At 48.4% G+C, this 144179-nt stretch overlaps 2 protein-coding genes across 3 annotated transcripts; one reads left to right on the top strand and one right to left on the bottom strand.

The window, feature by feature from the left end:
* Nucleotides 1–43688: 43688 nt before the first annotated feature.
* On the bottom strand, nucleotides 43689–115150 carry Nuak1 (NUAK family kinase 1). Of its 2 annotated transcripts, XM_006986949.4 has the most exons (7): nucleotides 114524–115148; nucleotides 84844–84964; nucleotides 66442–66593; nucleotides 64700–64765; nucleotides 53246–53365; nucleotides 50971–51103; nucleotides 43689–47988 (listed from the first exon to the last, which is right to left on the bottom strand). In XM_006986949.4, exons 1-7 carry the CDS (start codon nucleotides 114764–114766, stop codon nucleotides 46835–46837), a joined length of 1989 nt encoding a protein of 662 aa, XP_006987011.1. In that variant the 5' UTR covers nucleotides 114767–115148; the 3' UTR covers nucleotides 43689–46834. The 2 variants fall into 2 exon arrangements, with proteins under 2 accessions (XP_006987011.1, XP_015860974.1); XM_016005488.3 differs by lacking the exon at nucleotides 84844–84964 and having other exon boundaries at nucleotides 114524–115150.
* On the top strand, nucleotides 114765–120554 carry LOC143269430 (uncharacterized). Its single transcript, XM_076554668.1, has 4 exons — nucleotides 114765–114859; nucleotides 114921–115632; nucleotides 116208–119360; nucleotides 120187–120554. Exons 1-3 carry the CDS (start codon nucleotides 114765–114767, stop codon nucleotides 116412–116414), a joined length of 1014 nt encoding a protein of 337 aa, XP_076410783.1. The 3' UTR covers nucleotides 116415–119360; nucleotides 120187–120554.
* Nucleotides 120555–144179: the final 23625 nt, after the last annotated feature.

Here is a 144179-nt window from a genome sequence, read left to right as displayed (position 1 = left end):
TTGGCCAAACATTTATAATTAATACGAGCCTTTGAGTGATTATTTCATAAGTGGCTTCAGGACTCAGAAAAGCCTCCAGCTACAGGCAAGCTTGACAGACTGCCCTGTGCTAACCTCCCTATTTGGGTTATTATTACTCTGCCCTATAATCCAGCACTCAGAACATCGTATGTGGAACATTCCCATGCAGAGGTTCTACACAGCTGGATGTGGCTGCTTCCCCGTCACTCCACTGCGATTCCATCCTACTCTTGGAGAATATTGATGAGTTTAGCAATATGAATCCAACTCCAAATCCACAAATGGACTTCCTGTCCCTTTTTCCTTCCTACATTCTCTAGCCCACCATCCACCAAACACCCCAGCCAGGAATCTTTGAAACATATTACTTCACTTCCTTCTTGATTCCTTATTTACTCATAACCATTTACTGATGAGTTCTTGTTTGTGTTCTGTTTTATTTTAATATAGAGTCTAACTACAGAGCCTAGGATAGTCTGGAAATCACTATGTAGCCCAGGCTATCCTTAAACTCTTGATCTTCCTGCTTGACTTTGCCCTCCATCAGACTCTCATCTTTCTGCTGTTAAAGTATAACCCACTCCATTTTTACCAGGACAAACTTAGTACCAACACTTTCTGCTTTCATTTTCTATCCTCTTGACATTTATAAGCTACTCAGTGATAGGAGAGAGATTCAACACTCAAAAAAATGTCTATAATTATGTCCTATTTCAAGTGTGTAGTGAGTAGCTGTTCTAGCTATGACCTTGAAGCACTGCCCCTAGTGAGGTAGCAGGTAACTGTTACACCTGCCTATGACCTTAAATAAAGTACATGCCCAAGGCATGGCCACTTAGGACCCTTAAGACCTGGGATGCATGTACTCAGCTCCTCTCTTGCTTCCTCGTGGGACTTGGATGCTGGGACGATCTCAGGCGGAAGAACAGTGTGGAAACGTTCCTCACCCTTCCAGGATCCTGCAATAATTACTCTGTTCTGTATCAGAGGTTTTTCTCTAGTAAATTCCTTTGCCCTTTAAGCAGACTCAGTGGATTGCTAGTGATATTTCTCCCATTACAAGTGCTTTTCAGGAATGTTACCATGACTTCAAGCCATGGTGATATATTCCCCTTTCCTAAATATGGGTTCACATTCCTGACTATTAAGTTCACATTCAACTAGTGAAGCATGCAGAAGTAAAACCACACAATTTCTGAGAACAGTTCCTAAAAGGCAGTTCAAAACCCATCTTGCCTACTGTAATACTCACTCTGCATCTCTAAATCGCCATGGAAACAGTCAACTTCTCTAGGTCATCTTGTTGGAAAAAATCTGAAGCTAGTCACTCGCTACCCAGCGACCAACTTGAATGACCCTATGTCTACAGAGAACACAAGAGAGATGCCCACACAGCCCTCACCAACCCCAGCCTTTCAATGTTCAGGCTACAACCACATAAAGGGTACTGAACCAGAGCTCCACAGCATAGCCCTTCCCAAATTCTCCATCCAAAGACACGAGAAGAGATAATAAAATCGTTTTTAGCCAGGAAATCACTGTGTGCCTTTTTAATGCAGTAATAAGCCCTGTTGGGTTGAATACATTTTACAGGCTTTATCTGAGCCAAGACTGATTCATGAATGGGGCAGCACTCGGAACCAGGAAATAAAGGAGCTCTGCTTCGAAGCATAGGCAGTCACGTGACAGAAATTAAAAGCACAGACAACTTGACTGGTTACAGCAAAGTGTTTGCCTTTGGGGGCGTGGCCTAATGGATTGACTGCTGTCACTGGCTGAAGTTCAGTTGTTAGAACTGACTGGAATCTAGCTACTCTTAGGAGCTGCACTCTTAATTTAGTTTCCATTTATTCCCTACTAAGTGAGCTTGCAGTTTGTAAATTCAGGCTGACCTAATGGCCGCCTGCTTCTAGACAGCTCAACATGGGAGCAGAGAGTACTTATTTAGAAGTGTTTGACTGACTGACTGAATACTAGATGAATCTACTCATTTAAAAATCAAGTAGATTTGGTCTTGTCTGAATTTGGAAAGACTTAGGTTCCAAGAGAGAAGGGATTGTGCTGCTAAGCTGTGGGCAGTGACCCTTCCCATCAGCAAGTGCCTTGCACTGGCGGGATGAGAGGGGCTGTGAGGAAGGACATGACAAGCTGAGTGACAGGACCTGGTCCTTGAGAACCCCTTCGCCCGGTTCCTATGATTAAGACAGGGCTTCTTAAACATTTTCTACTTGTGACCCCTTTAATACCAAGAAGCGCTTTACATGACCCAGGCAGGGTATGTTGTTACATAAAACAGGTATACACAATCAAACATCATAACAAAATTAATCTTAAACCAATTATTTTATATACATATGTTTACCTTCTAGTAAAGATGAAGGCAAATTTACATGCTAATGAGATGAACATGCTTTTTATTTTTGCATAAATGTAAATCTTCTCTGAATATTCAATACTGTAGGACACAGACTATCTTCTGAGTTTTTCAGAGTTGATTGATATTCTGATTTTATAATCATCAGTGCTGAGAACGTCACTTCATATAAATATAGAGTACAAAATGGGAGAAGAATGTTTAAGGCCATTTCAGAAACTGAGTCCTACTCTCAAGCTAAACTTCATTGACTTTTTCCTGAAACTCATATCAGCAACTCAAACAGCAGTTTTAAAGTCAAACATTCCAGCACAGCACCATCGAAGGCTACACTGATCTGATGGCTACACACCTGGAGCAAAGGGAGCGAATACTGAAAGTCTTTGTTTTCCATAACTAAGCCATTTCTCCAAGTGCAGAAATAACGGACACCGCGAGGTATATAACACAAAGATTCTCCGACCTGAGAAGAGGCGTTGTGGGTAGCGTTTGCTGGTGCCACGTGGTCTGATGGCACACCCAGTGCCAAGTCCTCCTGTTGCATGTCCAGGCCCAAAGCTGCAGTAACGCCCGAAATGCAATACGGGCGAGCTCTGCCTGAAGCACCTGAGATTCGCTGCATGCTTTGCTTTTGAGTTAATTTGTGATCATAAATTCAGAAACCTCTACAGTCAATATTTTTTATGACCCCCCACTCCAGATACACAGCACCACATGGAGTCACAGCCCACGGCTTCCAAAGCTAGGTTTTACACAAACTGTGACTTATTTTCTCATTGTATTAAAACATCATTAGGTGACTGTAGGTTTTGCCCAGTAAGGGGTGATTAAGAGGACCCTGAAATGGTTTACGGGTGTGGTGTGGGGTGAAGTTAAGGTGCTTATTAGGACAGCTGTTAGCGCCCTGGAGAGAAAGACAAAGGAACAACAGAATGGTGGGGTGGCCAAGGAGAGTTCTGGCCCCAGTGACAGAGAGCCTGCCTGGTCTCTGCAGAGGGAACTGAGAACCAGGCAGCAGAAGTCGGAGTCTGGCCTGGGCTTAGGGTCCAGCCAGCAAGAGCAGCCGCCGGGATCTCTGGTTCCCAGGGAGTGGAGGAAGGGATTGAGGACAGAGTGTTATACCAGCACCCACTCTGATGGAAACTCATTTCCAGGTGAGAAATCCTGCCATCAGGGTGTCTGTTAGTTAGGAACTCTCAAACAATGTCTCAGTGGGGGCCTGTTGGTCTGTGTGAGAGGAAGCATGAGCAGAGGATACATGGATAAATATTACATTCTTACAGTGACAGTCTCATGTCATGTCATCTTGGACACCAGACTTCCAGCTTCCAGACTTAGAACCCTTGAATGTTTTCACCAAATACACAGAAAGAAGGCCACTGTGCCCCAGGGCAGGATAACCCTGGAGGGTTGTTGGACTGTATCCCAGAGCCCAGAGTAGCATTAAACTCTAGTTGTCCACGGACGATCCTGCTAATTCACTCTCTATTGCCTGCTTCCTTCCTTGTCTCGCGCTCCCTTCTTTTACATTTCTGTCCCCAAATAAGCAGCTTGCTTTCTGTAAGGCCCAGGGTAAGGAAGACAGAAAGCAGCAGGCCATCATACCATAGACTGGGAGGGAAGTTGAGCAGACAGAGGCAAGGCCTTGGCTGAGGGCCACTGGTGCCAGAATCACGCCCTGCTCTCAGGAGGGCAGGTTCAGCTGCCTCGGGAAGCTGCACCGTGTTCACAAAGGTGCAAAAGAGCGAAATCACTCCTGTCACTGCTGCGGTTTGATTATGTCCCCGTGACCCACGAATAACCCTAGAGTGTCAGGCAGTGGAGCTCAGTGGGAGGCCTCTGTGATGAGGGCTCTACCCTCATGCAGGGGCCAACCTCATCTCTTCATCGTGAGCGCTCAGTCTGTGTGAACTGGACCCCTACCCTCATGCGGGGCCAACCTCGTCTCTTCAGAGTGAGCTCTCAGTCTGTGTGAACTGGACCCGTTCCAGGGGAGTGAGCTGTTACACGACCAGCCCATCCCCAGTTATTTCGTCTCTTCCACACTGCGCTTCTGAACTTCCCAGCCCCAAGAGCCTCGGTGAACTCCTTTCACAGAAATATCTAGTCTCCAGTGTTCTGTGACAGCAACAGAAAACAGACCAAGATAATCACAAATCTATTTGCTTCTTTGTACATATGAACATGTGCATGTGTGTATGTGGTGTGTATATGTATATAAGTGTATGTGTGCATGTGTGTGCATGCATGTGTGTGTAGTGTGTGTGTGTGTGTGTGCATGTGTAGTGTGTGTGTGTGTGTGTGTGCATGCTCACTAGCAGTGGATATTGAGTCTCTTCCTCTATTACCACCTACCTTATTTTTGAGACAAGGTTTTTCACTAAACTCAAAGCTCATCAACTGGCTAGGCTGGCTGACCAGGAAGTTCCCGGGAGTCCACCTGTGCACTCCCTTGGGTGTAGTTGTGGACACACACCACTTGGCCCAGTTTGTGTGTGGTTCCTGGAGGTTCAAAACTCAGGTCCTTACACTATTGCAGCAAGTGCTTCACCAACGGAACCATCACCTCTCCCTCCCTAAAAACAATCTTAATGACGATTCTCTCAAAAAAAATGTTGCTTCCTGATGCCTGGTCTCCTAGAGCCTCCTCCTGTCAAGGAGAGCCACCTGGGAACTCTGGGATAAAACGGAACAGAAAGCCCCACAGGATTTAGAAGTGTTACTCTAAATACCACCCACCCCCAAGCGTCTGTCCAGCGGACACCACATTCATGGTGTCCTTTGTGACCAAGGGCCATTTCCTTCCCTCGTGTGACTCCTCTGGAAACAATCCTGGCTTCCAGGTGCCCTCAAACCCCAGTGCCTGACAGGAAGAAGCACCTAAGTCCGGCTCAGCAAAAGCTCATTTCCTCACCTCTGGTCCCACACTCTCTCACACCGCTATGAATGATCACGGAAAGATGCCTGGGCCGGATAACCAACCCCATTGGCTAACGTTTCCCAGCCCGCTAGCTTCTCATGGTTGTGTCTATGAGGCTTATACCTCATCACAATAACTCGGCGCTCTAATAGCAGCGGGATCATAAACAGAGGCCCAACTCACATAAAACCATTACAATCACGGCCCAGGTTTAATCGCTGGCTAGTGGGTTCCCCTGTGGTTTGACCCAGAGCCAGGCAATAGTCACATGATCAAACTGTAGATTGGGGAGAGCCAAATTGTCTTGTGTGTTAAACAGTGGCAGGGGCCCGGGGTACAGCAGGGAGAACAGAGATGCGGGCAGAGAGAGGCAGACTTCCACAGTATCAGAACTCCCCCTCCATGGCTTCCCTGGTTAATTGGTCCATAAAATAGCCAGGCTTGTTAATGGATACTAGACTCATTTCTCAGAGGCACTCAGGTCAGGCTGTCACTCTGAGCTGCTGGCTCTGTGTTTAGAGCCAAGAAGGATCCGTAGGGTGACATGAAGGAAGGGCCATTGTGATCTTTGCCTTGAGGATTGTTCACAGACACTCAGCCGTTTAGAAAGAGGATCTTGTGTCGCTGAATCAGTAAAGAGGGAAGTCTGAAGCTCACACAGTCTAGGGTTCCCTCTCTGAGGAGAAGCAAAGCACTGTTCCTATAAAAGTCACCGCTGTCACTGCTTTCATATGGGTATGTCCCTTAATCCACAGGTAGCCCAAGTACAGCGGTGGCAGAGCTCAGTGGGAGGTATCTGGGTTGTGGGGCCTCTACCCTCACACAAACATACATGCAGGCAACATGCCAATGCACAAAAAAATAAACAAATCTTAAAGAAATAAGGGAGGGAGAGTGCTCCAATGAAATGTGTCCTTAGAAGAGACACCGATGTCCGCGTGATCTCTGTCATGTGAAGATGCCAGGCCCAGGTCTTCTTTGCTGCCTGGTCTCCTGGCTCCCCAGTGCTCAGCGGCTTGGTAGCGTGTGTGGATCCCTTCTGCACACTCACAGTGCGCTACGCATACCCGCGTACTTATTGCTGAAGACGGAGGCAGATTTGCTGTGTGCGCAGTCAAAGCACTATTCAAATTGAAAGTAACTATCAGAGGCAACACTGGCAGACTCTGAAGATCGGTTTCGGTGAGAAAGAATAACTGAAGTCTTCCTGTCATCTGGTGGGCAACTTCTTAGGCTAGTACCACCTCTCCAGGGTTTGCTCCAGAGAGAGATCTGCTTTGCCTGCCTTGGCTCCCCTCAGTGCCAAGGGAAGGCTAAGGGAGGAGGCGCCAGCACCAGTATGCACAGGCTCCTTGGGATGATTCCTTCCTGGATCCGAAGAGTGTCTAAGCCCTGTGACTTGTGATGGAGGACCACAGCTCCTAGGGAAAAACACATTCCCACGTGTTGCTTAAAATCCCAGAGCAAATGAAATAGAACCATCACAACACTGTCTGGGTCACCTGTCCCCTTTGGAAACGAGAAGCTGGATGAGGCTGGCGTTCCCTTCGGTTTTCATCTGCAGAGCTCTCACAGACCTGGGCATGAAGCCTGAGAGCAAGAGACGGGGGCAGGGCAGGGATGACTTTTCCATGTTGTTTTATCTGGAGGGACTGAGACCAGGATTTTCACAAGAAAGCTTTCTCAAAACCACATGGTCAGATCTAGGCCTTGGCCTATCTACTTCCATCCTTCCCAGTTGTTTCCCATCTTGGCCTTCTGTCCGCACACCCCAAATTCATCATCTTAGCTGCTTTTTCTTGCTGTGATAAAACACCAGAACCAAGCCAACTTATGAAAGAGTTGAATTTAGCTTGCAGTTTCAGAGGGCTGAATCCATGATGGCAAAGTGAAGGAACAGCTCAGAGTTCACATCTTGATCTTCAGCCTCGAGGAGGAAAGAGAGCACTGGGAATCTCTTGAGTCATTTTGAAACCTCAAAGTCCACCCCCACTGACACACCTCCTCCAACAAGGCCACACCTCCTAATCCTTCCCAAACAGTTCCACCAGCTGGGGACCAAATATTCAAATATTTAAGCCTATGGGGGCCATTCTCATTCAAACCAGCACACTCAGGAAGGCTGAAGCAATCCCTACAGCGACCTGGCCAGCTCTGTAATGAGGTAGAAATGTCTTTAGTACACATGCAACATCCCTCACCCAGCACACACAGATTCATACACATGTATGTAAACTTACATGTTATATGCATGTACATACAAACTGCACTCTCAGACATGCAGATGTCCTGTATAAAGACACATACCCACATTCATGTACTGTGGGCTTTAGGTCAACGAGACACTCTCAACTGCATTCTGGAATGAACTGCTCTGTGCCTCTCATGAGCTGTGCCATCCAACTGGCTTATTTACACAACCCTCAGATTCCAGAAATTTCTTCCATGATCCAGATCTAAAGTTTTGTTTCTTTTTAGTTTATAACCTCTTGTTGGCATCCTGCTGTTAACAGCTGGAATAAAATCTGCCACAAACATCTATATAAATTCTGTAAAACAGGATGCATGATCCAATGGAAAGACATTGGAACTCGCTCAGTGTTCCCACGGGTGAACAAGGAAAGCACGCAAATAAAAGTCCCTCCTCCGCCCTCACTACACTACATTCAAAACCCCCTGAAAATAGGAATAGATCAGATTTAGCAGTATATTAAAAAAAATACCAGAATCGTGAAGTAAGACACACATTCCCATGATCTGCTTCATTCAGAAATATTTATCGTGTTATTTGAGTACTTACGCTTTGCCAGTATAGAGCTGGCTCACGTACAGAGCAATAGAACAGAGAGGTGCATGATTCAATTAAGCCTGCAAATATTCGAATGGAAGAGGGATTCAGAAACATGTCCAGAAATAGGGACAGGCTTCGTGATAAAGGTGCCTGTTCCCAATAGACGAGAGGAGGCAAGGGCTGGAGAGGTAGTTCAGCCATTAAAAGCTAAGAAGAGGGGAGGAAGGAAAGACCCACCAGTATGTACTGATAAAACTGCTCATTTGTAATGGTGAAACTAATTGCTACTTCCTGCCATTTGAAACACTAAGCCAGACCATTAGAGTTCAATATAAAAACACAAACTCCACACTCCACACAGGCATGTTCAGCAGCAGCGTGGGTGATGTGGCTCTGTCCCTTAGCAGTGGTGACAGTGGGTGATGTGGCTCTGTCCCTTAGCAGTGGTGACAGTGGGTGATGGTGGCTGATGGTGGCTCTGTCCCTTAGCAGTGGTGACAGTGGGTGATGGTGGCTGATGGTGGCTCTGTCCCTTAGCGGTGGTGACAGCCCCACAGGAGCTGACGGTGCCTGTCCTGGGCTTCACCTCCGGAAGTATGGCAGGATTTTACGGTTCAAGGTAAAAGTGCTTTGGGAAAGCAGGCTTTCCACAGCAAGCCACAAAACTCAGGAACCGGAGGAGGGAGATAGATGAAGAACTGCATCACCATCTAAAATCCCATCAAACGAAAACCCGAGGAGTGGAGTGGTGGATATCCCAAATGCTCTCTACCATTAATAATCCCGATTGCATAATTTATCATGGTCAGACAGTTGGGCTACAGTGTCCTGAACAGGACACTAGGGATGGGAGGGTGACTCGGTTGAAAAAGTTCTTGCCTTGCAACAGTAAGGACCCGAGTTCAAATCCCAGGACACACATTTTAAAAATCTATGCATGATGATACAGCCCTGTATCCCTAGCATGGAGAAGGAGACAGGCAGATCTCCAGGGCCTGCTGGCCAGTCAACCTGGTCTGTTGGTGAGTATCAAGCCAATGAGAGAGTACGTCTCAAAACAAGATGGGGACTGGGGAGATGGTTCAATTGGTAGACACTTTTCCCAACCTGAGTTTGGATCCCAAAAACCTATATTAAAAAGTCAGACATGCCCCACATCTGACAGAGGACTGATATCCAGCATATATAAGGAACTCAAGAAATTAGACATCAAAACGACCAACAGTCCAATTGAGAAATGGGCTTTAGAACTAAACAGAGAATTCTCAACAGAGGAAACTCAAATGGCTGAAAGACATTTAAGGAATTGCTCAACATCCCTAATCATCAGGGAAATGCAAATCAAAACAACTCTGAGATACCACCTTATGCCTGTCAGAATGGCTAAGATCAAAAACACTGAAGACACTTTATGCTGGAGAGGATGTGGAACTAGGGGAACTCTCCTCCACTGCTGGTGGGAATGCAAGCTTGTACAACCACTTTGGAAATCAATATGGCGCTTTCTTAGAAAATTGGGAATCAATCTTCCCCAAGATCCAGCTATACCACTTTTGGGCATATACCCAAGAAATCATACCACAAGAGCACTTGCTCAGCTATGTTCATATCAGCATTGTTTGTAATCGCCAAAACCTGGAAACAACCTAGATGCCCTTCAACTGAAGAATGGATAAATAAATTGTGGCACATATACACAATGGGATACTACTCAGCAGAGAAAAACAATGACATCATGAGGTTTGCAGGCAAATGGATGGATCTAGAAAAAATCATGCTGAGTGAGGTAACCCAGACTCAGAAAGACAAACATGGTATGTACTCACTCATAGGAGGATGCTAGATGTGGAACAAGGATGACTGGACTGCTACTCACATCACCAGTGAGGCTACCTGGAAAACAGGACCCCAAGAAAGATACAGAGAAATGGATGAGATCTACATGAACAGCCTGGACATGAGTGGGAGCAATGAAGGGCGAGGGTTGAGGGAAAGAGAGCAGGAGATCCTAGCTGGATCAAGAAAAGAGGGAGAACAAGGAATAGGAGACCATGGTAAATGAAGACCACATGAGAAAAGGAAGAAACAAAGAGCTAAAGAGGCCCACATAAATCCACAAAGATACCCCCTCAATAGACTGCTGGCAATGGTCGAGAGACAGCCGGGACTGACCTACTCTGGTGATGGGATGGCCAAACACCCAACTATTAGTTGGGCCAGAAACCCCATTCAAGGACTGAGGAATCTGGATGCAGAGATTCACGGATAGGCCCCGGGTGGAGCGCTGGGAATCTAATTAGTGAGAAAGAGGAGGGTTTATATGAGCGAGAATTGTTGAAACCAAGGTTGGATAAAGCACAGGGACAAATAACCAAACGAATGGAAACACATGAACTATGAACCAAAGGCTGAGGGGCCCCCAACTGGATCAGGCCCTCTGAATAGGTGAGACAGTCGATTGGCTTGATCTGTTTGGGAGGCATCTAGGCAGTGGTACCAGGTCCTGGGCTCACTGCTTGAGATAGCTGTTTGAAACCTGGAGCTTATGCAGGGACGCTTGGCTCAATCTGGGAGGAGGGGACTGGACCTGCCTGGACTGAGTCTATCAGGTCGATCCCAGTCCTCTGGGGAGACCTTGATCTGGAGGAGGTGGGAATGGGAGGTGAGCTGGGGGGAAGGGGAGGGGTGCAGGAAGGGAGAGAAAAAGGGAATCTGTGGCTATTATGTAGAACTGAATAGTATTGTAAAATTAAAATAAAATAAAAATAGCAATAAATAAATAAATAAATAGATAGATACATAGATAGATAAATAGATAAATAAATAAATAAAGTCAGACATGGCGACACATGTCTACAACCTCACACTTTTACAGTGAGATGAAAGACAGATTATTGAGAATCATCTGGAAGCTTGTGGGATAACTAGCCTGGAGCATAGAGCACAAGAAAAGCCCTTCCTGAAACAAGGTGAGAGGTGAGGACAGATCCACCGGTTTATTCTTACCTCCAAATGCTCTCTGTGGTCTATGGGCACCCTCAGAGTTGAACATGAACACACACACACACACACACACACACACACACACACACACACACACACACTGAGAACAATAACGCCTGCCTCCATCATAATAACAGGGCTGAGTCAAGCAGGCTGTAACTACTGATAAGCACTCACAGCATAACCAGGCCTTGAAGATACCTGATTACCTTTAAATACATCATCCCACTGGCATTAGTAACAGCCTAAGGAAGGTGACCATCTTGCATAAGGTCATGTTTTTGTGAAGACAGAGACCAGAGAGATGAAGCAACTAACGCAAAGTCACAGAGCTGTTGCAAACAGAGATGGCATGCAGCCCGGATCTCTTCTACCCTCATAATAGCACCACTGGCCATGAGCTCCTGTTTTGTAAGAGCGATGATGCTTCCCTCAGGCCTACATAACCCCCAGAATAAACCTGATTCCATCTCCAACACAGTCCCAACCTTGACCTTGCAGAATGGGGGCCAGGACTTACTGAATCTGGGCCACAGCTGAGTGCTCACATGCAATGCCTACAAGTTTCCATCTCCCAGTGCCTGTGAAATAGATAACAGAGGTTATTTTTAAGACTAATAAATCTAGAATGATTAAAAAACAAAAAAGCTGTGAGCTACCAGTAACTGTAAAGCACTATACCCCACTACATCCAGCTGGAGCCCGCATTCTGGAGACTCTAGCCAAGAAAAAGGAGAAGAAGAGAGACTACTACACACAGTAGGGCTCGCTGAAACTGGTGCCAGAAGCTGAGCAGACCATCAGGAACCGCAAACGGAGTATTTCGGCTTGTTTACAGTAGTGTGTGCAGCCTGGTGTCTCTCTGAGAACTCAAATTTTCAGCAAAAAAAAATCTCAAATAATTTTACGGTTGGGGGGTCATCACAACTTGAGGTACTGTGTTAAAGGGTCACAGCATTAGGAAGGTAGAGAGCCACTGTCTTAGATGGCTTAGTCCTATTATGTGCTGGGTGTTCATGGTGTGATTCTGCTGTGCTCCGGTCCTTTCTTGGCTTTGGGACTTAAGGGATTGATCTCACCTCTGCTTCACTAGCCCCAGGGGTAAAACACAGAGAGAACTAAAAATATAGAAGTCGGATGGGGATCAGCTGTCGGCTGTGATGCTGGTGTTGCCTAACTGGAGAAGGGGGTAAGTGTTCCCGGCCAGCCAGATTCCTCAGGCTTCACCCCCAGAGATGCCTAATAGAATGCGTTGTGAAGGTTGTTAGGTTTTTTGTTGTAACATAAACAACTTAAAAGAGAAAAGATATGTTTGGGCTTATGTCTTTAGAGGCTTCAGGTCATGGTGTGGAGAATCGTTGGGTGTCTGAGCCCTACTGAGCTCTAGGGTACAGCAATACACAACATGAGCAACTCTGTTATGGGTTCTGGGAAAGCCTGCATCCTACAGACAGCCAAGAGAGAGAAGAAAGGATGGACATACTTATTCAGGTCCTTCTTATAATTTAGTCATATTTCAAGTCAGCCTTTCCTCATCTCCTGAGGAATAACTCAAATACTTCTGCCTCCTGAAAAGCAGAACAAAACTTCCCCCATTTTCTTCATGGAAACAGGAAAATCACAGGCGAAGTTTCTTCTTAAATCCTGTTGGGCCAAAGCTTCCAACTACTCATGGCTGCGTAAAGATTCCTCCCTACATCACGACACAGCACACCGATGAGAACAGATGTCCCTTGCTGGCTGAGCTCTCCTCTCAGAACCGACCCACAAAAATGTCCTGTGGGGCTGGCCCAGTACGGAGTCAGCATTCTTTCCATACCTTTCTGTCTTAGTCCAGTTAACCATACCCACCTCCTTTGAAGAAGGTATGTAATTTTAGCCACAATTTCCCCAACTGCCCAGTACCAGTAACAAAAAGAATCTCTCTGCGTACCCCACACCACAACACATATGTGATCAGGAAGCCCAGCTGCTACCAAAACCTCTCAGTGAGATCTAGGAGCCTGAACTGGACGCCCACAGAGCCCTGCCAGCGGCCAGACTCCCCCCCACCCCTTCCCTTCTTCTCCCTCCTCCCTCTCTGTCTCTCCCTTCCCTTCTCTCCCTCCTTCCTCTCCTTCTCCCTCCTCTTCTTTTCCTGTCCTGCTCCAAGGAAGACACATGTTACCTTTCCTATTGATATGACAAAATAACCTCAGAAAAACAACTTAAGGGTGGCTTGATCTTGGCTCACAGTGTGAGGAATCATGGAGGGGAAGTGGTGTGGTGGCGGTAGCTTGAGGCAGCAGACAATGTTGCACGCACTTTCAGGAAGAAGAGGAAAATGGACGTTCTTTTGGAGAAAGATCAGAAGATGAAGTCAAAAGTTTATCCAAGGAGACAGTGGAACCTGGCTGTCAGGTCTGCACTCTGGACCATTTGCTCAGGAAGAAACTGAAGCTCCCAGATGCACTGATGAAGGAAATTCTCATTGAGTTCATTAATCCCATCCCCTCTCCAAGTCAACAGACTATGTTAGAAGTAATAAGTTAGGCACAACTTCAATCAAATGGATGTATGCTTCTGCTGAAAAAAATCTATGAATGGCTTCCCATTACACTTAAAAATTTCCCAGGCTTTGCCCTGGAGGAGGTGGGAATGGGGGGTGGGGTGGGGGGAAGAAGAGGGGGTGGGAGGGAGGAGAACAGGGGAACCCGTGGATGATATGTAGAACTGAATGGTATTGTAAAATAAAATAAAAGGAAAAAGAAAAAGAAAAAGAAAAAAAGTACACCAAATGCATGGTCAAGGCCAACAGCATCTACAAAAAGGTATTTCCCAAAGTATCTTGGAAGGCCCTTATCTCTGTTGTGTGGTTATTAATGACGATGTATTGCAAAAATAGACAGAGGCATATAGAAAAAAAAATTCCCTTATCTTGGTGAGGGGACACTTGCAGCCATATTAAGCATGTCTGTAATTCTGAAGTTTTCTTCTTGTATAGCTGAGGTCCAAACAGGTTTCTCTGGCCAAAGGGCAGCTCACCTCCAAATAATGACGCAGAGATTGGGGCTCCATCATTGCAAACACGCAAATTCCAGTGGAGCGGTGTAGAGGAAAGAACATGGTGTCCCGAGGTGGGGGCACCCCTGGCTAGAAGTCAATCACATAACTGTATGCAGATGCAAGGCATGATGAGACACATAACTTTGTGTCCAGGAAGGTGAGGACGAAAACTAACAGGTTCTGTCCTCTGTGGTTATGGTGTCCCTCACAATGTGGTTCTCGTTTATATCTCCAATCTCATCTACCCCCAACTTCACTCAGCCTCAGGCTTGGTTCTGCTTCTTGAAAACCCAGACTTGGCCTTCTGTGCTTCTACATGCCTTAAGAACTATGTGTTTGCTGTTCTTCATCCTAGGAGGCTGTTATGAGTGACTGTCCCCTGAGCCAAGCAACCACCATCTTGGGGAGTTCAGCTGAACCCCCTTTGCAAAAGGATTGTTTCCACTGGGTGTGTTGAGTCTGTGTATTCCCTCATGGAGGCTTGGGGAGGGTCTCACCTGAGCATTCAGCTGCTCCAACCACCTACTCTGTCTTCATTCCATGTGGCCTTGGGGGTGGGGCTACAGCCTATAGGCAGAGGAGGGACCAAAACCTGGGGGTGGGAGCTCCAGCCATGTGACTGAATAACCCACCCGTGTAAGTTACCTCACCTATGCTCTGTGGGGAAGCCCAATAAACTCAAGTGAACTTTGGTGGAATCACGCCTCTGTCATTGGGACCTTAGAAGCTGTTCATGTCTCTCCCTAGGAAGGAATTTTAGCAGCAGAGGCTCTTCCCCAAATCCAGCCAGGGCCGACTTCTAAAAGTGACCCACCCAGTTGTCCACTTTCTATCCTATCCTCTTGTCTGACTTTGTTCTTTAAAACAGTCGCTGTATCCATCCTGTGCACAATTACTTGTTCAGTTATTGTCAGTCCTGCCTATTCAATGCAGACATCAAAAGCGTAGAAGTTGGTATTGTTTTCCACCAGAGCACACAGCAGGAATTCCAGAGGGAGGGATGGACAAAATAAACAAACAAAAAACTAACCCCAGGACTGCCTGCCTCAGCACTCTCCCCGGCTTCCAGGACAGCCTAGAGCAGGAGTGAGGAGCAACCCACGGGCCCAGCAGCCAATCTCACTTCCACGTGACCTCTCAAAGCTCAATGGTCTTCGCTGTACATACATTGAGAGCCTCCTTGGTTGTGGTGGTTAGGACTGAGGTGGGGGGGGCGGGAGGGCGCCCCAGACTTTGTAAGTGCTCAAACAAGTGGTGGCTGCCTGAAACCGCAGATGTAGACAGAATTAAAGGACTGCTTAGGCTTCCTGGGAAAAGACTTGTTCCATACCAAGTCTCCAGCTAGTGGCAGGCCTGAGTGACTGTAGTAATTGCATTGAAGTCACAAGAGGGATCACTTTCATTCTTGTAGTACAAATACATGGAGGCTGTCCTGCTGTGGAAATAAAAATACAACATGGGATGCCTTCCTAAATTTGAATTTCAAACAAACAGAAAAAGAATTTTTTTTTCCAATTTAAGTATATACCATGCAATATTTCACACATAACTTGTGCTTTTTACAAATGAAGTACAGTGAGAAAATGTGTCTTACACTGAAGTGTGTATTGCCCCCGCCCCCGCGCCCCGTAGGAGCCAACCACATCATAATAAGCAAAAATGATAGCGTAGAATCCCAGCCTTGAAAAATACTGTCTGCCTTACTGAGAACTGAGCCGAGACTTCCTGAAAACATTCTGAGATAACTCTTAGAGACTGACTCGACATCCTGCTCCACAGACACTTGCTCAGCCATGCTCTGATGAGCTCCCTATGCACTGCTCCTCTGCCCACGGTAGCCAGGACATGGAAACAGCCTAGAGGTCCCTCTACTGAAGTGTGGACAGTGAAAATGTGGCATACATCCACTGTGGATGCTATTTAGCCCTAACAAAATCATGACATTTGCAGGTAAGTAGATGGATCTAGAAAATACTGTATGGAGTGAGAAAATCCACAAAACAAACGCGGCTGTTCCCTCTCATCTGGGGTTCCTAGCACAAAATCTTCAGATGTGAATATATAACCTGGAGCAACCATAGGAACAAGGAAAATAAAAGGAGCTATGCGGGGCTAGGGGGACGACAGGACTGTGGGAACAGGTACTAGAGAAAGGGATAGCAGGGTATAAGTGATTTAAAGGGGAAATGGGAAAAATAAGGGGGACTTAGTGAGAATAGTCAAGGGAGGTCAGTGCAGAAGGAGAGGGGAAGGACGGGAAAAAACACTAAGGAGGTTGGGAAAAGCCTTATTTTCAATAGTCCTTGAAATTAGGGAATATTGTTTTTTGTTTACTCCAGATTACATTTAATTATTATGTATACGTATAAAATTTAAATGAAGTTAAATTTTAAATGAAGTCAAGTTAAAATTTAAATAAAGTTCAGTCCCTTGGCCTGACAATGCTTCCCCAAGAGCCCTAGATGACCTAACAAAAAAGCTCAATGCCAAATGTGAGAAACCCCCTTTTGAACTGTCAGTCAGGTAAGTTCAAGAGACTCTGAAAACAACCCAGGCTATCGCCGCTGTCCTTGAATACTTCCTAAAGGTTCTGTTGTGAAGACGCCAGCACTCTGTACACAGGACTCAGAAGATCTGAGCTGAATCCGACTTGGAAGCCTCTTCCCTGAAGACCAGTGTTCATAGCCTTGGGGGGTGCTATGTGAGCTGCTAAGGGAGGGAAGTAACCAACAGTAACCCAGTTATGAACTACAACAATCTGTCCCTAGAGATGCAGTAGTGGTACACACATCTCGGACGTCACCAGCCACTCTCTCATTGGACGTCATGCACACAGGAGGGAAAACATGCCTGGTGTTGACGGGAAAGCTAGCCAACTGCCCGGGCCAGGGAGGCCATGGACCTTAGGGGAGAGCCTACTGCTGCCACTTTAGGAAACCAGCACAGCATCTAACTGTGTTCTAAGTACTTACCCTTCTACCACAGAGAAGAGCAGCACGCTCACCCCTCCCCAAAGAAACTTCTCTTGGCAACAGACAGAAATAATCACAGAAAAGCACAACTGATCAAAATACAGAGAATAATTGATCCTGGGTACCCAGCCTCGACTGACGGATCTACAGCACAAGTCCTGCCCTGAAGGCTCAGGGAACATTGAAAGGATGGGGCAGAAAGGTTTTAAAACCCAGAGCTCCAGGAAGTCTGCTGGAAGGGTTTCTCCTAGACATGACAGGGAAGCTTCACCCATGACATCTCATCAATATGATTGCCTAAACGAGACCTGAACAAGAACAACACAGAGACATGTTACCATGGAAGGAGGAAATCTCCTGGGGCTCCCCAGACAAAAACTACAGACAACTAAAGAGTTCTGAGGAGGAAAAGCAGTCTTTTTCCAGGACAGAGCCCCTTATTTGGTTACCCAATAGCAAATAGTCCTGATATCGTGGGCGTGAGAGTAGTACCGACCAGACTCAGCAGGTTGTGTGTGTGTGTGTGTGTGTGTGTGTGTGTGTGTGTGTGTGTGTGTGTGTGTAAAACACAATAACAAAGAAGAGGAGGCCAGAAATTTAAATGGGAAACATGCAGGGAGTTGGAATAGGAAAAGAGAATGGAGAGAAATGGTGAAAGTATATTTTAATTAAATAACACTTAGCTTGGCAGTGGTGGTGCACGCCTTTAGTCCCGGCACTTGGGAGGCAGAGGCAGGCAGATTTCTGAGTTCAAGGCCAGCCTCGACTACAGAGTGAGTTCCAGGATGGCCAGAACTACACAAAGAAACCCTGTCTAAAACAAAACAAAACAAAATAAAACAAAATAAAAGAGCACTTGTATTTCACTGTATTATCTTTCTGATATATTAACTAATTCTGGAAGCCTGTAATGCATATTATTTGTCTTGTTTTTCACAGTAGGCTACAATCACAAAAATAAAAATACCAGGACTTCTGTAAAGACATATAAAAAATAAATCATATGAGCAAATGTCTTCACAATGCTGATTATGAATGGTTACGAGCTGAACTGTGTCTTTTCTACTGAAAACTTGTACTGGGAGCCAAACACCTGAGAGTGAGACACTGTTTGGGGCAGTCTTCACAGAGATAATCGAGTTTACACACAGTGGCTGTGGTAGGCACTAATACGGTGTGGCCATTTACTTTGTTTATGGTTAACTACGCTTGCTTTGAACTCTGCAAACTGTCTAGGTTTAAATGCACTGTGGTGCAATGGAAACCAGGTGCCTACCACTATAGAAAAATAAAACAAGATTTTCTTGTCTGTTATTTGAAAAAAAAAGTTTGGAGTCAACCTGACTGGGTTCAAGCATTCATTCTGTTACTGCTATATCACCTAACTTAGCCTTTCTGAGACTCGGTGTCTTCAACTCCAAATTGAGGGATAACAATAGTAATAATTCCTACCTCATAACTAACCCTCGTTCATCAGCCTCCTAGGGTTATGATGGAGCTTAAGTGTGCTACAACATATAAAAGTACTAGAACAAGACATGTATGGGAAAGGCCCTGTAAATATTGCAATTAGCAGTGTTAGCATGATACCATGGTTGTCAATATATATCAATGTGTACTGTATGTAAATGTGTGTCTATGCATAGTGTGTGTGTGTGTGTGTGCATAGTATTGTGTGTGTCTGTGCATAGTGTGTGTGTGTCTGTGCATAGTATGAATATGTCTGTGCAGAGTGTGTGTGTCTGTGCAGAGTGTGCGTGCGTGCGTGCGTGCGTGCGTGTGTGTGTGTGTGTGTGTGTGTGTGTGTGTTTGTAAATTCAAAAGTCCTAGAAAAACAGCCATGATTCATTCTGGGTAGTAGAATCACAAACGGTTTTCTATCTTTTTCCTTTGTTTATATTTATGAGCTACAACATGAGGGCCCTGTGTTACTTGCTTAATAAGTTTTTCAATGCTGTTGTTATGTTAGAAATATTGCATCTTTTGACATCCTTACAACTATCTTGCAACACAGTGGTCCACAAGGAATTGATTGGCAGCCAGCTAACAAAAGAACACTCTCATCTAGGGGCTTGGGTTCAGATTTGCGGGCTGATGACACCTGCAAGCTTGCATTTTCAGGGCTTAGGCAGAGAAAGAGCCAGTGCCTGCCAGAGGCAGGGCTGAGCTGTGGTTATTGCTGCTTATGTGATCCATGTTCAACCCAGGTCCCAGTGATTCATCCTTTACTGTGTTCATTTAAAAAATGTATTAAATACAGTTCTTCATCAATATTTGTGGGGAGATGGGTTAATTATACTAGAAATCTGTCAGGGATATATCATCAAAAATGAGGGGTGGTTATGTTCAAGATACATTGTCAGAACTAGGGAACAACTCAGCAGCTGAGCACATCTGCTGCTATTCCAAAGGACCCAGATTCAGTCTTCAACATCCACACTGGGCAGCTTACAGCTTCCTGCAACTCCAGCTGCAAGGTACTGGAAGTCCTTTTGGCCTCTATGAGCATCCATACACACGTAGCGTTCAACACAGACACATACATAAACATAAATAAATATAATAAAAATAAACATTTTTAAGATACAATATATACATGTATAAAATCTTTCAAAGAGTAGATAAAATAAAGTTAAAAAAAACCAGAAGACTGTCTTCATTTTGTGAGACTGAATACTATCTGTTCTCAAATACTCATCTGCTTTGCAGGGTGTTACAAATATCAGAACAAAATGTCAGCTCATCCTTGACATCTGAAGGAGTCAAGCCCCTCACATAACGGTTCATGTTTTCCCATAACTTTTTCCCCAACATTTCCAGTCACCTCGAGATGACTTGTAACAGTATGAAAGCTGCACAAATCTTGTCAAGAAGCTTCTAGCACAATGCTGAATTACTTGCTACATCTGTGCCATGTCCAGTGATAATACCAGCTGTTTAAGCAAGAACACTCTTGGGAGAGCTGTAGCCGGCCTCTCTCTCTCCTCGAGAGAACTCCAAGCCTGCTGGGTTGATCCGGAGAACATGTCCCCCTCATCTGACCCTGTCCTCTCCCAGGCCTCAGAAAGGGCCAAGGTTGCACTGACATTTTGTTCTTTGGTGTTTACACACCCAGCAAAGCAGATGGAGCCAGACACGCAAGATTGCAAAGCATCTCAGCCCCACAAAACGCAAACGTTCCCCTTTTCTGACGCAGGTATAGTCCTGCCAGGTTACTGGTGGATGGCTAATGAACAAGAATTTGTGAATCTCTTGGCAAACTTGATTAAAAGAGATTGTAGAAGATTCTGGCTACACAGTATTCCATAACCTTGCCTAGAGTCTTGGGCCTTGGGCCAAAGTAACTCCAGTGCTGCACGTCATCATCTCCCACGGGCCCTGTCTCTCAGGAGACTGAGCAGGCGCTCTACAAGCTTGACCGATGGCTGGGTCCTTTGCAACCTGCCCAGCACGTTATTTTTCCAACTCCTGCATGACCCGGGCAAGGGGAAAACTCTGGGGCTGTGGCAAGCTAGAAAAGAAAATCATTCTGAAGCCTGCGAAGGAGACGATCAATGAGTTCTCGTCACCTCCCACAGCGCTGCCACCATCATCACTGTCCTTTGGGAAATGTGCAGCATCTGCAAGGTACCAGGCGCTGAGAACCCAGCATGAGCCACACAGAAGAGGTTTCTGCCCATTTGGAATCTCTTGCCCAGAAGAAGACTATTAGACAATTTCAAGTCAGGAGGTCGAGGGAGGAGGGCTGTGAGTTTGTGGCCTGGGCTACTTCCGATCTTGTTTTTCTTTTTTAAAATCAGATAATCGTACCTGACACAAAAGAGATAAAATGAAGCAGGACTTTGGGTAAACTTAACTAATGAGAAACAATGGGAAACATCCTCATGGGTGAGAGAGTCAAGGGACAAGGAGCCCTGAGGCCAACTATGAGGAAGGAGATTTTCAGGGCAGAGGGAGTTCACTGCAAAGGCTTTGGATGGGGAGTGCATGGGAAAGCAGAAGGGCGAAAGGGAATTCCAGGCCTTCGTGCTCGGCATAAGGAGAGCATGAGAGTCAAGACGGAAGGGTGGAACGAGCCAGCCCACACGGGACTTGTGGGCCACGTTGAGGAGGTTAGATTTGCTCATAGACGTCATGTGTTGAGCACCTGTCATGTTCTAGGCGTTTCATGAGTTCTAGGCATTTCATGAGTACCGTTTTCGTCCCTGTGGTAACCGCACAAGGTGGATATGATGACTGACATTTTATACGTGGAAAGGAGCCATGTTATGGGACTTTGTGTTTCTGCCAACTGAAGCTTTATTGGATAATAGTCATGGAGTATAGCAAAGAGGTTTCTGGGAAAAGTTGGTGTGTGGGGAAAATATTCAAAAACGGAGAAAGACTGTGTTCAAACCGAGGAGGTTCTGGCCTTCTTCTTGTCCCTGCTGTAAGAATAACATAGAATTTTGAATAACTACTTTCATGGTATTTACATTGAGTTGAGTATTATAAATAATCTAGTGATGATTTGAAGTGGTCGGAAGAACGGGTCATGGGTTAAATGTGAACACTGCGCCATTTCATTTTTTAATGATGGCCCATTATTTCTTTTTTGAGATTATAATATAAAGTCTCACTAACATGACTGTCTGAACAGGAGCTGAAAGGGGACAGCAATAAACACACTAAAGTAGACGGGGGAAGTCTGCAAGGCCTCAACCCTCCACAGAGGACTACAGGCAGCTAAGGGTGCCGAGAGGGGCAGAGAGCTTTTCCCAAGAAAGAGCGCTGGTTATTCAGTGCCAAATGGTCGGTCCTGAAGCCATACACACAAGTATCATTATACAGACCGAGCAGGTTGTCTTTAGGAAGATATGTGTACTTACATTTTTATTTATGTCTGTGTGTGTATGCTCATGTGGACGTGTGTGTGCAGATACACATGGACATGTTTGCACGTGCATGTAGAGGCACAACCTCTGGTGTGGCTCCTCAGATGTCACCTTGTTTTTAAGACAAGGTCTCTCACTGGGCTGATATTCACTAACTAGGTAGAGCTGCTGGTCAGCAAGCCCCAAAGGAGGCGTCTCCTCCTCCCACCCCCAGCGCTGAATTACAAATGCATGCCATCACACCTGATATTTCGACTTGTGTTCTGGGGGTCTGACTTAGGTCCCTATGATGTGCAGTAAGCAGTTTACCAACTAAACCACACCCCAGCCCATACCAAGCCATTTGATAGGTGTGAGACCTGAGAACCCACAGATTCGGTATCTCTAGGGGTACCGGTCCCAAAAGGAGTAGATATAGAGACTCACAGATACAGGTTCTGAGAAGGTTTTCAATGTTGGTAAGCTTCTCGAATCCTGAGTACCAACTAGTCCACCCTGTTTATACCATTTGCTGACTAGAATCTCTAATTGGCTGTCAGAGCCATCATAAAAATCCCTAAAATATGACTTTGTTATGCAATAAAAATATTTATATATCTGAATCATACTTAGCATGAAAAGAAAGTTATTACTTAACAAACACTTTGTTCTGAGGACAATGTCTGAAAGCACGGACAGAGACTAAGTAAATAGCAGAGAAGTGTGTGGCCTTGCTTACTCCCACCAACCTAGTTGCTTGCAATAAAGGCAGACAAGTGTGGGAGACAAGTCGGACAAAGCTATAAAAAGAACTCCATTCCCCTCAATACTCATCAGAAATAGCCCCGAGGACAACATCTGAGGAAGATGTGCTGATTTTTACCGACTCTCTGTGGACTGAGCTTTGTGGAGAGCAACTTTGCAGAACAGACGGTTGCCTAACATTTTCAGATTTAGAAACACTCCCACCAAGAATCATAAAAGTGAGCTTGTGACCAGGGATGGGATCTGGAGAGCGCTGGAGGGCAATGCTCGCTTTATCCTGCTCAGAGTTAGGCAGAGTGGGGAGAGCAGGCTTGACTGGAGCACGCAGCCTCCATGACACGCAGCCTCCGTGACGTGCTAATGGAAGCCACAGGAAGACCTGACCGATGCTGTATGCACTGACATCCTCTGCTTCACACTTTGATACCCTGGCCTCTTTGTCACCTCCCCAGGGTCCACCACTCATCTTGCCATGCCGTGAGCACACAACTGAATAAAGACTGACTTGATACGTTTTATACAATCAAACATTATTCAACGATGATGAGAGTGATTGAAATGGACATGAATGACCAGGATTTGAATCCCAGCCCTCACTGCCTCCTGTGTAACCCCATCAAAGTTCGCATTCCCTTATCTGTAAAATAAGTAGATTCAAAGCCAGGAATCTTATTCCGTGTTAGTGGAAAGACAATTGCAGATATTCCAAGAATTCTGCCAGTGAATCAAACATGCACATGTCTGCCTGGATGTGGATGTGCATGCCAGAGAACTCCCCCCTCCCCACCCCCACCCCGTGGCTCATGGTAATGACTTAAGATTGATGGGAAATACTAGAGAAGTAACCAAGTTAAAGCTGACAGATGCAGTCTATGGAATACATCACAGCATAAGTAAGGGGCAATTTCACATGCACAGAGCCCTGAGAACAGCATCTAAAGGCGCAGCACCCACCCGAAAAACACATAGCGTTCCTAATAGGATCACCAGTATATCTACACCAGGATGCCTCTTCTTCCTGCCAGATTGCTAAAAACATGACAAGATCTCCGTGCCTTGGTTGCAGATGTGGATAAACGTGTGTCTCATCCACACTGAGAGGACTCAAACGACACTGCCCTAGGGGGTGTTCACCTCTTTTCTGCCTCTGACAGGAGGGAGGATTTGCTTTGTCTCCCGGTTTGAGAAAGAAATCAGACAGATAAATCAATTAAATAGATTTGAGTAATTGCTAAGCTTTCACCTAAATCTTAAGCTCAAAATGAAGTTTGAGAAGCCCATAGGCTGGGCTTCTTTCATTTCCAGAACACAGTAAAATCTCTGTTTCTATAATTGGTGCTCATCAAATATTTACTAAATAGATATGTATCAGCTATAAATTCCATTTGATTATTACTAACAAGACTAAACTGACTTTTCTCAACAAGGAAAAAAAAAACAATGAACAAAAAAGTCTAGTAGGGGTGTGGTGATGCCTGCCTGCAATCTCAGTACTTGGGAGGCTGTGGCAGGCAGAGTCTCAGTTCTAAGCTACACACAGAACAAAATGTGAAGAACCAAAAGGAAGAAAGAAGAGTTTGTGCCTGTCCCTTTAAGAGCACTTTCCCCAAGCTTTAAGATACAGAAAGCAGGACCAAGTCTAGAGTCAACTGTCAGCATGCATGCAAATTCTCTGCCATATGACCTTGAACTTGCTTGGTCTCTGGCTGTGTGTCTGTTTCTCCCATGGTAACAGGAGGATAACAACAACTCCATCTCTTAGTGCCGTTGTTAGGACAAGATGAGTGGTGTAAACAAAATATCTTGTCTAGGGTTGAATGCGTCTTAAAGGATGCAATGTGCTAGTCAGTTTTCTAGTCCTTGCAAACAAGGAACTTGAGAAAGACAATGTTAAAAGGAGTTTATTTGGCTCACTGTTGAAGAAATGTCAGACTGTGGCCATCTAGTTCCATGCTTCTAGGCCCACATTGAGTCAGAACACCATGGGGGCAAAAAACACATGGCAGAGGGTGTTCATCTCATGGTGAAGAGAGGGGGGTGAGGAGACAGAGAGGCAGAGACAGACATGAAAGAGGAGACCGAGAGGCAGAGACAAAGGAAGACATGCCCACCAGCGATACATACCCTCAACAACATTTGTTGAGCTGGCCCTCATCTCCTGCTTTCCATCACCTTGCAATAGTGATGGATTCATCAAGGGATATTCATTTGTGGACTACGTCAGAATCCTTAGGGTCTACTTCCCCGAAGCCTTTCGGCCTACAACCAAGCCTTAACCTGAGCCCGTACAGACGTTGCATTCAAATCCTAACATATAGGAATTTGTTTGGATAAAGATGAGGCCCAGATGATATATTCATCCATTCTACTTCAGTCATTATTAATACTAATTATGACTCATAATGGCAGGAATTGTGACCATCCACATCAGATTATCTCTGGAATTCTGATTCAGGAATAAGTTCCAAACTGGGGCATATTTTGCTCTTTCTTTCTTGCCTGGCTCAAAGCTGGTAAGAGACATGATAGCAGAAGAGGGGTGGGTCAAGGGCGCTAAGTGAGGCAAGAACCAAGTGTACCAGGTGGGTGCCCTGACTCCCCACAGCTGTGGTGTGTCTTTTGTGTATCCAGATAAAATCCTGGGTAGGTGGAAAACATCTCATTTCCTTTGTGTTTCTTTTCTGCTTAAGTAATTAAAAGTTGCTTCGGTTGCTCGCACTTGGGGGCCGTGCTGTGTGGAGCAGGACTTCTAGTGTCTGGGCAGCAACAGTTGCCAGTGCATGAGAATGACCCTCCCTATTAGTCTTCTGTGTGTATAAAAAGCCAGAGAGCTGCCAGACCAAAGCGCTACAAACTCACAGACTTTAAAATACCACTCACCTGAGACAGTGAAGTGGTTCAGCAGGGAAGCATGTCTGCTGCGTGGGCCTGATGACTAAATTCCATCCCCACAACCTGCAGTGGGATGAGATAACTACCTCTCAAAAGCTGCTCTCTGACCTCCACATGTGTGCCCTGGTATGCACACACACACACACACACACACACACACACACACACACACACACGTGCGTGCACCTCACAGTTCTGTAGTTCACAAATCTAACCCAATATGACTAAAGCCTCTGCTCAGCATCTCTTAAAGTTAAAATGTGGTGACAGCTTTTCTAATTTGCTTTCTATTGCTGTGGTAAACACCATGACCTAAAGCAACCTGCAGTCCATGATGAAGAGAGGACTCGGGAAGTGGAGGGAACTCAGGCTGAGAACCTGGGGGGGGTGGGCAGAGGCCATGAGGGAGCGCTGCTTACTGGCTTGCTCCTCACAGCTTGCTCAGCTACCTTTATCATACACTCCAATGAACTGGACATTCCCATGTCAATCTTAAGCAAGAAAATGTCCCACAGGCCAATCTGATGGAGGCAATTCATTCCTCAACTGACATTCCCTTTTCCCAGATGACTCTAGCTGTGTCAAGCTGAAAAAAACAAAAACAAAACAATGCAAAAACAAACAACTAATGTAACACACAGCTACATTCACTTCTGGAGGCTCTAGGGTAAAACACACTCCTAAGCTCATTGAGTTATTGGCAGAATTCATTTTCCTTGAGGCTGTAGGACTTGAGGCCCCCATTTCTTTGAACTTTGGCCCCTGTGATGGTTGGTGTGAGCTATTAACTTGACTTTACTAAATGATTCCTAGGACTGGTGAACCACACATGCCTGTGATTATGGCAATGTTTCCAGAAGAGACTGATGGATGCCAGTGTCTGTGAGTAGATAAGACCAGCCCTAAGTGGGGATAAAAAGCAACTTAAGGAAGGAAGAGCTTATCCTGAGTCAAGTTTGAAGGTTCAGTGCATCATAACAAGAAAGCCATGATGTATAAGGACCAGTCACACTGTAACCATAGCCAGGAAGCAGAGAGATGAAGGCTGGTACCCAGTTCCCTTCTCCTTTTTTCCTTTTTATTCAGTCCAGAAGTTCCCACCTATGGGATGGTACCACCCACATTTAGTTGAATCTTTCTGGAATGTCTTCACTCATATACTCAGAGGTACATCTCCTAGGTGATTCCTAATGGAGTCGGATTGACAATGCAATGTCTCCTAGGCAATTCCTAATGGAGTCGGATTGACAATGTCATGTCTCCTAGGTGATTCCTAATGGAGTTGGGTTGGCAATGCAATGTCTCCTAGGTGATTCCTAATGGAGTTGGGTTGACAATGCAATGTCTCCTAGGTGATTCCTAATGGAGTCAAGTTCACAATGAACCATGACAGGCTGAGCAAGCTTGTTAATTTTTATGGGCTGTAAATCAGCCACCACTTTCCTTCCCAGAGACACTCCAAAATGATTTGATTTTTCTTTTTTTCCTGTTGCTTAGTCTAATGGTATTGCCTAGTAAATATTCTTAAAGTCCAGTCTCTCAGGATGTGCCAGAGGGAGGCAAGGAGAGACATGACACAGAGGGAATTCAACTTGGAAAGTCTTTAATCTGAAGTGGCGGGTGCTGTGGGAGGCAGAGAAGGTGCTGAGAGCTATGGGAAAGATAGCTGGAGATGGAAGGAGGGAGGAAGGGAAAGGAAGTGAGGCAAAAAGCAAGGCTGGTTCCTCCTAGTTGTCCATTCCTAGCATCTGGTATAAGTGAACATAACAAAAAATCCAAGGAGAAAAGGGGTTGTTGGGTGGAAAGAGAATGATGTTGATTTCAGTACATTGAACTAGGGACCCCTGACGATCATTGGAACATACAGTCATCCCCATGCCCAGCAAAGAGGCAAAGGAAATTTGAGAAAATGAAAGCGTAAGTTAGAAGGGAAAGCAAGGGAGAGAGGGGGAAGAAGCCAGAGTGGAAAGTACCTGCAGGGAGCAAATGTAAGGAGGAGCGTCCCTACTGACAGCCTTCAGTGGGAGTCAGAGCCTGGCCGCCTCCACGCCGAGCACGTGATTCCAAGCACGTGATCCCAGAGTCCCATCTGCTGTGCACTCATCCGCCCCAGCTTTAACTTCCAAAGCACAGGCTGTGAGCATCCTTGTGAGTCTGCAGCCCTGCACGGGCCTGCTGTCCTCATTCTGCAGTGATAAAGCATCTCAGTGACATTAGGAGACTCCAGATGGCACTCTGGGCTTCCTGCCCACGTGCCTTATGCTTCGCAGCCCAAGAAGGGCATCACCACCTGGAGTCTTCTCTGTTTCTTCCAAACACACTCCATCACAGCCTCTTCCTTTCATCCTTTCTTTCTTCCTCTTCATCCACACAAGCTTCCACTCCCCCCTCTCTGCCTTAGAATGTCTTGGAAAGATCATGGGCTGTGGAATCCCATAGACCTAGGCTAGTTACTGAGCTCCTCTGAGGTTCTGAATACTTCATTACATGCAGAATGCAATATGTAATTGTATACCAATGGCCCTGTTGTGAGTACAATGCCTAATTCCGTGCTTGGCATGAAGTAAAAGCCACATTGACATTAGTCTGGGCACACAGTCCTGCAGACATCTTTTCAGAATCTAACAAATCTGGCCAAAGTTGGGGGAGAGGGGTACAGTGCTAGTCAAGAGGAGAGAGTTGCTGCCTGGCTTTTCCACTTAGTTGTGTGATTTTAGGCTAGTTATCCATGTGACTTCTTTGAGTCCTGATTCCCTCATCTGTAAAAACGAGGACACAGCTTCAATGTCTCCTAATCAAAATGCTCAAGACTAGATGCATTTTGGATTGTAGACTTTTGCAGATTTTGTAGTATTTTCATAAGCATGGTGAGCCATTGTTGGGAAGGGACCCAAGTCTGAACATGGGTTCTTTATACCTAACCTGAAAAGAAGCTTCCATTTGATTGCCTGGTCTCCTGGGAAAACATGCCACATGAGCCTTCTTGACAAACCTTGCCCAAGTTGTGTCCACATGTGTCATGTCCCTGTTGGTGATGTTCTGGTCTTAAATTAGCCTTCCCTACCACATTCACCATCGTGGCTTTTATCCTGTGCAGATCCTGTGATGCCTTTCCCATGTCTAAAGAAGTCCCCTTCCTAGGATACTTACTACAAGGTAGAGGTTACTATGGAAACTTTATCACAGATGTACAGGCACATGCTCAAATCTACTCCAATCAGACAAAGCCTTGTCTAACCCTGACAGGAATTTAGATCCTACATGAGGTCCATTCTCTGAAGGCCAGTTTTCAGAGTCAGCCCTGACAAAGGTGCATCATTAATGTTTGGTCCTCAGCACCACTCTGTCACATGTTGGCAGTGCATGGGACAAAGTCTGTGACCACTAGCAATGGCCCTGAGATTTCCACCTAATTCTATAGCTGAGTTTTGGTTCTCTGCATTTAGTCTTAATGACTTGTCCTGCTGCTCTGTATTTATAATAAACCTTAATAATTTCTGTCTCTTTTGGAAGGATGCAGAATTGTCTCCCAATGTTTGAAGCTAAGAACTTTGACCAGTACAGCCAGTGAAGTGATGGACCTTTTGGACCACAGACAGGATGAAATCAGAAGCCAAGCTTGTCTTAATTACCACCGAGTTAGTCTTAATCTCACGTTGTGTTCAGAAACCACATCAGTTAAGAACCCGTCCACTGCAAGGCAACAGACAACAAAATCCAACACATTGAATCCAAATAAGGGACTTTCCCTCCGCACCAGGAAGCCTCGGTTCTTGCTTTAGGGATGGGGACCCAGAGGGACAGTGATGCTGGCATGCTGCCTTCTGACCTGCCTTTCCACCCACTTTCTCTTGGACTTCACATGTAACTCATCTCTTTTGGCATTCAAAGATAAAATCTGCCACCAGAAGTATCTCTAGGTTGACCTCATTCTCATGGAAATTTAGAGGGGAAAAAAGGAAAGAAGGAAGGTGTGAGGAAGAAGGGAAGAAAGGAAGAGTGGGGGAGACAGGAAAGGATGGTGAGCATTGTAAATGTCTCCCCTGGCACCTCTACTTCATTCCAATGTCACTCATGGACCCTGTTTGGATCTTGGCATTAATGAACATTAGGCCAGATGTGAATCCAGGAGAAGGAGAAACCTGAGCATTAAGATGATGAAGACCTCTCTGTCTGGCCAGGTGATGTCCCTCCCACCCCAAGCACCATGCTGTGTTGAAAACAACACAGCTGTGGACATGATACATAACTGCAAAAACTGACTAAAAAAACAAAACATCCCATTTCCGTCACAACGGAGCTAAATGAGGACGTGATATAGATCCAGTAAGTAAGCGCTGTTATAACGGGGACTGAAGTTCTGCGGGTCTGAAGCCCACTTTCTTGCCCGCTACATATCCACACTCAGATAGACCAGGAGGAGCCATCAAATAGGCCTTGGGCCCCTAACCAAGGAAATGGCACCAATCCCAGCAATACCCAAAGGAAAGAGCTAGGTTTCTCATGACACCCAGAGGAAAAGAGACACCATTAACTGAGGTGTCAACTTCCTCATTATGTTATGCAGCCCTCAGTGGGCAGACAGCAAACCCTTATCATTCTCAAATGGGAGGATGATAAGCCTAAGTCTCCTAGGACTTACCCTCTGAAGCTGTCAATAAGTTCTCTTACAGTGGCATGGATAAAGGCGAAATGAGTGGGCTGTGCTGCAGTATTAGAGGCTGCAAAAGAAAAACTATATACTGCTGCTGCTGGCCTTCCATCCTCACTCTATCCCTGTCCTGGAACTGAGTCACCCTAATGAGCCAAGAACACTATTCCAAACACTTAAAAAAAATCTACCAGACATTCCTGCCATTTCAGCTTTATTGAATTATTATCTAGTTGCAACCTTAGAAATAAAATCATGGGAAGGCAGGAAATGCAGTGATTTCATTAACCCACCTAGCACTAATTCCAGGCCTGCTCATGCCAGGAGCAATAAACCTCCCAACAGACCATCATTTGATTCTTACTTCTCCTCAAAAGCCCTTTCTTTCTTTCCAGCTTGGTTGCCCAGATGTTGTGCAGAGCTTTCAGAGAACATCTCCATGTCTTTGTTAGTCATTCCTTGGTCTTCCAGGCAGTAGCTGGCCTGATTTCTTTGTTGACTTCCACTCCAATCAGCCGGCCACAATGGGGAAGAAATCATTCCCAAAGTTGGCAGCAAACATCTGGATGACACGCAAAAAAATCCGAGTGGCCTTGGACACAAACCCTGACGCTCTGTGGAGGGGTTGCACATGCAGAATGCTTAATTGATGGCAGCAGTAATGAAGACAAAAACCATTTGGTCATCCAAGCAGCTCTGCATGCTTGGATGACAGAACAGAATTAGGACCAGAAACCCTTAAGTTCAAATTCAGACTGCGGACTTACCAGCAAAGTGGCTTGAATCCGTGCCTTTCCTTCTCTGGGCAACCCTTTCAGCACCGTTTCCTAAGAAGCCACATTGCTTCCCACTCTGACTCTCTGGGGACATTTGCAGGGGTGCAGGTGGCTCTGTCTAAAGCCATCTTGTTCGTCTCAATTGTCAACTTGGTGAGATCTAGACTTTAATAACCCATTTCTTCTGGAGGAAGCGTTGCCTGCCCATTCAGGGTACTTGTGTTCAAACTCCTCTTTTACCTCATATTTTAATTCGTTTACAAAGTGGAGGGCTTCCATAAGGCTTTTTCAGACATTCTTAGTTTGGGTTAACCAACACCCACCCCTCCTCTCTCTTGTTTTCCTGCCACCCTTTTTCAGGCTCAAACCTTTAATCTCCAGTATCATCCCCTCCATCTGCAAAGCATGTGACCACACTTTCAGATGGATAAAAAGCAATGCCAGTGCCCAAGTAGGCACCATCTACAGAATCCTGTTCTAAATACAAAGACTCAGATCAAATGTAAATAAACAAGTACAACAGTCAGTGTAACGCTAATAATAAGCACTAGAGGGGCTGCATATCATCTAATTTCATCCTAAGTAGTACTCTTAGGGAAAGAAGATACTTCATAATGAAGTTCTTATACCAACAAGACAACATGAATATCATAAATTATGCTCCTAACAAATGAGCTTCAGAATACATCAAGAAAATTATGATTAGACAGAAGTAGAAGCGGCAAGTCCTCAGGAATAGGCGCTTCCGGAAGTTTTCTCTGTGTTGATAGACGAGGCCAAGATTTGTAGTTACAGTGGTCCTGAGCGGTGCTATCAGCCAGCTTGACTTCATCAACACTGAGTAGAACAATCAATATAAAACCACATGAATGTTCCCTACCGAACATGGACTGCCAACCATGCTAGTCCAGATATTAAGCATTAAGCCAGTTTCCATGAAGCTAGAAGGATTGAAAATAAAATGTGTGTTCTCTGACTACAGTCAAACAGTATAAAATTAGAAATAGAGAGTTATCTGGGGAAAAAAACACTAAGTTTTTGTTTTTTGTTTTGTTGTTTTGTTTTGTTTTTAGTTAGGCTATACAGTTATAAATAACCCAATCAGGGAGATTATTAACAAATTTAATTAATTGAAAATAAAAAATAGCATATAAAATTTGTAAGCTGTAGTGTTAGAAGTTATTTACCAGAATACACAGCTTTCATTGTTAATATGTGAAAAAAAAATAAAGAATCTAAAGTCACAACTTAAGCTTCTAAGAATCTGAGGCAAAAAAGGGCAAATTAAACCTAAAGTGAGTGGGGAAAGTGACCAAAATCAAGTATCATCCCCCAAAAAATCACAAAACATAAAGACAAATACATCCAAAACTTTATTCTTAGAGAAAAATTTAATAAAATCGATGAACTGTTGGGAGAACAGACAGTGTGGGAAAAGAGAATAAGAAGACAGCAAAGTAAGACCAAAAGAATCATCGTTGCTAGGGATCCTATAAAATTTTAAAAAGAAAAGAAAAGAGAGGGAGAACAAGAAATAGGAGACCATGGTAAATGAAGACCACATGAGAAGGTGAGAAGGGGAGGAAGCAGAGAGCTAGGGAGGCCCACGGAGATCCACAAAGATACCCCCGCAAAAGACTGCTGGCAATGGTCGCGAGACGGCAGGAACTGACCTACTCTGGTGATGGGATGGCCAGACACCCAGATAGTGGTGCCATAAACCCCATCCAAGGACTGAGGAATCTGAAGGCAGACATCCACGGCTGGGCCCCTGGTGGAGCACTGGGAGTCTAATTAGTGAGAAAGAAGAGGGTTTATATGAGCGAGAATTGTTGAAGCCAAGGTTGGATAAAGCACCGGGACAAATAACCAAATGAATGGAAGCACAGGATCTATGAACCAAAGGCTGAGGGGCCCCCAACTGGATCAGGCCCCCTGAACGGGTGAGACAGTCATTTGGCTTGATCTGTTTGGGAGGCAGCTGTGCATTGGTGCCAGGTCCTGGGCTCGTTGCATGAGTTGGCTGTTTGAATCCTGGGACTTATGCAGGGACATTTGGCTCGGTCTGGGAGGGGGGAATGGACCTGCCTGGACTGAGTCTACCAGGTCAACCCCAGTCCTCGGGGGAGACCTTGATCTGGAGGAGGTGGGAATGGGGGGTGGGCTGGGGGAAGGGGTGGGCGAGAGGGGGAGAACAGGGGAATCTGTGGCTATTATGTTGAACTGAATGGTGTTGTAAAATAATAATAATAAAAAAAAAATCAAAAAAAAATTTTAAAAAGAAAAACGGTGAGCCATTAGGAACAAATAGCACACCAAAAAAAACGCTAAGCTGGGTGCTGTGGGCTAATTCCTTGAAAGAGATAACTTTTCCAAAGTAACCCAAGAAGCTGAAATCTAAATAACCATGTATTGGATGAAGAAATGAAACTCCTAATTTGAAATTCTTCTATATAAAGGAAGCTCCGAGTTAGGAGCCTCCACTGATATATTATTTATCTCATTGCTGTGATAAAACAAAAACAAAAAGTCTGGCAGAAGCTTCGGAAGGACCTTGGGGGCAGGTGTAGGAAGTGGCCATGCACATTGTAGCCACCATTGGGGAACAGAGGACGTGGGTGCTTGGCTTGTTTTTCTCATTATTCAGCCCAGTTACAGGCGGGCTAACCTAGAATAAACCTCTCTCGGTCACTCTCAGAGACTAGCCTAACCTATGAATCCTCACAGACAGCCTGGAGGATCGCCTCCGTGTGAGTCTCTGATCAATCAGTATTGGACATCGTAACTGCTGAACTAAGCCAAGTATTGAATGAAGAAATGATAGCTGCCCTACACAAAGCCTTCAGCTAATAGAAGAGATAGTTTATGATCAATGTTACGTGGATAATAAAACCAGGTGAAGACATACAGAGAAAGAATGAGGAGGATGGAAAGACAGAAAGGGGAACCAAGAGGAGGAAGTAGGAAAGGAGAGGGAGATGAGAACCGAAAGGAAATTCCCTTTCGAAATTTTCAGCAATTCAAAATTCAGATGTACAGAGAGAGCAGTAGATGTGGATAAGGTGCAAATTATGCTAGGAATACAAGGTGCGTTTAATATTTAAAAATCAAACAAGGCTGTCACCACATTAAGATAGTAAAGGAGAAAAGTCACAATTAGCTTAATAAATTCAAGAAAAATACTCACCAAATTTGTAAACCAATTACTACAACAACAACAACAAAATATTGCTCAGCAGTCTAGGGAGAGGAGGGAGCATGCTCAGCCTGAGAGAACACATGCAGAGCTAAGAGGCATAAAACGGAAGTCTAAATGCTAAGTCATTGGTTCAGAAGCAACCCGAAGACATTTGGCTTAATCTCGGCATCAGAGCAAAGGGTTTAGACCTGGCTTGACCATTCTATCTGCTGCTGCGTCTCCTGCACCCATAACAGTGCATGCAACAAGTGTTCACGAAATGAATCAATTAACAGAGTGGGGTAAGATGTCTTTCCTACCAAGAGTGTTTCTGATGTCACAAACAATAGAGAGCGGCGCTGCCGAAGATATCTAATACACCTAAGCAGTGAAAACCCAAACAGCCCGGTGTAGCTATTTCTCTGTGTGTGTTTGTATCACTTAGGAAACTTTGTATTTTGGAGTGCTAAGAGTTAAACTCACACGCTATACAAGTGAGAGGACGGAGCAGATGCCATAACAGGCTGCTCAGTCTTCTCTCAGAGATCAGGCCTCAATTTCAGTTTCCTGAGACTTGAGCAAGTTGTTTGCAATTTCTGGGAGGGCCATGAACAAAAGACACAGTCCTCGCAGTAGCTCCCTTTCTGCATGTACTCTGACTGCTCAAGGTTCAGCCAATTGTTTACTGTCTGGGACCCCTCACCAACTTAGAGTCACGTGCATGAGTCAAGGACAGAACCTGGGCCACTGAGTCAGCCCCCACAGTCAGGAGATGTGAGGCCAGTCAGCCTCCACGGCAGCTCAAGGACAAAGACAGGCCTGTCCAAAAATGATAACTGCAACCCCCAACCAGTAAATTCAAAGGTTACATACCCTCACCCAATCATATGATGCAAAGGCTTGTACCACTCTGCTTGTGGTTTTTCCCTTTAAAAACCCCTCACTCTGAGAGCTCAGGGCCGTCCTCCTCCACCCGCCGTGTCCACTGTTGGACACAGACCAAGCCCAGACTTGCTTGTTATCAACAAACCCCTGTGTGTTTTGCATCAGGTATCGGCTCTGTGGTGGTCTTCTCAGGGGTCTTGCGACACAGGCACACCAACGTACTCTGTCTCCATACGGCACCCCTAACCCACGTGCCTGGCATTTGTGGAGGCTCAAATGCAATGGCCCGTTTTCAGACTCCCAGAACCCTTTGCACCTGTTTGGTGTCGTCTTGAAATTGGCTGTGACACGGATACTTACACCACAGAAACTGGTGAGCGCCACACATCATTGCTACAGTGCAGCCCTCTCTTTACACATGAGGAAACAGAGCCCATAAAGGGTAAACAAAAGATTGAGGTCACAAACAGAATACTTGAGAGCCCTTGACTCGTTAAACAAACAAACAAACAAGCCTGTACAGCTACTTTGGAAATCAGTATGGTGGTTTCTCAGAAAATTGGGAATCAATCTACCTCAAGACCCTGCTATACCACTTTTGGACATATACCCAAGGAATGCTCAATCATACTGCAAGGACACATGCTCAACTATTTTCATAGCAGCATTATTTGTAATAGCCAGAACCTGGAAACAACCTAGATGCCCCTCACCTGAAGAATGGATAAAGAAAATATGGTACATATACACATTGGAATACTACTCAGCAGAGAAAAAACAGTGACATCATGAGGTTTGTAGGCAAATGGTGGAACTAGAAAATATCATCCTGAGTGAGGTAACCCCAACTCAGAAAGATAAACATGGTATGTACTCACTCATAGGAGGATACTAGATGTAAAGCAAAGGATGACTAGACTGCTACTTACAACTCCAGGGAGGCTACCTAGTAAGAAGGACCCTAGGAAAGACACGGGGATCCCCCAGCGATGGAGAAATGGATGAGATCTACAGGAGCACACTGGGAGTTGAGGGGGGTAATGGAGGGCAAGGGTTGGAGAATGAGAGCTTAGGGGAGCGGGAGGTCCTAGCTGGATCAGAAACAGAGTGGGAGAACAATGAAAGACACATCATGATAATTGAAGACACCATGGGAATAGGGAGAAGCAGAGTGCTAGGGAGGTCCCCAGGAATCCACAAAGATGACTCCACTATAGACTACTGGCAATGGTCGAGAGGGTGCCTGAGCTGACCTACTGTGGTGATTGGATGGCCAAATACCCTGTCATCATAGAACCCTCATCCAGTGACTGATAGAAGCAGATGCAGAGATCCACGGCCAGGCCCCAGGTGGAGCTCCAGGAGTTCAATCTATAAGAGAGAGGAGGGATTCTATGAGCAAGAGATATCGAGACCATGATTGGAAAAACTACATAGACAACTAGCCAAAGTAGTGGAAACACATGAACTGTGGACCAATAGCTGAGGAGCCCCCATGGTACTGGACTAGGCCCTCTGGATGAGTGAGACAGTTGTTTAGCTTGAACTGTATAGGGGGTCCCCAGACAGTGGGACTGGGACCTGTCCCTAGTGCATGAGCTGGCTTTTTGGAACCTAGTGCCTGTGCTGAGACACTTTGCTCAGCCTTGGTGCAGGGATGAGGGGATTGGACCTTCCTCAACTGAACGTACCAGGCTGAGCTGACTTCCCATGGGAGACCTTGCCTTGGAGGAGGTGGGAATGGGGATGGGTTGGGGGAGAAGGCTGGAGGGCAGGAGGAGGGAGGACAGGGGAATATAAAATGAATAGAAAATCTCTTAATTAAAAAAAAAAGAAAAATTACTCTGTGTCTTTTACATCATGTATCTTGATCCCATTCATTTCCCTGTGCCTTCCCATCTGCCCTCCACCCCTGCACCCCCTGCCCCCCCCCATTAAAACAAAATTTAAGAGAAAAAAAGGGAAAAAAATTAAAAATCTCACCATGGAAGCTGCAGTGTGACACAGTGGGTCACACAGTAAACCCCTTTGTCCCATGAATCTTTATTTTCAAATGTTCATTGCAAAGAGTCATTGGTCTGGTTCGAGGCCTCTGCTTTCTACTACACTGTCGATGCTGGGTCTTCACTAGGACTCTTCTAGGACATCCTGTTGTTGCCCTGTGGCATGGAGATCCTGTAGCTTTGGGTCTGCAGGACCGGTTCCTTTACATGCCCCAGCAAATCATAGATGGGGGTGGATGTTGGGGCGGGCCAAGTCATAACCCTGGGCCTGGGCAGCTGTAGGGTTGGTCTGCCAGATGAGAAACGGGGACAGCTCTTCCAGGTTTACCACTTCAGGGCTGACTCACCTATACCTATACTAATAGGGTTGGCTTTCCTGCTCTTATGACCACCGGGCCAGCTCTCCCACAGGCTCCGGGCAGCTGGGGGGATGGGAGGCAACTCTTCCCTGTCCATGCCACCACAAGACAGATGGGTAGTGGAGACAGCTCTTGCATGCTCACAACTTCGGGGCTGGCTCACCCACACCTCCACAAACAGGGTTGGCTCTATCGTGCTGCCCTGGCAAAGTGCAGGGCCTGTGTTTCCCAAGTGTTGCAGCTGGTGGGGGTCAGGATGGCTCTCTCACTCTTATGACCACAGGGCCAACTTTCCTACCTGCCTCAAGCGTTGATGGGCGGGGAGGGCATCATTCCCCCATCCATGCCACCCACCACAAGACAGATGGGTAAGAGGGACAGCTCTCCCATGCTCACAGCTTCGGGGCTGGCTCACCCACACCCCTGTGAACAGGCTTGTGCCCTTGACTCTTCTTTCAGCATTGGTGTCTATGTTGGGTCCCATGCCCTGACTTGAGTTTGAAAGGATAATTCTCAAGTGAGGCGTTGGATCAGAAAATGTTGTCCAGTGCCGAGTGTCTCAAGTCTATGCTAACTAAGAAAGTCACATAACGACATTCAAGGAATGGACATGAGGCTGAGAACAAAGATAAGGCCTTGTTCAGGGCCAAGAAAAGGCAGAAATGGTTTGGTGGGTCGTGTGTGGGTAGGAACAGAGCACAGAGGCTCCAGAGATTGGCTGCAAGCATTATGGTTGACAACGAATCTGAAGCAGGATCACTGGAAATCAGCCAGAATGGAAAGTCCAAGGCCAGGAAGACCTCATGGGTGACATGATCAACCATCTTGAATCTCTAGAGGGCCTGATTGCATTCTTATTGGTTGTTTCTCTAGAAAAGGAGTTTATTTCCCACCTCCTTACTTCATCATCATATGTGTCTGAGAAGCCAGTTCAGCAGGCAGGGCCCACTTCCAGAGGCCATCTGTACTTCACAGGGATTGAACCCACAACCAGGACTCTTTGGAGCAAAGCAGCTCAGCTGGCTGGCTCCGAGGTCTGCATCTGGCTTCCAGCTTTGCACACATGCTCTGTCCGGGCTCCAAAGCCTGATGGCTGCAGCTTCTGGAATGCCCTAGGCATTGCTGAATCAGATGTTTTTCAGCTTCAGTGATTCACAAATTCCAATGTGCAGAACATTCTTGGGGTAGCTAATTTTTGAAGCCCCCTTTTCTTTAGCTGCCTCTAAATTGCAGTGTCCTCTAGGCCCAGTTTCATCTGACAGTGAGATATGACTGAAGGGAATGTCTGTGCTGCCTCCAACTCCACCCCATGGCTTTGAAGACATCACTCTGCCCTGATGTCGGTATGACAGACGTTCCTTTTGCAGTACTAGACCCCCGGCAGGTCTGTGAAGCACAGCCCTGGCTTTCTAGATGATTCCAGGCAGCTTGCTGTGAGCTCTGGGGCCTCTAGAAGGCTCCAGGGACTTCCTGAGGCCCAGCTACACAGGAAACATCACATGGAACCCTGTTAGCATGTGAGTACCGACAGCTGTGAATTGCACCTGGCCACTAAAGGCCTCCTCTCTGGAATTCTGAGCAACTCAGCAAAAAGAAAGCTGAATCTCTCTATCCCATTCCACACTAGAAGAGTTAGGGTACATGAATCATCTTATGTTTCTCATCTGTTGAGACTGGATATTCTAGCACTTGCCGTCAATGGGGAACTGGGAGGGGTTGCTCTCTTCTTCCTATTGGTTTGAACAATAACTGACTGTAGCCTGTGTCTTCCTTTCTAATGATGTCTACTGGGCTCGTGCAGGGAGATACTGTGTACACGAATAAGATGGTGAGGAGTCTGAGTTTCAGAAGGATCATTGTAAGTGGTCAACAGAGCAAACACAGCCAGCTCAGAAGCTATGCAGCCGGGCCCACATTTGAATTCAGCTTCATATTTCACAGTTGGGTGACTTGGGCAAGTCACTGCATTTTTTCCTAAAACAGTTTCCTCCTCTGTGATAATGGAGGTAAAGGAGCATGAGAGGCAATAAAAGATGATAGATATGAAGGATGAGAACACAGACTACTTCATAGTCTCTTGGTTAATATTAGTTAGTTATAATTCTTTTTCTTCATGCTGGAGCTCCTCACAGGAAGCAGAAACAAGACGTAATGGAAATGTTGCCAAGAGTTCATCTGACCCCATTTTACTTTCTGCTACTAGATACTCCAACACTACCCATGATGGCAGGTTGGGGTCGGGTGACTGGGTTCTGACCAATGGGATGTGGGCCCAAAGCATGTTACAGGTTCTCATCCCTGGTCTCTCTCATTTGTACCATCAGGAATGAAGACGCCTGGGATGCCAAAGCCACAGGATGCAAGAACTTGAGCATGGAGAGGGCGAGAAGGGACCACTGCCCAACCTGTGCTGGCCAGAGAGGGACAGCCAGTAGCTTATTACAACGAGCCCCTGACATGTCAGGGAGGAACTAGTCAGTCAATATTCCTAGCTTGAGAGAGATGCTGGTATGAGTATTAAATGATCCCCTAACCTGCCCCAGGCTTGTGTTGAATGGCGACTCCCCGGCTGAGATGGCACTATTGGAGGAGGTAGAAACTTTGGGAGGTGGGCCTAGCAAGAGGAAGTAGGTCAATGGGAGGCATGCCTTTGAAGGTTATCCCCAATCCTTGGTCCTTTTCTCTCCTCTCTGCTTCCTGTCTACGAGGGGCCAACACCCTCTCCACTATGACTGATGGGAACTCTGAGTTACAATACACAATTCCCTCTTAAATTGCTCTGCTGAGGTTGGACCACCACTCTGGAAGACTAATATTCATGGGCAGTGTATTTTTTTCATCAAGAGGAAAGTAATCGTTGGAACCTTAAAATAAAAATAACTGCTGACTTCTTGCATGATTCTCTGCTGGAACCAGACAGCTGTGCTGGCATGGGGCAGGTCTAGTCACAGGAAAACCTGATTGCATAGACCCTGCTCTTCACGAATAGCATCACAGCCATTCCATGTCCATGCCCAGAGCCTTGCATGATCCTGTGGATTAAAAACATCTTTTCCATAAATTTCAGTAAGTGGCAGTCCATCTCTGCAGCAGAAACATATTCTCTTTTAAAATTGCACATCACAGCATGTGTCATGTCTGGGGACCACCTGTTGAAGGGTGCAGTCATTTGTAATTAAGGAAATACAAGGTCATAAATGATCACAGCCAGTCCTTGTTAGAATGTGGACACATGTTTAAACAAACAGTACACTCCCTTGCCCATGACTGTCCTATGCCAATGGGGCAGAAATCAATCCTTGAATGTTTTTGAAGACCCCGAGGTCTTTGCATCATCTACTGTGCCCTGTATGGAATAAATAGGAGTGTCCACACTTACAGTGGCCAGCTCTTTTTTTCTTCTTCTGCAAGGTTTTATGGAACCCAGCATTCCTTCTGCGTGAGTGCAGACTTACATATTTCCAAAAGGTCCTACTTTAAGTAAATTTCAGCCTCGTCCCTTCCTCTGCAATGTCTGCCATTTGTTAATGGAGGCAGGGATGGCAGCGAGAATCAGCAGGGCAAATACATTAAAACTCACTGAAGGGCTGGGGTGTAGTATGGCTAATACTAACCAAGAGCTTGTGAACAGTAGTGTGCCTTCCCATCCTTCATGCTCATCACGCCCTAGGTATTGCTAAACTATCTGCAGGATCACTAAAAAAAAATCTTAAACGAAGAAGAAATGAGTAAAAGCCAACGAATGTTGCTCCATAAAGAAGGGTCCATTGTTGCCTGCCCATGGAGTTTCATACTCAGTATAACTTCTTAAGAATTCTCTCACTTTTCTTTACAGCAAGAATGCTATCAATAAAGCCATTAGCAGCTGGAGAGATGGCTCAGGTGGTATGATGCTTATCTTGCAAATAGAGGACCTAAATTCAAATGCCAGAATCCACATTGAAAAAAGCCAGGTGTGATAACGTGTTTGTAATCCCAGCACGGAGGAGGTGGAGACAAGGGGATCCCTGGGGCTCACTGGCCAGCAGCTTAGTCTAAAGAGGCCTTTGTCTAAAAAACTAAGGAGGGTGGTACTTGAGGCCCCAAGACTATCCTCTGTTTTTTACACATACATGCAAACATGTGCACACACACACACACACACACACACACACACACACACACACACACACACTAGATAAATCAATGAATCAAAGAAGAAAGAGAGAGAGAGAGAGAGACAGAGAGAGAGAGAGAGAGAGAGAGAGAGAGACAGGAAGGAGAGAGGGGAGGGAGGGAGGAATGGAGGGAGGAAGGAAGAAATCAAGCAAGCCATTAAACAGTTGAAAAAACAATTAACATGTTCAGCCTAGAAGTGGAATTCTTTCTGCTGCAGCCTGACCTGTGAGGTGTGGTGTTTTGGATGAAAATGGCCTGAACAGGCTCACATGTTTGAATGTTTGGTCCCCAGTTTGTAGAACTGTTTGGGAAGGATAAGGAGGTGTGGCCTTGTTGGGGAAGGCGTGTCTCTAGGGTGGGATTTTAAGGCTTCACGTGCCCACACCTGGCCCAGTTTTGCTCTCTACATGCAACTTTCGGATCAGACATAAGCATTTGGCTAGTGCTCCAGCACTGTGCCCGCCTCAGCCAGTGCTCCAGGTGTGCCCACCTCAGCCAGTGCTCCAGGTGTGCCTGCCTCAGCCAGTGCTCCAGGTGTGCCCGCCTCAGCCAGTGCTCCAGCACTGTATCCGCCTCAGCCAGTGCTCCAGATGTGCCCGCCTCAGCCAGTGCTCCAGCACTGTATCCGCCTCAGCCAGTGCTCCAGCACTATGCCCGCCTTCCTGCCACCACGCTCTCGGCCATGGTGACTTGGTCATGGTGATTTGTCACAGTAATAAGGAAGACAAGAGGCAACAGGAAACTCTAAATCTGACAGGCAGAAGCCTATCACCCACCTTGATGATACCCAGCAACCACTGAGTTTAGCCAATCTAAGTCCCATCCAGTAAAAATACAGGATGCTCAGGTACACTGGGACTCCAGGGGACGTGTTTTTAAAGACATAAATATGGCCCAAATATCACATGGGGCACACACTAAAAATTATCCTGGTGTTTATCTGGAGATTAAATTTAACTCGGCATCCTGTACTGTTTGTCAGAGCTGAGGTCTCCCTGGTCAGGAATGAGTATCTGTTCTCATTTCTCTGTAAAGCCAGACTTTTCTTAGATGGAATGATGTTCTCTGCTGAACTTTATGTCATTTGATATGGCCAGGATCCAAGAACTCCTCAGTTTTGCCCTATAAGACATCTCTCTTTCCAAGAGCGGTAGGTAGGGGCCCAGTGGTAGTGTTTGTTCATGGAAGACATCATGCTAACAGTAATCACCAGACACCATAGGCAGGGCAGTGGCCCATCCCCTTAGAAACAGCGGCCCATTGACCTTGGCCCCAGAGAGTGGGATGGGAAGCTGAAGCATGGCGAGGGAACAGCATGGCTGTCAGCCCTTGGTGAACCTCCATCCCAGACGGAAGGGCTAAAATGTGAAATCTACCAGGAGTGGGGGGTGCTGCATGACCAGAGAGGAGAAATGTAAAGGTGACGGCCACACCTGAATTCCTCCAACGGCATCCGAAAAGCAAAAAAGCAAAGCATGCACCAGCCATTGCTCTGCAAAGTCACTTTTCTGGTGAGGAACACAGATGACCACAGCTGTGACGTGCAGAGCCTGGAGTGGAGACTCATTATCCAGTCAACGTTAGCTACCTGACAATCCCTGGGTCAGCGCGAGACCCCGCTTCAAGAGAGCAAGGGAGAGAGCGCTGGAGGAACAGCAGCCCGAGGTCATCCTCTGTCCCTCACACGAGCACACAAGCACACACACATGCACAGACACATGCACACACACTCCTGCACACACTCCTGCACACACACATGCACCCACACATGCACACGCACATGCACACACACATGCACATGCACACACACATGCACACACACATGCACCCAAACTCCTGCACACACACACACTCCTGCACACACACACACAGCCCCTAGGAGACACAGAGAAGCAGCACAGTTAGCTCAGGTCCCATGGCAGGCCTTAGTTCCAGTGCAGTGACAGCCACCCCCCGGGGGGCTCAGCCCAGCATGGGTGGGCTTCGGGCACCTGTGCCCACTGTGACATTTGAGTAACGAAAGACAACGAGCAAAGCAAGGCCCTGGTTCAGTTCATTGCAATTTATTTAATTTAAAAATAAAAACAGAAACAAAAATGACAAAAGTCAGATTCCAATAAAAAATGAACACTTTGGGTAATTAGCCAGCTTTTATTTTATTTTCCCTGTAGGCTGTTCTCAAACCAGTCAAATAAGTGAAGACCGATTTTGACTGGAGCCATAAAAGCATGCTGCACCAATTAAATTACACCAATATATTATTATAATACCTTTGAAATGCCTTTTAGACCAATAAATAAAAGACAAGTTCAAATTAAAGTCAACTTTTTATTACCAAAAAATATAGAAATTAAATAAAAGTCACAACATGGATTTTAAAAAAATGTGCAGTCAAGTTTTCTCGCTCTCCGTTCCTTTCCTTTTTTTTTCTTTTTTTTTTTTTCTTCTTCTTCCTAGGAATGATACCATGCCAGTAAACCCCACAGAACGTTTCCAGTTTGGCAGCAAGCAGTCAGTACACCGTTCACATTTGTTCTCAAGACGGCAGGCCTGGGCACACCCCGCCCGAATTTCACCCTGCAGAGCTCCTGTGATGAGGAGTGCCTGGTCAGAGACCAGACTCAGAGGGAATTTAGTCATGTTGCCTAGGGTCCTGAAGCACTTTCCTAAAAACTGATTGTGCCTTGAAGTTTACCTGTAAAACGAAGTACAATCCCACCCCTTTGGCAGGTGTGTAAACGAAGACCACGAGAGGACCCGGGAAGCAAAGGAAGGACCAGGAGGCCTGACAGCCATCTCCCGGTCTGCCCGTGGGGGCCATCAACACGTCTCTCACTAGTGACCCCAGGAAAGTGAATTCAGCATACCATCTTTGGCTGGGGATCAGCTTGTAGGTAACAGGACTTCATTGGGAAGCAGCTTGTTAGGGGGTCTACTCTGTTCTAACTCTTCCTTGCAGGGACAGTCGGCATCTGACTGAGGAGCAGACGGCAGGACCGAGCCTGGCCTTGGGAAACCATCCACCCAACTCTCCAGCCTCCACGTGTAGGAAGCAGCTCTCACACCACCGTGTGGGCCTGAGACCACCAGATCTTACAGCAGTCCTGAACTCCATTCAGAGTGTCCCGGAACGGAGGACATACGGAGCCTCTGTTCTGGGTGGGAAACCTGCTTTTCCTTTGTCTTTGAACATTCTGGTGACCGGGAAGAGAGAAGGCAGAGGAGAATGGGTTTCCTAATGGAGTCACCAGAATGATGGGAAATACTAACCAGACCATCCCACCAACCAGCAATGGCCGCCATACCTGAGACCTGAGCCCGGCTGCATGCTCAGGGCCAGCAGTGAAGAAGCAGGGATGTTCACTGAAGGAGGCGAGGGGATGGGGGTCAGAAGTTGCATGCTGCCATCTATGCAGCCCCACGCCCACAAACCCAATTCTCTACCTGTAGATTTTTCTCCCTTTTGGCCCATACCAGAGTTCAGAAAGGGGGTGGAACTGAGAGAAAGGAATCCAAGCAGCTTCCCAAAATACCCTGCTCAGCTCAAACCAAAGAAAGGCACAGGCCTAAAGCCGGAGTGGGTGGTACACAGAGATGCAGAACAGTCCTGGAAAAGCAGGGCAGCATCTTCCTGACAACGTTCTCAGTGCTGTGGCAGACTCTGGGTCGTCCTCCTCCACCTCCTCTCTGAGGGGCTATCAGAAGGCAGTCACCTTAGAATAAGGATTCTAATTTGCCCAAGCCAGTGGATTCCAAGGTCAGCGCAAAAAGACCATTTCAACCCCAGTATCACCAGGAAGCTGACTGTGGGGATGACGTCACCTGGAATCTTAGTGTCTGGAGATTAGATAACTAGCTTGAACATTCTGAAGCATCCTGGCACACCTCTTCTCTGCCTCCTCCAGAGCCATCTGGATGACAACTGAAGAAATGTCCCTACGCTTCCCCCAACACTCTCCTCTTTCGACATCTTGTTCCGTGGATGGATGGAACTTGTCTACTCCCCACAGCGCAGGAGAGCAGAGCCACAAGACAGAATGCTTAGCATAGAGGAGACAGGAACCTTCAATCAAACCGCACCTTCCACATTCACATGCCCATCTACACCCTAGCTCCCTAAAAGCAACACATGTACTGTTAAGGTTCCACACTTCTGGATGGACAGAGCCCGCAGCTGAACCAGTAATCCTCTGGAGGCCCTGACCACATCACATCCAATTAAAACATCCATGCAGGTGAGAAGCCAAGAGGCAGGTGTTCCAGTTAATACCGAGACATTTAAGGAAGTGGTGAGTTGCCCCGGCTGGCATGCCTCACCCTCCATCAAACTGTGCAAAAGCCACAGCGGCTCTTCACCCTGTCAGACACGGCGCCCTGGCCTCTCACTCTACATCCTTCTCTCTGCCCACTTTCGTGTTATGCTGAAGAACCAGGCAGGAAAGAGGAAGGAGATCCTGGGAAGTCAAAGACTTACCGCCACCTGCCTATGTCCTTAGCCAAGTTCAAAGCATTTGCTCTCAGCAAGTCCCTCTGTCTTCTACTCAAGGTCCAGGAGCAAACTAACAAATGCCATGGTCGACCATGAAGGTCAGCCGGCACCACAGGGCTCAGTCCTGGCAGGAGAGCGGTTATCACCATTCCTGATCCCATGGCAGTTACCGGTACTCAGTCACAGCACGCTGTGCTGTGCCAAGGCTACTCAAACCAGCACACAGTACAGACATTAACTGATGACCAAGTCAAGCTCAGGGTGCTGAAATCTTGCTAGCCCCTATGTAGTCAGACCAGGCTTGCTAATGTGGTCACCCAAAGCAGACGGTCTCAGTCTTCCTGCCCCTTCTCTAGAAATGCCTAGAAGACTTCTAGGGAAACACCCCCTTCCACATAATGCCCCCTCCCACTTCACGCTGGCAACATCGCCTTCCCTGGAGAGCCAAGCCTATGTGAGATGCCATATGGGAATGCCAGTTAGGATCCACATTCTGAACTGGTAAAGAACCATTTCCATCCCTTTTAGGTGCAGACTCAAGGCTGCGAACACTGGCCGGGCCAGACCTTACCAGTTATCAGTCCTTTTCCAGTCCATTGCCATGGCCAGCAAAGAGGTAACCAGCCTGAAGCTGAGTTCTGTTCCCCACCTCCCTTAGACCCGCCCGCCCACCCATCCCATCCTCTGTGCCCTGAGGGGCTAGTTGAGCTTGCTGCAGATCTCCAGGGCTTTTTTATACACCTGAGTCACATCGTCCATATCAGTGAGGAGGGAGAAGCTACTGTCTGCCAGCCGGTTCCGGTACCGCTTCAGGTGCTGGGGCCGGGGCCGGCTGTGGGGGGTCTCAAAGTCCTGAAGCTGGAGGAAATTTTCAGCAGAGACGCAGCTGCGGATGCGCTGGCGGGCGGGACGATTCTCCTGGAGATCTAACAAGTCAAAAGAGTCACTGGACAGGACACTGTCATCACTGATGACACTGGACGGGCGGCTGTAGCTCCGGGAGACGCCGTCAGGGGGGACACCAGGAGCTGACAAGGATTCCAGTGTGGGCATTTCGGGGCTGGTGAGGGCAGGGTCTGTGGCACCATCGGAATACCTGCTGCTGTGTTTCAAGATGCCCTTCCTCCGGCAGGACAGGCTGTGGGAAGTCCCCCGGGCTGCCTCCGAGGAAGGGGAAGAGAGGCCACTGCCGATGATGACGTCGTTACTGTCCAGCAGCTCTGAAGACTCGCTGCGCTCCGGGGATGAATAATAACCAGATTCCCTCTGCTGGGTCTTTTTCAAGATGCCTTTCTTGGGCATCGTGGCTGACTGCTTGAGGCTGAGCTTCCCTGGCATCTCTGCCTCGGGGGAACTGGGGAGGGGGATGCCAGTCCGGCACAAATCCTGCTCCATTTTGAAAGGAGACGGTAAGGTGGGGCCCACGATGCCTTCGATGAAGCCGGTGCTGTGGGAGCGATGCTCGCTGTTGCTCCGTTTCTTCAGAATCCCCTTGGGCCGCTTGGGACTCAGCTTGGATGGGCTTTCGGGTACGGCGTCCTGGCCAGACGGGGGAAAGTCATTTTCCTTTTTGGACTTCTTCAGCGACCGCTGCCGCTCCAGCACAACCTCAGAGGCTCCGGGTTTGGCCAGGCCCTTCATCTTGGCTTCAGCCTCAGCCTGCAGCCCGGCGGAACGATGGTGCCAGTCAATGATCCGTGCCAAGAGTGGCGACTCGGAGTCGGTGAGGGCATCACAGTCACAGACGCTGCTCTTGTAGCCCCAGTTCACCCACCAGTGGTTGGCAATGTCCTCGATGGTGGCCCTGCGGTCCGGGTTTACCATGAGCATCCACCGAATGAGTCCTCGGGCATCTAAGGAGTGAAAGACAAAAACCATCAGGCTATCCGTGGGAGCTTTCGGCAGGGGATTCTCCATGAGTGGTTACAGAGACGTGCACACTTCAAGCAAAAAAAAAAAAAAAAAAAAAGGATCCATGTGGAGTGTGCCAGCCTCATGCTGAAGCAGGACGCCAGCCCTTACACCACACAAGACAAACTTCACCAAGGCTCAGGGCCACAGCCACAGAGAGGTCCCATCCTGACTTGTTTTCCTTTTCCTTCTGTGGTACATCTTCCCATGTGTCAGGTGCACGTGTGTGCTGGTGCATACATCTGTGTGTATGTGGAGACCAGAGGACAACTTCTGGAAACCCTTCCTCAAGCCCATCAGCCCTTTTCTTTTAAGATGGGGTCTCCCACTGGCCTGGACCTCACCGAGTAGGCCTGGCTGGCTGACCAGCCAACCCCAGGGGCCCGTCTATTTATAACTTACCAGCGGCAGATCCTAATTGCGTATTATCATACCGGGTGTTTAGGGGTGAGTTCTTAGGACCACACTCATGTTTTCATGCCTACTACCTGCTTTTCCACATGTGAAGAAATGTCCTGGAACTACTGATCTCCCTGTCACCCCAGATCTGCATCAAGTCCAAAAGGCCAGGTAATTGGGAAAGAATTCAAACTCAATCTCACTACAGCTTTGGTCAGTATCATTCTTACCAAAACAAAAAGCAGGTGTTCACCAGAAGCCTTCCAGAGATGGGTACATGTAAACACACAGTCCTCAGTCACCTGGAAAAGGTGCTGGAGGCAGAGGATGGAGAGAGAGACAGATGCTCACCTGTGCCAGGTGTGGCTCTTACCTGACACACCTGGGCAGGGAGAACAGCTTCACCCATGGCTGGCCCCACTCCCAAGGTCTTAGCCAGGATCTGAGAGCCACACCCAGTGAGCTCACCTCCTGTGGCTGACATAAGCCCTATTGGTATCCACCAAACCGAGGGAGGGCTGATCTTTATCTGCTACCCAGGTGGCCACAGCCTTTCTTCAAAAAAAAAAAAAAAAAAAAAAAAAAAAAAAAAAAAAAAAAAAGTCCCTTTGTAAATTCTATTGCCAGGGATATAGGGGAAAGGCCCCCAAGGATGCTGAGGAAGCCACAGGAGCCAACCTCACAGCTGATAAACTTTCAGGATCAAGCCGTGCCCTGCGCCTCACCTGGCACTGAGTTTTACCCTGGGAGGCTGCCTCCTCCCCTCAGCCATGTCTAAAGGCTGATAAGAGGCTGGCAGAGCCTAGCAATGGGGACGGAGGGATCGACAGTCCTGAGAAGGGACAGAGTGATCAACCACTCGGTAAGGAGTTCCTGAACTCTTACAAGGTGCCAGGAAGTTTACTGGTACCAGTTAGTGAGTAAAAGATCAGCACCACAGAAGTCACGTCTGTCTGTCAGTCTGTCTATCCTCTCCCTCCCTCCCTCCCTCCCTTCCTCTCCCTCCCCCACCCTCATCTGTCTACCACTCACCTACCTACCACCCATGTTAGTCCTCATCTTTCTACACTGGCAAATTGACCTGAATCTGTTGGCGAGGCCCAAGCCAACGCCCAGAGCTCTTGTGCAGACATCCTGTGTACAGAGCAGTGACGTCCCAGGCTCTGAAGCAGGCTTGCCTGGCGCTCTGGCTGCTGCTCTCAGGCTGGAAACATGCAGCCCTTTCTCCTTTAGCTTAGTGCTGGGTTTGTCACGTTTTTGTTCTTCCTGATTGAAATCTGCCATTTAAAATGCGCCCCCCACACACACACACATACAAGGCAGAAGTTCTGTATACTGTCCTCAAATGCAAGAAGACCATGATGGAGAAAACATGTGTGGTAGATAAACTTCATTCAGACATGAGTAAAGGTGCCATTGGCCACTGAATTTGAGGTTAACAGATGCATACTAAATGACATGTTCCTAAACAAAAATATAGCAAAAAAATGTTACATACTGATAAAGACAAAAGTACTTACCAGGCTCGGGGCTTTAAAGCTAAGACTGTGTCCCCTAGCAACCAGGAAAGGTTCAACAGTCACTCATTTTGTGTTTGTAGCAATTTTATAAAACAAGTGTGAATAATTAAAACAACTGTGTGTACATTAAACTGTTAACCACATTCTGTGCTGGCCACCTGCCCACACTCTAGTGTGCACCTGGTGCCCTCCCATGAAGACATAGAACTTTCTGACCATCAAAAAAGTCCCAGTGGTAACACGAGCCCCATTGCTAAGCACAGTTAATAGGAACGCCTGACACCTTCTCCACCTTCAGAGCCCTCAGCTGGACAGTGAGGGATCCAGGCTCTGTTCCGGAATGACCAGCCACAGGGAGGCACCTCAAGAGTCAGAGCCCACACAGACAGCCCCAGAGGTAAGGGACACACAGCCCCAGCAGCAGCCCCAACTCCCAGATGGCTGAAAGTAGCTACAGAGACCCCAGGTGAAGCCAGAACCATACTACCCCACCCGAAGGACTGACAGACAGGAGTCCATGGTGTCGTTTAAACATTTAGGTTTGTTTTAGGGTGTAGCATGGTTGCTGTGTGAGAAGAAATGACGTAACAGCGCCTGTGAGCCAGAGCTCAGGCAGCGGACACGGGGTGAAAATGTGGGAGGAAGGGTCACCCTTGTGGCCCTTACCAGTAGGGGTGGGGGATTTATGTCTACATGACCTGTGAGGGACTTCAGGGAATAGAAAGCCTTTCCAAAGCTTTAATTTATGGTGGAGAACTGGCTTGCCATGTTTTATACAGAATGTAGAAGCAAGAAGGCCTCCTGGGCCAATCTAGAGAATAGCTGCTCTGAACACCTCACTTGGGGCAGCTGGGCAACCCTAAAAAGCCAGCTTTTCCAGAAACTAATATGAAAGAAGAATGGGAAATAGCAGGAGATGCCTTATAAACCAAGAACGTGTGTGTGAGCTTGGGCAGGTAAACCAAGTACTGTCCCCTCGACCCCTGACCTCCACAAGACACACACCTGAGGGCTGCGTGGGTTCCCGGTATTCTCCGCTGCTGATCTGTCGAATGAGGTTTTTGTGATCAAAACCATCGAAGGGCATCGTTCCATAAATGAGAGTGTAAAGCAAGACACCCAGGGCCCAGCTGTCCACCTGGAGCAGAGAGACAGGACACATAGGAGCTAGGATGCAGACCCCAGATGCTTTCCAAACCACTGGCCACCCACTGTACCCCCAGGAGCGGGATTTAGCACCTGGAAGGCAGGTTCCCACCACAGCCCAACAAGAGAACGCAAGCCCACCCTGTTTAAGAATAGTCTGAAGTAGGGAACTTTTCCTGGTTCTCATAACGATTCCCTGAGGTAGGCAGGGTCTAGAATACTTCTCAATTTGAAAAATGAGAATAGAAAAAAAAAAGAGATCACTAAATGGCTTCCCCAGAAAAGCACCTAACCCAAGAATCCGATCCTCCCTTCACCACCTCAGAGGGCTCAAGGATTCCAAAGTCAAACCCTGCCAGAGCCAGGCAGACAATAAACACACACACAAAAGCAAGAAAAAACTCTGGGGTGTAAATGGGGAAAGCTGGGGACAGAGACAAAGTGTAGCGTGCATTCACCAATCTCAGGCAGGCAGTTTCTTCACGGCTTATACTACCGCGCACAAATGTACGCCCAGCACTGCCAGAGTGTTTGGTTTTTATAGAGAAGTCAGAAATAGGACTTTTCTGGGGAAACTCTCAGCTATTAAATGTTTGTTCTTTTTTTTTTTTTTTTTTAAGGGAGATGAATGTGGCCAAATAAAGCATGTTTGCTGACCAGACCTGAGTGCCAGCTACGCACCTCAGACACCAACCACCAACGACCAAAGCAGCATCCAACAACAAATTTACAGGCCTGTTTTAACATTTTTCCAAACTGAACCCTATGTTCATCCCTTATATTTTAGTTTTGAAGACCGTCTCTTCACTTTAATTGCTGGTGATTCTTGGCATTCTTCCCTTTATCCCAGCCCAGCCACCAGGACACTCAGACGGATAAACATTAGGAAGAAAGCGTTTCTACACACCAAGCAGCTGCTATTTAAAGGCTAAGGGCTGGGTGAACCTCCACAAGGGGAGGCTCACCATCCGACAAGAAAAGTTACTAACTCATAGTTCCACAGACGCTGCGCTGCCTGATTTCTGTCGATTTGACACAAGCCAGGGTCACCTGGGAAGAGGGGGCCTCAACTGAGAAAAAGGCCTCCATCAGAACGGCCTATAGACCAGTCGGTGGGCACGTTCTTGGTTAATCAGACATGGGAGAGCCCGTCCCCTCGGGGCAGTGTCAACCCTGGAAGGCGGTCCTGGGTTATACAAGGCTAAGTGAGCCATGCAGAGCAACCCCGGAAACAGTTCTTCCAGTCTCTGCTTCAGTTCCTGCCTCCGGGTTCCTGCCTTGAGTTCCTGCCCTGACTTCCCTTCATGATGGACTGTGTGCTGTAAGATGAATTAAATCTGCTCTCCCCCAGCTGCTTTTGATCGTGGTGTTTATTAGAGCAATTGAAAGCAGGCTAAGCAGATGTGTCTCTGACAGTGACCATGATAGCCCTTCTAAGGCATGTCAAAATACAAAAGGTATTTCTCTTGAAAGAGAAGATGCCACTAAAATTTATTTCCTTAAACATACACACTACTAAATATGGGCAAAAGAGATAGACACCGATAACAGTTTTCTTTGTTCTCTTTATTTTGATACAATAGGGAAAAATTAAGCATCTAAAGCCAGGGAAATTATTAAATATATAATAATATATGCTAAAGCAAGATATTATGTGGTTATTATAAATAATATGTTAATAATGACATTGGAAGGTATCACAAAATAATTATAAATTGGCAAGAAGTGTGTGAGTGTGTGTGTGTGTGTGTGTGTGTGTGTGTGTGTGTGTGTGTGTGTGAGTGTGTGTGTGTGTCACAGTATGCATAACTTGCCCTTTACTAACTTGATTTCAATTATTTTCAGATGATCTCAACTATTTCTAAAAATGTTACCTTGGAAAAATCTAAAACAAATCAAGAACTCCTAAGCAGCTGCCGTCCAGTGGAACAGGCATCTTTATCTGCTCTTTTAGGATTCTCTTAAGGTTTTCCCACATCTTCTCCGGGGCCTGTATTAATGTTCCTGAAATCAAACAATGGCAAGTTTTCTTTGTTTGGTCTGTGGGGTTTTAAGAACTTTCCAAGATCTAGTTCTTGACTCCTTTCTTCCTCTCCCTGCAGCTCTCCATCCCGTACACCTGCAGGCTGCTCACCTCCGGCCCTCGGTAAGGCCTCCCATTGACAATCTCAGGAGATGCGTAGAGCGGGCTCCCACAAAACGTCTGTAAGTACTTGTCCTTCTGGTACAGGTTGGAGAGCCCAAAGTCAGCGATCTGCAAAGGGAAGCGAGACCCACGGAGCTGTTACAGAGTGAAGTGTCTGTAAACTGGTACCACCCAGGGCAGATAAGGACGCCTGGGCCACCACTGTCTCTCTAGTCCCCGGTCTGCATCAAACAACCAATGCTTCCCACTGCACCCAATACCAGTATGGCTAAACTAAAAAATGTCAAGGTTCTTAATGAACCACTTCCGCCTCGAACAAAACCACCAGCGGGGGATGAAGTGTACAAACACATGAGTTTTGGGGGGACATTTCACATGTAAACTACAGCATCCCAATAACAACAGCTATCAGAAAAAATCACCACTTCGTGTTCCAAATAAGCATTAATGTGCAGGGTAGGAGTATATTCCAATGTTTCAAAGGGACACTTAAAACATTCAAAAATATTATCCCCTGTATCTGCTACATTTTTTTCTATACATGCATGACTAGGATAATTTATAAATCAAAGCAGTAAGAGATTTGCAATAATATATAATAATAAAATGGAACAATTGTAATAATATACCAAAATAAAATTAACAGGCAGCATCATTGCTCTGGCACTTTGTGCCATGATTAGGTAAAAGAAGGTCACCTGAACACAGGTACTGCAACAGTCAATTTGACAAATGGGACAACTAGTGAATGACAGCTGGGTGGGTAGCATATACAACATGGATACCCTGGACAAACAGATGATTCATTTCCCATCAAGACAGATGGCACAAGACTACGTCACACCATTCAGAATGGCACACAATTTAAAACATATAGATTGTTCCTGGAATGTTTCATAGAATACTGTGGGTATTTAAAGGCATGGAAACTGAAGTCTCAGCAAGAGGAAGCAGGATTTTGAATTTTTTAGTTTGCTGTATTGAGGGCTGGGCCTAGGGCCTCAGGCGTGCTAGGCAAGCACTCAACAACTGAGCTACATCCCCAAGCCTCACCTTTTCCCTTTCCTGTGGCACTCAGGACGAAACACAAGACCTTAGTCCTTTCATTAGGATCTTAAGATCTTAGTAAGTTTCTCAGAATGGCCTTGAACTAACTGTATTCCAGGCTGACCTGTATGCTGTGACTCTCCTGCTTCAGCCTCGACCTGCTGGGATGAGAGGTGTGTCACCAGTCCTGACTAAGGGGACTAGTGGGTAACTGTTCATTTCACTATACCCACAGTGGATACATGTCACACTGCAGACCTTTTCTGTGTTGTATATGCATGTGACGCAGGATGAAATTCAAATTGTGAATCATTACATTTTGGCCTAAACTCTACCACTGGCCAACTGTGTGACGTGGAGATCCCCAAAACAGCTCCAAGCCAGGCACACCACCAAAGGACAGAAGCCAGGACCTCTACCTGTCCCACTTCACAGGCCGATTATGAGAATAAGAAGAAAACCATCCACTGAGATATGCTGGAGCACACAAGAGTCCTCCCTATTGTGTACGCTCAGGGTGAGTGTTTGAGCTAGCCTCGCTTCTGTAGTATTGTGCCCAGTGCTTTCTGTAACACCCTTCAGAGCAATGCTGGTGCATCTGTATGTGTAAAGTATATGTGCACACATATGCACATCTGTACATGCTGCACACACACACACACACACACACACACACACACACACACACACACACACACGTCTGCCTTCTCTACCAGACTCTGAGTCCCCGTGGCAGGCTCCACGTTTTTGTACCGCCCTCCTAGCAGGGTCCCTGGCCAAGACATGCTCATCACTGAAACAGGCGCTGTGTTTTGAAAAGCATAAGAAAATAATAGTTATATAAAATAATAACAATCCCAATTACCATTTCTTGAAAACTCCCAATTATCCAACCCCATTGAGTCCTCTGATCCAATTCTATCAAAAGCTGTATTTATAAAAATATGAATATACTTTTTGTCAAATGTCATAAGGTCACCTAATACTTTGTATGCTAATTAAAAACGGATTTAAATTTTTTAAATGCTCAAAAATGTCAATTTTATGTTATGGTAATTTTATCACAACATTTTAAGAACTCCTCTTAAACAAGGAAAGATGTCTAGGGAGCTGGAGTTCTTCATCTGAAGATATGTGAGCACTGGACAGCCATGCACATGTGCGTCTCTCATACTTGGGGCCCCTCGGTCTCAGCCAGCCTTGTGAACTGAACCCCTGTGTGCTCAACTATGCCCAGCCTGATTTCCACTTGAGTGTTAGCAATGTGCTGAGGGAGCCACATGCCGGGGAGCCGCATGCGGGGGAGCCTCTGGTGCTGAATGCCAAAGACGCTTTTTTGAATGAAGCCCCTCCAATAAGCCTACTTTTGTTTTTAAAAAAAAAAGTCATCCTTGGATGAATGGAATGTCCTTCAAAGCAGCTGCGCATAACCACCCTCAGAAAAAGCATTCTTGGGGCTCAGATTGCACTTAACTGCTCCGAATTCCACTTGCTTATCAAGGCCCCTGACTGGCTTGCAGGAAGTTGGTGGGAAGCTTTACAAAGTGTGCCCTGTCAATCAGAAGAATGGACCAGCGTCAGCTCTGGAGGTTCCATGGATCCCTGAGGCTTCAGCCTCTCTGCCTACAGCCCCAGCTCTGCTCAGCCACAGCACAAGCGAATGCACTCAGCACTGCCAATACTGTCTGGGGCACGCTGGAGCTTCCAAAGACATGAGTGTGAGCACACCCATTGCACACACACAGAGTCGCCCGCCCCAGGAGCTTTCACACATGGGCTGGGCATCTCTGCTTGCCACGCAGGCACTCTGGGGAAAGTGTGTTTACATTTCAGCCCACTCCCATCCTCGCAGACTGGTGCTTATCAGCCTCCCTGTAAAACTGTCATTGCCGCGGACACAAGATTAATAGAAATCTAGATTAGCCATGTTCTTGGCCCTTGAATGGAAAAGCAGTATTAATCAACACACAGGCAGTGTTTTCAGACCCTGAGCCACTCAGCTCTAGGATTTAAAGCCACATGGAGCTTATGCCAACTATTGCTAGTGGGGAGACACCACTGGGTGCGAATTCACTTCTTAGAAGCCTCAGTTCTCCCATCTGTAAAATGGGAGTAAGAGTCTTCCTGCCCGTGTTGTGTCATGACTACTGAATGGCATAAAGCATATATAAAGTGTGTCCAACAGCGATGGCACATTTGCCTTTAAATCCTGATAGGTAAGTGATCTCGGGACACATGAGACAGCCTTCACCATAACACTGGCGACTGTCAACAAGAAAGGAACAGAAGTTCAAGGAGCCGAGCAGTCGCACAAGTGAATTACTTTGAATTACGAAATGAAGAAGTCATTCTCTTCTCTGGCATGAGTCAGGAAGGTGGTGAGTCACGTGGGTCACATTAAAGCATCTCCACATTTCCCAGAGAGACCCAACCGGCCTTGGGCTCGCAGCTGGGAGCAGCGACCAACACCAAACAAAATAACACTGCTCTTGTTGTCTATTATTTTCACTCTTAAGCTTTTCTTTGGCTCGTGGTACTAGTTTTCCATCAAATGCCATTATTTAAGGCCTCCTTTCTAAGTAAGTACCACTCTACAAAGAGACTCAAACTAAATACAAATGCCAGCAACCTGAGAAAAAGCAAAATGCACAAGTGTGAGGGAAAAACCGAAATATGTAAACATAACTATGTAAAACCATCACACTTTAGAACCGATTGCCAGGCAGAAGAGACCTGAACGGCAGGAAACGAAGTTGCTGAAGGTTGGGGGTCCTAAGAAGATTTGCTGATGGTCACAAGATACATGGGGTCCCTCTGGCTGCCCAGCTCTGTAAAAGGACGTTTCCACCCATCACTCCATCTCTAACTAACGGAGACATGCCAGCCAGGCTGGCCCCGCTCCCATCTGGTCCTTGAACCAGCATCCCCAGCATCATTACACGGCATCTTAGAACACAGACTCCGAAGCCCCATCCTGGTGCTCTTTGCTGACACACTGTTCAGCTTTGGAGAAAGAGGCCTCTCTGTTTTGGGGGGGGGGGGTAATTTGTTTTTGTTGTTGTTGCTGATGCTAAACTGTTGCCCTGTCATACTGGATCAGAACCACCCTTTGATCTCACACTACCTCCTGCATGCAGCTCAGCTTCCACCCTGAAAGGCATCAGAGAAGGTAAAGCTCATGAGTTTCATTTGGACTGTCTTTGTGGCTATCCATCCTCTGCAGAGGTGTGCCCTGCTAAGTGAAAATTGGAGTGAAAGAGATAAATTAGGGGGGGATCATTCCCATGTCAGCAGGATTAACCCCACTTCAACACAGGTGAACCCTGAAGACAAGTGCAGTTTGAAATAAGCCAGGCATAGAAAGACACTCATTGTCTGATTCTATTTATACGTGGTCCCTAGAGTAGACAAATTCATAGAAACAGAGAGTGGAACAGTAGTGATTGCTGGGGGCTGGGGGAAGAGAAGCAAGGAGCCAGAACTTAATGGGCCTGGAGATCCAGGTGCAGAGGAGGCCTGTGGTCTGCAGCCGGGTGCTGGGGTGCTTCCTGATTCTGTGCTGGATGTTTCAGTTACATTACACATAGTGTGCCACCGTCAAAATAGAATTAACCCCAAGGCCACTAGGAATGACAAGCTCACTTGATGGAAAAGGAGGGACCAGCTGGTTGATTTGAACTGCTAATAAAGGAAGCTTGTGACAAGGCTTCTTAGGAATGTCCGCCAGACCCTTGCACTGTCTTAGAGGAAGTCCCCTGCACTCAAAGACCAGAGGCTTAGGAGTCACAAGAATCAGGACTGAACTTAGACCTTGTCGTCACTAGGTAATAATTGGTAGGCACCACCACGCCTCTCAATTGTCTATCTGCAAAATGGGCTCAGAACTCTCGTCTATAGAGTTGTTAAGAGGACTGGAGACTATAAGTTACAGCCATCTCCATTAACAGCTGGAGGCCAACTCAGAACAAGAGATACAGTTTTCACCTACATTTAAGAGAGGCAGGTCCTGTGTGAGTGGCTACATCACAGGACGGGAAAAGCTTAGGTGCTCTAGTTCTGACCCCAGCTCCATCCCTTTGCAGCTCTGAGGCAGCCAGCCGGTCTACCACTAAATCCTACCTGGTCCTTGACCCAGCATCGTCAGCATCATCTCAGAGCGTCTTAGAAAGCAGACTCCCAGGCCCTGCCCCAGGCCTGCTGGATGGAAAGCTGTAGTCCCAGCCCTCCCGAGCCTACGCTTCTTTATCTGTAAATCGTGGCTGATGGTGACACCATGGTCTACACACGGCAAATGCAAACCCCGTGTCCACCATACACAGGCTTTCAGTAACAGGGTTGTGACACATCCTTGAGTCTCAGTTGCCTCTGCTAGGAAACGGATCTGCAACAGCAATACCAGGGCTGAGAAAATCACTCGGTGTAAGGACTGCATTGACCACAGCAGCATCACTGTGAGCCAGGCCCTGTCCAGGAGCCGTCCCTAAACCCCTGTAAGGCGGTTCTCACAACAGCCCTCAGAGAATGGTCTCGTTATTATTCCCTCTTGGCAGATGGAGAAACTGAGGCAAGTGGCTTGCCTGAGGAGTCTGCACAGAGTCATCCTGGCTACTAGACTCCACGTCAAGGGGAGTTACTGTTCACAGGAAATGGACTTTCCATGACTGCAGCAGGGTAGTAATTCCATGCAGGAAGACACAGTCCATCGCTCCTTTCCGGCCTTAGAGTTAATTACTGTGGCTTTACAGGACAGCCGCTGTCCTGTGCAGCTGCAGGGAAGGCATCCAGTGGAACAGTGAACGGGAGGGGGTGAACTGGCTTTCATCTTCAGAAAGCTCACACACCACGAACGATCTGGGAAACTCTCAATAGAAAGCGTGGCAAGGGCCACCTTGCAAAGGATGCTAATGCACAGCCGATGCCACCTAGCTGCATACACATCCTTCGTGTCCCGTGTGGCTGCTCTGCGCACAGTGACTCCATCAGCCTGGTCACTGGTCACTACCAGCACTTGGAGATTCTCTCCCAGGGACAGCTGTCTGCAAATCAAGCACTCTAAGAGGAAATGAAAGGGCTCCCAGGTGACCCTCCTTCAGACAGAGGGCAAATGTTGGAGTTGGCAGTAAACAGAAGACTCTGTGGCTGAGTGGCAGAGGTTTATAGCCAGTCTCGTTCCTTAGTAGCCATAGGACTCTCCCTTTCTTCCACAATGAGGATGTTCTAAAGAACAAAGGAGACACACAGAGGGTCTGGCCCAGGCCGCTGACTTCCAGCTGGAGTTCAGTAAAGTTTCTTTTCCTCTGCATGCTCAGCATCATATCCCTTTCCATGGGACCCTTCCCCAGCCTCCAGAACTCAGATTGTCCCCGTTTCCTCCACAAGGCCTTCTGCTCCATCTGGCTAGACAGATTCACTTCCTCCTGCTTCGCATGCCCAGACGGCATGGGAGCATCTGGCCTGCCAAGGGATAAGAACTTTCTGGAGGAAGATTCCTGAAGGACAGACAGACAAAGAGGAGTGGAACGGGCATTCCAGACAGAGGGAACAATATGTTCCAAGGTCAGGAAGCCAGAGAAAGCTCTGTAGATTTGAGGAGCCCAAGTGCAATGCAAAGGCGGCTTCCTGCACCATGCTCACTGGACAGCACCACCAGGCTCCATTCCCACCTGACCTGACTTCCTTCACTGGACAACCGCATCACGCATTCCTTTGTTTATTGCTCTCAGCCCCAGCTGGAATCCCAAGTCCACTCAGGGAAAGAACCTTATCTTCTTTGCCTTCTCAACATCTGGTGGCTCATTATCACTAGTAGTTAAGATTGCTAGACTCTGAGCTCCAGGACAAAAGGGATCTGGCCATCTGACTGAGCATTAAATTCCCCAACACCCAGCACAGGATTAAAGATTTAGTATTTGAGGCTTGGTAAGTATTTTATGATCAAAGAAATATTGCCTACAGTAGATATTCAGCTCCTGAAAGAACAGGTGAATGACTGCAGGCAACATAGGTATACTGCGATATAAACACGACACACATGTACACACGTGCACACACAATTAGTAAATGAACTGGTTAATGCATGAATACAAGGTTCTCACACTCGTCTAACCAGCGCGAGAGGCCCATGATTCCTAGCCTCATCGTGCTAAGCTGCCAAGATTCCTATCTCATCTCGTCCCTGCCATTCAGAGCTTCTTTTCTCGTCCACAGTGGCCATGCTGTCATTGTCACAGGGGCAGCGGATCATCTCCCCTCCGCTCCTCTACCCTGAGCTCTGAGAGCTCAGCACATTCCCAGCCCTCTTGGAGGAGGTCAGCTGACCCGGGTGCCCGGCCCTCTTCCGGGGAGGCACTTTTACAGGAGCCTTCTATGGGAATTGTCAGCATTCCATTCTCCCAGAGAGTGGGATGTGAATCTGGCCTGTTTTTATTAATTGCAAATTAATGCTAGGCTGGGTGCTATTTTCGTCCTCGCTTCCACAGCGGACGGAATGCAATCCGAAGCACTGCATCGCAATCATTCCTTCTGCCGTTGGATTGCAGGAATATTTTTAGAAACCGCACCCTCTTGCCGTGGCCAGATAAATAATTTCCAAAACCAGATGTGCTCTTTGCAAATCGTCCTCAGGCAGAGAAGGGAGAGGAATGGGCCACACAGCTCACACCAATCACACCAAAATTATATCAACATCTAACAAGCTTAAGCCAGAAGCATCCTTAGGGGCTTCCTGGCTGCCATCCTACTTCCTTAAACAGAGGAAACGTGGACCTCCAATGTGACAACCCCCACCCCACCCCACCCCACACACAAACACACACTCTTAAAAAGACCTTGCCACTCACATCCAGCTGGTTGGTGGACCCCCATTGCGTGCTCGCGCACCACGCGCGCGCGCGCGCACGCACACGCACACGCACACGCACACGCACACACACACACATATGCTCTTAGGAAGACCTTGCTGCTCATATCCGGTTGGTTGGTAGCACATTTGTACCCATGGTCCCCTAGGCCCAGGCAGCGATGGCCTCTCATTCACACAGAGGCCAGCTTGTGGACATGTGTCTGACTGCTTCTGTCAGCAAGTGTCCTTTCTAAATACGCTTCTGCAAAATGCTGAGTCAGGAAGAGGGGGGCCCAGACAGCCGGAAGACAGCTCAACACCAGCTGAAACACATTTCTAAAGAACCTTGGAAGTGGGTGTGAGAAGATGAGAAGAGTCTGCCTGGCAGTCAAACATGTGAGTTCTAATCCTAACTCAGCACCCCTTTGCCCCAAACCAAACAGTTCTAAATGCCTATGGGTGCCAGGCACCATGGGGCAGGCACTCTGGGAAAACAAAGACACAATAAACTACTGATTCATGGCGCGATCTCAGGCACATCCCTTAGACATTCAGGGTTGGTAAACGACCCTTCACACATTTTTTCAAGTAGAAAAAGAGGTCTTTGTTGAATGCTTTGAAACAATGGAGAAAACAGTAAATAATGACTTTTTAAAAGGAAAGATTTTATTTGTGTGTGTGTGTGTGTGTGTGTGTGTGTGTGTGTGTGTGTGTGTGTGTGTGTAAAATTCAAGGAGCAGAAGCAGAGATCCCTTAGAAAAATACAAAGTGAATACAGGACCAAACTTGAATTTTGTAAAGTACCGTGTGTGCTACTTGGCTACAAAAACATAGGGTCCCAGGTTGAAACCCTGGTCCCCGGGATCAGCTCACCCCAAGGTCACTGCTCCCTTGCATTTTCAAATGAGTTCTTCTTCCAGGCCGCTGCCCGCTGCCCCTATACAGTTACTTTGTGAACTCCAGCCATTCTTCTCCTCTATTAGGGAATCATATGACTCCACAGGAAGCTATGCGTCTTATCACTTCTGGGACTACACCATGGGACCAAGAGGTCACACTGTGCCACAGAAGCCAGTCCCCAGGCGAGAGGCTCACATTCCAGACCTTGTAAAGACCACATTTAGTTCTGAGGGCTCTGGGCGACAGGTGGCAGGAAGAATCTGGACAGAAAGTCACTGAGATCAAGGGATGGTACAACCCCTCAGAAGGCAAGGCTCCATCCAATCTTGCAGCAGGGCCTGGCCGTCACCTCCCGAAGCCACTTTCCTGGCAGCTGGCTTCCCTTGCAATCCCTCCTCCAGGGCCAGCCACTTAGGACACTCTGGGACGGACACAGTTAAGTGCTGGCTCCTTCAACTATATTTTTAGCTACAATTTTCACATTTGTTACCAGTGCCTACAATTGACCCACAGAAACTCCCAGAAAAACTCACTGGAGATAATGAATAAATAAACCCTAGACACAGAGCTGGCCTCCCTACCTCACTGGGAAAACTAAGTCCAATGTGAGAAATGTATCTGAAAGCCTGCCATCAATAAGAGACAGCTGCCGCACAAACCTAGGCTTCCCAGCTCCAGAGCCACGCCCCCTGACCCGGACTCATTTGTACACAGTGATTTCAACAGTTGAAATCTGAACACAGAGAATACCTTGGAAAGGCCCCAGAGCAAGTCTGTGGCTGTTACTATTATCAATTTTGCAACTGAAGAAATTGGGTTCTGTGGTTTTCTAACGTCAAGGAGCTAGGAAACCCCACAGCCCTTAAGTTGATCCCCCGCCCCTTTTAATACCGAGGCTAAACCCAGGGCCTCATACATGATCAGCAAGTGCTCCGCCACTGAAATATATCCCCAATCCATAATTATTTAACCTGACAGTCAGTGTTCCTTCTAGAATAATGCAGCCACTTGCCGGAAAGGAAGAGAGAGATCTTCAGATTTCACTTCCTGTTCCTAGGGAGATTTGCTTCAACCAATTATTTTCACCAGACTCTATGGACCTCACGAAACATGTGAGTGCGGCCAGCTATTCTGCTGAGTGGGAGGTCGTGGGGATGGATCTTTCAAGGGCTGTCAAAGGACACTGGTGACTATTGGCTGACTGTCATGTCCTCGAGTCCAAGCCCTAAAACAGCTCCATCCTCCCAAGCAAGGACGTGTCCCATCACACGGCCATCGACAGACAGCGGCAGCAACAGCAAAAGAGGAAGGTGTGAGACTGTTTGGACGCCTTGTCTGGGGACCAGGGACGAGCCACTCACGTCACAAGTGTCCAACGGGAGGGCTCCTGCTGGGCTGAGAGTACTGAGTCCATTTCATAATGAAACCCATACAGCGAGCTCCGTTTATTTTGAAACGGTGTTTGCTTATTTTGCAGCCGTGGTCTAAAGGACATCCAGAGTGCTCCCCAGGAGGCCCTTCAGCCCTGTACAGCTTTCTCCAGCTCCAGCAGCAGCCAGAAAAAAAAAAAAAATACAACTTGAACTCCATCACTCGCCCTTTCTTTTTTAAAGATTGATTTTTATTTCTAATTCTGTGTATGTACACGTGCCTGGCATGCAGGCCTATGCACACGTGAGATCAGGTGTCCACAGAAGCAAGAAGAGGGTGTACCATCCTCTGGAGCTGGGATTACAGGTGTTTGGGAGCAGCCCAGTGTGGGAGCCGTGAACTAAACTCAGGTTCTCAGGAAGAGCCGCAAGTGTTCTTAACTGCTGGGCCATCTCTCCAGCCCCCCACTCACTCCTTCTGAATAAATGCTACCATCATTTTATCCAGCTCTCAATTCCATAGCTGGCTCAAGTGTGGGAGAATGAGGAGGAAGGAAGTCACAGAGAAGTGGCCAGGGAAAGGCTTCCAAGTCAGGTGTTCGCCTGTACCCTAACCCTCAGCACTTGGGAGGGAGAGGGAGGAAGCATCAGTTCAACGTCATCCTGAGCTACATAGGAAGTTTGAAACCAGCCCAGGATACATGAGACCCTACCTCAAAAGCCAAAAAAAGGGGGTGGGTGGATGGGGGAGAATTGTAGGTTTAAGATAACTTAGGGCCCTTTTTATCATATCTGCATAGTGATGTAAATTTTGACCAGTGGGCTCAGACTACAACCTTTATACACCAACCCCTGTTATCCTGGAGGCATTAACTGATTTGTCTGTGCCTCAGTTTCCCTATGTATATGTGAGTTATAAAATAAATACTGCCCATCCTATGTTATCCAAAAGAAGTACTTAGGAGAGCATTAAGCAAATGGGAACTGAAGTACATATGAAACATGTATGTCACTTTTGTGACAAGAATTCCAGATTGTGAGCTTCCTGCGGGCAGGGAATGTGTCTCAGTCACTGTGCTACCAGGGAGAAGAGAGTCTGGGAGGTTGTAGGGGTTTTCTTAAAGCCTGCTGGCTGAATTAAACCGTCTCAATGAGCTGATGGCTGGGAGTCTTCCCCAGAGCCTGCCTGCCAGCAGAGGGAGTGGCCGCCCCAGATGCAGGCCTCTGGGAAGCCACACCCACCGGCCACACCCACCCACAATACCCAGGCCCTGTCAGCTTTACCTTAATATTGCAGTTGTCATCAAGCAGTATATTCTCCAGCTTCAAGTCCCGGTGGACCACACCATTCTGCAAAGAGGAAACGGAAGAACTGAACAGGAGCTGGTGAGATGACAGACACCAAGAGAGCTGGGGGGGGATGGGGGGCGATAGAGGGGCCCGTCTGACAGATGAAAGAGGCGCACCAGCCCCGGTGGTCTTCACCTCCATCCTTCAGACCCACTCCTGCTGTCAGGACGCTCCCCAGACAGCATCCAGCGACAGGAGAGCATTAGTCACTTGCTGTGTGGTTAAAGGAAAAATGACTGGAATCCATTCTCCCCCAGAGCCTGTAAACCAGCAGGGGGATTCTTTGTGGGAATGTAATTCCGCTGTGTGAGAGCAATATAATCCCAGGCAATGCAGACCCTGTCTGAGATGGGTTCCAGGGAAGCAGCAGACATCTCAGCTGGGGACTCTTGGAGCACAGGGCTCCAGTGACAGCCTGCCTGCATGTCTGTCTGCCTGCCTGCCTGCCTGCATCCCTCATGCTGGAAAGAGGCCTGACCCAGTCTCCTAAGCTTTGTCTGGGATACTTCCTAAGCAGCCAGCTGGAAAGACTTGAAAGTCCCTCTCCACTCTGCAGGCTGATGAAAAGGGAGATGTGGTTGCAGGCCAATGAGACCAGAGCCACTGGGGACTGTCAACCATGTGCCCTTTTCATTCAGGCAAGCTCTGACCAGTCTGGAAGCTGAACTTCAGAGCAGCCAGCCAGCTTAAGGAGAAGAGGACACTGAAGGGCTGGGGGCGTGGCTCCGCCCAGCCGTGACGCCTGGGCCTCCACAAGTCTGTGGGGGAGGGGCAGAGCAGGGGATGGAGAGTGGGTTTCCAACACCACTGTGCAGAAGTGGCTTCCCTGGAGGAAGCTGCTGTGTTGAGCAAACTGATGGGCATGGCTATAGTCGGTTCTTGGTAATTTGGTTTTCTTCCTGTGTGGCAGCCTCTAATATCTCAAAATCCCCAACTGGAGAGAGATGGCATGTATTCCTACTACCGCTTTTGCTAATCCAAGCTCTGAGGAGTTGTCCTGAATTCACAAATGCAAAAAAAAATAAAACAAAAAAAAACACCAAGTCTCCTGGAGAAGAGGGAAGCTAGTTCACTTCAATCAAATACCAAGAGGAGCTGGTTCCCATGTCACATTCCTGGCTGACAGAAGAAGATGGAGCGCGTCTAAGAACGTTCCATTCATGACGAGCCACACATTCACACTCTTCAGATAACGGAAACACAGTCTGTGGGGCTTTCCAGGGTTACTTGCAGATAAGTCTGATCATGTGTGCCTCTCATGTCCACAGAGGTCATCCAGAGGTTGTGGGGTGCGTGTCTCTAACCCTAGCACTGACAGAGACAGGCAGATCCTCAGGGCTCACTAGCAAGCCAGTCCAGTGGAACTGGTGAGCTCCAGGCTCAGTGAGAGACCCTGTCTCTAAAACTAAGGTGGGAAGTGACTGAGGAGGACCCTTGACATCGACCTCTGACCTCTATGCACACATGCACAAATGAACACACCTGCGTGCGCGCACACACACACACACACACACACACACACACACACACGATTTGAAGATTTGAACAGGGAGGTTTTTCCCTACTCTGTAAATTCTCCACACTCATCACAATGAACTAACAAGGCCTTTGTGATATTAAAGGTGTCACAGGGTGTCAGAAGGCCATCTACAGCCGAAGTGGCAAGCCCCACATACCTTGTGGCAATAATGCACAGCAGACACGATCTGCCTGAAGAAGTGTCTGGTCTCCCTCTCGCTGAGGCGTCTCCGCTCACTGATGTAATCATACAGCTCTCCTTTGCTGGCATATTCCATGATGATCACAATCTTATCTTTGTTCTCAAACACTGTGGGGGAGGGCAGGGAAATAAACAAACACTGTTACCCAGCAGGGTTAATTATGACAGCAGAGATGGAGCAAGGACAACAACCATGGAGATGTCACTGAGCCAGACGGGGTTGGGGGAGGGGGCGGGAGTCACAAATCTGTGCATTCAACATTGGAAGGACTTGGGACAATGGTAGCTTCACTCTGTCACCGCCTTGTACAGTTGAAAGAAGCATCCCTAGGTCTTTTCTGCAGACCCCACTCCCATTAACAAGGTCATTTCTCACCAGTCCCCACCCACCCACCCCTGCTTCGTTCTCTGTGGAGACGGCTCAGGAGGGAAAGTGCTTGCTGCCCAGCTGTGAGGACCAGAGCTCAGAACCCCAGAAACCAAGTAAAAGTCAAACACAAGAGCATGACATGTCCGTGACCCCAGTGCTGCTGTGAGGGCAATGGGAGGCGGAGACACAAGAGTCCCTGGAGGACACCCAGGCTGGCTTACACAGCACCATATCAGAGACTGCTGGGAACAAGGTGGGACGTGAGGGCCGACTCCACCATGGCTCCCATGCACTCACACACTTCATAGATACCTACACACTACCACTCATCAACCATCTGATGCAGACCCCACCGGGTACCACATCTCTGACAACACCTCTCCGGACCCCACCCTGTTATCTCTTTGCTCAAAACCATTCGGACTTCCCATTTTCTCATATCAACCTTGATGCATTTTACTGCGTCCTACACATTCCTATGGGCCCTGCTTAGACCTGCCTTAGTCATTTAAACCTTACAACACACCACCAGGGAATGTTTGAAATTTTACCATTTGAAAAAGAAAGAAGCTGGTGAGGCCTATAGAGGCTGCGGGCTTTGTAGAACCTGCAGGTAGTACTTCCAAGATGAAACGTGGATCCACGCAAGGAGGAGGCTCCCTAAAGAACTGACCAGAACCGACTCTGGTTCCTGGCATGACTAGGGAGTCACAGAGCCAACCTGGAATGGAGTCAAGTACAGTTGAAGCTGACAAGGTAGGGTGGGCAGAGGGAGGGTCTTCCAGGAAGGACGCACTTCAAGATGTGCGTAGTCATATCTTCATCTGAGGACATCATACATGAAAGCCCGGAAGACTCCAGCGGCCGTGGAGAGGCTGACTGAAGGGGTGCCAGGCCCAGAGCTTCTCTCCTCCTTGACTTTTTCTCTTCTGACCCTGTGTTGGCCTTGGGTGTCTGCCTACCTCAACGTCCCACACCCCAGAACTGTCACAAGCTGCTGCCCCCCCTCCCTGCTCCCCCCCTGCCCCTCCCTATCCTGGCCTAAGGAGTCATCAACCATCCAGGCTCTGCTCATATTTATCTGCCTATCACATGCCTTCTGCCTCTTACATCCTGGTCCATACTTGCTCGTGACAACTTACTTCCTGGTTACATATTCATTTTCCTCGTCCTAGACTCTGAGCTTGGGCTGAGAGAGCTAAAACCCGGGATTTTGTGCCCCTGGCTATGGGACTCTAGGAAATTGCTCACCTTCTCTACGCTTCTGTTACATCCAATGTGAGATGAGTGAAATTAGTAAGCATTTCTTACAACTGTTAGGAAAATGTATTAATAACAAGGAGGTAGATGCTTAGAACAAAGCTTGTATGCACAGCACTCAATAACATTGGCTATTATTATTTTAATATTATTGGACCCCAGCACCTGGCACCAACACACACACACACACACACACACACACACACACACACACACACACACACACACAATGAGCAACTGTGTTGAACTGGAACCTACCTGAGGCCTGGGTCTCCTGTCCTCCCAAACCTTGTCACTGGCTGCTAGAAGGTCACCCTCCCCACCCCACCCCTAGTTCCTTTCTGGCTCCTTCAGTCCAGCCAACGCTCTCTGATAAAATGAAGGGGAAGGAGGTAGGAGGCTGGAGAGGGAAGGGTACAGTCAGATAACACTGGCTGCCCGGGTGTCTGCTGGCCTCTCAGTACCCAGCCACTTTGGCTCCTACCAGGATTTCAGCCTGGAGTGCACTTTTCATTAACTCTAAACTCTGCCAAGTGGGAAGGTGGCCTCGGGGTACACGGTTGAGCTGATGAGGATGTGCCGAACACGGAGGAAGGGCAGGCTTTCTAACTTTCTCTTTCTTTTAGGGCAGGGAAAAGGAAGAAAAATGTTAAGTGCTTTGACATGTTAACAAGGACCTCACTCTCAGACTCTGGAGCATCCCTAAAGGAGACTGAGACTGTCATCCGAAGAACAGGTGGCGGAGGACAGGACTATCCCAGAGGCTGGCTGCCTCCTCCCTTTCATCCTCATACTTCAACACAACGCAGTGACAGCTTTCCCACTAAGTAACTCCTGCTGGCATGGCCTGATGGTGTGACTTCTAAAACACATGCGCTGGGTCCCTCTAGCTGGGTCACCCCACCACAGCTCCACCCTCACTGGCTTCTAACACTTCTCTGTCACCCCACCGCCAAATAGCCAAGAAGCTGAACACCAGCATGGTTCTGCTCCTGGGAACACAGATCCCGCAAGGTATTCTGGGAAAAAGACTTTTGACAAAGCAGATGAAACATCTGGAAGATGCTCAGACCTGGGCTTGGCTTCCCTTGGACTGCAGGTTCTTATCTCAGGTTCTGCAGGTGAACCAGAGCACCTCCATGTTCCTACTTACATCCAGAGGAAGGGCTCTGGACCCAGTACAGGAAACACTGGATGCGTGTGATAGTATCTGAATAAGACCACCCACCCCCTGGTTGTTATGAGAAGTCGGCAAGGCCAAAGAATTCCCCATGTGGCTAGGCCTGGCTATGGGACACCATCCACACACCCTCTATAGAAGGCAGGCCAAGTTTACAGTCAAGGCTCGAATATCACATTAGATGAGCTAAATGCCAAAGAGAATTCTACATTTGGGGAACATAATGACTCCAACAAGGAGGCTACTAAAGCCTCCTGAGCACCAAGTACTGTAGGCCTACTATGTGCCAGTCCTGTGCTAAGAAGCATTTTGTGTGAATGATGTCACGTGGGTGTAGTCCTTTAACCTTGTTTTATACAGGGGAACACCGGCAGAGCGAGGCTCAGAGCAGTCACCACGATTACAGAGAGCTCAAGCCGGGCTGGGACAGGACTGTGCAATCAGCCTGCAGGCTCCAAGCTCAGCCTCTGTTCCCATCCACACACACCCATCCACCTGGCCTGACTCTCCTCAAACAATGACACTGAGAGAATTCGGGGACAGAATCAGTGAGCTGAGTCAGCACTGTGCCTCCATCCCACTTGAAGAATTTTTTTCCACCTGTCTCTTGAGCAGCTCTTCCAAGACAGATTTTGCTTTTCCAGTACTCACAATGGCTAAGGTAAGGTCTTGGGGATCAGCACTGAGGAACGACCAGCTTCTGCCCTAGACCTGAGACGCCTTACCCACGATTAAGGTCACTATTGGAGAGTGGCAGGAATACTCGTGACCATTCTTCTCACAAAATGGGCTGTTCCCCTTGGGCACTATTACAACTGGTTATTTATAAGCCCAGAAATCTTGTCTGTGTTTATGTTATTAGTCACTAAGCAAAAGCTTATTTTCCATCAGTTGGGAAGGGTTTCCTTTCTGAAAAATGAAAGCCTGTGTCTCTTGGCCAGACAGTTTTACCCAGAAGTGTGGTGGCTCCAGGACGGTAAGGAAAACTGAGGCCCTTGACATGCCAGGCCTACCAGGAAACTGCAGGCCCTGAATAGAAACTTAGCTCAGCCTGAGTCAGCCCACAGCACTGTGCCAGGACCCTGTGGTGCCCAGCCTGGTGCCTGCCCAGCAAATCGACAAAGCAGCACAAAGCGCCTACTATGTGGATGGCATTAAAGGAGTCATTACCAGCTCAGGAGAGGGAGAGGACAGGCTCGCTGGCAGAAACCGCGCGAGAGCGGCAAACAGGAGCGTGACCAGCTTCTGGCAGGTCCCAGAGAACGAGAAGCAGGAAGAGAGCTATGAATGAATACTGAGGCAGCCGGGTGCCCATGAGACGCTCCCAGGCAGCCAAGCAGGTGAGTGAACATTGCCAAGACAACAGAGAGGTGTGAAATGAAGGCCAGAGAAGAACAAGGAATCCTGGACTTGTCAGACCATTCAGAACTCGCTCCCTCCCACAGTGACCTCCCCCTCCCTCACGACCCGTCTGTGTCTCTCCATCATGCCACACACTCGGCCCCGACTGGTCTCGATTGTCCTGTGAAACCAGTACAGGGACCAGGAGCTTGGGACCAAAGATGGCTTCCCTAGATCTTAGAATACCTGCATATACAAAATGATACCTTGAGGGACCCCAGTCTAAGCATGAAATGTACTTGTATTTCATAAACATCTCACACAAATAGGCTGGAGGTAATTGTGCTGGTTAATTGACACAAACTCAAGAGACACCAGACAGGGACCCTCAGCTGAGCCCTCACCATTTCGGTCTGTGGGGCAACTTCTTGTTAACTGAAGAAAGGCACGGCCCACTGTGGGCGGCGCCACCCTCAGGAAATACACCCCCAGGCTGTATAAGGAAGGCAGTTAAATGACAGCCCGAAAGCAAGCCAGCCAGCAGTGTTCCTCCACGGCCTCTGCTTCGCTCTGCCTCGGGTTCCTGCCTTGAGTTCCTGGCCTGTGTTCCCTCCGTAACAGACTGTAACAAGTAAGCGGAAATAAACTCCTTCGCCTCAGCATTTTTTTGTCATGGTGTTTATCACCCCAAGTTGAAACAATAATCCTGCCCAATATTTTTAGTAACTGTGGGCATGAAACCAAGTTTCATGGTATGGGGTTTCCCATGTGTGGTCTATCACCTTGGTGCTCAAAACATTTATCACTTCGAAGCATTTATCACTTCTCTGACTTCAGATTTTTGGATTAGGGACACTCAACCTGTGTCTGCATTACTCCATTTCATAACTGGAGAACCATTACTCCCACCGAGGAACAACTCTGCCAGCACCCTTCAGTCACCCCACTCGGTTCCCTCTGCCACTAACCATCTCCCTGAGCTTATGAATAAGTCAATAGCATGGGGACATGGCTCAGCAGTTAGGAGCACTGGCTGCTCTTCCAGAGGTCCTGAGTTCAATTCCCAGCAACCACATGGTGGCTCACAACCATCTACAATAGGATCTGATGCCCTCTCCTGGTATTCAGGTAGACATGCAGAACACTCACACATAATATAAATAAATAAAATTTAAAAAGTAAGCCAATATCACAATAAGTTGATTATAATCCAATCAGGTGGATGAGTTTTGCTTCTTAAACAATGGATCATGTAGGATGTATTCTTGTGTGTGACTTCAATAACCCCAAATACTGTATGTGAAAAAAATTTAAATTGTTCTGTGTCACTGAAGAGTCCTCATTCTTGCTTGAACTCTCCATCTTCCTGGGGTATTGTGGTGGTTTTAGCCATTCTGCGTCAGGTAATCATTAAGCCAATTCCAGTTGAGGATCCTTATGAGCAGAGTTGCTGGGAACATTTATTACTTTTATTTTGTTATTGTATTTACTGATTTTGGTTTTATGTGTATGAGTATTTTGCCTGCATGTGTGTATATGTTCACCAGGTTTGAGCCTGGTGCCCTCAGAGGTAAGAGGAGGGAATCAGTGCCCCTGGAACTGGAGTTACCGGCGGTTATGAGCCACCATGTCTATGAAGGGAACTAAACCTAGGTCCCCTACAAGACATTTTTAACTAGTGAGCTGTCCCCCGCCCGACTGGGAACATGCTTGAACGCCACATGTCTTCTGATGCGTATCTGTCTGTATGCATTGTTGTTGGGCAGACACCCCAATGAGGCTTTGAATCCAAATGTGGGTGACTGAAAAAAATGCATGGTTCTACTCCGACTCTCCCTCCATTCACTCCCTCTTCCGGCACTGTGCTCAGCAAAGTTTCTGCTTGATGGAGTCCAACTCACAGCTTTTCCTGAACGCCCTTTATCAGCCTATGAAGTCGCTGTCTGAGCATTCTGCTGTGTGTTAAAGCTGGTAAAAGGATACAAGGCACAGTCTTTGCCTTCGAGGAGCTGTGTCCTACTTGGAAAGAAATGGAGCCTACCAAATGATCCACGAGCCACACTATGTATGGCTCAGACTTTCGGTATCTAGAGGACCAGAGAGAAGGACGGTGATGTAAATATGAACGAGTCTGAAAAGATTCCTAGAGAAAAGAGGCATGGAACCCAGCAGGCCAAATGACCAGGGGTTCGCTTTCGTCGGATATCTTTGCTATTGTTCCAGAATAGCACAGAAAATCCAGGCGCTCCCCCTTTCTTCTACCGGTGTCTTACTTCTTCCCAGAAACCAACTTGGATTACTTTTCTTGTTTTCTGTTTATTTCTATTTCAAGGGAGAGAGTGGGGGCTGGTTGCTAGGGTAACGCCTGCTCCTCCACATTAAACCTGAATTTTATCAGATGTCCATTCTGACAGTTCACGTCTGACTTCTGATGGTCTGGCCTTCTTTCACAACTGCACTAATTAATCACAAGGTTCCTAACGATTCTCTTCTGCTGCCCCCAAGGTTAATAACACAACTAGTGTAGCTTGAGAAAGGGCACACCATAACAACAACATTCTGGCCTGGGAGAAACCCTGATGAGTCAGGTGACCGTGGGGTTTTTAACCATCCACTGGCCATTTTCTGAACCAAATACACTAGGCCTTTTATTAGCAGGAGAGTGAGTGGGGATCAGTTTACAGGATGTTCTAGGTGGGGGCAGATGGTTCTAGAAAAATGAAAATTTTCTTCCTGTGGAGATAGAGGAGAACTTTGTGATTCACATGGCCTCTGAGGAAGGAAGATTGGCTTGCTGGTTTTAGGGACAGTGCTTAGGAGGTGACTGGTCAGAGTTCTCCCAGGGTCGGTTCAGATTCTATCTGTCCAGGGTACCTCTGCTCACACCAGACAGTAATAGTGCTTTATCAACGTCCTCAAACTGACAGAAGAACCTTCCCCTCCCAGGGGACTCACTTTTACTAAAGACAGGGAGATTCTCAGGGAAATTCCTAGCCTGCTTTTTATTTCAGAAACACAAGAATCTCTTCTTAAAGAGTCGGCTGCCACCTAATTAGTCACTGAATTATTACAGGATTAATTCTTCAAAAGTATTATTCCCAAGAACTAAATTGCAAATACCTCAGGGGCGAATGCTTCACAAAACAGTCCTGTGATGTCTGGAAGCCCCCTGCAGTGAGGGTGAGAAAATTCAGCTGGACTAATAGCTCCCATTGTCAATGGGGTGGTCAGAGCTGAATCACAGACAGGCACTTCCCAGTTTGGACAATGGAAGGCTTTCTGGTTCACACATGTCTTACAATACACCAGCACTCTTCTGGCTGTTGGCGGGAATGCCTGAGGAGAACCATACCCAGGCTGGCCACCCACTGCCAGGGGTAGGCTTCGGGAACTTAGAAGAAGAGGGGTGACAGTGAACCAGGTGTGGTGGTGTGTGCCTATAATCCTGACTCTCCGGACACTGGGGAGGGAGGCGAGTCGGGGTTAGAGACCTGGCCTCAAAAACGTCAGATAACCAAAAAAAGGCAAGGCATGGGCACTGTCCGGGGAGAGGAGACGCCGAAGGCTCACTAAGTACTCTGCCGTATGCCAGGGCTATAAAGGCTGTGGGGACCAACGCCAAACTTTAGCAGATCCAAGGACGAGGCTAGGATAAAGAAGAGGGTCTCGAGGGTACCAGCCTGGACTAGTTACAGGGCTCCATCCTCCCAGTAGTGGTGCGGTGGGGCATCTCCATGGCAACTCAGCAGGGCTCTGAGGTGGACTGGGCTCCATTGGTACCACCACAAACTCATCAGACTGGCTATGTCTTCTTCTACTGCTGTGTCACAGCCTTACACACACACACACACACACACACCAGAGGGGGCATGCGCAGACCAGTCACTATGCAAGGATGAGTGTCAGTCAGTCAGCATCCCTGGACTCTCACAACCACCCCAGAGAGAAGCAAGGGATCTAGACTGCCACAGTCAATCTCTTTAAACAAGCATGCGACCCTGACTCTCTTCCACAGACCTCAGCAGGAGGCTTTGCTGTGGGGGCTTGGCTCACTCTCAGCCACCTAGAAGAAAAGCCTGGACAGTACTCATCACCCCCTCCACTGTGGACAACTGAGTCACTCTGCAGAGCACCTGTCACTCCACTGGGGCTCCCTTGTAAGTGCCGGAACACGAAGATGTGCCAGCCAGCCGCTGCAGCAGGCAGCAAGTGTCACGGCGTAAGACAAGCCTGGATGAGAGCCAGGGTCACAGATCTGCAGCGGCAGAATCCACCCACAAGAGCACATTTCTGTGGAGGTGGTGGCGGTGGCGGCGGCGGTGATGGTGGTAGTGGTGGTGGTGATGGAGATGGTGGTGGTGGTGGTGGTGGTGGAGGTAGAGGTGGAGGTGGTAGAGGTGTGAGAGAGAGAGAGAGATGGGAGGAGGTGAGAGGACAATGATGAAGTCAGTGAATTCACTTATGTAGACATCAGACTCCTATGGCCCCCGAAAAATTAAGTCCAGTCTCTCCCAATCAATCTCTCTCTCTCTCTCTCTCTCTCTCTCTCTCTCTCTCTCTCTCTCTCTCTCTCTCTCTCTCTCTCTCTTTCTCTTCTCTTCTCTCTCTCTCCCTCTCCCTCTCCCTCTCCCTCTCCCTCTCCCTCTCCCTCTCCCTCTCCCTCTCCCTCTCCTCCCTTGAAGATTTTTATTATAAAGTATATGTATGCATGTTTGTCTATGTGTGGATATGAGCTTGTGAGTGTGAGTACTTGCCGGCCAGAGAAGAAGGTATCCCTAGTGCTACTCAAAGTATGGCCATCAATGTCAGAGTCCAGTGAAGTTGATGCCACAAATAACAAGTTACCGAATGAGGTATGTCAGAATTGGTGAATTGGGGGAGAGAAGCATGAATCCCCAATCAAAAGAGCCCAGACAGAAGTCATAGGTCACCAGTCTTCCTTCAGTAGCCACATAAAAGACCACTCTCAGGGTTCTATGAGCCTTCCTTCCTAACGGCTGTTAACGGTCTAAACAAATGATGAAGCGGCCCCAGTTCATCTCAAAAGGCTCTATATTAAACATAATATAGTTTTATTTATTCTTTAAAAAATTAGCTTCAAGTACAAGTGGCATTATTTAAAGCATTAGAAAATATGAATTCCAGGAAACTCGGGAGGGCGAGGCAAGCCAAGCAGGGAGAAACATTAGTTTTTTGTTTGTTTTATTTCTAATCTCCGGCCTCTAGAAAAATGACTTGGGTGTAATCAAATGAAAATAATACACTTGAAGGTCAAAGAGCTAATTTAACAGGAAGCTCATTTAAAATGTGGTTGCGCCGACACACAGCTGAGGCGCTCACCCCCACAGTTAAATGTGAGGAGAGCCCTCGGGGACTTAGGAACAGAGAGCTGTGCACTTGGGTCCAGTCTGCAAGGCCTTCACTGGGAACTTGTGAGGCTGGTAGCAGAGGGTGTGTTCAATCATACCCAGGAATGTGCCATGTATTCAAAAGAGTAAACATAAGCATAACACACCGTTTTGCCAAGTTCAACAAATGGTTTCATGAGGCTCTGAGCTCCCTGAGGGCAGCATCCAAATGGCTTATGAAGTCAACCCAGGACTAACGGTGTCACCCACTGTCACAGAGAGTATGTTCTCTGACTCCCTGACGGCAGACGGTTAGGACCAATACAGGTTTCAAGAGCAATGCTTATCATCCTCGTGGTTGCAGGAATCACTCCACATTTCTCAGCCTGAGCAATTTAGTCAGAAGCCTTGGGGCTGAGGTGCAGACATTAGTGTCACAAACGCCACAGGAGTGTCCACGTGCACCTAATATGCCAATCAGAGGCCAGGGCAATCCGGTCTCAACCGACTGCGCTGATACCCAAACATCCACCCCAGTAAGTTTCTACTCCAACCAGAAAGGACATCTCACTTATCATCAGGGATCATCAGGTATCATAGACATAATAATCAGGACAAAGAGACAGCTCTCTGGGTGACGTGCCTGCCACTAGAGTTTGAATCCCCAGAACCACATGAAAGCCAAATGGGCATCGGTCCCTCCTATATCCTCAGCTGGAAAGAGAGAAATAGGGTCTCCCAGAGTAAGATGGCTAAAGAGACTAGCCATATCGGGGGTGCTGAGTTCAAGTGAGGCACCCCACCTCAATAAATAAGGTGGAAAACAATCAAGGGAGACCAACACCAATCTTGGGCCTACACACACACACACACACACACACACACACACACACACACACACACACTAAACTAAAAAGTAATCCTCTTTAGCGTTCATTAAGCAGATGCCAGCACATGCCTAGCACCTCTGTCCATTTGCTCATGTAGCCCTGCAGCTGTGCGGAATTCAGGACAATGCCCCACTGGAAAGCTAAGGAGCCCGCACTCCCTAGGCTTGGTCAGACCTATCCCTGATCACTTCCACACTTGTCCAACCAGGACAGTACTGAGACCGCAGGAGCATAACACATTTTTGATGATCAAAGAATAACTCCGCAAATACAGGATTAACTCAACCCTCTCTGCCTTTGTGAGAGCCCAAACCAGGACCCCTCCTAAATCAGGACCTGCTTGCACATCTTGTCTCTCAAGAGCCCTGGAGAAGCAGCACACTGGAGTCCTCAAAATACAAGGCACTTCACCATCAGTGTTCCCAAACAAATAACGTAAGATGCTCAGTCCCATTTCGGGTCTGAGCTGCTATGGAGGGAGGGGTTTTCTTCTCACGAGTGGTTCTCACACCTGAGCACACATCACACTCCCGGCAGCCTGCTTGTAAACAGATGGCAGAGCAAGCCAGGGGTTCTGACTCTGGGGACTGGGCGGGCCCATCTGACACTGATTTTGCTGGTTCTGGACTGCCCTTTGAGGTCCCCACTCAGATGTACCATCAGGCAGTTCACCAAGGTCTTGGCATACTCCAAGGAACTACCTTCACTTGTCAGGGGATGGGCAGCAACATGCTCTGACCCCTAGACCTCTGTTGGATTCTGTGAAACATTTTACACAATCCCCCTGGCCCTGGCCACAGGTGAGGGTCTGTGGTGCACAATGTAGGCTATGGCCTTCTCCACAGACCTGTCTTTTCATTTCTCCTCTGCTGATTTGGATTTCTGGAACAGAGATTTTCCCCCCCACAGGGAACAAAAGAGATATCCCATTCTGGAAAGGGTCTATCAAAATCCCACATGGCACAGACAGCTTTTAAGAGGCATATTTGGGGCTGGAAGATAGCCCACCTGGCAGAATGTTTACCACACTCTGGTCCTCAGGACTCAATACAAGATCAGACTGTGGCATTGCTGGTCTGTACTCCCTAAAATCCTAGCACGCCAAGTGCGGTGGTGGAGAAGAGAATCCCTGGAGCTTATGGCCAATCTAACCAAATCAGTGAGCTCGGTCAGGTTCAGTGAAAGACTGTCTCAAACCAAGTGATTGAGAAAGACACTAGACAGACAGACAGACACACACACACACACACACACATCAATAACCAGCATCCACCTGCACATACCCACGGACACGCATGCACATATGCACACACAGGTGGGTGGGGTGGAGAAACAGTTTTGCCATCAACTTGGTAAAATCACCTGGGATGAGAACCTCAATGAGGACTTTCGAGATCTGGCTGACTACGGGTTTGTCTTGGGAGATTGGCTTCATTACATCAATCGGCGGGCAGAATCACCCACCCCGGGCAGCGCCATTCCTCGAGCTCTGGGTCCGGGACTGTGTAAGTGATGCACGAGAGCTGAGCACAAGCAAGTGTTGGTGCATTCATTCTTCCCTCTTGACTGTGGATGTGACCAGCTGCTTTAGGATTCTACCTTAATTTCCCAGCAACAGTGGAGACAGGGCAGGTAATAAATAATATAAAAGCCTATGTTGATTTGCCTTCTAGAGAGGTGGGAAGAACTTTTCACAGACAGTAACTTCATCCAAAGTGCTCTGTGGTGGGAATCTAGCGCTCACTTGAGAATACATCTCCCACATCCTCTCAAGGCGCAGGGCTCGTATGGCTGAGCACGACTGACGTGCTTATCAACAGAGGAGTTCGTCGGCTTTGTTTCTTCTTTCTTTAAGTTTAAGGATAATATTTTAAACATTCTTACTCAAGAGAACGATCATAAGTAATGGATGCCAAAGTAAGTCTTTCTGTGTGTTGCAGGAAGCCAGGATCCCCCTCATCTAAGATCAAAGGAACGAAGGGGTCACCCACCCCCCAGCACACCACAATACAAAGAGCTAATAAAGAGATGCCATCAGCTATGGGCAGGAGGAGAGATTTCCAGAACCCCAAACAGAGGGCACGCAAGGGAAGGCCCAGGCTGCACCTCCCCTTTTTGCTTTCCGATGCTGCAGCACTGCCAGATGGGATGCTGGAATTCCTGAGCCTTGTGCTATGCAGTAAAGATGTGAGTCTCAGGGGGCTTGTGGATGGGGCTTCCTGGGCTTTCAAAGGGGACGTGGAGGGGGAGACAACCTGCCTTTGATGTCTGAACTCAGTCCTGAAATCAGAACCACAGACAAAATCTGTTTTTATCTCTTCCATTCTAGGCGACCAGGTTGAAAGCTCCTGTAGTTCCTTTTTCTGCTGCTTTTCCATATTGTCAATTGGTTCCCTGCTGAGAGAATGGAATTCCTTTGAGTGGGAACGGGGTCCACCCTGAGATGCTGCCTGAGATTTCTCCCTTTGCTCCTGATTAGGTTACCCCGGCGGTATCACACACCAGAAAGGGCATGCCTCTTCTCTTACTGGCTTGGCAGCAGAAGCCACTGATGGTTTGTGTCCACACAGAGGTGACAAATTTGGGGGTCAACAGGACAGCTCACCCTGGAGTCTGCTTCTGGAGAGACATGTTTGGAAGGAATTAAGTTTGGGATCTGGCGACTAGCAGAGTCCACTCAGTAAAGTCCACCACTCGTGGGCCTGAGGCCACACAGCTTAGAAAACACTTGCCCTGAGAGCCGACTGGTGAGGCTTCTTCTCAAGACATGGGCAGGAACGGCGTCTAACGTACCCCCACAGCTGGAATTTGTGCTATCAGGTACAGATGCCAGAAGCCTCCGCGTCTCACAGGGACAACGCCGTCCCTCAACGCGGGTCCCTGCAGACCACCAGAGGCCCTTCATTAGGTCAGTGTCACTGGCAGAGTTCAAAATTCCAACCCTGCTCACTAAGTGACATGACATTAGGAAATGAATTTTGTCTCTAAGCCAAATTTCCCATGCGAGAGGTGCGTTTATGATTTTTATTCATCAGCTACAAGGGCTAAGCGAGGTGGCAGAGGGCACAGGCCCACCACACTCTGTCGCTGTATTTTGTATGTATTACAAAATAGAAATAATAATGTAATATTAACATGGTAACCTAAGTTAACACGTTTTCTTGGGGAGATGGCTCGGGTGGTGACAGGCTTGACTCGCAAGCATGAGGACTTTCATTTGAGTCCCTAGGACCCACACTAAAAAGCCGGGCAGGGTGCTGCACATGTGTGAATCCCAGGGGTGGGGAGAAGGGAGGCAGACAGGCCGCTTCCTGGGCGAAGCTCCAGGCCAGTGAGACCCTCCTGAGAACAAAGGGTGGAAGGCACCTGAGGAATGGCGCGCAGGCTGTCCTCTGACTTCCACGTGTACACACACACACACACACACACACACACACACACACGCACGCACGCACGCACGCACGCACGCACGCACACACCTGGGATGATCCTAGCAGTCATTATTGAAGAGGAAACTGTAAAGTGCTTTTCTAAGGCCTACTCACTTAGCTAATGTCCAGATGGCCACTTAGACAATCCACGAAGCAAATGAACACGTCTGTTCCCAGCACAGACTCCTGGATGGCCTGTCATCCTTCAGTTTCCAGAAGATTCCCTCTCACTCTGGGAGTGGCGGGGATCAGCACACAATCCCCCAGACGTGCAAGGCCTCCCCTCTGTCCCCTGGGCCTCTGCACCTCCTCTGCCGAAGTTCAGGCCTGGATGGGCAACAAGGTCAGGAAAGAAAAGGCCAGGGACATGGCCACAGAGCCAGCAGGGTGGAGGCACTTGGGAGGAAAAGAGGATGCAGTCAGGAGACCACCAGCGGGCTGTGTGACCAGCTAAACTGTGTCCCCTGCTCAAAACTGAGGTTGAAGCCTTGTGTGGCCCCATCCAAATGTCCTCACGGAGATAATTAAGTTTAAATGAGGCCATTAGCAGGGACCCTGACCTAGTATGATCCAGGAGGAGAGCACTTGCACATGGATCTAGGGAAGATGGTTTGAAGACCCTGTGAGAAGATGGAGAAGCTTGGAACAGCTCCTTCCCTCATGGCCTCACCTTGGTCTTAGATGCCAGCCCTTAGAATGGAAAAGAAGCAGATTTCTGTTTTTGAAGCTGCCAGCCTGTGGTACTACATTACCAAAGTCCGAGCAAATGAGTACACCCAGCAAGTCATTATTTCCCTCCCAGGACCTCAGTGTCCACAACTACAAAATGGACACACCTGACCTGCCCACCTCACAGATTGGCAGTGGGGATCCAAAGAGACTTCTGTATGCTGTAAAGGGTTCTACAGAAAACACTAGGAGATCCAACTCCACCCACGGAGCTAGACCCTGGGGTGCTAGGCAAGAAGACAAAGTCATGGGACCAAGGAAAGCAGGGTCCTAGTCAGAGGTGTGAGGGCTGGAATAGCCTCAGCAAGCCTGTTCCCAGCCCCCGGGGAACTGGGGAGTTGCCCTCATCCCAGTGGATGTGGGAGACACAGGGCCTGTGTAGGAGAACAGACTAAAAGCTGAGAATTTTAAGAAACAAACAAAAACAAAAACAAAAACAAAACACTACATGAAAGTCCCTGGGAAATTTATTTGCATAGCATTTGCTGGTCTAAAACACATGAAGACAATGGGATGTTTTTATCCCATTTAACTTATCTACAGACAGGAATCCCTACAGCATCAATGAAAGGAATGTGACTTACCTTCAGAAACAAAAAGTAACCCATGTGTATGGACATAAACAATATATAGCAGCATTGTCCAAAGGAAACTTCTGAGGTGATGAGAATGTTCTAGATCTACACTGCTCGGTATGGTAGCCACTAGCTGCATGTAGTGGAATGAGATAACTGTATTTCCCCGTCATAATTGTCTTTTTGAGTTCCTGTGTGTGCTATGCCATTTAATCCTAACAACAGCCCTAGGAGAGAGTGGTCACCATCCTTCTTACAGTACTATGGGGCCTCCTGCACACTTGGAAAGTGCTCTGCCACTGAGCTACATCACCAGCCCTGCCATGCCCATTTGATAGGTATGTTATTGACGCCCACCATCTTCCCCAAACTCTTCTGTCCAGGCCACATCTAGAGCTGAACCCCAAGTCTGTCTGACTTGCAAACTCAAGCTCTTCTCTGACTGCCTAAAACATGCCCTCAAGGTACAAATGGGGCCCAAGATCCCTCCTGAGGCCTTAATAGAGATCAGTCCTAGTCACCAAAAGAACTTTAACTCACATCATTCACATCAGTAGCCATCTTTAAAGTTATAATGTCAGGGTTTCTCTTCTTCCAGAATCCTCCAGGAGGGGACAGACCATGACCAAGGTAACCTTGGCAGCAGAATATTTTTGTATAAGGGTCCAGCTCGGCCTTTCCCTTTGGGAGGACAATGGTTTCCTGTTCCCCACTGATCCTGTCTGGCTCCCAGCTTCCCTAACCCTGACCTGAAGTCACTTTCTCCATGCCGGAAGTCAGTTACTGCGGGTGGTCTCCTAAATAAGAAACCTGAGAAGCCCATGCCAGGCGCATAGCTGATCACCCAGAAACAGCAGTGTTCACATATCACAGGACTCAGCCTAGTCCATACTACACAGGGCATCCTTCACTTTGGTTCTCCGGTTTCCATAGTAACGGACCCACGTAGAGCAAACCCCTCAACAAGTTAGGAAATTCATTCTCACCCACATTTGTGTATCTGCTCACTTCTAACATCCAGAAACACCTCCTTCACCAGGCAAGTTTAGCTTTGTTTTTAAAAGCGGATTTCTGTTTTTTCTAACTTTTCCCTCCAAAAATCTTTAAGGATCAGCTAGGATGCCCCACATCTGCATGAACATTCCTAACACTAAAGCCTCTGTGGTCCCACTCTATGATGCTCACCTAACTACATAATACTTTTAAAAACACTCAAACCCAAGGCCTCACACATCAGGCAAGTGCTCCACCACTGAGCTGCAGCCCAGTCCCCACATAATTAATACGTTGTCTATGTCGCTTTGTAGTTCCTTGCTTATGATGCAAGTCTTATCCACTGCTACATATGTAGTCCACTTAACCCTGTGCATAAACGAAGCTCGCCAAACTGCCTGGTCTGGCCTGGCCCGGACTTTCCCATTCTGTGGTCCCAGACCAGGACCTGAGACTCATGTCTTCTCATCTTCTAAGGCTGCTGACCAGACGTTGTACTTCAAGGGCCACCAAAGAGGTGTTTGTAAAATCAATACGTAATTGAATAAGTGAAAATTTCCATTTAAAAATAATCCCATCCCCAGACCGTTAGAGATGGTTCAGAGGGTAAGGAAGCACACTGCTCTTCCAGAGGCCCCAAGTCTGCCCCAGCCACCACCTCAGGGGGCTCACAATCTCCTGTAACTCCAGCTCCAGGGGACCTAACCTCCTTGGGCATGGCTTTCACATACATCATCTACCCACACAAATAACAGTCATATAATTTAAAATTAAAATTAAATATTTTTAAACTCAATCCTGGAGGAGATCAAACAAACAAACAGCTCCTGGGATTGAAAAGAGCAGAAACGGTATTACTAATGTTGACTTCTCGATGAGAAGTAACAGGGAAAAAAGATGAAGGAGAAATAAAAATCTGGGGCTGCCATCTTGCTTTCTTTACCTGAGACATTTCTATGGGCCAGAAATGAAAAGGAAGTTCATTTTTTAAAAGAAGTTCATTTTTCTGACTTAACAACATAATTAAAAATATTCTGGGAAGGTCTTTAATCCCAGCCTTCAGGAAGCAGAGGCAGGAGGATTTCTATGAGCTACAGACAAGCTAAGGCTACATAGTGAGACCCTATCTCAAAAAATATATATATACATAAATACATATTTTTATTTATACAAATATATTTAAAATATATCTTAAAATTAAAATAAAATACATTTTATTTACATATATTTATATATATGGGGAAACACTGGACTCAGTAAGTTTAAAAGCAGTAATTTTTCATAAGAAAATAATCAGAAATGAATACATAAATGGAGGTCCATAAACCGTATTTGTAACAACTAGAAATCTGGAGTAACAGTAATGTTTGGCAAAAGAAATTAGACTTAATAAATTACAGTATGCCCCTAAATGAAATATTATAAAGCCCTGTAAAATGTCTTTATGGGAAGTCTTTATTTGACACAGAGATGCATGATATAAAATGATAAAAAGCCAGCAAAAGAGCAACCAGAGCGGTATAATCTACCCCTGAATAAAAACCGCACATATAGAGAGAAATGAGGTGTTGTTGTTTTTTAATTAAGTAAGAATTATTTGTCAAACTGTGAGTGAGAAGAGAAACTGTTCTTGACTTTGAGGCTTGTTTTTCAACCTTGGCTGTAATGAACAGTCACGGCGTGTATAATATCTTTACAGAATATGAAGAATTACTGGCTGTGGGAGGTTTAGACATTCTGTTTCCACCTGTAAAGGCCCAAAGTGAAGCTTTGAGCTACGAGCTGGACTCCCCTTGGGAAGCCTCCAGGGCCTTTTTCCTCCCTGACACTCGCGGAGAATGACCTGGAGGACCTCTTCATCCGAAGTGGCATCAGTCTGAGGAATGTCGATGACGCTGACAATGCACCCACTGCTACTGGCCACCGAGCAAGCAGCCTTTTTTTTTTTCTTCAGCACACTGGCTTTCAATAAGACAGGTTACTTAGCAACAGCCAAAGTGAAGGAACTGGGAAGAGGAAAAAGGCGCAGCCAGAGATGCTCATGACTCAGATGCGCTGCCCGACATGTATCTAGTTGCATTCAAGGTAACCAAGGAAGAGATAATGCTTGGCTATTTTTATATCATGAAGCAAAATATTTGGCTCCTGCCCAGAAGGGCAATTACCTCAAAGTCTTGGCAGGGCTGCTGTGGTATGTGAAATGGTAACTAACACAGAAGTAGAGGGAGAGGAATTACTGACCTTCATAAATACTGATGATATGAGGATGGTTGAGGGATGACATGATCTCAATTTCTCGTCTGATGTGAACCATGTCTAGTTCATCCTTAATTTTGTCCTTACGGATGGATTTTATAGCAACCTATAAAGTCAGGAAATGAAATGTTACTCAGAGAACTAAACAGACGCCAATCAGCCATTGTTTGGGGTGGGGGAGGCGGGGTGGAAAATAAATACAGATGTTGGCCAAACTGACAACCACCACAACAGAGCTCCCCAGCCGCCCCGTCAGGCCCTTCACGTGCAAGGCCTGGGCTCTGGGTCTGCTTCATTAGGCAGTGGCTGTTTAACAAGGCAAGATTCATTTATTCTAGGAGGCTTGATCCTTTGGGGGTCAAAGAGGGGTCAAAGGTGAGGCGGCTTTGCAGGCCAATCATTGGAGGGGAAATCTAAGCATTTGATTCGCTGTGAGGCTGCAGTGATGACTTAAAAACAAGCAAAAGTCACTGGGTGGACAATCCCAACCCAGCGCCCCCTCCAGCCCCGCGCTCTGAAGACTCCAACCCAGGCTGCACGCACACATCTCCTTAGGCTTTACATCCTTCCGCATCCTCCTCCCTTCCCAGGCAGGTTCATTACAAAGCAAAGGGCATGCATGACAGCTTCTCTCTGTGCCCAGCCCCTGTCAGTTCCAGAAGCTCCCCGCCAGCGTCTGTGCCGGGGCCAGCACACAGGCCACGCAAGCCTGTGAAAGGACATCAGACGGAAACAAGCGTCTAATGAGTCTGTCTGTGCACAAACAAGTCGGCAGTGGACGAAAACAGGGAACCCTCCACCCAACCCACTGCCACACGTAAGCCTGCTTAGCTCCCCAAATGCGCTCTCCCCGGCCTCCATCCTTCCTAAGGCAGTTAGCCCATCCCTCTGGGTTCTAAGGCATGGTGTCATCTGCAAAAGAACAAGTCCACGTGAGAAGCAGTCCACAACTAACCACGCCTTGACTACCACAGGTGACATCACGGGCCGCCAGGCCACTACAGCAGGAATGGAGCCACACCTGCAACTCCTGCCCCCCCAGCTCCCACCAACTATAAGTAGAAACGCGCGTTAATGAAAGCACTTCTACCTGAGACCCATCAGGGACTGGGAGCCACTGTTACTGGCCTTGGTATGTGCCAGCCTCCTGGAAGCTGGTTGAGCTGCCGCAGCTGCCCCCTGTATTTGTCCTTACACCATCCCTCTCCAGGATGTGCACTTCCACAGCCCTTTACCTTCCCAACTGGGGAGCTTACCTCTGCTGGGTCTCCATCCTTGACCCCCATGCTGGGTGCATGACAGACCTGAACAGACATTCAGCACAGGCGGGCAGAATCGGGTGGAAAGAAAAGGCAAGAGCAGCATGGGAGGGGCAGTGGACCCCAGACTAAAGAGTGGTAATGGGGGCAAACGAGAAGAAAGCAGGACCTGTGAGATGCAGCAGCAGTTAAAAGCGCTTTGCAGCAAGGCCTGGAGACAGGAGTTCGATTCCTGTAACCCACATTTTGAAAGGAAGGAAGGGAGAGAGGGAGGGGAGTGGAGCGCGCCAAACACAGTGGCTGCTGTCTGTCAGCCCAGCACTGCTAATGGTGACAGGGGAGTGAATGCATGGAGAGTCACCCTCGGAAAGGTCGCAGCAGCCAGCTCGCCTGGAGCACACAGTGCAGCAGGACAAAGGAGACACTACCTCAGAAAATAAGGTGGGTGGGGGAAAGCGTCGCCTGAAAGGTAAAGTTGTCTCTGACCATCACACCTGCACTGTGATACACATGAGTACACACACGCACGCACACTCGCACACATGCACACATGTACACACACATGTATGCACACCCACATACTAAATAAATGAACAAAACTCTTTATTTAAAGGGGGAGGCACACTCACTAAATGATGCTGCCCATGCTCCCACATAAAGATGATCTCTGGTCTCCCTGACATCCTGTCTCCCTGGGTAATCAAGAAGGGCACAAGTATAACACACAGGACGCACAGCTGGGGATCCAATGGAGGCATCCCCCACCATCCTGGGTGGACCGCGGGGGCTGGTTAAAGAAAACTTCGGGAAGATGAACGAGCTTCCAACTTCAAGGCCTCATGTAACCACAGTGCCGGACTCAGTGCTGCTCAGGCCCCTCATGAGAGGTCCATTCAGTGTGCAGCAGGAAAAGCCGCCTCGGCTTACGTCAGAAGGAAAACCATGACTGGAAAGCTTTATTTTGGCTGAGTGAGGCCTATATCCTGGGCGCTGATTCCTGGATGGAACAGACAGTGAACACACACAGGCCCTGGAGGATGTGGGTGGCTGCTGGACCAACTTCTACATTCCTTCAAAAACTAAAGATGCAGGAAGCTGAGCTCGGCCTCAAGGGAGCCCCATTGTCGCATCACAACAGCAATGCATTCCTGCATCATCCAGGGTCAGAGAAGTAAGGACATTCTAATCCATAGGAAAATGAGCCCTCTGTCCACTCCCTGCAAGAGTCCAGCGGCAGGCCAAGGGTCTCATGGTGCCACCGCCAAGCCAGTGCTTCCAGCTGGGCATGAAGGGAAAGTGTCCACATTCTGATCAAGCCCCACTCAGTGCGCAGAAACCCCAAGGCTCTGCAACCGCTAATAACCAGGGCGACTGTCCCTCCGACAAAAGCTCCTTTGCGACGGCAGCACACCTTCTGCTGAAAACGCCAGGGGCCCGTTTCTGTTCCCATTTCGAATGGGGTGGCGGGAATTGCAGGGAAACAAAGGCCAGAAACCACTGAATGTAGTGCAACTGCCAGGCAGACGCTGGGTTCCCCTGTGGAGACGACCCTGCCAGAGCCAGCCAGCCAGTTCATGGCACACCAAGAAAACTGTCACAGCCATCCTAAGAGTCAGCATCCAGCGAGCATCTAACACACAAGGCAGGCACTGTGAAGAGCTCTGTGCACTGAGGGTCTTGGCATCATTCTCCTCCTCATGGCGGCTTCTGCTTCATGCCTCCTCCTCCAACTGGCACAGCCACACTGCTGGCCCTCGTCTCTACCCGTCCCACTCCATCTTCCTCGGGATGTCAGCTAACAACTGAGTCTTCTTTCTTGTTTGTTTCTTGCACACTAGGCTCATTTGTGTAGGACCCAGACAGTCAAAAAGTTCCTTTTTTAAAGGTGTAGAGAATGGAGACCCACAACCCCAGCCCCTAAATGGGTTTCTGCCTCAAGAAGGAAAAGGGTAAACTGAGCTAGTGTGCAGGTATTATGGGGTAAACGCTAGAAACATGGCTCAATACCCTAGCTAAAACCATTCTCCAGCTGTGTGGCCTTGAGCAGGCTCTGTATCCTCTCCATACCCCAGTGTCCTCATCCATTTGTGAGGCGCTAACAGAATCCGTCTCACGGGCCCTGTAAACACTGCATGTGGGGTGCTTAAGACACGCTTGGACCAGGTAACTGCTCAGTAAATGTCAGTCACTTTTACTCAGAGTCAGTGTCCCATAAGTAGACCCTTCCTTTCTTCCTCAAAGCAAACTTGAACCCCCCTTGGTTCCTCAAGACACAGTAAATGGAGGTCTTACATTGGAGACCATGATTGTTTTCCCCAAAGTGAAGACAAGACTGGACAGCACCATCCTGGTCTTGGAATAGAATGTCACCTAAAATGGTAAGCTCAAGACAGCTGAAACCATTGTTAGTACAGTTGGTACCTGTGTCCTTAGATTCAGACCAGACAGGAAGGCAAATAGCCTGAACCCATAAAACAACCCCAGGGTCACCCCGATTTCCTCCTTGCAAATGCCCACCAGCTAAACAAGGAAATGCAATGTCATCGTGACCTCAGGCATCATCATCTGTGACTGTTCATTCTTTTTGAGCACCTGTCCCTGACTAGGCCACACACGCAGGAGGACACGTCCATCATGTCCTCAAGGCAAGGGGGGGTAGAAATGCACCAGCAATGGGAGAAAATTACAACAAAATCATGTCACTCCTCTTGTGGCCAAACCATCTACGCGGCCATGTGTGGCGTTACAGAGGAAGGCCCCCTTTTTCCAGTTTTTCAACGTGCATGTCTACAAAGGATTATGGAGAGAAGCAGAGGACTTAGAGTTGATGATCAGATGTCTTAAATCACACATCTTCCCCCACCCCAAATCCACTTTTTTTCCAGCACAAGGCAGAGGGCAAGTTTGGGGCAAGGGGCTCAGGTGTGTGTGTGTGTGTGTCTGACACACTGCAGCCACGTCCATAAATGTTCCCCAGTCTAGACAGCACTATGCGACGTAGAAAACAGTCTGCTTTTAAATAAGGCCACCTATAGTTTAATGTAGAAACCTTCTGCAGTAGCAGCAGGCTTGGCCGTGGGTGGGGCTCTCAATTCTGCTCTGTGCCGACTGCTTGCTGTCAGAGGCACACTGCAGCCCAGCCAATTCCCATCTCGTTAAGTACAACAGGCCCAGTCTTCTCTTTGGGGTTGGCAGATTTTCTCTCATTGATTAGTCTCCACACACCACCTGCTGTGCAGCCTGCGGGGCATCCTCTTCCAAGGTGGCTGCTCCATGCCAGTGACAAGAAAGAAAGGCAGAGAGCAGTCTGCACAGGCTTTCTCCCGGCGGGTGGCTTTGGGCAATCCCAGACCTCACAGCTCTGCTTGCTCACCGGTCAGTGGGGTGAACGACCCTGAGCATCTGTTCACTGAATGGTAGTGTTCACAGACCAGGCCTGGCTGAAGGATGCAGTGATGCACACCTGAGCCACGCCCAAGAGGTCGTTAGCCACAGCAAGTCATAACGTAGGCCGGGCCCCACAAGCCCCATCCTCCTCCATCCTTACACAGTGGCAAACACAGGCTGAAATTTAAATACATTTCCAGAGAGGCCATGGAAAGCATGCCAGTGTACAGCAGACGCTGCTCTGGGCATGAGGGAGGCGCTGCTCTAACCAAGGTAGTGGCAGGCCTCTTCGGTCCCCAGCCCCCTCATAAGAATGGTCACTTATGCACTGCCCAGCATAATAGTGGCCAGCAGAGAACATTCTAAAACAGCACCTCTCCAACAAGACATAAATTCTAAATCTAGAAGTAGGGCGTACAGCCTGGGTTTGTAGCAAGCTGCTCAGTGATGCAGTCATGCTATTCAAGGGAACGCATTTTCAGGAGCCAGTTATGACTGCCTGTCTTTAGTCCTGACATAACAACATTTGCAATAACTGATAGTATTTTTTTTTTTTTTGCAATATTGCAGATGGAACCCGAGGCCCTTATGCATACTAGGTAAGCACTCTTGAGCTGCTCGACCCACCCTATTGTGTTTATTTATTCATTTAGATACAAGGTCTCCCTGAGTTGCCCAGACTGGCCTGCAAATAGGCCTATAGCTCAAACAGACCTTAAACTTGTGATCTGCCTGCCTCAGCCTCCTGGGTGGCTAGGATACTGACCTTTGCCACCAGGTCAAACTTCTGATGGTGTTCCTAGTGAGAGCAATAACTGACATCCATAGATCTTATTTCATTTGGTCCTAACTACAACATTGGATAGCCAGACACTGAGCCTGGAGACTGTTGACTCCAGACGCTGTGGATACAGGTAGAATGAACACTAGTAAGGGCTGGGTACACTGGTACACGCCTTTAATCCCAGCACTCCAGAGGCAGAGGTAGGAGGATCTACATAGCAAGTTATTGAGTTCAAGGCCAGCCAGGGCTATACAGTGAGACCCTTTCTCAAAACATTGAAACAAAAGAAAACTTTAAAGAAGAAGAAGAAGGAGGAGGAGGAGGAGGAGAAGAACAACAACAACAACACTGACATGGCAAATGACCGTGTTGAAGACTCCCTACGTCTCCGAAGGCCAGTGAACGGGTCTCCTCGGAAATGATGGTGAAGGGCTTTGGACTGAGGTCTCTGAAGGAAGGAAGCCTGGGGGCGTGAGCCTCACAGGAAGAGGACTGTCATAAACACCACTCAGAACCAGAGTGCATCTAATCCCAGCAGGGCCAGCTGGCAGCCCCTCTGCCATTTACAAGGTGTGATCTCACACCTGCCACGCTCCAGTCCCACGTGCCACCAAAGGAGCTGCGGGACACTGCGTCAGAGGCAGCCTGGTAAGCATGGTCTTCTCTTCTTACCAAGGGATCGGAGTCCACAGCGGGGGGAGCAGCAGCCCCGCAGCCCAGCCAGTGTCTGGGACTCTCACAGCATGACAGACTTGAGGGCAAAGCCCTGCACGCTGCATATGGGCCACACACACCCAAGATTTCCCAAACCAAAGGCCTCTGCCTGGATCACGATCATGCCACCCAGAAGCCTATGCTGCAACCCAAACCCTAATCAATTCAGTGACCCTCTGCTCCGCTCTGAGCAGCAAGCTGCCAGGCTTCAACAGGCCACGCAGGGCCTGTGCCAGCTCTGCCTGAGGGCAGGAGGCTCCTCTGCCTTCCTCTCTGGCCTGTTTATTCACGTTCCAACATGGGTGTTTTTGCAAGCAAGGGGTGGGGAGAGGCCAAGAATTGTATGTGTGTGCCCTAAGGCAGCCCACCACTGCAAAAAGTTCTGGAAACTACAGTCCTCAACAACCTGTCTTGACCCTGTATTATCTATAACTCCCATCAGAAACAAAACGATTCCTCAGATGATTTCAATTTTTCTTCTACTACGAAAAACAACGTGTTCTAGCTCCAGATTTTAAACAGCAAAGGTTTGCTCTCTCTGGCCTGGGCCAGCTCAGAGCACTGACTGGGGACATCTTCATCTGCTCAGTCAGTCCTCACTCTCCTGTGCCCACCCCATCCACCCTTCCCCCTCCACGGACGGTGCCAAGTATGCCCAGAGTGCAGTATCAATGTTGCAACAGGGGCATCTGAGGGCCAAGACATCTCAGCACAGATTTGCGCTCCCTGTATTAGGTTTATAAAGTTAGTGGTCATGGCTGACCTGGCAAGAACCAAGAGGGGTGAAAAGGAATCACATGGAAAGGCAGTGCCAGGTGATCGTGCCAACAGAGAGCAATGGGCTGGCCAAGAAGGGTGGGCAGGGTCTCTGAACCAGTGGCTGTCAGGGTGGGCAGTGGACGCCCCAGCTGGTGAGTGGAAAGCAATGCTAAAACTCAGGAGTGGAGGTGGGGCTGGGGGAGACCGGGTACCACAGGGGTTTGTTTGGGTTTTTGGAGGTTTTTTTTTTTTTTTGGGGGGGGGGGGCGGTCCTTGTTTGTTTTGAGACAAGGTCGCCATGGCTGACCTGGAATCCACCACACCAAAGACTTTGTATCTCAGGTGATTTACTATACTCTGAGGTGTCATTGACCCTGCTGGCTCTTACTATTCTGTAGTTGATCCATAAGTCACATTACACATTAAATGACCAACAGAGGTAATGAGCTGCCCATGTATACAGAGGACGATTAAAAGTGGGCTGCTTCCTGCAGGAAGCCAGTGGCCCGGATAATTTACCCCCAGCACATGGAAACTTTGCTGCCAAGAAACAGTTCACTTGTCCTGGCTCAAAGCGAGCCTGTGGATGACGCAAGGCCACAGAAGCCAAGGCGGGCGGGTGTCTTCACGGTCTGCACATGGCCTGAGGCATTGAAAACCTGCTGGTGACATCAGAGATGCTAACTCTGACATTGTCGGATCCACAAAAGCACTCCAAATACAAGGCTGGGGCTGTGCCTAGAAGCACCAAACTGCTCTTTATTTTTAGCTGTGCACATTTCTGAAAGCCAGACACACCAGAGCACAATTCTGCATGCAACTTGTTTATTTTTAGTGCATGTGTGTGGTGTGTATGCATGCTTATGGGGGGCGGGCCACATGGGGTGGATACCTGTGTATGTGTGTGCACATACATGTGGAGGCCAGGTTGCCATTGTCCTGCTCGGTCGCTCTCCATCACAAAGACTGAGGCAGGGTCTCTCACTTGAACGCAGAGTCTATGGCACCGGCTAGTCTAGTTTGCTTACTCGGAAGACCTGGTCTCCGTCTACTGTGTGTTGGGAACACGGGTGGACCATCACACCCACCCAGCCTTTCACAGGATCCAAACTCAGTTTCTCAAACTTGCACAGCAAAGACTTTCGTACTTACTAATCCATGTCCCCAGCCCATGAAGTGTAGCTGGTTTTCTCCCAGGTGACAACTGTCCTGAGAAGAGGTAGAAGGGATGAGCCTGAGGTTGGGTGAGCCTACAAGCTGGAAGACCTCCATGCCAATCTCTGGTCCCTTGCTGCCGTTTACAGCAGCGTTTCAGTAAGTCAAGGCTGGACAACTTGTATTTATGAACTTCTGAACCCAATCAAGTTCCAGCCGGGACCACCAAGAAGGCAGCATCAGTGCTCAGGCCTGCCAGTACTTCCACGAGCTTGCTGGAGAGGTCCTAGGATAAGCAAGTCCCATGCTCTGTTTCCCCATCTGACAATGAGGCTGACCTCAGATCTAACCTCAGGAGACCAGGACGGGAATCACATCAGGCTCTAGAGGATGGAGCAGGGAGAATGTAAGGCATAACCATGGCATCCAAAGCAGACATCAGACCTGTAAGGATGGTAGGATGGTCCATGCCCACCTCCCTACCCCACAGATGAGGAAACTGGGTCCCAAGGTAGTTAAAGGATAAGCCACGGTCCCCCAACTTAACAATAACACACGAGAGACTAACAGCCCGAGCAGGAAGTCCTGGTAGAAACTGGCGCACAAAGGCTTGTTAATATTTGCATGTGAGGCAGGCTCCTGTGGCAGAACTCTTGCATTATTAACAAATTAAGAAAGAAAATGGCAGGCCTGTCTAAGCACACTGTCAAAACAGGAGTTGTTTCCCAGCCTGGTGCAGGGCTTCGGCCTCCTAATGTCAGGTGACGCTGGGTGCAAAGCCGGCTCCAGTTTCGGAGGCCTGGCCTGCTGCTACCAGACACAGCGTCTACTGGGGCTGGGGGGCATCATAGCTCCATTCACTGCAATGCTTTTAAATATTAACTTCACATGGCAGCTCAATCACTGACACTGGAAACAAACAATCAGCCAAGGACACAGAAGACCTAAGAGGCCAAGTTCAGTTCCACTGAGAAAGGAAACTAGTCTACTGCGTTCACCTCGGCTGGGGATCTGAACAAAGTCGTTAGAGTCATAAGATGGTGAAATACAACAGGCAGAAGCAGAGGACTGGCAAAGCGGACCTGTGTGCCATGGAGCTACAGCAGAGCATGGCCACGTCTTGCTATGGATGCAGAGGAATGAGCCAGGTGAACAAGTTAGCTACAGATGCTAAAATGTGGGGACCCTGGTGGAGAACATGACAGTTAAAGTCTTCCAGGGACACAAAGCCATTCCTTCCAACAGAACTTTATTCTCTATCTTTATCATGGATGATCTTACTGATAAGTAAAGGAAAGATTTGTCAGAAGTTATTTTTATCCTGGCAGAGCTCCTGCTATTAGGAAAAGTTATGAATAATAGTTATGGTGTGCAAGGCCATAATATAGTGGGAGTGAAGATGTCACAGGCTTCTGTCTGTCACCTCAGCCTCACCCTCTGGCCTCATCAGCACCTTTGTTCCTTGCATAGGGACGCCCTTACTGCTCACTATTTGGAATGAATAGGCTGATCCAAGTTCACACCCCTTACAGATCTTCAGGCTTCTCAGCTCCCTAATTAGCGCTCCACAGGCCTACCCAAGGATGCTCATGGCAACACCCTTCTGGCTACAAACAGTCCCAAGCAATGAACCCCATGGAGTGTACTCCTCTTGGGCTGGCATTTCCTGAAGCCCCACTCAGTGGAGACTTAGCCAGTGTTACATCCTTGGTTTCCCACCCGTGAGAAAATTGAGAAAGGGATCTGTGATCATCCTAGGGACTCTGGGAATGGCCTGGGTTGAGAGAGTGTCTCCCTGGAGGTCTGTGCCTGTCATTTTCTCTGCCAGGATCCTTCCACAGTCTATCTCTGCTAACTTTTCCATCTTGCCAAGGACTTTGCATCGATCTGGAGACATGGTCCTGTGTTGGAAGCCTGGGTCCCCTCCCATCACCTCCATCACCAATATTCATAAACTCTGTTCACACTGAAGCCACTTCTACAGCATATCCAAACCAAATCATAGCACATCCAGGATGGAGCGAGTTCCCAATGCACCGTCCATACAGAGACTTGCTGTTAAGATGTACTCTAAGAGTTTTTAAAGACAGATTAAAACAAACAAAACTTTAGTGGGTCACCTCATTCCACCAGCCCAAACCTCAGCCACCTGCCACTGAGTCTTCTATTACATGGCTCTGAGGTGCTGAATCCCCAGTTGCTCCCAAATCACTTGACGGTGGACTTCCCATCTTTCCACACTCGGGAAGGTTCAGGCTGACTCACAGTAATTGCTAACAGTGATCACGATAATTACCAGTCATCAAGCTCTTAGTGGATGCCTAGCCTCGGGTACCATTCTGTTAAATCTCTCAGCCTCTCGCTCATTAAAGTCTTGCAACAACATTATTATGCTTTCTCAGGGAAGATAACCGGAGCCTGAGGGAGGGTAGGGAACTATGGTACAGTTAGGAACAACTGGTGAAAAGTAGAAATGTATCTCACTAGGAGAGTGGGGCTCAGGGATAGAGAGCTCAGCTGATGAGTGGTGGCGGTCTGGTCAGGGAGATGAGCTACCCAGCACACTTCAGAGACACCCATCCCAGAGGCTTCGTGGCAGCCCTTCCCAACAAGCAGGCCCTCCCAGCAGAGCTGTCAGACCCAGCCACCGGGGCCAGAGGCCTCCCAGCGGGGCCCCACCAAGCTGCTGTCTGATGTACCCTACACACGAATACCAGTGTCCCCAGATGTTCTCCATGTAGAACATTTGGTTTGAGACACAGCTCTCCTCTCCCCTCCAACTCTTACATTTGTTTAATGGACTCCTGCAGTTCAGCTAAAACGTTCTGGAGCAGACATCTGAAGCCAGTCTGTCTCTGATGGGAGCACCCCATCTGTATTGAAAAAGAAGAAGTAAATAAGACAACCCTTCCCAAGAGCTAGGCTCTAAGCAGGTCATAAAACGTAAGCTATGTGCAGATAATAACGCAAGCCGCTTTCAAGTCTGTTTCTGAGTAGATCTCAGGGTTAACCTAAGACTGATGCTCCAACAGACACTGGTCTGGCCTGCTAAAGAGGCCGGCCAAGTACTGTTTCTTATCCCCCTACAACAGCTGTCCAAAATTCTGTCACTTGAGCAACATAGATGATTGAACTAAGGGAAGGACTATTTTTTTTTCTGGTTTCAATTTTCCAAACAGCCATGGCTCCTTTTCTCGCAAATCACTTACCCCTTAACCCACAATCTAAGACACAAGTAACAGGTAGAAAATAGGAAATGCTCATGACCTTGAGTCATGACACCCAGTTCAGCCACATGCCAACCAAGTGACGACCCCAGGAGCCCTGCTCCCCACCGCCAGCTCATCCAGTGATTCAAAAACAGACTTCATTAGATTCACCCTCAGAACCGATACAAGAATAGACCATGACCCCCAGAAAAGCCACCCAAAGAAATGGCCCTAAATCCATGCACTGGGTGGGCCCCTGCAGACACCCATGCAGAGTGTCCATGTTAATGTAATTGCAAAAAGTTTAGTCACAGCGAACAATAGAGAAGCTGGACACATGGACTCAGAAAGAGCCTCTCTGACAGAATTAAGACATGGCAACTACAGGGATGGGGACATGAAGTACTTGCCACACAAGCCCGAAGACATGGGTTCACATCCCCAGCACCCACATAAAAAGCTGGGCACTGTGGCTTGGGTCTGTAGCCCCAGACTGTGGAGGTGGAGACAGGAGGATCCCAGGGCTACTGGTCAGACAGCCTAGCCTAATCCATGAATTTTAGGTTCAGCAAGAGACGCTGTCTCAAAAACTAAGGAGGAGGGGGCTGGAAAGATGGCCCAGTGGCTCAGAGCACATCCTGCTTTTGCAGAGGACCCACACTTTGATCCCAGCATCTTTATCAGGTAGCTCACAACCACCTGAAACTCCAGCTCCAGGGCACTGGACGCCTCAGCCTCGTTAGGTACCTGCACTCACATGCACAGACTCAAACTAGCACAGGAAGGCACCTAACTTCAACTTTGACCTCCACATGTGTACACACACACACACACACACACACACACACACACACACACACACGCACCTGCATATATGCATGCACACACAGACAAAGATACACATAAAGTTTTTTGAGACACATCAACTAATGTTAATCTTTAACTGCTCTGTCTCACGAACATTCAGGATTTGAGTGGGTCATTTCTTTTGCTATGAGAAAAGGAGAATTTCACCCTTCAAACAGGTCACAAAAAGAGGAATTAAAGTTGATGGAGAAGACAGACACGCTGTACATGGCAGACAAGAAGATTCCTGAGCACTGCTGGGGAACACCTAGCGGGGAGCCGAAGACGCTGACTTCCTTGATGCCTACAGCTTAAGAGAACTGGTTCATCTACAAGTGGGCTGTGTCCTCTTGGACACATCTGCATCCAGACTGCTATAACTCATTACTATTTCCACATTAAACATGCGATTCGCCCAGTCCTGCATGTCCTTGTCTGTAGCTCGGGGCAGGCTGAATGTTCAGGGGCTGCAAAGCTGCTTTCCTCATTCACTCGTGCCTGGTTCCCATGCAGCCAGGTCAACGGCCCCCAACACTGCACTCTCTATATCATGAAACACAGCATCTCTAAGGCCAGGAAAGTGTTGCACAATCATAACTCCCCCCCTTGAAAGGCTAAAAAGCCGATTTTAGACTTAGGTTTACCTCCGTCACTACTAAGAACAAGCAAAGTACAATGAGCTAAGCTATGGAAAATGCCCAGGCCCACATACATACAGCGCTGTATACGTTCCAAGCATGCTCATGGTTATTCTTATCAATGTTGCTAACAAACAGAGCTATGCAGACATATGTCTAAGAACATGACCATAAGACTTCAAACGCTAAGCCTCAGAAGGAGATGTCAGAGGGCAACGTGAGAAGGAGCTGAGGGAAAGGAAGCAGCCGTCACCTCTTTGGAGAGGCCACTTCAGGCCACCCCACTAAAAGAAGTCCCTCCAGACATGCCTCTGCAGCCCCCAGGGAATCGATACTTGCCGGATGGAATTATTTCCCTGAAATAAACAGACAGGCAAAGGTCACCACAACTGGGGCCTAGAAAGAAAACAAGCCAGCTGCCGAGTTACGGGCAAGCCTATGATGCAACAGGGCAAAAGGTCCCGGCCCAGGCCCTGTGAGATGGCTTGGACAACCAGGTCCCTACGGAGAAAACACACAGGGGCAAAGATATGGGAGGCTCATTCTGCTCGGAGCGAGGCCCCAGTGTGACCAGGCCTGGGGACATCTTCAGGAGTGCAGACCCCAGGGCCTCCGTGACCCCATGCTTATACACAGCTGGTGCTCTCCACTCTAGCAGGGCACATTCGCTCAGGGTCACATTCGCTCAGGCAGTCTTTGCCAAGCTATGTTATATGCCTTGTGCACTAAACAGGGCTGGCACACAGTAGGCCTACAGGAATATTCTCTGGATGAATTAAGTATGCTCCTTAGTTACAGAGATGTCGGCAGACAGCGATCCAGAAGTGGACATTGTAGCGACCTATGTTCACATGGGTTACTTCTCTAAACACACTTCCTAAATGCACCTGAACTTGTCTTTAAGCAACTGGAAAAGAGGCACATCGGGCATTCTGGAGAGTTTGCGTAAGTAGAGAGGCTGTGAGTGGCAGTATCACAGCAGGTCAGGATTCAGATCCACTTACAAGCCTTGTAAGTGTGAACAAGAGCATCACTCTCCTGCCCTCAGCTTGTCCGTTTGTCCAATAGGAGCGACCGTGGGGTGCGCCTCTTGAGGTCCCCGTGAGGATGAATGCAGATCAGCGGTTTCACACGATTGGGATGTCTCTGACACGCGATGGCCCTCATGTCATTGTTACTATAATCACATTACAGAAGGGTAACAAGAAAAGAGATCACAAGCTTCTACCCCAAGACAAGAACCCAAGGTCTCTGCATGAATTGCGTGTTATAAAACAGACAGCAGACACCAGTGTGGTGTGTCCCCAGACAACACTGGACTGTCCAAAGCTGTTACCTGAAGTGCCAGCTGTAGTGGGTTCCCTTCCTTTCATTCCCCGGAGCATCCTGGTTAACTTGCAGATGCTCCTTCATGCCCCAGAGACTACCCCAATCCTGCTCACCAGACTCCTGGAGGCAGGGGTGGGGGGTGGAGGTGTCAAAGACAGTCTATGAACGGTCACAGCTGCACCCTGCAGTCTGGCTTGTCCCTCCGAATTTAAATCATTGGATTACATAAGCACCCTAACTAGAGGAGCCTCATTCCTGCATCCCCAGAGGCTCACATGGTGCCTGACACAGGACATGATCAAAAATACCAGGTAACCCAGTCAGTGGCAACCCTGGAAGTATTTCATTTTTGGAAGGTTTCATGCATACACCAAACAATGCTGACACAGACATTTCCTCATCCATCTTAAAGCTCATTAAGTATATGCTATTTCCCAGGCTCTCATCTAGACATTGGGGGGCGGGGGGGGGGGGGGGGGGGAGTACAGCAAATCCCTGGAAGAGGTGCTTGTGAGGCAGTACCAGGAGCTGTGGGGAGGAGGTGCACCTGTCCCTACCTCATTAAATCGGCATAGAGAGAGCATTAAATTCTGCCAGACTGCTGTGCACTATCCAATTGATCAGCCGTGCACTAACCAATGGAAGACTCCAAGCACACAGGACTACTAGCCACTTAAAATGCGGCTTGTGCAATCAAGAAACTGAACCTTTCATTTAATTTCATGGTAATTAATTTTAATAACCACAGGTGTCCCTATTTGAAAGTGCTGGTCTGGGGCAGATGAGCGATAAAATCGAGAGGAAAAAAGACAGGCAACACACACTATGAGCAAGGGGCGTCCAGAGCACCACATGCCATCCAGTGCGTCTCACCCAATTACTGGATGCCCTAATGTTCCCGGGCTCAGAGATCACTGGACAGACTCGGGTGCGAGGCACTGTGCCCAGCTGGAAGTGGCAGGCCAGCCCTGCCGGGACTGAAGCTGAGCACTGGCCACCGTCAGCCGAAGCTGACAGGGATCTCTCTCCCCCATCACTCCACTGGTGGCCACTTTGTCCCTGGCAAGCACATCCCTCAGGGTCCAGGACACTGGGCAGATTTTAGGAGATTTCTTCACATTATGCATAAGCACAAATACAAGTCTCTTAAATTCCTCCAGAAAACTGGTGGCCGGTCCAAACATTTCATAAAATCAGAGCTCATCGTGGGGCTGAAAGGAATGTCAGACGGCACTGTCCCCAGAGAAATGCTAAATATTTGTTTTATTTTTTCCTTCGTGAGCTGTTTTAAGAAACAATTGCTTTTTCTACTTGAAGCAAGAGGGAAGGGCTGTTTTTTTTTATTGTGTTTTTGTTTTGTTTCATTTGTGGTTTGCAGATGGCATCACCAGATGAAGCACTAAGAAGTCCTGCCTAACGGGCTCCTCCTTTGTAGCAGTGGCAACAAACCCGTTTTTTCTGCTGCATCTTGATTTATAAAAACAGTGGTTTTCAAAATAAATAAAAGTAATTTTTAAAAACTTTCGAAAATAGCATTTTCCTGGAAAATGGGGCTTGCACAGCCTAATTCTTTTCTTCTGAGGCTTCACTTAACTCCAGAACATTTATATCCTGGGATTCCCCCCCCCCCAGGGCTGGGGATTGAACGCTGGGCTTTGCACATGCTAGGCACGTGATCTACCACTGAGCTGCAACCCTAGCCTTTTCTTATACTTTTTATTTTGAAACAAGGTCTCCCCGAATTGCCCAGGCAGGCCTTGAATTTACAATCCTCCTGCCTCACAGTCTCTCAACTGGCTGGGATTATAGGCCAGCGCTACCAGGCCTGGCTTTGAGATTTCATTAGCAAACAGATATTGCAATCACTCATGCCCTCGGGTCGCCCGTATACAGAAAACGAGGCACTGAGACGCCCTGTGCGGTGGGGTGTGTCTTACGGTGGAGGAGGACCAGCAGAGGACACTCTGGCTCCTGCTGCTTTGATGTAATATGCGAACAAGATATAAGACCCACAAACATGCAGCCCCTGAAAAGGGCTGGACAGTAAGGCCCATGGAAGCAGAAACCCCACAGAAGCAGAAACCCGTCTGTCCGTCCGTCCATCCGTCCGTCCATTTCATCATCATTGTACCACTGCAGCTGGGGGCCGTGTGTGTCTGATACTGCAGGTCCTTCACAAATGCAGCCAGTACACACACACACACACACACACACACACACACAAATTCATGATGGCTTCAACTCAGAGTTCCAGATCTGATTTGGGAAAGTCATTGGTCCCGCCCTCGAAGTCTCCACACCCTTGTCTGCAAGATGACCATCATAATCACACCGGCTCAAAAGGCAAGAAAGCCAGATCAGGTAAACCAAGGGCTGGGGATGTTGCTCATTGGTAGAGAGCTAGCCAAGCTGTCACAGGCCTGGGTCCCATCCCCAGCAACCTTCCCCTGCCACACAGATACTCAAAGGAAAAGAAGAAAGAAGAGAGGGAGGGAGCAGAAGGTGGGAGGGAGGGAGGGAGAGAGGAAAGGATGGCAGGGAGAAAAGGATGGGAGGGGGGAGGGAAGGAGAAAGGCAGTCTGTGTGCCTGGCACAGGCTTGTCGCTCAGTAAGGTTTCCTGCCCTGCAGAATTCCTCCCTCTGCCCTGGACCTGTCCACACATCCAAAAAATGGGTATCACTCAATGAGATGTCTACTCAAGTCGTCTCCCTCCCCAGCTTGCCCGCTCAGCCCTGAGTTCGCCACTGCATTCTCCATTACTAATACTCCATCTCTATTCCTAAGACGCAAAGTGGGGGTGTCCACCCAGAGTGGGTGCTTCACTTAGGGCGAGCACATCCATCATGCTGGGCTCCGCACTCCCCGGACACACCAACTGCCTTTAGCCTCTTCTGCCCACCACCCGGGAGCTGAAGACCATTTATTTACTTCAAGGCTGTTAGAAGCACGGGAGGGAATTTTGCTGCTCAGAGGACCCCTGCAAGCATCTGCTTTCACCACCACTGAAGAAGCCAAGGATGCACAAGGGATACTGCGCAGGAAATGATGAGACTCAGACGATTAAACTAAAAACAAAGTGGGGGAGGGAAACAGTCTTCTTAAGTGGACTAGCAAGGAGAAATCGGGATCTAGGAATGGCAAGGGTTAGGTACACATTCTAGAATCAAGGGTGAGCAAATCGGCCTATCTTGCCCCCCACTTACTCCTTCCCAGTGCCCAGCAGAGCGACACAAAAGGGCTCCACAGACATGCTAATAAACGTCTTTTAACCTGTGGCAGACTTGCCACAAGAAAAAAATGACAAACACTTCTGGTCCTTCTCTGGAATAGCAGCAGCAGCAACTCACCATTTAGAGCTCAGATGGACATGGGCTGCTTCTCTCCCCCACATCCTAGTCATTAACTGGTGTGGCCCTGGATCTAAGCTCCCTTTGTGGCCAAGTGGGGACAGTGGCAACACCTCTCTCGGGATCCTTCTGAGGGTGTGGTCATGCTTGCTGCAGGCCGCAGGAATATATCATAAGAACTCAGCTGGTTATGGCAAAGTCGCTACCTGGAGGGATCAGGGATTTCCTCCAGAGGAAGCCAAATTCCAAGGAGTTTTTGGTGCTATTTGGCTTGTTATATATCAGCTGTCTTCTGTTATAAAAATCCTGTGCCTTCATAGTTTTCCCAATTGACTTTTCCCTAAGAAGGGCCAACAGTGTGGACCGATCACTCTCTGGAATATACACATTCCAGGTATCTTGAGAACAGCCTCAGGAAAGGCTTTCTCTGGAATCAGATATCTCCCTTAGCCATTTTCACGGACTAACGGTGATATGCTAACCGGTCATTAGCACTCAGTTGACCTCCTCTTTTACCACTCCCATTTTGGGTTGTTAAAGAAAGCCTGGTGGTCACTGCCGCAGGAAAAATTCTTACCTGCCTTTATGACCCTGGAGAATTCAAGCCTGGTGACCTTGCTCGACCAGGGGCTTGATATAACTGGATTCTTGGGAGACTTAGGTAGAACGTGGAGAGTGGAGGACAGAGAAGAGAAAAGAGAATGGAAGAACTAGATGGGTAAGAACTTGAGAGGGACGAACTGAGATGGGGAAGAACTAGATTGAAGGTCTAGAAGAGAGTACTAGAGGAACAAAATGGAAGAGCCAGATGGGAAAGAACAAGATGAGGAAGAAATAGATGAGAGAAGAGGAGATGGTATGGGAAAGAACCAGATGGATGAGAACCTAGAAGGGGTAGAACTAAGATGAAGGAATTAAGATAGAACCTAGAGGGGACAACAGATAAATGTAAAGAGACATTGGGCAAGAAAGGAGCTAAAAATGAGAGCAGAGTATAAGCTTGTAGAAAGAAAACTGACAGAATAATAAAATGTATGGACTAAGGAATTTTGTGTACATAGATTCATTTCTTTTCTTCAAAGATTATCAGCTGGTTGTAGATTCTTCCCGGACCCTGGGAGGGGACTATCAAGGCTGGATCCCCATAGTCCCCAGTACACGCTGGTCAGGCACTTGGCACAGGGCCTGACCAACCAGAAATGGTCAGCAGTGACTGATGCCATCCATTCACCTCAAAGGGTGAAACAGCAGCAAACCCATTAGTGGAGTCTTCAAGATGGCCAGAAACACCCTTTTTCCCAGAGCATCTGGGCAGCTCACCTGCTTTCCTATGTGCCTCCGGAAACCAAGGAGCCAAGCTCTCCCGGAACACCAAATGTCCCCCACCCCAAACCACTGGCCAAGCCCCTGGAGAACACAGTGTCTACCTATCCAAATGCCAAGCCAAGGGCAGCACAGTCACCAGCCTCTAGTTTCACCAGCTCAAACCAAAGACCCCCTTGAACTCTAAGAATGCAAACAGGAGTGACGTTCTTTCCAGGCACCTTAGCGGAATATGAGCATGCTCCCTCTACACCCCAAATAATCACAGTTCATGCTCATGGGTTGGGCACCGTTCTCCGCAAACGTTCCATCATGAAATCTTACATCATCAGAGCTGAGCCCTGCTGCGGCCATCTCATCACACTGAGGGACAGACGTTCTCCAGATCTCACTCTAGACCCACTAAGAAAGCCGGGACCGCTGTGAGGCAGAAGCAGAGGCAGGGCGGAGAGACACAGAGAAGCTTCTCACAGGAAGCCCTGAGAACTGAACTACTTTTCCGTCCCCCATCAAGCAGAGCTCCTGTCCAGCCACAGGTCATGAATCTACACGTTACCAACCACATCCATGAAATCCTAGAGCTGCTTCTCCTCCCAAGAGCAGTAGGGACTAGAGGTCATTCTGTCTCCACCCCTCAATTTACAGGTGAAGCGAAGGCTCTGAGCACTGGAGTATCTACCTACTTGTGATAAATTGTGTGCTGGCAGGCAAAGGTGTGGAGGCCACTGGGACCTTATCTTCCACCCCCTGAAAGCATCCCCCCAAGAACAACACCAGCCAGCAGATCTCCCTCAGAACTCTATTCCCACCTCATAGGTGTAGGAAGTGCATCCTAACCTTCTGCAGGTTACAAAGAGCATTTCTTGTTCACAAATGAGACCATCTGCTTTCCTGTCACCACCCTGAGAAGACTGGGACCAAGCTGGTCCCAAGGCACAGCACAATGACAGCCGGTAAGGGCACACGCTAGCTTGCTGCAGTCGAAGGCCTCTGTGGGAGCCAGGGCACTGGCTCCTCTTCCAGAGGATCCAGGTTTGATTCTCATCACCCACAGGAAGGCTCACAAGTATCTGTAACACTAGTTCCAGGGGGTTCAACGCCCTCTTCTGGCATCTTCTGGCACTGCACCCACATGGTACACAGATATACATGCATGCGAACACCCACATGCATAAAATTTAAAAAGTAATAAATAATTAAAAAACAGTTTTTAAAGGTCCCTGTGGTCCTTGAGTCACACTACTGGTCAAAGCCTGGTTGGCACAGGCGGGTTGGGAAAGAGGATCACTGAAGGCACTGAGTTCTTTTCTAAACTGCCATCCCAAGGGATGGAAGTTGTGCCACTGAGTCCAGGAAAGGCGCTAATAAAATCCACCCCAGCTTCCTCTCAATGCCCTCCTGATAGAACTCTCAGTGTCACTAGTGAAAGTAAATGGAGTGGAATTTTTTCTCGTGCTGAAAGGGCAGATCATGATGGCATTTTTTCCAGACACGCACTAACTCCACCGTCCAGCCAGTTCACAGTTCCTAAAGTGTTTAATTTACAACCTGGGGAGAGTGTTTTGGAAACCTCCAAGATGCCTTCTAGCCTGCGCACTCTGCAGAGCTGCTCAGCTGGGCTGCTCAGACGGGAGGCAGAGGGCTGGAGCCTCCAGAAGAAGCCTGACGGACAAGGAGCGGCCAGGCAGGAAGGTGCCGAGGTCCCCAGGAGTGAGGAGCCGATGCTGAGGAAGCAGGCTGTGGATGGTTCCGCCTCCTCCTCTCCCCAGCCACACAGAAGCATCATGGAGATCCACGCTGCAGTCCAGGCTGGTCCAGTCTGTGCACGGTGGTGAGGAAAGCAGCGACAAAGCCCCCAGGGGAACTTCCTGTTGCCTCTGGCCTTCTGGGACTTTCCCATCTCAGGACATTGATACACTTCCTGTGGCAGTTGTCCATTCATTCATTCAGAGTACCCATTCATTCATTCATTCATTCATTCATTCATTCAGAGTACCTACCATGCACACAACACCAGTGAGACAGAGCCTGGGTCTCCCCTAGTGGCCGATGGACATGAGGGGCTGTACACACAAAAATCCAACCTCCATGCTGGGAGGAAACCAAAGCTGAGCTGGGACAGAGGAACAAGGAAGGAATCTTGACAGCCATGGTAAACACAGAACTGAGTCCCTGTAAACCCTAAGGAAGATTTTAACAGAGGAAGCCAAGCCAAGGTCCTCAGGTTCTCCACAGTACCCAGAGGTGTGCAGCACCATACCCAGCTCAACCCACTTGTGACGGAAAGCATCAATCCAGACCTTATCAGTAGTAAAATTACTAGCTAATGTGTCTAAGGCCCTAGGTGCAGCAGGTTCTGCATCCGAAGCTTCCAAATCCCACTTCTAATGTTGATTCTAAGTAATACGGTACTGGGAGATGCTTTTGCTAACCTCGAAAACATGCAGCTCTCCCGGGAGCCTGCAGCTACTGAGAAGCAAGTGGGATGTGGCCCTCAGTCTGTCTACTACACTGCTGGCATTTCCTACACAACCAAGCCCTTGATTTTATACTCTGGTTATTTCAGATGAATTACCTGCTATATTCTAAATTCTAGGTATCTCGATAGCATGAGACACCACAGTCTCCTCTGAAATGTCCCCACAGTGTTGGGCCCGTTTTCAGCACACGTGAAACACTCCAGGTGACTGCTAAGTGGGAAGGAAGAAAGGTACATGAGTCCTGTGTCAGCCAGAGCAGGGCAGCCTGCCAGCTGGGAAGAGCAGAGAAAAGCTACAGCTACCACCTGGGCTTGCCAAGCAGGATGTGCATGCCCTGTGGGCACAAGGCCAGACAAGTGAACAGAAGACGTCTTTTAGACTAGCAATAACCCTGGCCACATGGATGGCGGTTACCACACCAGGCAGTAGACTTAGCTACATCATCTCATTGAATCCTCTCAACAAGCCACCAGATAAGATCCATCATAGCCTCCTGATAAGGGAGAGAAAAGCAGAAGCTAAAATAGAGTAACCTACCCAAGGTCACCTTGCTGTCAGGACTGGGATGAGATATGGATACAGAGAGTCTATCTCCAAGATGTGTGTGCCTGTGCCTGTTCCTGTGCGTGCGTGCGTGCGTGCGTGCGTGTGCGCGCGCGGGTGTGTGTCCCAAGGCAAGCATGGTGCCGCCTTCCACTTCTTACACAAAAGGGAGTCTCGTGGGACTGCAGGTTTGACATCTTGGAGGGCTGACAGACAGACCATGGCCTTCCCGGTCACCACCACTCCCTGCTCCAAAGTCCCACATTTTTCAAATAACAGTTTTCTTGAAATATGATCCACATGTCCTTCAGTCCGCTCACTTTAAAGTACACAAGTTGGGGGTTTTAGTCTGTTCTCAGAGTTGTGCAATCATCATCACAACTGCAAAATATGTCCATGGCCCCCCAAATAAACACGCCGGCCAGCAGCCACTTCCCACTTACTGCCAGCTCTGCCAGCAGCACTGACAACTCCCAACCTTCCGGGCTCTATGGTCTGGCTGACGTGGGACATTTCACAGACACAGAATCGCGGTGGTCTCTCACAACCGGCTTCTTCCACTTAGCGCCACGTCTTCAAGGTGGCTCCGTGCTGCAGCACGTAGCGAATCCTTTGTTTCTTTTCATTGCTGAATAACATTCCACAAGTTCTCAATAAATAAAATTATGCAAAGGATCACAAGAATATTCCAAGTAAAGTGAACACACCATATTTCATGCAGCCATTCATAGGGAGGTGAACATTTGTACGCCTTCCACTTAGCTGTTCCAAGTCTTTGTGAACACGTTTCTATGAGGACATGTGTTTATATTTCTCCTGGGTAGACCTAGGAGTGAAATTGCCCAGCCTCAGTTTTTACATACAGTTAAAAGCTTACTGAAGAATCTCGCCATGAAGCCAACATCTGGCTGCTCCTGGGCTGTTTCCAGGGAATTTTATCAGTTTCGCCAGACTCCACTCACGGGTGGGTCATCTGGCCCAGCCCCTCCCCTCCTGGGGCCTGGGATCTTCTCACAGTGACACTTGCCAGTGTCGTCTGGACCCGCACAGTGATAAATGTATTCTGCTTTAAAGTGGATACTTCACAAATCATAACTTACAGATGCTCCAAGACTTTCATGTGGGAAAGATGAATGAGATTTCTGCTGTCTGACTCTGGAGCCACTGAGGACAGGAAGCCACAGCCAGGAACCCGACAAGCCCTGGATCTACGGCTCTCCCTGACGAATGCATGAGCAAATGTAACAGCAAAGGAATTCATGCAGGGAAGGGTCTGCCTGTCTTTGCAGACATGGCTCCGCTCATCCATTCATCTACAGTCTTGTGTTTCCTTGCCAACTAATGTAAATGTTCCTCGGGGTCATGGAGGATAAGCTTCAGTTGCTACACCTCTCCGCTATTCCCTAGCTAGATTTATCCATCTCGGCTCCATCCTGCAAATCTTGGTTGGGGGTCTATTTCATGCTTGGCCCTCAGCGAGACATCTCTGGTGGGCGGCCGTGTGAGATGGGTTCAAGGCGGTTAGACGGGGTGTAACACAGACAAGGAGCCTCAGCTGACCTGCTTATCTCCTGCCACATGCTAAGAGGAAGGAGATCAAGAAATCCTGGCACACTGTGGGTGCTTTTTTCACTACAGGCTAAGAAAGCGAACTTGTTCACCATGGAAGCCCCTCAGCCCCAGCCTCACCCCCAGGCATTCAGACCAGGCTCTCTGAGGAACAAAGAATGCAGTGTGTGTCCAAGTGAAGAGCCCCTTGGTTGGTCTGAGTCATTAACATGTGCTTTGTGTCCAAGAAACAACACCTTGGTATCCCTGGCCCATCTCTCTCCCAAGATGCTTCCAACTCTTAATCTTTTCACACCTCAACTCTTAGGAAACCATCCCTGCTCCAGGCCAGCACCCCAAACCTCCAAGCACAGAGCCCCTCTATGACCTGCATCCAGCTCTGCTGACTTCCAAGAGTCTCTGGGGCAAACACTGGCCTTGCTACTGAATGTGACCCTGTAGAAGCTGGATAACCTCACTAGGCCTCAGCTCCTTCTGGAAAACGGGACGATAAGATGTTTAGGGAAGTTCAATCCGTTAGTATGTACCTGGCACACCCCCAACACTAGAGAAGTATTAACTGCTACTATTATCAACTATCCCAGCCCCCCTCTACCTGATCAGTCTTGCATCCCACTACACCCCAGCATAAATCTGACATCACCCGTCCCTGTGATGTCCCCAGGTCCCAGGGACAGCTTCAGCGATACTTGGCCTCCCCTCTCCTTGGCTGGTAGACTAGAACAGCGCAGGGGTGTTGGCAGACTGTCTGCTTCTGTTCACTCGTTACCAGCCAGGCCTTCCGTTGTCAACAAATTCCAATGCTTTCTGAGGTCATGGACAGCAACCCCTAACCTCCACCCCTCTGTGACAGTCCTCTGCTCTGTGAATCGCCCCCGTGCCATCCTGGAAGCTTTGGTTGCCATGACCCTGCCTCTCTATTCACTTCCTAAACTACAGCAAGAGCCCATCTCAAAAAAGAAGCTGCCGCAGCTGACCTGGCACCACTGGCAAAGTGGTCCAGAGTCACCGCTGCGTGACGTAAGGAAGGCTCTTGATTCCTCTAACAGCAATGCATTTCCAAACAGACAGACCTATGAGACACTGTCCAGTTGTGACCCTCAACTCATTACACACCAACGTGTTATTTTCTCCATCTGTAAAATGGGTCCAACTAGAGTTTAACACCTCAGAGAGGGTTTAATGAGGGACATGTGTGCAAAGTTCTAGGCTCAGCATGACACATCTCATCTCAAAACATCAGCTGGGGTGACTGGGAGACGGCTCAGTTGGTGTATTACTTGTGCAAGCAAGAGGACCTGAGTTTAACCCACATAAAAATGCTGGTTATGGTCATACTGGAAATCCCAGCACAGGGGAGGTGGGGACAGGCGAGTCCCTGGGGCTTGCTGGCCAGCCAGTCCACGGCCATACCAATGAGAGACATTCTCAAAGCAGAAAGGGACAGCACCGAAGGATGACACCCAAGGTTTTCCTTTGGTCTCCACATGTTCACCCACATGAACATGTAGACCACATATACACAGGGACATACTGACACACACATACATATACACACACTCTTATATATTCTCTCCCTCTCTCTCCTTCTCTCTCTCCCTCTCTCTCTCTCTCTCTCTCTCTCTCTCACACACACACACACACACACACACACACACGCACACGCACACGCACACGCACACGCACACACCACATATATTCTCTATCACACACTCTTACATAGTCTCTCTCTCACACACACACTTACATATTCTCTCTCTCTCACACACACACACATATTCTCTCACTCACACACACTCTTAAATAGTTTCTCTCTCTCATACACACACTTACATATTTTCTCTCTCATACACACTCTTAAATATTCTCACACACATTCTTCTGGTTGTAACAGCAGGAACAGGTGTGTCTCACACACCTACACACTCACATTCTCAAACAAACTCACACTCTTTTTTTTTTTTTTTTTTTTTTTGGTTTTTTGGTTTTTCGAGACAGGGTTTCTCTGTAGTTTTGCGCCTTTCCTGGAATCACTCTGAAGCCCAGGCTGGCCTTGAACTCACAGAGATCCGCCTGCCTCTGCCTCCCAAGTGCTGGGATTAAAGGCGTGCACCACCACCGCCCGGCACAAACTCACACTCTTACATTCTCTCTCTCTCTCTCTCTCTCTCTCTCTCTCTCTCTCTCTCTCTCTCTCTCCTTCTCTCTCTCTCTCTCTCTCTCTCTCTCTCTCTCTCTCTTTCTCATACACACACAATTTTCTGCTTGCAACAGCAGGAACAGGTGTTTCTGCTCAGAATCAAACTCGTATTAATGAACTAAGCTCCATCGAGCTAGTGCTGGTCACCCCCTGAAATGATGACACCTCCATAAAGTGTGATAGCAGCCTGGGAACTGTTCCCTCCCTGTAGGCTCCTTGGGCTTATTCAAGCCTGGCTCCACATTTAACATGGTGAGTGTGCGCAGCAGACAGTATGAAATCTCAGTCACACCATCTAACAGAACTCATTCAATATCTGCAGATGCATCTCACATCTGCTGCTAGAGATGAGCTCTGAAAGAATGAGGACCACGTCGTTAAACAAAGGACAGACAGACATCTCTGATCAAGAATCAGGTTTCTTCACCCAAGCTAGTCACCTAACATCTCTGTGAGAGGTTGGGCTGACATCGGCCGAGAGCTCTGGTTCTCTGGAAACTGGACTTGAGCCTTACGTCTAACACAGCACCTCAGCCACTGTGCACGTGACGCCCATGCATCACCAAGTCTGGCAGGCCAGCTTGTTCGCTCAGCTCTCCAATCTACAGTTTGCCATCACTGGGCTGCAGGAAATGCTTTTGGCAAGAGCTTATGCTTATAAGATTCACTTTGGTCAAATGGCCCCAGAAACTGTGTGTTTGGGTTCTATTTTTGTTCTGTTGTGTTGTGCAGTGTTCGTTTTAGCAATGCTTTGTGTGCCCTGAAGGTCCAAGGAATTGGCTCCCAAAAAGTGCATGCCGTAGGATGACCCAGAAGTTCATCCAAACAAAGGTTGTGTAATAAATGGGGCCCAAACTCAACACTGTAGAAACACATTCAGATCCTATCTGAATCTGGTCGACTGTCTTGCCTTCATATGCCTGCACCTCCCTAATTAATCTAATTACCCTGGCAAAGTGAGTAGCTCCCTTGCCGCGCCCCCCCCCCCCCCCCCCCCCGCAAGATCCAAGGCTAATTGGGCATTGCAACCTCTCTCTCTCTCTCTCTCTCTCTCTCTCTCTCTCTGATGGCCTTAAAATATAGAGGCAATCATAAATGAGAATAAGACATAAAACCCACCAGGAAGGGACACTAGAATGTTTCATTTTTCCCCTTTGAGACTACCCAGTTTATCTTCTGCAACTCTCAAAAGTCTAAGAAGTTGGTCCTGTCGGCATCCAACTTCCCAGCTGAGGAAACTGGATTTCACAGTTAAATAGCTTCCTGAAAGCTCCAGTGCCAGGAAGGGATCGGTCAAGAGTCTGAGTGGCGGCCAGAGCCTTTATGTAAGGCTGACCCAGCGTTAGGCTGGTCATCTCAAGCCACTGTGAGTTCCTGCCTTATAGACATGCTTAAGCTGTGGCTGTGAGACCACATTTGGGGATGACAAGGAAAGAGCTGGACCATGCAGAGGGCTGAGCCAGCTGGCTGCAAGCTCCTCAGTCTGTCACAATGCTGTGCCGAATTGTGTCTCACCCAGAAGGCCCTTCCAGGTAAGAAGTTCTAAGCTACAAGAAATGACTCTCCTCTGTGAACAGGACCCCTACGTTGGGCAGGAATGCTTACTCCCCAAGCATTTCTGACTGGTTGACTCGCATTAATACCAGCACCTGATTTACATCAATAGAACAGGCGAACATCACTGCTCCCGCTGAGAGGTGCCCTCCAAGGGACTGGATCAAAAGCATCCACCGTAGCCAGCAGAATTAAACCTGCTCCTGAGCTTCCTCCTCATCGGGAGCTTGGAGGCGAGTTGCGCGTGTCACACTAATCTCATGAAATTTTTTGCTGCTCTTGACATGGAGTCACCAGGCACTGAATGGGCAAGCACAATGCTGACCAATATTTTTGTTGTTGTTGCTTCTCTTATTTTCTATGCAGCCAGACATGGGGAATTTCCACCTGACAGTTCCAGTTTCTCACTTGAGCTCTCCTGCCATCTGTGAACAGCGCACTCAGCGGGGGAGGACGCTGGACCCAGGAGGACTTCTCTCCTCCAAACTGTCAGTTTCCTATCTGTTCAGGGCAAGCTGTTCACCAGAGGGTCTTGCTAGCACTGCACTTAGCCATCAAGGAGAAAACAGCCCATGAGAAGTGAAGCAGTCTGGGAACTGTCAGTTCCTGGGCCTGTATCTACTGCCAGCTTCAAAATCTTTACATAATTTTTTTAATGAAACAAGAGATTTCGCTGCAATTAATAGGACAATGGGAGGTGAACTAGACAATAACAGCCGGCTGGTCTCGCAGAGGAGAACGAGGCTCCACCGTTCTCCGGGCGCCCCCTAGTGGCCACGAGGCCAAACCCTGGCAGAATGTTCAGTTTTGTGCAAATCAAGAGCCAGACACCCACCGAAAGAGGAAGGCAGGCGCCTGCCTACCAACGCACGTCTAACCCAGCCTGGGGCTCAGACAGCGAGAAGAACGCCTGACTGAAAGCCACAATGGAGCTGGGCAGGCAAGCGCATGCCACAAAGACTCAGTGCCGCTGGGCTGACTCCTGAGCACTTGGGTGCCCAGAGGGACGCAGCCTCGCCACTCAAGCCCTCACATCCGCACATCTTCAACCTGCGCCCCAAACTACGTCTGGTTTTCATTATCCAGCTTTCCAACTCCTCAGCACGACTCTCCAGCAGCTTTAAAGACAACAAGGGCAAGGAGCTACCCTTCGTTTTCTGCTTATTCAACACCCAGCCTGGGGAATCTCAACTCAGAAGAAATGCATGAATGAAGCGTGCCTCTCAGGCTCTTCCTTCATCAGAGAACATCTCTGCAACCATTGCAGCCTGTAAAGCAAAGGACACCTGCGCAATGGCTTTGCAACTTGCCGCAGAATTCATGTACGGCAGTGCAGTTTATTGAGAACACAATTCCCGATCCCCAATTCATTGATAACAGACTTTTTAAGTGATAATGTTGTGTCAACCTGGGGGGAGGGGTACCTAGCTGGCCACATATTTGAAAATTAAAAGGGTAAACCCTGCTGACTGCCATCATTTTCCACAGATCTATCTCTGTACAACTATAAAACAACACCCAAATGCTATCTGACAGCTCACTTGCCTCCCCTGCAGCCACTGGTTAGGTTCATAAGCAACAGTGGGGCCCTAAATAAGCCCGACGTGCACACAAGCAGTCTCCTAGTTAGTTTCTTACTCTGGCCCTGCATCCGTGCACACAAGCAGTCTCCTAGTTAGTTTCTGACTCGGGCCCTGCATCGATGGAAACACATCTGATACACTTTAAAATTAAAGAGCCACGTTCATTTCTGCCACACCCCACACAAAGCCTTTCCGTCAGTCCCTCTGAACCCCACTCTAGCCACAAGCAGTGTGGATTCCAAGGGCCTGTTCTGAATGACAACAAACCAAAGCTGGGACCAGAGGGGCAGCTGGCCAGACCCCTTGAACGGGACCTGGAAGGCAAGCGAGCCTGCAGCCAGTCAGAGCTGTGTCTGAATGGCCACCCATGCCCTGGCCATGTCGGTCCTGCCAGAGGCCGGAATGCAAACTGTCAGTGGCAGCTTTTGGTTTTTCCAGGCAGAAGTCTGTTGTCCTGTGCTGCTGCAGCAGCAGCAGCAGCAGCAGCAGCAGCAGCAGCAGCAGCAGGGGGGTCAAGCTCAGTGTAAGAAGCAGAGAAGGGGGACTGTGGGTAGATGGGAAAAAGTGAGAGGGTCGGGAGCAGCTATGGGACACAAGACCTGAGAGTCCAGCCTCGTGACTAAGGATGAGGGTCTTTTTGGAGATGTACAAATAAGGAACTCTTGGGCAAGGTCTGAAGGTGTGACTGCGGGGGAGACCCCATGTTCCCAAAGCTGCAAAATGTTTGCGAATCCTAAACAACTACTTTGCCAGCTGAGATTAAAAGGGGGAGCCCCAAAATATGTGCAGACAGGATGTAACAAGTGTTTCCAGAGATATACACCTGAGTCATAGGAGCCGAAAGGAAAGTGAGGAGTCTGACTGGGGGGCTGCTGACTGCTGAGACCTCTGTTGGTGGAGAAAGCCCGGGTTGTGTGGTGTGCCCAGACCCCACTCGTTCCGCCGCGGAGCTAGCAGGTACCACCCAGGGGGTTCCCCTACTCACCACTCGACCTGAAAACCTCTCGGTGGCTCTCTTGACTTTGCCGTAGGTACCTTTGCCCAGGGTCTCCTGCAGCTCATAGCGATGCTTCAAGTTGTGCTTGTGGTGATGTCGCTTCACCCCGTGCGGCTTCTTGGGCTCCGCTGGGGCTGCAGTCGCCCCGGCCGCCGCCTCCCGCGGAGAGCCCTGCGGCCCCGGCTCCACATCAGGGCCATCCCCTGCCGCAGGCACTGCGGCCCCTTCCATGTCCGAGCGCGGGGCGAGCCGGGCTGGAGAGGGCAGGACCCGGCACAGGGGCTCAGAGTGGTCCCCGCTGAGGGAAACCAGGGTGCGTTCAAGGTCGCCCCCGCAGCATTGCTGAGACAACCGGACCTGGCTCGGGCTGCCGCTGGGTCACTAGCGGCGGCGGAGACTGCACATCTGGCGCCCCGGGCGCGCACGCTCGGCGCACCGCCCCCCCGGCCGGCCGCCGCAATCTGCCGAGCGTCCGGCGAGGTGGCGGCGGTGTCAGGGGAGGCGGTGGTGTTCGCGAGAGGAGGGGAGAGGGTGGCTCCGCGCGCCGGGAGGGGAGTGTTATGTGGGGCGCCGCGCCCCCCGCCCCCGCGCCAGGAGGACGCGCAGACGGGGCGGGGCGGGAGGGGAGCGCGGGGCGGGCGCCCGGGTGTCCCCACCTCCGCGTCGGGCCACCGCGCAGGGAGGGGGCGGGGTGCGTGTCGTCGTTTCACCCTTTGTGCGGCGCGGCGCAGGCCCGGGCGGCGGCCAGGGGCGCTTTGTCCTCGCCGGGCGGGGACGGACGGTCCCGGGTGGGGTGGGGAGGGGTCCTCAGTGCGCTCGTCCCCTCCCCGGGCGTCCCGCACTCACCCTCCGCAGCCACTGCGGGCGATCTGCCGCTGGCTTGGGCCCATCGGCCCCGGATAAAGCTCGCGGGGCCCGGAGGCCGCAGAGGCGACTACGCACGGAGCCCGGGTGGCCCGGGCGTGCGCGTGGTGGCCCTGGGCTGCATCCTCCCCGGGCCATCCTTCATGTTTGTTATGGTGTCGCGGCGGCCACCAGGCCCGCGAGAGCTGGGGGAGGCCGGGGAAAGGAGGCCCGGCGGTGTTGGGTTACCGGCGGTGAGTCACGGTCCCCTCCCGCTGCCGAGGCCCTGCAGGCACCCAACTCCGGCCCGGCCAGGGCAGCGCCCTCCTTGGGCAACCGCAGAACCCGGAAAGTCCCCGGGAAGGATGCTTCGGGACCCCGCACCGGGCTTTCTCGGGGAGAAAGGCGGAGTCAGGACCGAAGGGAGGCTCGAAGGAGGAACCCGGGCCTTCTCCCGGGCGCCGGTCTCCCCGTGAGGTCCCGGACAACCTCCAAAGAGGGGAGGAGAGGGGCCTGGATGGAGCTGGGTTCCCTGAGCTGCCTAGCACCAGTGGGAAGGCCCCTTGCCGAGATGGACAAACCATGGCTCTGGGTGGACTAGGGCCTGGGCCTGCTGAGCAATTCCTTGCCCAAGCCAGAGGCCATTTGCAGGCTTCTTGACCCCCGCAGGTGATGGGAATTTTCCGTTGACTTAAAAGGGCCGGACCTCACCCCACCAGGTGAGGGTCAAGCAGGAAGGCCTCCAGCTGCCTCTAGGCTGAGGGAGGGAAAATAAGACAGGCCTTAGGAAAGTTTTTTAAGTAATTGCATGTAAATTGCAATGTTCCAGACTAGGGTCAGAAGAGCGAACAGGGAAGAGCGGCTGGTGTGTCCCGCAAGTTGCCTGACTGCTCTGGCGCTTCCTCTGCACTCTGGGGTTCCTCCCGCCCTCCGCATTCCTTCTGTCTTCACTCCTGTCCACTTATCACCTCACACTGGACTCCGGCAACAGACTGCCTGCGCGAGAACCCCTCCTGCTGCCAGAGTCATGGCCTGAAACACCTCAGGACTCAGATCGCCCCCCTCCGCCCCCGCTCCGCTCTGCACTTGATAATCTTATCTCCAAACTTCATTGACTTATTTCACTGACGCCTGAAACCCCTCTGCCAGCCGCTGCCTCCCTTTAAAGCACTCAACAAACGGCAAAGGCCATGTTTATTCTGATCTATTCATCCCACCAGCCCTTACAGAATCCCCCTGCCTTCGTCCTGAAGCTGTATGCTGCTTTTTCAAACAGTCCGTAGACGTGCAGGTAGAATGTGACACAGTTAGTGGCGTGCAGGTAGAGTCCTGGGTCCCCGTTGAATTGGCTGGGTGACTTTGGTCAAATGACTTAACCTTGTGAACCTTTTTCAGTTTGCTCTTGTTAAAATATGTGTCACTGGGTCTGGTTGATTTTAGTTTTGGTTTGGTTGGGTTTTCAGGTAAACAGACTGTGTCTGTATTGGTAATTAAACTGACAAGTGTTCTGGTCTCTTCTGTCCCCCCCAGGGTGTGGTAGGAAACTCTTACCCGACTCTCTCAAGGTACCATGTGGCCATATAGCTTGCATAGGTTGATAGAATTCATGCAAAAATGATCCTCTACCTGGAAGCTTTGACAGCTAGGGAGCAAACTGCCTTGTGCTCTCCTCACCTTGACAAGCAGTGCAGAGAAGGGGTGAGCTGAGACCCTGGACAGCAAACAGAAGAGTCCCCAGGACGCCTGAGCTGGCAAGGCAGTGTGAGCAAAGCCTCTGCTGGGTTCAGCCGTGAGATGGTGTGGCAAGGCAGTGTGAGCAAAGCCTCTGCTGTGGTCAGCGTGAGATGGTGTGGCAAGGCAGTGTGAGCAAAGCCTCTGCTGTGGTCAGCGTGAGATGGTGTGTGTTGTTACAGTAGCAGAGCCTGTTCTGAGAGCATCTCTCAAGTGTAAGGGCTTCGTCCCACCTGCTGAATGGCCAGAACCTGCCACATGCTGGGAACCGTTTCACAACTACCCATGCTGTGGAAGGTAGCTGCTGTAATCTGTTTTCCTTGGGGCAATCATATCAGAAAGGTTTAAAACTTTGCCTAACATTACTCAGCTTGTACTGAGTAACAGCAGCCCTCCCTGCCCCTGGCCTACAGGAGCCAGGCTACCTCCTATAAGTCGGAAGGAGGTAAACCCAACCACAGTGTGTGGCACACAGTCATGTCCAAGCACTGGCAGCTCCTGCCAAGCCTGGATTCCTGTAGCATTGATCAGTGTGGGTTTTTTTATTACATGTACCTGTCTTGTATATGTATATATGCATGTGCATATACATATGTGGAGAAAAGAGGACAGCTTTCAGAAGTCAGCTCTTTCCTTCCACCATGGCACCCAGGGACCAAACTCTGATCATCAGACTTGATGGCAAGTGCCTTTATCTGCTGAGCCATGGCCAGCCCATGTGTGGTTTATTTTACACAGGACATCTCCTCTAACCGGCCCAGGCTCCTTGGTTCAGAGTTTGAGTTCTAGAGTCACACTAACCAGATTCAAATCCTGTCCCGACATTCACGGTGACTGTCTTGAACCATTATTTCCTGTGTCACTGCCAGTTGTAACTATGTCCCACACAGTTGGTGTGGGTCTTAAAGGATAGGATACATGCTCAGTAGATGATGGCTATTACTGCCACGCTCGTATTTCTTTCAAGTTCCCGCCAGAGTTCTGAGGAATATCAGCAGTTTGATCATACTGCTTGTCAGCTTCTGGTTCTGTGCTGGATACTAGACAGATGTTGTAACATCTGTACTCACAACTTAGAGTAGCCTAGAGTTCATCACGGGACCCTTATTACACTTGCTGTTTTCAAAGCAACTTAAAGTGTGTATGTTTGCTTTCTTGAGAAAGCTTTGTTCAGAAAACACAATAATACCGACTATTGTTTATGCCGTGTGTGTGTGTGTGTGTGTGTGTGTGTGTGTGTGTGTGTGTGTGGTATTAGGATCCCCATGTCACTGTTGAGAGAAATATCAACAAAGGTTGACTACATTGTGTGCTATCAAACTGTAACAGTGTAAGTCAGGATTTGAATCCACTCATCTAAGGCTCCAAGCTGCCTGTGGTACAACTCGCATGAGTTGCTATTATTGGTCTATACTGATAGATGAGGTTTGACACATTACCTAAGGTTATGACATTTCTAACTTGGATCTGTGAGCTGATGGACAGCTGACTTGAAAATAGCCACTTGAGAACATGCTTATTCTTCACTATGGCAGAAGAAATCTGTCAACCAGAAATTCATACTCCTCCTTCCTAGGCCTTTCTGCCTGGGGTGTGTGTGTGTGTGTGTGTGTGTGTGTGTGTGTGTGTGTGTCCCATTCAAACCATATCCATGTGATATACATATAATGGTTTGAATAAACTGAACTGTCACCTATGGACTTCCGTGTTTGGACACTTGTTTCTCATTGGGTAGTGCTGTTTTGGAGGTTGTAGAACACTTGTTTTCATTGGGTAGTGCTGTTTTGGAGGTTGTAGAACACTTGTTTTCATTGGGTAGTGCTGTTTTGGAGGTTGTAGAACACTTGTTTCTCATTGGGTAGTGCTGTTTTGGAGGTTGTAGAACACTTGTTTCTCATTGGGTAGTGCTGTTTTGGGAGGTTGTAGAACACTTGTTTCTCATTGGGTAGTGCTGTTTTGGAGGTTGTAGAACACTTGTTTTCATTGGGTAGTGCTGTTTTGGGAGGTTGTAGAGTCTTAGAGTTGGGCACAGCTGTGGGAAGTGGATCACAGCAGGGAGGATCTGATGATTTATTATAGTCCTATCCCAGGTGATGTCTGCTTCCAGATCCCCAGAGCTGTGAGTAATCCCAGCCAGACTCCCACTGCCATGAACTCTGCCGTGACTTCCCCACCACCACGGACTGGAGACTTTCAAACTGTGAACCAGAAGAAGTCAGAGTCTCCTTTAAGTTGCTTCTGATTAGAGGCGGTGAGGTTTTATTTATTTATTTATTTAGTATTACTTGTATGAGAGATCTAATTAGAGAAGTATTCAACAGTTTTATTAAATGGTACAAAAGACAATCCCTTCGGTAATGCCTCCTTCCTACATGTGCCTGGGGCTGCAGTGAGTTTCTGTCAGGCATGGCCTCTCTTCTTCCAGCTACCAGCCTGGAGTAGTGAGGAGTAAACAGTTACAGCATCCAGCTGACCTCCAGCCACTAAGCCTGGGAGAACTCATGCTATCTGAATATGGGATAGATACCAGCAAAAATCAGGAATTGATAGCAAAGGCTCAGTTTCTTCCCACCTGCTAAGTGGCCTGTAACCATGGCAACTGGGGGGGGGCACAGGTTTAAGAATCAAAGGCTGCCAAGTTCAAGTCCTCCTGGCTGTGTGGTCCTGGGCTGCCTTCTCTTCATGTCTGTTTTCTCATCTTTAGAGGCATTTTAAAAGTTTTGGTTGAAGATTCTTATAGTTTGGCAAGTGTCTCCTAAAGATGGGTGTAGAAAAGCTTACTCCCCAGTGTGGGACTACTGGCTAGTCCTCTTTAAGATGTGGGCCTAGTAGCAGGTTTTCCCACACTGGGGGTGCCCATGAACAGAAGTGGGGGCTTCTCGCTCCCTCTGCCCGCCTCTATTAGTCATGGAGTGAGCAGTGCCCTGTTCCACTGCATTCCCCCACGGAGGGCCTGTTACCTTGACACAGGCCCAAAGCAGTTAGAGTCGATCAATCATGGGAATGAAACCTCCAGAATCGTGAGCCTACATAAACTTTTAAGTTCACAATCACATGGATTTGTTACAATATTACAGGAACCGTGAGTCCGTGCAGAACACAGAAGGCAGAAAGAACAGTGAGACCCCGGAGAAGGCAGAAAGAACAGTGAGACCCAGGAGAAGGCGGTAAGAACAGTGAGACCCAGGAGAAGGCGGTAAGAACAGTGAGACCCAGGAGAAGGCGGTAAGAACAGTGAGACCCCGGAGAAGGCGGTAAGAACAGTGAGACCCAGGAGAAGGCAGAAAGAACAGTGAGACCCCGGAGAAGGCAGAAAGAACAGTGAGACCCCGGAGAAGGCGGTAAGAACAGTGAGACCCAGGAGAAGGCGGTAAGAACAGTGAGACCCAGGAGAAGGCGGTAAGAACAGTGAGACCCAGGAGAAGGCGGTAAGAACAGTGAGACCCAGGAGAAGGCGTTAAGAATAGTGAGACCCCGGAGAAGGCGGAAAGAACAGTGAGACCCAGGAGAAGGCGGTAAGAACAGTGAGACCCCGGAGAAGGCGGTAAGAACAGTGAGACCCAGGAGAAGGCGGTAAGAACAGTGAGACCCAGGAGAAGGCAGAAAGAACAGTGAGACCCAGGAGAAGGCGGAAAGAACAGTGAGACCCAGGAGAAGGCGGTAAGAACAGTGAGACCCAGGAGAAGGCGGTAAGAACAGTGAGACCCCGGAGAAGGCGGTAAGAACAGTGAGACCCAGGAGAAGGCGGTAAGAACAGGGAGACCCCGGAGAAGGCGGTAAGAACAGTAAGACCCAGGAGAAGGCGGTAAGAACAGTGAGACCCAGGAGAAGGCGGTAAGAACAGTGAGACCCAGGAGAAGGCGGTAAGAACAGTGAGACCCAGGAGAAGGCGGTAAGAACAGTGAGACCCAGGAGAAGGCGGTAAGAACAGTGAGACCCCGGAGAAGGCAGAAAGAACAGTGAGACCCAGGAGAAGGCGGTAAGAACAGTGAGACCCAGGAGAAGGCGGTAAGAACAGTGAGACCCCGGAGAAGGCAGTAGGAACAGTGAGACCCAGGAGAAGGCGGTAAGAACAGTGAGACCCCGGAGAAGGCGGTAAGAACAGTGAGACCCCGGAGAAGGCGGTAAGAACAGTGAGACCCAGGAGAAGGCGGTAAGAACAGTGAGACCCAGGAGAAGGCGGTAAGAACAGTGAGACCCCGGAGAAGGCGGTAAGAACAGTGAGACCCCGGAGAAGGCGGTAAGAACAGGGAGACCCCGGAGAAGGCGGTAAGAACAGTGAGACCCAGGAGAAGGCGGTAAGAACAGTGAGACCCAGGCAGCAGCCTGGACTAAAGGTCAGACATAAATATGCTCTGCTGCCTCCCAGTGGGGTTACAGTTTGTCATCAAACACACACGACAAGGTCTGTTCAGGGGACTGATAGGTGAGGGTGGGAGGCGATGCAGAGAGTTACCTAATCCAAAAGTCCAAAGTGGCACAGGAAGAGAATCCCACAGCGGATGCTCTGGGCCATGCACAAGATTAGCTAAATGTTTACATGATCAGGTCCTATGTGTAAAGTTCCATGAAACAAGTGGATGTCTGTCTAGACTTGGGTCCTAGCCTCAAGATATCTTGTCATGCATATGCAAATATTCCACAATCTAAAATAATAAAAATAAAAATCTGCAGCACTCACTTCTGGTCCCAAGCACGCCTAATGAGAGGAAAAAGTTTGCAAAGCAATTGGGGTAACACAAGCGTTCTAACAAAGTCACTCAGACGAGCGTTTCCTTTCCCGTTTCTGTACTTGGCAGTTGAAAGGCGGAGGAGTCCGTTGGGAAGAGCAAACAGGTATTCATCTCAGTTTGGGGACAGTCAGTGGGACAGGTGATGACCCCTGACCCCCCCAGTGCTGACAGTCCTCAGTCCTTCAGAGTTGACATTCCTCATACACGGCCATTTTCCTCAGCTCCTTGTGCGTGTGGGAAGGGGTTGAATGCCCTCTGTCTTTCCTTTCTTCAACTTTATACTGAAAAATAAGAGCACTCCTCTCAAGAAAAGGGAAATGGACATGTGTTGAATCCCCTGCACTGAGCACACCGGAGCAGACAATACCCATGCCACACCAGGAAGAGTAGCAGCCGGGGGAAAGCGGAGAAGTTGAATAGGCATTCGAGGATGTGCCGGGCTGTGTAGGAGGAAATGGCAGAAAGCTGCAATAAACAGGCCTGGGGATTTACTGAGGCTGGGGGGGGGGGGGGGGTTGGGAAGGCGGGGTAAAGGAGAGCAGATAAGGATGATGTGGAACAGGGCAGCTTCAAAGACATCAGCATTGGACAATCTCAGTGTCTTGGGGAAGAGCCTTAAAGGCCAGTGGACTGGTATGAGCAAAGGCCCTAAGGCAGAAATATCCTTGGCATGACCTAGGATGGAATGCAATGGGAGGAAGTGGTAGGAGTTAAGTCCAGAGAGGGGACAATGGATAGCATCCCTGGGGCCTGGTGGAATGACGTTAGCACTTTGGATTTTATTCTCTCAGGCAGACAGCCACTGCCGATTCTGATTTCAGCCACACCACCTCCTTCCACCAAAGCACCTCACATTCTAGAGCACTTCTCCATGACATGTGCCTTGTGGTCTTTGCACATGCTGCACTCAGTTCTGGGAAATGCATCCTGCCCTGCCCTGTCCTCTCAATGACAAGCCTCTACTCATCTCAGAGACCTGGCAGAAGATGTCACCTCTCTGATCCTGCACTGGACAGAAATAAGGCTTGGTTCTCTGTCCCCAGAGCATTCAGTTCCAGGGTCTGTTATAGCCGTTAGCTCATGACATTCCAATGATCCATTGTGTGCCGCCTGGCTGCCCCCAGCTGCCTCCTCCTCTGGAATGAGCAGGTGCAGTAAAGCCCTGACCAACAGAAATTCAGTATGAGCCACATACAGGAACCCAGCCTTTCCAGACGTCACATCGAAAACAAATGAAACACATTTTAATAATGCCTCTGATATTAGCAGATATGTCAAAGCATTGCTTAAATATTTAATTTACTAAAATGGCTCACTGGTGAAATAGTTTACATTCTTTTTTATGCTGTCTTCTAAAACTGATTGTGTACATCAAGCTCACTTCAGGGCTAGTGTTCAGTGGCTATGCTGGGATGTGTGTGACACTGTCAAAGCAATGAAATTTCATTTAACAGAAAAAGTTAGGGCTGCCTCTGGTTTGTTTGTTCATTTAAACTTTAGCTCATTGAACAGATTGTTAAGTTATTGCATCATGTAGCCAACATTTCACGGATTCAATGGCCTCATGTAGCTAGTTGTTACTAGACACCAAAGTACAGACCTACATCTTATTCATATCTGCAGCAGGGGTATAGATCTGACTAGTACTCATTGGTTACCTTGCAAACATGGATGGATGGATGGATGGATGGATGGATGGATGGATGGATGGATGGATGGATGGATGGGTGGATGGATGAGTGGGTGGGTGAGTGGGTGGGTGCGTGGGTGGATGGATGGGAATGATGCATAGATTGGTAGATGGAGTTGAATAACAAGAAGGAGTAGATGAATTTGTTTTATTTCCTTCCTCAAGTATTACTCAATTTCCTATCCTAGAAATGCATAACCCAAGAAAAGAAGTGAAGACAAACCCTGGGAAAGATGAATCCATAGAAATGGGAGCCGGGCAGTGGTGGCGCACACATTTAATCCCAGCACTCAGGAGGCAGAGCCAGGCGGATCTCTGTGAGTTCGAGGCCAGCCTGGGCTACAGAGTGAGTTCCAGGACAAAGAAATCTTCATTAGGTTGTAACCTGACCATTTGGCCCATGGGACAGTTTATCAGCAGCTGGGTTCTGTCCTCTGATCCACTGGACTCAGCGACCTAGCCTCCCCAGACGCCACCTTTTGTTCCTCCCTGTCCCAGGCAGCGTCCCCACCCTCTCTCCACCATCCCACATCCTACCTCCTCCGATGCTGGTTCTTCACTGTTGCACTTCCTACCAGGTGCTCCATCGCTCCCGTCGCCTCTCTGCCCCCCTGGCTGCACACCGGGATTTTGACCGCGTTTGACCATGTTACTCCACGTGAACCCCTGGTGGCTGGTACATAGCACAAGCTCGATAATAGCTTGGAGAATGAACAGAGGAGTGAATGATGGTTTGAGTTTCTGTCGCTAGTTCTAAGATCCAGGAAGTGGCTGGACTTCAAATTTCCTCTCCATAAAATAGCTATAGTATGTCCTGGGGTGGCCTGAGAGAATCCTACAGGGGTCATAACCACCTTCAGAGACTAATTAAGATAATGCCTAGGAAGTGCATAATAACTGTGGTGAGCGCGGACAAAACAGTAGTTGTCATTACTACTATTTACACAACAGACTTATTATTAGATTCTTCTACCAGATCCATGACCACCACGTGAAACAGTGACAATTTCCCAAGTAGTTCTGTTCCAAACAAACAAAAAAGTAGGTCAGGAAAAAATAGGCTCAGATGTGGCTTTGCTCCACACTTGCCTGTGTTTGTGAACCTGTGCTGTGTCTGTTTGTGTTTGTTAACCATGGGAGACAGGTTAGTCAGCCCCAACCCGCTCAGACCCAGGGCGTCTCAGTGTCAGGCCTGCGTCCAGGGTGTTTACCATCACCAGGGACTAAGGCCTCCAAGGTGGGCATGAGAAGGATGACATTCCAGGCCGGTCAACAGAGTGCCATGATGGATGACAAAACTCTAAGTCCGCCTGCTCTGAGAGAAGTCACTCCGGCCTGAGATGGCCTGAGCCTGGCAACTGGGCCTGAGCAGAGCCAGGCTACCCAAGGGCCAGCTGGCTGGGGATGTGCTAAATGCTTTCCTAGCAGATGAGGCACAAGGCCTGTAGTCCTCTTAAGGGCCTGCTTCTCTGGCTCCCTCTCCCAGCTTTATCCTTTGAGGCCGGTCATTTACCAGGCATGTATCCAGTCTGTCCCCTGCTGCATGGAGCTACAGACACACCTACTCATCACTCATCTAACAGTGAAAGTGTCTGTGGTGACAGCCATAGTGTCAGGCCTGGGATAAGAAGACATAGAATGGATCTCTGCCCACCTGGGGTTTCTGACACTGCCATTGTAGTTATATTTTACTGTTTACAGGACATCTTACTACCAGTGATCTTTTAATGCTAGTACTAGCATTTGACAGGGAACTTGATATTTTTATGTTCCCTATTCCTTGTAGATATGCAGAGAGATTGAAAGACCATACTGAGCTCTTGCAGCTTAGAGATGAGGAGGCAGGACACAGTTATTTCTCTATCACATGACATTTCAATATAACATCTCTTTTACAGTCATAGAAAAATGTTCAAAACTCAACTCACAGGAAGATAAGGGCCACTGAATTGTATAACGTGACTTCAAAAGAAACTGCAAGTTATGCATGGTGAGGAAAAAAGTTCCCTCCAGAGCAGATGGGGACCACTGAGGAACTTCCAGAAATGTGATGGCTGGAGACCCTTGTCCCACCCATCTGGCTTTGCCTTTTTCCTTCAATACAAGTGCTCTCCTTAGGATTCATGAAACACCTGACCTCAGAGCAAAGACTGCCCGAACTAGCAGGTTGTAACCGAAAACTGAGAGCACACACTAGGAAAGCACACATGTCCCCACACCACCACCACCACCACAATCTTTCCAGCCTGCACCAATTCTGATGTCTGTACCTCTTCAAACCCCAATTCTGAGTGTTCAAGATGCCTTTACCGGGGCAAATGTCTTCCCACAGCGCCACCCAGTGGCTGAGTCTTTTTACACCACAAATTCCCATTTACTAGGAGGAGACGGCTGGTTCACCTCTCCCGAGCGAGTCCAGGCACAAAACTGACAATAGAAAGCAGTAGGCAGAATAAAAATGGGTGGAAATTCAGGGGAAACCCAGAAGCATGATGTCCTCAAGGTGAGGACAAGTAAGATTAGCTCCCCAGCTTTACAGTTGAAAAGAAGGCTCACTGCTAATTGTGCTAAGAAAAGAAATGGTGTTCTCTTTTCTAGGTGGCTAGGGGGAAAGAAATAAAATAAGAACAATCTTTGATGATTTCAATGCAAATTCCAGAGACAGAAACAAAAGTGTACAGGAGTCCAGGCATGCCCACCTATTTAGGAACGCCTGTGCCTGCTTCCAAGCTCTAGGTACAGAGGTGCATGGAGCACCTGTGTAGGTGTCCGTTACAGCAAGGGAAAATGTCCAAATCCTGTGACAGAGGCTTGGGTGTTGAGATGGAGAGAAGAACATGAAGTGACAGGGACCACATCCACCACTGACTGATCTTCAGAATCAGACAGGTCCCTGATCACCAGATTTGTTGAGTGGTTCAAACAAACAAACAAACAAAAACTAATATACTCAAAACACTCCACCGACAGTATAGGAAAATACATGCCACGTCCACTATTAGATTAGAGCCAAGTTACAGTCAGGGTCCCTAACACCTGCTGCCACATTGGTGACAATCTCTTGGTGTCTCCGTCCCCCTTCTGTAAACAGGGATGATAATAAACCCTCGTGAGAGCTGTCTAGTTTGGGTCTCCAATGTCCTTCCTACGATGAAATGGAATACAATGGATGTTCAGCCTGTAGGCTAGAAGATCATAAGCCAGGACAGAAGGACAGGACAGAAGGCTTAGCCTGCCTCCTGCTTTTGAAGAAAGAGCAGCTGTCTTATCATACTGCTCTTTTTGAAAAGAGGTTGATTGGATTGTTGGGACCTTTGCTTTCCTGCAAGGGCACTTTGGGAAATCAGTTTCCATGGGGTTCTTCTACCCAACAGTCCCTTTTTCCATGTTTAGGAGGTCTCAGCCCAGACCTCAGGTTAAACTTGTGCTCAATCTTCAGATCTAGTACCAGCCACAGCTATCAGACGCATGGCAGGTAATGAGTGGACTCTGGCCCCGAGGATCAAGTCCCCATGCTGAGCAAGAGGGGACATGGCACACTCCCAGGTGTTCAGGAGAAGAGGTGAGAATCTGCTACTGAGGCAGGGGACTGAGCAGCCCCTTCCATTCACTCCAGCCACGGCACAGATCCAACAGGGGTCCAGAATGATCCCCTCGGTACCTTGACTTTGATGTCCCAGAAGGGCTCACCACAACGCCTAGGCCACAGCTGTACCGCTCCTGTGTGTCCACCCAAAGGACTCCTAGTCACTAGATCACAAATACCTGGACGTGCTGTTCTTGCTGCACTGTTCATAACAGCCAAGTTATGGGACCAACTAGTGTCCAGCAACAGAGGAATGGGTAAAGAAAGTGTGGTGTGTAAGCCTGGAGGGATGGCTCAGTGGTTAAGGGCACTTGTTTTTGCAGAGGACTAGGGTTCAGTTAACAGCACCCACCTGGTGGTTTGCAACCATCCGTAAGTCCAGTTTCAGTGGATCTGATGTTTCCTCTGACCTCTGTGGGCACCAGGCATGCACATGGTGCACATACATACATTCAGGCAAACACTCATACACATAAAACTAAATATTTTGTTTAAAGAAAATGTGGTATATGTACACAGAGCGGTTTCTTTTCAGCTATAAAGAAAAATGAAATTCTTTGAAATAAAATGGATGCAAATGGAAACAATTCTATTAAGCCAGTCTCAGAAAGGCATACATTTTTTTCTGTCATTTGTGGTTCCTAGATTTGATATAGTCACATTGTTGTACCTGTTTCACGAAACCCCCAGAGACCACCAAGGAGCCTGTTTCCTGTACAAGCACATAAGGGTCCTTTTATTCAGGCTCAACCTGGGCCACCACACGGCAGATGGAAGGAAATGTGGCGGCGGCCAGGAGCCCAGGTGTAGAGAGTTTTCATAGAGAAAAGCCACAAGCCGGGAATTGGCAACTTGAGATTGGGTAGAATAGATATGGGGCAAGGCGATTTTTTGAAACTATTGGTCTAGACTTTTGGCGGGGAACCACAACCCACTGAACAGGATTATCTGGACTGCTCAGCAGGATTATCTAGATATCTCCAAGGGCCATAAACCACAGACAGGATCCTGTTAAACTTTCCTTTATAAACAGCAGACAGGATGTCTGCAGGAGGATACTGCTCTGTATCCGTTCGAGTTATCATGGCATATTTCTGAGCCTGTAAAGTTAAGTCTAGGCCTTCACAACATAAAGTCGTGTGTGTATGTATTCGGAATGAAAACAAAGTTGTCTAGAGGAACAGAAGGTATGTATGGGAGGGGAAGAGGTGAGAAAAGGAAGTGTGGAGGGAATGGAGCAGAGGTAAAATGTTGAATATGCAACATATTCTTAGAATTGCTTTACCATTTAACACTTTGAGTGCCAGGATTATTGCCTACCTGCCATCTCAGACCATCACATGACCGTGTCGCACCTGAGCCCACAGTTGAAAGAATAACAGGAATTCCAATGTGGAAGAGACTGCAGAATCCTGTGAATGAAAGCTGATAGCCAAATCCTAACCCCTCTATGTCTACTAGGAAGTTCTTGGACAAATCATTTAACCTCTTTGGGCCTCAGTTTCTGCACCTTCAAAGTGGGATTGACAGGTTGGTGAGATGGCTCAGTGTTTAAAGAACTTGTCATACAAGTGTGATGACCTATGTTCCCATGACCCAGAACCCATGTAAAAGATAGAACTGGCCCCACATAACAGAATTTTCCCAAGTTCCAACCCTGAGAAAATTCCTCCCAGAGTCCTAGGGAAGACGCTGTGTCTGCCGTGGGATATCTGAGGGATAGGAATCTACGCACACTACACTCTTTTGTCCAAAACTCTATCTACACAGCTTCAGTTCCGCCCCGAGTCTCAGCTCCTCTTTGTACCCACTTTTTCTGTCCCCTCATAGCCCTGGTAATAGCTAAACCCTTATGCTCTTGGTATCAACTTCATCCTCTGTTCCTTTGTCCTCCATCTATCCTTCCTGGCTCCTTACCCCTGGTCCTGATAAACTCTACAAGAGATCTGCCTTAGCCTCTACTGAACCTCTGTCTTCCTCTCTTCTCTCTGGCCACACTGTTTTGTGTGTCTGCCTGTGGAATTCCACTCCAGTCCTTACTGCACCTGGTTATGTAAAAAGCCCTACTGTCCTCAGTCAATCTCTCTGCCATGTCCCTAGCCTGAGGGAAGGGGATGGTCTGAGCTTCCTTTGCACAAGAAACAAAGGTATGCATCTAGGAGGCTGCTTGTCTCCTAGGCTCAGCGGGGGAGTTAGTTACCTAGAGCTCTAGCAGGTCTGAGAAGCTGAACTGTTTGCCAAGTGGTCTATAGTATATGAGCACACAAGAAATTCATAGCAAGTCACAGCTGAATATTTAAAGCTGTATAACACCAAATATTCTGTGATAAAATGGCTTCCCATTTGATAGACCTTTGGTTGGACCAAGTATAGCTTTAATACACAGCTAAATCTCTATAATATATTCTTGCGGCCTGCACGACCCACAAAGTTGTCCTCTGGCCACCACATAGGAACCATGACATGCATGTGTCCCCTACAGACATATAATAATAATATTTTTTGAAAATGGGAATGATGCCTGATATAATTTGGGGAAATATAAAACTCAAGTAAAGAGTTTATTATTATGGGTTTTGTTATTTTGAGGCAGTGATTTCTCTTTCGGCACCCTGGTAGTTCCTTGTACTTTATAGCAAGGCTTCAAAGAACCACTTGCTAAGTGTGAATGAAGGAATGTGTTCAAGGATGGATGGATGGATGGATGGATGGATGGATGCACAGATGCATAGATGCATGTATGCAGGGATGCACAGCTGCATGAATGGGTAGATTAACTAGCAAAAAAAGATAAATGTTAGGAGAACTACACATTATTGTGTCCAACTTGGAGACAAGCGAAGTGGAGGCCAAAGAACGTGCATCATCCATAGGGATTTGGAATTCAAGCCAAGGGCTTGCTTTTTAGTTTCTTTAGAGGCCTCTGTTTACCCAGCAGAGTAGAATCATCTGACTTATTATATAGCACTGTCAGGGGCATCAGGGACAGGATGGAAGTGCAAGAACATCCCTGTCCTGGTTCAGTGTGAAAGCACACTCTCCAGGTGGAGATGTATTTGAATGCGTTTTTAATCTTATTTGTTATTTGTGTATTGTGTGTATGATTACATATGTGTGGGAGCATGCTTGTTATGGCCCACATTTGCAAGTCAGAGGACAGCTTTTTGAGTCACTTCTTTCCATCCACCTTTATGTGGGTTTCAAGAATCAAATTAGCGTCACCAGCACTGCTTAGAAATCACCTCTACCTGCTGAGCCATCTCACTGGCCCTGTATTTTAATAATACTCAGAAAGATTCCATGTTTGGCTTAACCAAAAAGATACAAAACTGGGACATAGGCAAATAGGCTTGAAAAGCCAATGTGGGTGAAGGAGACTTCCCATCCCTTTGAAAGTAAGTGCCATATGGTAACACAGGTGAAAAGCAGCCTGCCTTCCAAGGCTGGACTTGGAGCGTCCAACCTGGGCTGTGGCTCTGGTCTTGTGAGTGATACCTGTAGACAATGAAGCTGCAGAGACCCCGATAAACACCCCAGAATCCATCTTACTTTGGCAGAAGCATCTGTCAGGGTCCCTTTACAAAGCACCCAATCAAAGCCACAGGGATCTGAGGAGTGTGACAATCATGCCGCGGGTAGGCTCCAAGGCTGGTGCCTATTAAATGAATGAAATCTTCCCAGCTCTTCTTCCTCTCTCTCTCTCTCTCTCTCTCTCTCTCTCTCTCTCTCTCTCTCTCTCTCTCTCTCTCTCTCTCTCTCTCTCACACACACACACACACACACACACACACACACACACACATCTTCTAACCTTAGAAAGATCATCCAATATAAAAATTACCTAGGCTGTCTAAATAAAACCTTCTCATTAATATTCACAGACACGTAAATGTTCCTTGGTATTCTCCAGGGTTCCAGGACCTCCTACAGAGAACAAAGTCCCTTGAGCCATGTTCCAGTGACTTAGGAAAAAGGCATAGTCTGCATTTAGTCTACATCCATCCTCCATATACTTGAAGTCGTCTGTAGATTATTTATTCAAGCTTAATCAAGTAGTAAACAGTCGTTATACTGCAGTGTTTAGAGACTGGTAACTAGAGTACTGGTTGGGACAGGTCGTTTTTAAGCATTTGGAGTCTATGGTCAGTTGAATCTGCGGATATACAACCTCCAGACTGAGGGCAGACTATATTCTTTTGGGATCAAAGGCTCTATCAGTCCATTAATATCTAAGAAGGTTCTAGTAAGAACCCTGTACTCTAGGATCTTCTCAGAGCAGAGAAGAGTCTCTGACCTCCAAGAGGTACTCCAAAGGAAAGTAGTTGAGGGATATGCACAGCCCTTGCCCCTACTCCCTAGCTGGTTGCTATGATGGGGTCTTGAGCTCTAAAGTGAGGACTTTCTTCTCTGTGATTGACTTCCCTATGGTTCTCCCTCTTGTTCCGATTGGCCGTGTGCAAATAAGCAAGCCTACTATGTTCCTAGATAGCTTGTCTGGTACCCAAACTATCTCTGCCTCCCCACCCATTTCTAGGGCTACCTTCGGAGTGTGTATTTGTAGACTCCAACCTGGCTACCTTATAATGTGGAGGCTGAGAAGATACAGTGGTCCCTGAGTGGCATCAGGGAACTCGCTTATGCTGATGAACTAGGACTTCAAATTGAAAGTAGTGTGTCCACACAAACTGTACAGCCCAGAGTGGGCAATAAGTATTCTTTTTCCTCGGTTGGTTTGTATCATACTTCCACACCACCTCAGGATGTCTACATGCCCCTGCTTTTCCTAATTTTGTTGGGATTATCTGCCCATCTGCCTGTCCTTCTCCAAGTCTGGGTCTTTTTCTCTGCACCTCTGGCTGTGGTAGCCACTAACCAGGTTGGTAGTGAGCGAATATGAATTAAGTTACACTGCCAGCCATAAGTGCAATTACACATGTACAAGAGGAGGCAGCTAAAGGCTGATTGTATCTTTAAACAAACACACCAGAATGCAGAAATCCAAAGTCAACATGTCCAGTTCTCACTAGCCAGCAGAAAAGGGGCAGATGGGAGGGACCTTTTGGGGAAAGTCTTTTCAGTGTACAGAACTTTGTTTGAACAGTCTGGGGGTGGGGGTGCACTTTCCTCAGATGGGAGGAGGGATTACAGCAGAAGGTTTTCACCCTGAAGGAGCTGAATGAGCAGGTGCAGGACTGTGACCATAGAAGGAGAGGAAGCCTGGGGGTAAATTGTTTTGCAGTTACATCAAGGATATAGGCAACTTCCTCTTTTGCTTAGCTTTTTGGTTTTTGGTTTTGTTGTTTTGTTTTTGTGTTTTTTGTTTTTTAAAGCATTTGGGTTATTACCTCATGGGCACGGATAGCTGCCACAGTCCCAGATATCACACTTTCATGCTATCAATTTAAAGAGAAGGGCTGAAGATCGGCCAGAGGAACAAGGGCTCGGAAATACTTCCCAATACGGACTGATCAGAATCTGGCCACACAGCTGCCCAACAAAGGAAGCTGGAAATCTGGCTTACTCAGACTGATAAGAGAGGAAAGAAAAAAAAAAAAAAACAGGCTGAGGGAGACCTGCTAAGGAAGTAACAAAGAAAGTTTCTCAGAGTTATCATTCTGTTAGAAATCGAAATTCAGTTTGAGGCCGGGCAGTGATTAGGCAGTGAACCCATAAATAATAGTAGTATCCTGGGTACCAACTCCTTACAAGCTTTCTCGAAAATCCCTGGTATCACTGCTGTCATTGAAAGCAACATCCCTGGGTGGCCACATTGTGAGCCTCATTTTTCCCCCTTTGAGGAAACCGAGATCCAGAAAGGTTGAATTTTACTCACTCCAGGTGAAGCCCTTCCCGAGTTTAAGGAAGCTCCTTCACCCCAGGGAGAGGCTAAGGAAAAATCAGAGAGGGCTCTCAGTCCTGGCTCATATCCAAGGCAGAGGTGAAGAGTCATAGTCTGCTTTCCAGTTTCCTATGCCCCAAGCCATTGGAGCGTCAGAACAGCTTGTAAGAGCAGTTACACTCCAGGGCTGGCGCGATGACTCGGAATGGCTTAGCCGGTAAAGGTGCTTGCTACCAAGTCTGCTAAGCTGAACTTGATCCCTAGAACCTACACTGTGTAGGGAGAGAGCTGATTCCAGCAAGTTGTTCTCTGACCTGGACATACAGGCACTGGCTCACGGGAGGACATACACACAAATAAATATAATAATTTTAACAATGTACGAAATATATGCTCCCGAGGGACTTCTGTCCACCCCACACCTATTATTGCCACCTTTCCTCTGCTGTAGTACTCCTGGGGCTGTTAGAGTTCTACCTGGACTCCGGCAACCTCAACAGCTAGGTTGGACCTCCCCTCTTCAGGACACCAATTAAATAGACAAGAAATGGTAAAAGCATAAAAAGGAGGTTTATTCAGCGTAGCCACATTGGAAAGAACAAATAAAGAGGTTCAGGGACCCACCCAAGTCTGTCTTCCTGGCACTAAGATTTGGGTTTATATAGAGGACAAGATGTACGTTTTCCTGAGCAGTCCTGTCCAAGGTACGGTCCTGCCCATTACTGACCCATCCTTGTCTTAGCTCCACTCTGGCCCACAAGAACTGCGTAAAATTCCTTCCTGGGAGACAAGCTCCCCTTGGGCTGGCACTGGGCTTCAGCCCCACCCATCCCCCCACCTCCCACCCCACACCAGCATAAGATTCCTAGGGATTCCCAGTTCCTTGGGATCCATTGTTTCAGTAGACCCATAGCAAAAGGGAGGGGCACAAAGGTGTCCCTCCTTAGAAACCCTGGCTGCTGCTGAGGACAGTTACAGTAGTAACTACTTGGCGCCCTTGTCATAGCCAATCTTACACCATTGGGTAACCAATATTGTCAGCCCTTTGTCCCACCCCACCTCTTTAAGGAAGGTGATGTTCTAAAAGGTCTTTACAAAATACATACATGACGTCTTCTCTGTACCAGTTGCCTCCTTGGTTTGTTTGTGTTGTGCTGGTGGCTGCTGTTGTTGAGGAGACAGGCAGGGCCTCACTGTGTGATGCCCGCTGGACTGGAACTCCCACAGACTCACAGCAAGCAGATCTGCCTGCCCCTGCCCCCACCCCAGCACCGGGATTAAAGGCCCGTGCCACCACGCTGGGTCTTGTCTCTATACGAATAGAAGTCTTGATTTTTGACTGTATGAATAATGCCCACTCAGAGTGAAGACTAACTTCCCAGGCCCTCCTGGAAGCTGTGTAGCCATGTGACTAGATAAACAATGAGAAGAGAGTAAAATCCCAAGGCTGTGGATTTTGAGACAAGAGTATGCCATCAGCCCAGCCCAGGGCTCTGGTGTCATGGCTTTATCGTCTCTATTTCTCATCATAATGGACTGCTTAAACGCCAGATGTGGCGGCACAAACTTAGACTCTGAGAGCTGGGGAGTCAGAGACAGGTGGATCCCAGCATCTCACAAGTCTGGCCAATGAGAGTCCTTTGGCCTCCACATGTATGTAATGCACCTGCACATGCATGAACATGCTCATAATATGGCCTCCACATGTATGTAATGCACCTGCACATGCATGAACATGCTCATAATATGGCCTCCACATGCATGTAATGCACCTGCACATGCATGAACATGCTCATAATACACAAACAATGAATAAATAGATGACTCTTCATAAAAACTAAGCTCATTCTAACCACTGTCACTGTGGTCCTGGTCAACCCTGTGGGTCTCATTCTAGGATATCCCTCGGGTAAATTGGGGGTTAGCTACCCAATGCTTTTGACTTCCTACTTCACCTATAAATATTAACTCCCCTATTTATGTGTATGCTCCATGACCTTGGCCTGGCAGACATGTGAGTGGACAGTCAAGTCTGCAAATGAGTCAACATCACAGCCGATCGTTTGGGTCAGCTTGGAGCTGACCTCAGATGCGTGAGGCCAGAGGACAGAAGAACCTCCCCCAGAGGGCAGAAACAAACACCAGTCTCGGAAGCTAAATGAACGGCTGTGGATTTCAGCCGCCACGTCTTAACACCCTTTGTTACAAAGCTCACTAACACTACAGGCAGCCCCGATTTGTACACGGTGGTGGGGAAGATGAGGAGAGGGGACCCAGGGGACAGACTCTTGTGGGGACAGAGAACTGAGGTAGCCCACCTACTGCCCTTAGCAAGGAAGCTGCAGAGCCGGTCCCGCCTCTTCCCCTCCACCCTTATTCTAGAGGCCAGTCACTTGACCACCAGGACGGGAAAGGGCCAGCCATGGTCCCAACACTGTGAAAATAAGCCCCACACCTGAGCTCATTCCAATCTCCAAAAGCATCAACACACCAAACCTCAAACCTGAGACCGGCCTGGCTTTACCAGGAAGTGACTATTGTGTAGCCCAGAATTAGAACACGGCAAAGGAATGTTCTGTGAAGAAAACAGCACCAGGAAGGCTCTTGAGTCATTCAAAAGGAACGAAGCCAGTCTGTCCGGAGTGACAGGACCTTGCAGAGGACACTGCTCTGCTCTTCTGTTTGGTGATGGACTTTGCATCTACAGCAATGTTCTCAAACCAAGCCCATCCCTCTGCCCAAAGCTTCCGCTTTCCCTGCCTGACCATCTCAATAAGCTAAACAGAACTTCTGATCACCTGGGAAAGAAGGACTGTATTTCCTATTAACCTCTTCAATGCCTTCTCCACAGCTGTACTCACACCCCACCTCAGTACCCTAAGGTGCATGTCCCTGGAGTCAGCAGGGCAGAAACAAGCCTTGTCTTAGTTAGATCCTTTTTTTTTATTCATTCTTTGAAAAATGTCTAGCAAGCTGGCCTACTGGTAGATCCCAGAAATAAAATGATGAAGAGATGCAGAATGTAACTTCCAGAAGGATGGACCCCCAAGGGGCAGCAAATCTTCCTAAGCCCGGGGATTGGGACTTGGGCTGCTAGACTTTGAGTTGTCATGTGTTAAGAACCTGACAAAGCTGAGCTCAGGAACGTCCATGAACAGGATCTACTTCAGAAAGATAAGATTAACTAATTGTCATTAATAACAGTGTCATAATACTTGGCTTTATTTATTTTCTATCACCTCTTGGTGATAAAATTGTGTGGCAAAGTTTACTGTCTTGGCCATTTTGTAAATGCACAGGTTCAGGGACAGTGCTCGTTCATATCACTGGACACCGTCATCCACTCTGTCTCTCTCCCCGGTCCCTGGCAACCACCATTCTCCTCTTGTCTCTGTGGATCAGACTGCCCTAAGTGTCTGAGGGAAGTGGCCTTGGTTACGACATGTGCTTTTGGGCCTAGTTAACTCCAATAGACATAACTTCAAGCTTCACCCACATTATAGAAGTTTTCAGAATCCCTTTCACTTCATAGTCCCCACATTTGTGTAGACTGCACCTTGTTTATCCATCCATCCATCCATCTGTCCGTCCGTCCGTCTGTCCGTCCGTCCATCCGTCCATCCGTCCGTCCGTCCGTCCGTCCATCCGTCCATCCATCCATCCGCCAACGTTTAGGTTATTTCTATGCTTCAACTGCCGTGAGCAACACTGTATGCACATGTATGTGTAAATATCTCTTCTGGCTCCTGCTGTCATTTCTGAGATACATCCATACCCAAAAGTTAAATTTGTGGATCGTGTGGTTATTTGTTTAATTTTCTTGAGACCCACAATCCTATTTTCTACAGTGGCTACACTATTTTACCAGCCTACCAGTGCACAGAGGGTCTGATTCCTCTGTGTCTGCATTAACATCTTTTATTCTCTGATTTTTGTTATTGTTGTTGTAATAAATAATGACTATCTTAATGGGTTTGAAACGGTTGTCCATATAGTTTTATTTTTCATGATTAGTTATGTCTGGATTATTGTCCTACCCTTATTGGTCACTTGTAGACATGGCCATTTCTCTGTGGTTTGGCTTGTTGTGACCACATATGACTTCCATATTTCCTGTCAGGCTCCTCTGCAGCCCCACAGGGGCATTAGTCATTTAAATTTGCTAAAAGCAAGTGAGGAATGTTACTGCAACTTTTCAGCTGATGCAATTGAGTCTTTTTTAATGATTTGCCCCAGTGCACACCCAGGTGGAGCAGAGAAGGATCTGAGGCAGGCTTGTGACCCAGCAGTTCAGACAGCAGGTTCTCTGGGGAGGGAGCCAGGGGGAAAGTGAGTGAGCACTTGGCCTGGGCAGCGGCTCTTTGTGTCTCCAATACAACATTCCCTTTGGTGATTCCTTCCTCCCGCTCCATCCCCTCCCCTTTCTCTCTTTTCAGGATCTGGGCAAGGTAAACAGCTCCCTCCTGCCTGTCAGGGTCTGGTGAATTCTCAGCACCTCTGTGAGACTCATTCTTTCTTCTGGAGGATTTTCTTTTCAAAGGCTGAACTGGAAAAGAAAATCCCTAAAAAACTCTCTGGGGGGCCACTTACTCAGCTTGCAGAGGGAGACTACTTACTGAATCTAACCCAGGGTGAGCCAACAGGAGAAGTGAGGGACAAGCAGACCCCACACACACACACACACAAACACACACACACACACACACACACACAGAGAGAGAGAGAGAGAGAGAGAGAGAGAGAGAGAGAGAGAGAGAGAGAGAGAGAGAGAGAGAGAGAGAGAGGAACTGGCTCTTCTTTTCCATCAGAAAATGTTACCCAAATATTCCCCAGTCTCTTTAGGGTGACTTGTTGACGAAGCTGCTTGCTATGTGCCAGGTGGCATTTTTAATATTATTTACTCATCTAGGTCTCCTAAGTACCATGAGTCTCATTGTGATGTGAGAAAACTGAGCCTTGGAAGTAAATAATGAGTTCACACTTGCACAGGTGGTAAGTGATCCCTTAGCACTCAGCTCAAGCCCTCTTGATCTGGTTCTAAGACTGCACTTAATTACTAGTCTACACTGCTTCTGATTGTTTCCTAGGATTTAGAAATAGATAACGAGATAGATATAGATAGATAGATATAGAGACAGATAGATAGATTATGTAGAGATAGACAGATGATAGAAATGTAAATAAACAGAAGATGACAGATGCACAGATAATGGACCGGAAGCGGATTTCTCATTTCTGACCTTCCATTTCCTTGCAGCATAGTCTTGCTGTCCCCATGGTCCCCTTACTCCTTTCTCCCAGGAGAAAAAGACTTGTCACATGACTTCCATTCTCTTGTCCCAGAGGTTCACACACACACACACACACACACACACACACACACACACACACACACCGTGAGCTGTTCCTCCCATCCTGCACTCCACTGACCTCTGGCTTCCAGCTGGGGGTAGCAATGGGAAGATCTAGCAAGGAGCAGAGAGGGTGGTGCGGCCCTCTTGCCAGCGGTCTCTGGATCCTTTCACAGCCCTGTATCCTGGCCTATAGCCACAGGCTCTCCAAAAGGAGCCCTCTGCTTTCCCAGCATCCCCACAGGAGGCTGAATTCTTTGTTGTTAGTGTGGAGCTGTTGCTTGTTTGGTCCTTAACCTTCACAGTGCCAGTCATCACTCCTCTTCATTTGGACCTCTCCTGCCCGTGCTCTCAAGAGGCTCCAACATAGCACAGGAAAGAGGGGTGTTTTGTCAGAGCCTGTGCACACAGATCCCAGATGCTGGGGGACACATGCCCCGCAGTTACAGCGGGGAGCCCTGAGCAGGGGTCCGGGAGCTTGGTTTTAATTTCTTTTCTTTTCTTTCTTTCTTTATTTATTTTTTGGTTTTTCAAGACAGGGTTTCTCTGTGTAGCTTTGAAGCCTGTCCTGGACCTCACTCTGTAGACCAGGCTGGACTCGAACTCACAGAGATCCGCCTGGCTCTGCCTCCCAGTGCTGGGATTAAAGGCGTGCGCTACCACCGCCGCCGCCACCACCACCACCACCACCACCACCGGGCCTGGTTTTAATTTCTTTAGGGATATCTACATTTTCTGTGACAATCACAAGCTTGATTTGTCCTAATGCTCTTGTTTCAATACATGCTCATCCCTTAGTGAGAAGGCGGTTGGGGACACAGTCAGGGGCCGGTGGGCACTGCTTCCCTTCCCTTGGACCCACCTCAGGGACAGAGCCACACCCACACCCCTCTTTGCAAAGACCCTCCCCAACTGGACAACACAGCATCTTGAGATCTTCTGTGCCTCCAAAATGACCCAAAGAGGCAGTAGGCCCTCCTCCTGGGCCCTTGCTCCCCAGCATCTCAGCTCCAGGGGGGTGAGTCTCCCCTTCCCCCGAGTTTACTCCCTCATCTCTAAGAGGAGTCAGGGGAAGGCTTGAGGCTCATCTGGACTACCCAGGCTGCCTGGGCCAAGTTAGAAGCCAGGCCAAGGTCCCTCCAGGCAACATCAGCCCTACAGAAACACTGGCTGCCCACAGAGTTCAGCTGTACTCTCAGGATCTTTTTTTTTCCAGAAGATTCTAGAGGGGCATCCCAAAGTGGGGTTTTCACGGAGGGATACCTTGCCTGGGTTGGGGCAGTCTGCAGACTGTGACCATCCTGGCAAGAACAAAAAGATTCTAGGGAGGTACTTGTGCCCTTCCCTTTGGCTACCAGACTATTGACGCAATGGCTCCCAAGAAACTGAAATTTCCTGGGACTCTCATGATGGGTGAAGGAACAGACCAGAAGCCTGGTGCCAGCCAGGAGAGGATCTCATCTCCAGGAAAGAGATTTTTCAGTTCTGACGTCTGTCGGACCACCATGCAGGAGAAACTGGAACCTGGACTCCAGTGACAGGAGAGGCCATGCCTTGGCCAGGTCAGAAGAGCTGTGCTTACCTCCTACCCTCTGTTTAAACATAAACTTCCTTCAGGAAACTAAAGATGAACTCAGCAGGGTTCACTGGACCTCTTTGTTCCTCTTCCCAATGTAGCTACATTGAATAACTCCCTTATTCTGCTTTTCGTTGGTAATTGTGTCTTTAATTGGACAGTGGAGGACAAGTGGCTGAACCTGGCTTCTTAGAGGCTCCCAGGGCCCAGGGTCTCACCCCAACTCTGGTAATAAGACTGACTTCAACGGCTATTGTACTTCTAAGTAGAATCACCCAGGCCACTGCCTGTCTACCATCAGCCCATCTACCAAAAACCTAGCCACGCCAGAGGGAGGCTGGTACTGAGGTGTGACATTGGGTCTGGCCCTCCCCGCCCCCGCTCCAGCTCTGATGAAACCATTCAACTGCTGCAGTCAACATGGAGTGATAAGCAGCCCAAGGGCTGTGAGGTTAGAAGTCCTCTGCTCTCTTTGGAGCCGTGTGATGTTTGTGAGCTCCTAGACCTCTCTGGGCCTTGTGCCACGATTAGCAATAGAGAAGGTTGGAATTGATGGAGAAAGATCCCCTCCAAATCCAGCCTTGCTGTGAGTCCCTTGTTTACTTCTCCCTCTCTTCCATCCACCCTCACTACCTCCCCTCCCAGTGACTTACAGAGACAAAGACTGGGAGTTGGCTCAGCTCAGTCCCGGTACCTCTGGGAAGTGCCATAAGCCTGCCTCTCCCTGTGGTCTGTTGTGGCCAGCCGTGTTGGGGACTGAGCGTCTGCCTCCTCCCAGGTCAGCCAAAGGTTCAAACAGTTCAAGCAGGAAGAAAAGGCCTGCCCTGCTCTCTGCTGGTCGAGTCTCTCAGCCCTGCATGCAGGATTAGCCCAGGCTCCTCACTGCCTCTCCAGTTTCAAAACAAAACAAACCTTTGAAAGAAAGCTGCATTCAGTGGAAAATCCCCAGGTTAAGAGGCCCCTGGGAGCATTTGGGGAGCACCATCTGTCAAGCCTTAGCTGCGTGTGACCTGTGACCAAAGCAGCCTTTTAATGTCAAAAGCAATCATGCTAAGGACACCTTGGGTTCGGACTGCGCTGTTGACCTTTCTAAGGTCCTCATCTGGGCTTGATTCAGCCTCGGGCATCTTTATGAAACAGGCAGGACAAGGGGACTTTAGATAACCTGGCGATACTTTACAAAGGGGGGGGGGGATCGAAAGCCAGAGGCAGGAAGAGACGGCTTAGAACTGAGCTGAGGTTCTGAGTCAAAGTTCAACATGTTCGGTAGCACCAGTGCACCCCAAATGCCAGCTGCACACCAGGCTCAGTGCCTGTAACACAGCCTCCCAACATGCTTCGTAAAACCCACAAGTAAGCATGTTTTAGTGATGTGCAGACAGGCTTGGGGCAGAGGGTGGGAGACATGTATTATGCCAGGTCCACAGAACCTGGAGATCTGGAAACTTTCCCTCAATGGGCTCCTTGCATCCCTGGGGGCACAGGCTCCGATGCAGGGACAGCCTGAGAACAGCAGCCCCTGGAAGGTGGAATGTCTTTCTCATGCATATCCCAGCCCAGCTGTAGATAGCCTGCATCCCTATGCTGGCTGGTGGCGTTACATACACAGGGTTCCTCTTAGCTCTGGCTTCTCTGTGATGTATCTAGGAAGTCAACTCGAAGCTGACTTGGAGTTATTGAGACTGGCCTCAGGATCAGCATCAACAGAGCGGGAATAGAAGCCGGTCTGCAGAGGAGGAGCTGGATAGCAATGTGGTTACAGACAAAGCTTCAACTGCCTGGAAGTACCCTGAAACCATGGTGGCCTTTAGGGTTGTCCACATTCAAGGCTGTACACTCACAGAGAGACACTTGGCTACCTGGGAAGGGGTGTGATCTTGGACCCATAGACTCCTTGGTAGAGATTTGCATTGAGAGCTGCAATCTGGCAGCTACAGAGCCTCCCAGTCCTGGAAGGTGATCTGTTTGCAAGGCTTTATAAGCTGATATATCAGCTGCATTGTTTCTCCTCCAAAAACATGTAGGCAGAAGTCCTAACCCCTAGGGCCTCAGGACATGGCCTTATTTGAAAACAGCATCATTTACAGATGCAATTAAGTTAGCATGAAGTCATCAAGATGTGCCCTTAATGCCTACTACCAGGGTCTCTATAAGAATGGAAACTCATCTGCATGCCCACTCACACAAAGAGAAGATTGAAGCCACAGAGAAAATAGTCATCTACAATCCAAGGAGAGAGGCCTTGGGCAGCTCACATCCTCAGGACAACCCTGCCAGCACCCTGACCACTGGCTCCCAGCCTCATGATCTGTAGGACAGTAAATGGCTGTCATGGAAGCCCCAACTGTGTGATGCCTTGTTAGGAACCCTGGGGAATTGCCCCAGAGGCACTGCCTAGGAAGGCCAAAGATGAGTGCTACCATGTGACTTCTGACTGGAGGGGAAAAGGAGAAAACATCTTCCTGAAGGGTCCAGACGCTTCCCCCATCATCTTCGTCCACACGATGGAGTCACGTGAGAAGAGACTGAGCAGCCATGGGCAGTCATGGGCCCAGATAAAAACTCCATCACTAAAGACTGGGATCATGAACAAGCAAAGTGAATCACTCCAAGGATTCCACCATAAAAATGCATGCCTCTCTTAGAATTCCTTGTCAAGATTACCCTGAGCCATATCCAACCATCTCCTGCGTCCCTGGCCTAAGCCGAGCTCTACTAAGGGTCTGAGATGGGGATGGGCACCTACAGCTGACATTACGAACGTCCCAGCCCATTTAGACTACCTGTGGTGATAGCTCTCCCAGCCTTCCATCATGCGGGGACTGAAAAGGCGTAGCTCTGTTCTGATAAAATTACGTTTCCTCTGGTACTCCGTACCGAGGGCCATGAGACAGCACAAAGACAGACTGGAGCCTGGGAATATAACCGCTGGGGTCTCGTGTTGGGGCCTGAGTGGGGAAGAGTCGAGGAGCTGACAGATGAAGGGCCGAGGCAGGCCAGAGAGACACTCTACACAGGACTCAGGAAGGAGCACAAACATCACCACAGAGTCTTAGGAGGGTCCCATACTCCTCCGAGCTGTGATGGAGCCAGAGTGCCTCTTCACTGTTCTCGGTTGGAGGAGCCACATGTGTCCTGTGTGTGGTGCTACCTGGTGTGTATGCAAGCATGCGTGTGCACGCGCACGTGTGTGTGTGTGTGTGTGTGTGTGTGTGTGTGCGCGCGCGCGCGTCCCTGCTCTGGAACTGGGAAGGAACTGGTGCCCAGTCTTTGCCTTTGCCTCCTATGTGTCTTAACCAAATGGTTTAGTTTTTGTTCAGTCCTGACTTCTTCATGGAAATAAACAGAGGTTTGTTTGACTTCTCTTAGAGTTTCTGTGAGGAGGAAATACAATTGTAGGAAATGCAACCTGTCTTATAGAAACAGCATGGGCTTAAGACCAGCTTAAGTACGTACTGGCTGCCGGACCCACCACACTGGCCCCATGTACAACCTAACCCAAACAAGTCCAGATATCCTTTCTCAGGTTTGTAGTTGATGCTCTGGAAGTCTGGTTCCTCGATATTGGCATTTGGGCCAAGATGGCAGGTAAGAGCCGAGGTGGCTGTTCTGGATCCTATGTTCAGAAATACAAGGGGAACCTTGGGGTGGGAGGATGAAGGGCCCAGCCAGAGGCGGCAGGGTGTGAGGGGAAAGTAAGGAGGAGAGGACAAGAGGAAACGCGGGGTGAGGAGACACGGGTGAGGAGACACCGGGTGAGGAGACGGCTCTGTCAATAAAGTGCTTGCCTCACGAGAAGTTTAGAACCCAGCACCCACGCCTTGCTGGACTGTCCATGTCACACTGGACCCCTGACACCACTCTGGACCCCCCACACACCATGCTGGGTCCCTCATACCATGCTGGACTGTCCATATCACACTGGACCCCTGACACCACTCTGGACCCCCCACACACCATGCTGGGTCCCTCATACTGTGCTGGACTGCCCATATCACACTGGACCACTCACACCACACTGGACCCCTGACACCACTCTGGATCCCCACACACACCATGCTGGGTCCCTCATACTGTGCTGGACTGCCCATATCACACTGGACCCCTGACACCACTCTGGACCCCCACACACACCATGCTGGGTCCCTCATACTGTGCTGGACTGCCCATATCACACTGGACCACTCACACCACACTGGACCCCTGACACCACTCTGGATCCCCACACACACCATGCTGGGTCCCTCATACTGTGCTGGACTGCCCATATCACACTGGACCCCTGACACCACTCT

Source organism: Peromyscus maniculatus, chromosome 18 (assembly GCF_049852395.1).
Source record: "Peromyscus maniculatus bairdii isolate BWxNUB_F1_BW_parent chromosome 18, HU_Pman_BW_mat_3.1, whole genome shotgun sequence".
NCBI lineage: Eukaryota > Metazoa > Chordata > Mammalia > Rodentia > Cricetidae > Peromyscus > Peromyscus maniculatus.
This window is presented reverse-complemented; position numbering and strand designations above follow the sequence as displayed.

Coding starts and splice junctions, on each gene's coding strand:
- LOC143269430 (XM_076554668.1), top strand. CDS start 114,765: ATGTCCGAGCGCGGGGCGAGCCGGGCTGGAGAGGGCAGGACCCGGCAC. Junction 114,860..114,920: donor GAAACCAGGGTGCGTTCAAG/GTCGCCCCCGCA, acceptor CTGGGTCACTAG/CGGCGGCGGAGACTGCACAT. Junction 115,633..116,207: donor GCGGTGTTGGGTTACCGGCG/GTGAGTCACGGT, acceptor GCAATGTTCCAG/ACTAGGGTCAGAAGAGCGAA.
- Nuak1 (XM_006986949.4), bottom strand. CDS start 114,766: ATGGAAGGGGCCGCAGTGCCTGCGGCAGGGGATGGCCCTGATGTGGAG. Junction 66,594..84,843: donor TATCATCAGTATTTATGAAG/GTCAGTAATTCC, acceptor CCTCCCCCACAG/TGTTTGAGAACAAAGATAAG. Junction 53,366..64,699: donor ATGACAACTGCAATATTAAG/GTAAAGCTGACA, acceptor TTCCCTTTGCAG/ATCGCTGACTTTGGGCTCTC.